The sequence below is a fragment of the Heptranchias perlo genome, unplaced genomic scaffold (assembly GCF_035084215.1).
Source record: "Heptranchias perlo isolate sHepPer1 unplaced genomic scaffold, sHepPer1.hap1 HAP1_SCAFFOLD_44, whole genome shotgun sequence".
Lineage (NCBI taxonomy): Eukaryota > Metazoa > Chordata > Chondrichthyes > Hexanchiformes > Hexanchidae > Heptranchias > Heptranchias perlo.
The window spans coordinates 11,026,470-11,146,397 of record NW_027139453.1 but is presented as its reverse complement, the minus strand read 5'-3'; the positions used below and the strand labels follow the sequence as shown (position 1 = coordinate 11,146,397).

General features: G+C 43.5%; 2 long non-coding RNA genes across 10 annotated transcripts; one reads left to right on the top strand and one right to left on the bottom strand.

Annotated features, from left to right (window-relative positions):
- Positions 1-8,618: 8,618 nt before the first annotated feature.
- Positions 8,619-54,185, bottom strand: LOC137312941 (uncharacterized). Of its 9 annotated transcripts, none has more exons than XR_010960958.1 (8): positions 54,137-54,185; positions 50,946-51,022; positions 47,522-47,758; positions 43,945-44,040; positions 33,142-33,643; positions 26,425-26,520; positions 23,383-23,548; positions 8,619-8,782 (listed from the first exon to the last, which is right to left on the bottom strand). It is a non-coding gene; the product is annotated as an uncharacterized lncRNA (long non-coding RNA). The 9 variants fall into 9 exon arrangements; XR_010960952.1 differs by lacking the exon at positions 54,137-54,185 and adding an exon at positions 53,847-54,032; XR_010960957.1 differs by lacking the exon at positions 54,137-54,185 and adding an exon at positions 53,847-54,032 and having other exon boundaries at positions 47,522-47,754.
- A 64-nt stretch (positions 54,186-54,249) lies between these two features.
- LOC137312848 (uncharacterized) lies at positions 54,250-119,271 on the top strand. Its single transcript, XR_010960844.1, has 3 exons — positions 54,250-54,442; positions 64,304-64,806; positions 118,400-119,271. It is a non-coding gene; the product is annotated as an uncharacterized lncRNA (long non-coding RNA).
- The last annotated feature ends 657 nt before the right edge of the window (positions 119,272-119,928 follow it).

Sequence of the window (119,928 nt, the reverse complement as noted above, 5' to 3'; positions counted from 1 at the left end):
TTGTGCTGTCAGTCCCGGATCAGAGAATCAAGTTGCTGTTCAGAGCTGAACCCAGAGACTGCTCGATCACACTGGAGATCACAACCAACTGAAACGAACTGGAGCATTAAAAGCTTTCAATCAATGAAAAATTTCTTCAAACAGGAAGTATTGACCCGACACAGAAATAAGGAGATCAGAGGAGCATGCAACTAAGGCAAAGCAGTTATGATGGGAGATTTCAATTTTCACATGGACTGAGACACAAAGGCAATACATTTCTAGAATGCATCCAGGACAGTTTTCTGAAACAATATCATAGAACTGAGAGGTTACACATGTCAGGAAAGAGAGAAAAAGCTGGGGCTCTTTTCTCTCGAAAAGAGAAGACTGAGGAGTTACGTGATAGAGGTTTTAAGATCAATGATCTGTTTGATAGGTTAGACCTGGAGAAGATGTTTCCACTTGAAGGGGAGACCAGAACCAAGGGCCATTATTATAAGTTAGTCACCAATAAATCGAATTGAATCGAATAATGAATTCAGTAAAAACTTCTTAACCCAGTGACTGGTGAGAATGTAAAACTCGCTTCCACGAAGTGCAGTTGAGAAGGATCGCAAAGATGCGTTTAAGGGGAATCTGGATAAACAGATGAGAGAGAAAGAACATAAGAACATATAAAGTGGGAGCAGGTGTACGCCATCCAGCCCCTCGATCCTGCTCCACCATTCAATCAGATCATGCTTGATCTTCTACCTCAACTCCAATTTCCCGCCCGATCCACAAATCCCTTGAATCCCCTAGAGCCCAAAATTCTATCAATTCCAGCCTTGAATATATTCAATGACTCAGAATCCTCTGTCCTCTGGGTCGAGAATTCCAATGATTCACATCCCTCTGAGTGAATAAATTCCTCCTCATCTCAGTCTTACATGGCCGACCCCTTATCTGAAGACTATTTCCCCTTGTTCTCGACTCGACAGCCAAGGGAAACAATCTCTCCGGATCTATCCTGTCAAGCCCCCTCAGAAGCTTATGTTCTATTTTCGATTTTTCAATGAGATGGCAGAGGAATAGATGGACATATTGATGGGGTTAGATGGAGAAGGATAGGCCTGGGGTCGTTGAGAGCTTCAGCACCGGCATGGACCTATTGGGCTGTATGGCCTGTTTCTGAGCCGTGCAGTCCACTTAATTCTGGAATCTTAGCCTACATTCGGCCCGTCATGCCTGTGCTAGATTTTTCAAAGAACTGCCCAATTTAGTCCTACACCCCAGCGATTTCCCCATCACCCTGCAAATTATTCCTCTTCAATGACATGTTCAATTGCCTTTTGAAAGTGCCTATGGAATGTGGTTCCACCGCTCTTTTAGGTATTGCATTCCATATCATATCAAATCACGCTGAAAAAATGTTTCTTCATTTCCCATCGAGATATATTGCCAATTAATTTTATCTCACAGACGCGCGGGAGAGAGAGAGAGAGAGAGTAGATTGCGTGAGAAAGACAGAGTAGAAGGAGACAGAGAGGGTACAGACAGAGAGAGTGGGAGATACAGGAGAGTAAGGTGTGTAAGAGAGATCGAGAGAGAGAGAGTAGAAGGAGACAGAGACATTACAGACAGAGAGTGTACCAGAGACAGAGATAGAGAGAGGAGAGTGGGGTGAGAAAGAGAGAAAAAGAGAGAATAGAAGAAGACAGAGAGGGTAGAGTGATAGAGGGGAAGAGAGGATGAGACAGAGACAAGAGGAAGATCAGGAGAACACAAGAAGATAAAAGAGACAATGGGGAAGGCAGAGAACGACCACAGGAGAGTGAGAGAGACCGACAGAGGGACAGAGAGAGGGTGAGAAACAGACAGAGAGTGAAACAGGGGAGAGACGGACTGAGAGTGTGAGAGACAGGGACAGAGAGAGTGACAGAGACTGGTCAGGGAGAGAGAGAGTAGAGAGAGAGAGATCGAGAGAGAGAGAGAAACAATCAGGATCACAGCATCACAGGGCGTTGGAATCACCGAAAATGGGGGAAGACAATGATCTGTGGGGAAGGCCCCGGCTTCATCCCAGTCTCTGTTGGTAGATCTCACCCAGTGTGCGGCTCACACCCACACACAGAGAATGGGAGAGTGTAGAAGGAGCTTTACTCTGCATCCAAACTCTGTTATTCATGCCCTGAGAGTGTTTGAAGGGATAGTGTAGATGGAGCGTAACTCTCTGTCTAACTTGTGCTCTACCTGCCCTGGGAGTATTTGACGGGACACTCTGGAGGGGTTTTCACTCCTTATCTAATCCGTTCTGTACATGTCTTGTGAGTTTTTGATGGGACAGTGTCGAGGGGGAGTTAATCTGTATCGAAGCGGTGCTGCACCTATCCTGGAAGTAGTTGACGGGACACTCTGGAGGGGTTTTCACTCTGTATCGAACCCGTGCTGTACCTGCCCTGGGAGTGTTTGATGGGACAGTGTAGAGGGAGTTTTACTCTGTATCTAACTCGTGCTGGACCTGCCCTGGGAGTGTTTGATGGGACATTGTAGTGGGGGTTTTACTCTGTATCTAACCTGTGCTGTACCTGCCAGGGGAGTGTTTGATGGGACAGTGTAGAGGGGCTGTACTCTGTATCTAACCCGTGCTGTTTCCAACGTTTGAACAGTTTAGACTGAGGTGGTTGATATTCCTCATGCCTCACATTCCTAAGCATTAAACACCGTGACAGTGTTTTATTTTGCTCCGCCCTGTTATTGTAAAACTCTCTCTGATCACCTCAGAATGTTCTGCCTCCCGCATGGATCCGTGTTCCACCGGCAGATGCCCCACAGGTCAGTGCTGTGTCTGGTTATTGTACCATGGGGTTTATCACTGTCAGTCCACGTCATGTCCTCCCGAAACAGGCCGAACCCACCGACTCCATCCCTCTCCCTGATGCTGAAACAGACCATTCACAATCCTTGACGTCCGATTTGACCCTGAGCTGAGATTCCGACCACATATTCTCTCCATCACCAAGTCCGCTGACTTGCATCTCTGTAATTCGCCCGTCTCCGCTCCTGCCTCTTCTCATCTATTGCTGAAACCCTTATCCGTGCCTTAGTTACTTCGAGACTGGACTATTCCAATGCTCTTCTGCCAACCTCCATCATCCACCCTTCATTAACTTCAGCTCGTCGAAAACTCAGCTGCCCGTATCCTAATTCGCACAAAGTTTGGTTCAATCATCACCCCCTGTGTTCGCATTGGCTCACGGTCCGGCAACGCCTCGATTTGAAAATTCTCATCGTTGTGTTCAAAACCTTCCACTGCCATCGCTCCCCCTATCTCTGGAACCTCCAACAAGACTACAACCCCATCGTCCCCCACTGAGGTCTCGGCGCTCCTCCCATTCTGGTCCACCGCGCATCCCCGATTTCCTGCACTGCACCATTGGCAGCCGTGTCTTCAGCTGCCTGGTCCCTCAGCTCTGGAATTTCCTTCCTCTGATTCACTCTCCTCCTTTATGACGCTACTTAAAATTCACCTTCTCACGATATCCCTCAATCCACAACTGCCCACCTTCTCCTCATATCACTAAACACCACCTACATGCCTTCTCCTCATATCCCTTAATCGCCAACTGCAAACCTTCTCTCCCAATCGCGAAACCCGACCTACCCACCGTCTCAAAATATCCCTCAATCCCTACCTACCCACCTTCCTACCTTCCAACCATATCCTTCAATCCCCAACGAACAACCTTATCCCCATATCACTAATTCCAACCTACCCAATTTCTACCCATTTTCTTTAATCTCACCGATCCATCGTCTGACCATATTCCTCCCTCTCACCTATCAACCTTCTCCCCTTATGCCCCAGTCCCACCGACCCACCTTCTCAAGAGTTCAGAACGTACTCCCCTAATTAAGTTGAGTTTGGAGACTCAGAATCATTCCCAGGAGTATTCAAGTTTCTGAATGGGTAAAAAGAGCTATTTTGTTCCTGATACTCAAACTTTCCATCCAACTCTGAATCAGCTCCCACACGAACCTGGTTTCCGTAACTGCCCTCTGAACTATGGCCTCGGTATCAGACAGGCGCACCGAGCCCAGACGGGCCTGCAAAGTCCTTCTCACTAACGACTGGGAACTGGTGCCAAAGTTGGGAGATCTGTCCAACAGACTCGTCAAGCAATAATCTGACATCGTCATTATGAGCCGAGACTCAGTAGGCAGCATCTGGCCTCATAGTAAGAAGGCCCTGCGCTCGGGCCCCACAAACACCAGATACTTGAGCATCTTAATCCAGGTCGACAATTTCCTCTGCCAGTACTGTGGGAGCGACGCATGCTCAGAGGGTCAGTACTGAGGGAATGCTGCACTGTCAGAGGAGCAATCCAGAGGAAGCGCGGCACGGTCGGAGAATCAGTAATGAGGGAGTGTTGCACTTTCGGAGGGTCAGTAAAGTGGGAGTGCGGCACTGTCGGATGGTCAGGACTGAGGGAGTGCTGCACTGTCGGAAGGTCAGTACTGAGAGAGCGCTGCAGTGTTGGAAGGTCAGTACTGAGGGAGTGCTGCACTGTCGGTAGGTCAGTACTGAGGGAGTGTTGCACTGTCGGAAGGTCAGTACTGAGAGAGCGCTGCAGTGTTGGAAGGTCAGTACTGAGGGAGGGCTGTACTCTTTGAAGTGTCGTCATTTGGATGAGATGTTAAACCGAGTGCGCTCATCTCAGTCTGAAATGGACGACCCCTTATCTGGGGAATGGGGAATGACTATTCCCCAATGTTCTAGATTCGCCAGTCAGTGGTGTCACCATCTATCCTGTCAAGTCCCTCAGAATACCATATGTTTCAATGAGATGAGAAAGGAATATGATATGTTGATGGGGTTAGATGAAGAAGGGTGGTGGGAAGCTCGTGTGGAACATAAACCCCGGCATGTATCTATTGTGCCGAATGGCCTGTTTCTCAGCTGTACAGTCTAAGTTTTTCTGGAAACTTAGCATATATTGGGCCCGTCATGCCTGTGCTGGTTCTTTGAAAGAACTCCCCAATTTAGTCCTACACCCCAGATTTTGCCCCATAACCCTGCAAACTAGTCCTCTTCAATGATATGCCCACTTGCCTTCAAAAAGAGCCTGTGGAATGTGGTTCCACCGCTCTTTCAGGAAATGCATTCCAAATCATAATAAACCTCAGTGAAAAAATGTTTTCAAATTTACCCGAGATCTTTGGCCAATTATTTTGTTATCACAGAGAGGAGAGCTGAAGAAAGAATATAGAGCTGAAGAAAGAGGGAGAGTTTATAGAGAGACAGAACGAGTATAGTGAGAGAGAGAGCAGGAGAGAGAGAGAAACATCCGGAGATTAAGGTGAGAAGGAGAGACAGAGTGAGAGGGGATGAGACAGGGTAAGAGAGAGAGAAGGTGAGCACAAGAAGAGAAACAGAGACAGAGGGGAAGACAGAGAAAGATAAGGGGGATAAGGAGAGAGACCGACACAGGGCCAGAGAGAGAAAAAATAAATCAGAGAGAAAAAAAAAACAGGGAAGACAAACAGAGAGAGTGACGATGAGCTCAGGTGGTGAGAGCGTGATATTAATGCCACAATGGGCTCAGGTTTGATCCCTGTAAGGACCATGAACGTTCTTTTTATTAAGAGCGCAGTTTCCACTCTTAATTTTAGACTGCGAGCGAATTATAAATGCAAAGTTTGGAAGGAAATTCACTCAGTACAGAGCATCGGAGAAGCATTTTCATGTTGGTGCTGTCAGTCCCGGATCATCCTGTGTCTGTTTTAAAGGGGTGCGCTGTCACTCCCGGATCATTCTGCGTCTGTTTTAAAGGGATGTGCTGTCAGTCCCGCATCATTATGTGACTGTTTATGAGGGGTGTGCTGTCAGTCCAGGATCATCCTGTGTCTGTTTTAAAGGGGTGTGCTGTCAGTCCTGGATCACAGACTCAAGTTACTGTTCAGAGCCTGAAACCGTCGACGGCTCGATCACACTGGAGATCACAACCCACTGAGGGGAACTGGAGCATGAAAAGCTTTCAATTAATGAAACAAATACTTCAAACAGGAAGAATTGAGCCCCCACAGAAATACGGAGATCAGAGGAGCCTGTAGCTAAGGCAAAGCAGTTACGAACGGAAATTTCAATTTTCCCATTGTCTGCGTTATCGTGCATTTCGGACAGTTTACTGAAACAATATCATAAAACGGGGAGGATATAACTATCACGAAACGGAGAACAAGCTTGAATAGAAAATACTGAGGAGTGACTTAATAGAAAACTTTAAGTTTAATGATAGGTCCGATAGTGTAGACGGAGAGAAAATGATGTCATCCGCGAGTGAGAGCAGACCAAGGGGTTACAAATCGAAGCTGGTCACTGATAAATGCAATATTAATTCAGGAGAAACTCCTTTACGCAGGGAGTGGTGAGAGTGAGCAACTCGCTACCACAAGTGAGTTGAGGCGACGAGCAAAGATGCTGCTCAGATTAAACTAGATAAACACACGAGGGAAAAAGGGAATAGAAGGATATGTTGATTGGGTTCGATGAAGAAGTGTGAAAGGAGGATCATCTGCAGCATAAGCAACGGCATGGACTCTTTGGGACGAATGGCTTGTTTCTGTGCCGTACAGTGTATGTCGGGGGTAAGAGAAAGAGGGAGAGTAAAGGGAGAAAAAGAGAGTAGAGGGAGAGAGAGAGAGAACACGAGAGAGACAGACAGAGACAGACAGAGAAAGAGATGGAGTTTGAGGAACAGAATATCGAGAAAGATAGGAGGGATAAGTAAATAGATACAGAAGGAAATGTTTTGGAAATGCCTGTGAGCTATTGGCAGCTAAACAATAGCCACTTGTTGCTGCTTCAATAGATTTGTTCCAGGAAGAATTTCGACAAAAACAGCAATTTGTATCTTAACATCAATCGGACTGAGAGAGTGGAGCAGACAGAGAAGGAACGGAGAATGACCGAGAATGGGGGAACGCATTGATCTCTGGGAAAGTCCCAGGCTCCATCCCGTTCTCCGTTCGAAGATATCACCCGGTGTGGGATTGAGACCCACACACAGAGTACGGGAGAGTGCAGAGGGACTTTTACTCTGTATCTAACCTGTGTTGTAACTGCCCCTGGAGTGTTTGATGGGACAGTGTAAAGGGAGCTTTACTCTGTATCTGACCGTTGTTGGACCTGCCCTGGGACGGTTTGATGGAAGAGAGCATTAAATTATAGAGTGTGTACGAGATGATATTTTAGACCAGTATGTTGAGGAGCTAATTTGGGAACAGGCTATCCAAGATTGGGTGTTGTGCATTGAGAAGCGGTTAATTAATAACCTTGTTGTGCTGGGTGCTTTCGGGAAGAGTGACCGCAACATGATAAAATTATTCATTCAGATACAAAGTGAAGTCGTGCAATCCGAAACTAGGGTACTAAATCTCAACAAAGGAAACTTAAAAGTTATGAGGAGTGAGTTGGCTATGATAGATTGGGAACCTTCATTAAAATGTATGACGGTGGATAGGCAATGGCTGACATTTAAAGAACGAATGCATGAATTGCAACAGTTATACATTCCAATCTGGCACAAAAAGACAAAAGGAAACGAGGTCCAAACACGGCAAACAAAAGAAATTATGGATAGGATGAGACCCAAAGAGGAGTCATATAAATTTGCCAGAAAATGTAGCAAGCCTGAGGATTGGGAGCTGTTTAGAATTGAGCAAAAACGAGCCAAGAGATTGATTAAGAGGGAAAAATAGAGTATGAGTGTGAACTTGCAAGGAACATGAAAGCGGGTTGTCAGAACTTCACAAGACGGAATATGATATTGAGATAGAGGATCATCCATGATCATATTGAATGGTGGAGCAGGCTCGAAGAGCCGAATGGCCTACTCCTGCTCCGATTATCGATGATTCGATGACTCGGTTGCCGAGATTTCCACCTTCAGCAGGTGGTGTCAGATCGACCGTCCATTATACACCCTGTCACATTTTCACTTCAATTCCATTGAAAATAATTGACAGAATATTATGGGCTGATTGCCTGCAATTTCCTAAAGTGCTCTCCCGGGGAGTGACGCTCCACCGCAAGTTCCACTGCCCGGATTGTGAGTCCCCCGGTGATTAATGGGGGAGAACAAAACCCTGCACGGCCTCGGTTTCGCGCTCTCCACAGTTTGTTTGATTAGCTTCCCTGTTCGGGTCTTACACATTTTGACCATTTTAAAATTTTTGTTCTTGAAATGTCTCTCATTTACTCCGCAGATATTTTTGTCATCTCTCAATTTCTTAATATCCTGAAGTAGATTCCAGGTCAGTCAACTCATGAAATTCCCACTAACTCCTGTTTGTCGACTCCGTTCTGTCCTTTTCCCAGTTCCACTAAAACTGTTTCACTTTTTTTTCAGTCCACACTAGAGTTATACCTGAACCGTTACCCTGTCCTTTGTCCAGATACTGACCGATCCGTTGGGTATTTTCACCTCTTCCTTTCATTGTTTCAGATTCACAATAAATGCAGTTTGAACCATTTCTTTCCAGTTTGGTCTGCTTCTCTTCTGTTACCTTCTATGATCCTAAGATCTGATATCCTGTTAGTTTTGTGATGTTTAAATAATCCAAACTCATCCTGTTCCCCTCCCACTTACCCGATGTTCTTGTCCACTGAAATGCCTCTCGTATGTTGACAACAAGCTGACTCCGTCCACCCCTTCTTCAACTTCCTGTTCCAGTCTGTCCCGGTAGAATTTCGTTTACTGACTGGATCAGTTGGTAACCGTCAGACTTTGTCAAGAACTCAGTGATCGCGGTGTTCGGTCTGTGAACAACAATGGAGAAAACTAAACACATTATCGACCTTCCATCCAGGCGGCTACAATTCCTCTGACACCAAACGGCTGAAGCCTCCTGTGAGCCACGTTATCAAATAACTTCTGAAAACCCATATATGCCGCATGTGTTAAAATTCATTGACCGATATCGTCACGTCTCAACAAAAGCTGTGTCAAATTTGTCAAATATAAAGTCAAATGTCCACAGTTAATCCGTTCTAAACTTCCCCGAATCTGAAATGCTCACTAATTACGTGTCTGTTCAAAAGGGGTGTGCTGTCAGTCCCTGATCATTCTGTGTCTGTTTGAAAGGCGTGTACTGTCAGTCCCGGATCATTCTGTGTCGTTTTTAAAGGGTTGTGCTATCAGTCCCGGATCATTCTGTGCCGGTTTGAAATGGGTGTGCTGTCAGTCCCGGATCAGAGAATCAAGTTGCTGTTCAGAGCTGAACCCAGAGACGGCTCGATCACACTGGAGATCACAACCAACTGAAACGAACTGGGGCATGAAAAAATTCTTCAAACAGGAAGTATTGACCCGACACAGAAATACGGAGAACAGAGGAGCCTGTAGCTAAGGCAAAGCAGTTATGATGGGAGATTTTAATTTTCACATAGACTGAAACACAAAGGCAATACATTTCTAGAATGCATCCAGGACAGTTTTCTGAAGCAATATCATAGAACTGAGAGGTTACACATGTCAGGAAAGAGAGAAAAAGCTGGGGCTCTTTTCTCTGGAAAAGAGAAGACTGAGGAGTTACGTGATAGAGTTTTTTAAGATTAATGATGTGTTTGATAGTTTAGACCTGGAGAAGATGTTTCCACTTGAAGGGGAGACCAGAACCACGGGTCATTATTATAAGTTAATCACTAATAAATCGAATTGAATCGAATAATGAATTCAGTAAAAACTTCTTAACCCAGTGACTGGTGAGAATGTAAAACTCGCTTCCACGAAGTGCAGTTGAGAAGGATCGCAAAGATGCGTTTAAGGGGAATCTGGATAAACAGATGAGAGAGAAAGAACATAAGAACATATAAAGTGGGAGCAGGTGTACGCCATCCAGCCCCTCGATCCTGCTCCACCATTCAATCAGATCATGCTTGATCTTCTACCTCAACTCCAATTTCCCGCCCGATCCACAAATCCCTTGAATCCCCTAGAGCCCAAAATTATATCAATTCCAGCCTTGAATATACTCAATGACTCAGTATCCACAGTCCTCTGGGTAGAGAATTCCAATGATTCACATCCCTCTGAGTGAATAAATTCCTCCTCATCTCAGTCTTTCATGGCCGACCCCTTATCTGAAGACAATTTCCCCTTGTTCTCGACTCGACAGCCAAGGGAAACAATCTCTCCGGATCTATCCTGTCAAGCCCCCTCAGAATCTTATGTTCTATTTTATGTTTCAATGAGATGGCAGAGGAACAGATGGACATGTTGATGGGGTTAGATGGAGAAGGATAGGCCTGGGGTCGTTGAGAGCTTCAGCACCGGCATGGACCTATTGGGCTGTATGGCCTGTTTCTGAGCTGAGCAGTCCACGAAATTCTGTAATCTTAGCCTACATTCGGCCCGCCATGCCTGTGCTAGCTTTTTGAAAGAACTGCCCAATTTAGTCTTACACCCCAGCGATTTCCTCATCACCCTGCAAATTATTCCTCTTCAATGACATGTTCAATTGCCGTTTGAAAGTGCATATGGAATGTGGTTCCACCGCTCTTTTAGGTATTGCATTCCACATAATAACAAATCTCGATGAAAAAAATGTTTCTTCTTTTCCCATCGAGATATATTGCCAATTAATTTTATCTCACAGGGGAGCGGTAGAGAGAGAGAGAGAGAGAGAGAGAAAGTGGAGTGCGCGAGAAAGACAGAGTAGAAGGTGACAAGAGGGTACAGACAAAGAGAGTAGGAGAAAGAGGAGAGTAATGTGAGGAAGAGAGATAGAGAGAAAGTAGAAGGAGACAGAGAGAGTACATAAAGAGAGAGAACGAGAGACAGAGATAGGGAGAGAGGAGAGTAGGGTGAGAAAGAGAGAATGAGAGAGTAGAAGAAGACAGAGAGGGTAAATGGATAGAGGGTAGAGAGGATGAGACAGAGACAAGAGGAAGATAAGGAGAACACAAGAAGAGAAAAAGAGACAAAAAAGGGGAAGACAGATAAAGACCACGAGGAGAGTGAGAGAGAACGACAGAGGGACAGAGAAAGGAAGAGAAACAGACAGAGAGAGTAACAGGGGAGTGACGGGCCGAGAGAGGGAGAGACAGGGACAGAGCGAGTGATAGAGACTGGTCAGAGAGAGAGAGAGTAGAGTGAGAGAGAGAGAGAGAGAGAGAGAGAGAGAGAGAGAGAGAAACAATCAGGATCAAAGCATCAGAGGGCGTTGGAATCACCGAGAAGGGGGGAAGTCATTGATCTTTGGGGAAGGACCAGGCTTCATCCCAGTCTCTGTTGGTAGATCTCACACGGTGTGCGGCTGACGCCCACACACAGAGCATGGGAGAATGTAGAGGGAGCTTTACTCTGTATCTGAACAGTGTTGTTCCTGCCCTGAGAGTGTTTGAATGGATAGTGTACAGGGAGCTTGACTCTCTATCTAACTCGTGCTCTACCTGCCCTGGAAATATTCAATGGGACACTGTCGAGGGATCTGTAACTCTCTATCTAACCCATGCTGTACATGCATGGGAGTGTTTGATGGGACAGTGTGGAGCTAGATTTACTCTGTATCTCACCGTGCTGTACCTGCCCTGTGTGTATTTGACGGGACACTCTGGAGGGATTTTCACTCCGTATCTAATCCGTGCTGTACCTGTCCTGGGAGTGTTTGATGGGACTGTGTAGAGGGGGCTTTACTCTCTATCTAACCCGTTCTCTTTCGAACTTGTGAACAGTTCTGACTGAGGTGGTTGATACTCCTCATACCTCACATTCCTAAGCATTAAACACTGTGACAATGTTTTATTTTGCTCCACCCTGTTATTTTAAAACTCTTTCTGTTCACCTCCGATGGTTCTGCCTCTCGCATGGATCCGTGTTCCACCGGCAGTTGCCGCACGGGTCAGCGCTGAGTTAGGGTTAGGGTTAGGGTTAGGGTTATTGTACCATGGGGTGTATCACTGCCAGTCCACATCGTGTGCTCCCGTAACAAGCCCAACCCACCGACTCCATCCCTCTCCCTGGACACCGTCTGATGCTGAAACAGACCATTCACAACCCTTGACGTCCAATTTGACCCTGAGCTGAGATTCCGACCACATATTCTCTCCATCACCAAGTCCGCCTACTTCCATCTCTGTTACTCGCCCGTCTCTGCTTCTGCCTCATCTCATCTGTTGCTGAAACTCTTGTCCGTGCCTTTGTTGCCGCGAAACTGGATTATTCCAATGCTCTTCTGGCCAACCTCCCATCTTCCACCCTTCATTAAGTTCAGCTCATCCAAAACTCAGCTGCCCGTATCCGAATTCGCACAAAGTCCTTTTCAATCATCACCTAAATTGGCTCCCTGTCCGGCAACGCCTCGATTTTAAAATTCTCATCGTTGTGTTCAAATCCTTCCACGGCCATCGATCTCCCTATCTCTGTAACCTCCCCCAAGAATTCAACCCCATCCTCCCCCACTGAGGTCTCTGCGCTCCTCATTCTGGCCTCTTGCGCATCCCCGATTTCTTGCACTCCACCATTGGCGGCCGTGCCTTCAACTGCCTGGTCACCAGCCTCTGGAATTCCCTCCGTAAACTATCGAGTTCACTCTCCTCCTTTATGAAGCTCCTTGAAATGCACCTTCTCAAAATAACCCTCAATCCACACCTGCCCACCTTCTCCCCACATCACCAAAGCCTACCTACTCGCCTTCTCCACATATCCCTTAATCCCCAACTGAAAACCTTCTCTCCCTAACGCTCAACGCGACCTACCCACCTTCCCACCATATCCCTCAATCCCCACCTACCCGTCTTCCCACCATATCCCTCAATCCCCACCTACCCGTCTTCCCACCATATCCCTCAATCCCCACCTACCCACCTTCCCACCATATCCCTCAATCCCCACCTACCCGTCTTCCCACCATATCCCTCAATCCCCACCTACCCACCTTCCCACCATATCCCTCAATCCCCACCTACCCGTCTTCCCACCATATCCCTCAATCCCCACCTACCCACCTTCCCACCATATCCCTCAATCCCCACCTACCCACCTTCCCACCATATCCCTCAATCCCCACCTACCCACCTTCCCACCATATCCCTCAATCCCCACCTACCCGCCTTCTCCCCATATCCCTAAATCCAACCTACCCACTTTCTACCCATATTCCTTCATCTCACCAATCCATCTTCTCTCCATATTGCTGATTCTCACCAATCAACCTTCTCCCCTTATCCGTAATTCCCAACTACCCACCTTCTCAAGAGTTCAGAACATACTCCTCTCATTAAGGTGAGTTTGGACTCAGAATCACTCCCAGGAGTATTCCAGTTTCTGAAGGGGTATAAAGAGCTATTTTGTTCCTGATACTCAATCTTTCCCTCCAACTCTGAATCAACTCTCACACTAACCTGGTTGACTTAACTGCCCTCTGAAATATGGCCTCGGTATCAGACAGGCGCACCCAGCCCAGACGGGCCTGCAAAGTGCTTCTCACTAACGTCTGTGAACTGGTGCCAAAGTTGGGAGATCTGTCCCACGGACTCGTCAAGCAATAACCTGACATAGTCATCATGAGCCGGGCTCTCAGTGGGTAGCATCTGGCCTCAGAGTCAGAAGGTCGTGCGCTCGAACCCCCCACACACCAGAGACTTGAGCATCTTAATCCTGGCCGACAATTTCCTGTGCCAGTACTGTGGGAGCGCTGCACGCTCAGAGGATCAGTACTGAGGGAATGCTGCACTGTCAGAGGAGCAGTACTGAGGAAGCGCCGCATGGTCGGAGGGTCAGTATTGAGAGAGTGTTGCACTTTCGGAGGGTCAGTAAAGATGGAGTGCTGCACTGTCGGAGGTTCAGTACTGAGGGGGTGCTGCACTGTCGGAAGGTCAGTCCTGAGGGAGTGCTGCACTGTCGGAAGGTCAGTACTGAGGGAGTGCTGCACTGTCGGAAGGTCAGTACTGAGGGAGTGCTGCACTGTCGGAAGGTCAGTACTGAGGGAGTGCTGCACTGTCGGAAGGTCAGTACTGAGGGAGGGCTGTACCCTTTGAAGTGTCGTCATTTGGATGAGATGTTCAACCGAGTGCGCTCATCTCAGTCTTTAATGGCCGACCCCTTATCTGGGGAATGGGGAATGACTATTCCCCATTGGTCTAGATTCGCCAGTCAGTGGTGTCACCATCTATCCTGTCAAGTCCCCTCAGAATACGATATGTTTCTATGAGATGAGAAAGGAATCGGATATGTTGATGAGGTTAGATGAAGAAGGGTGGTCTTTTGCTCGTGTGGAACATAAACCACGGCATGTATCTATTGTACCGAATGGCCTGTTCCTCAGCTGTGCAATTCTAATTATTTCTGGAATCTTAGCATACATTGGGCCCGTCATGCCTGTGCTGGCTCTTTGAAAGAACACACTGGAGATCACAACCCACTGAGGGGAACTGGGACATGAAAAGCTTTCAATTAATGAAACAAATACTTCAAACAGGAAGTATTGAGCCCACACAGAAATAGGGAGATCAGAGGAGCCTGCAGCTAAGGCAAAGCAGTTATGAACGGAGATTTTAATTTTCCCATTGACTGCGTTATAATGGCAATACATTTCCCGAGTGCATCACGGACAGTTTACTGAAACAATATCATAGAACGGGGAGGATATAACTATCACGAAAGAGAGAACAAGCTGGATGTCTTTTCTCTGTAAAAGAGAAGACTGAGGAGTGACCTGATAGAAGTCTTTAAGTTTAATGACGGGTTTGATACGGTAGACGGAGAGAAGATGATTCCACCCGCGGGTGAGAGCAGAACTAGGGGTTAAAAATCGAAGCTAGTCAATGAAAAAATCCAATATTAACTCAGGAGAAACTCCTTTACCCAGGGAGTGGTGAGAGTGAGCAACTCGCTACCACAAGTGAGTTGAGGCGACGAGCAAAGATGCTGTTAAGATTAAGCTCGATAAGCACACGAGGGATGAGGGAATAGACGGATATGTTGATTGGGTCATGATGAACCAGGGTGAAAGGAGGACCATGTGGAGCAGAAGACAACAGCATGGACTCTTTGGGACGAATGTCTGAACGGTGTATGTTGGGGGTAAGATAAAGAGAGACGGAGAGAGGAAAGGGAGAAAGAGAGAGTAGAGGGAGAAAGAGAGCACGATAGAGACAGAGAGAGAAATACAGAGAATGACATAGAGTTTGAGGAACTGAAAATCGAGAAACAGAGGAGGGATAAGTAAATAGAGACCGGACGAGATGTTTTGGAAATGCCTGTGAGCTGTTGGCAGCAAAACAATAGCCACTTGTTGCTGCTTCAATGGATTTTTTCCAGGAAGAATGTTGACAAAAACAGCAATTTGTATTTTAACACCAATCGGACTGAGAGACTGGAGCAGAGCATCGAAGAAAGGGAGAATGAACGAGAATGGGGGAAGGCAGTGATCTCAGGAAAAGGCCCAGGCTCGATCCCGGTGTCCGTTAGTTGATATCACCCGGAGTGGGATTGAGACCCACACACAGAGCATGGGAGAGTGCAGAGGGACTTTTACTCTGTATCTCACCTGTGTTGTAACTGGCCTCGGAGTGTTTGACGGGACAGTGTAGATGCAGCTTTACTCTGTTTCTAACCCCTATTTCACCTGCCCTGGGAGTGTTTGTTGTGACATTTTAGAGGGAGCTTTACTCTATATCTGACCCATTTTATTCCTGTCCTTGGAACAGTTTAAACGAGGGTGGATGGTATTTCCCATGCCTCATGTTGCAATGCATTAAGTCCGTGACTGTATTTCTGTTGGTGAGCCCTGTTATTACAAAAATCTTACTGTTCACACCGGAAGGTTCTGTTTCTCACTGGTGTTCGGTTCCTCGAGCAATTCCTTCACAGGTCAGTGTTGAGTGTGGCAATTGTATCATGGTCCGGGGGGGGGGGGGGGTGGTGGGGGCGGAGGCATCATTCCCAGGGCCCACCATCGTGCAGACACAGAGAGAGTAGATCGTTGTCAATTCAATGAGAGATCAAAACACAGTCCAGACACTGAGAGAGGAGATCAGTCCAGACATTGAGAGAGGAGATCACAGTCCAGACACTGAGAGAGGAGATCACAGTCCAGACACTGAGAGTGGTGATCACAGTCCAGACACTGAGAGAGGAGATCAGTGTCCAGACAGTGAGAGGGGATCACCGTCCAGACACTGAGAGTGGTGATCACAGTCCAGACACTGAGAGTGGTGCTCACAGTGCAGAATGTGAGAGAGGAGATCACAGTCCAGAATCTGAGAGATGTGTTCACAATCCAAGCACTGAGAGAGGAGATCACAGTCCAGACACTGAGAGAGGCGATTTCAGTCCGGACAGTGAGAGAGGAGATCAGAGTCCCAACACTGAGAGAGGTGATCACAGTCCAATTGCTGAGAGGGTATTACAGTCCAGACACTGAGAGAGATCAAAGTCCAGACACTGAGAGAGGAGATCACATTCCATCCATGAGAGAGGTGATGACAGTCCATAAAGTGAGCGTTTCAAGGGCAAAATTTTAAAAAGAACAGACACACAAGGGTTATAATCTCTGGATTATTACCTGAGCCACGTGCAAATAGTCGTAGGGATAAGCAGATTAGGGAGGAGAACACATGGATGAAGGAGTGGTGTGGGAAGGAGAGGTTCCATTTCGTGGGACACTGGCACCTGTACTCGGACACGATGGAATTGTACCGTTGGGACCGGCTCCACGTGACCCGGGCTGGCACCAGGGTTCCAGCGTTAAATTTGTAATTGGGTCTAGAGCTCAGTTGGAAAAGTAATATAAATAACAATTCTGGAACAAAAAGGAAGAGCGTAGAGTGATAGTCAGAAATTATGCTTTCAGCACTACATGTAAAGGAAAAACTGAAAGATGAAAAGTAATTAAATCTGGAGAGAGAAATAAGGAATTTGTGTGAAATACAATACTGATTGATGAAAAGTAATTAAATCTGGAGAGAGAAATAAGGAATGTGTATGAAATACAATACTGATTGATGAAAAGTAATTAAATCTGGAGAGAGAAATAAGGAATGTGTGAGAAATACAATATTACAATATGGGCAGGGTGTGTGGCCCAAATAAGCGTTCTTTATACAAACGCATGAAGTATAAGCAACAAATTGAATGAAATGCGGGCACAAATTCAACCTACAGGGTACGAAATGGTAGCCATTAGTGAGGCATGGCTGTACAACAGTCAGGAATGGGAACTGAATATACCAGGTTATAAGGTCTATAGGAAGGATAGGAGAACTGGTAGAGGTGGAGGAGCATAGTGAGTGATTAAGGATGAAATTTCTTCATTGATAAGAGATGATATCACGAGAGGTAGGCAGTCAGTGGGAACTTTATGCGTAGAATTAGGAAATAGAAAATGATTTCAGCCCAAAGTTGGAGTTGTGTATAGAACCCCTGTAGCAGCTGTGAAGCGGCAGAATGTATAAATGGGGAGATTAGACAAGCATGTAGCAAAGGCAGAGTGGTTTATATGGGGATCGATTTTAACTTTCATATAGATTGGGATAAACAGACGAGCTCATGTCAGACAGGTAACGAATTTCTTGAGTATGTTCAGGAAAACTTTCTGCAACAATATGACCGAGGAGAAACAAGGAGGCAGGCCACAGTAGAATTAATAATGAGCAATAGGCCAGATTTAATGAACAGCCTAACGGTGTACGAAAATTGATCTGAATTGGAAAACTATACATGTCACTCCACTATTTAAGAAAGGTGATGGAAGGAAACCAGGGAATTATAGACCAGTTCGCCAAACATCTGTTTTCGAGAAATTACTCGAGTCTCTAATTAAGGATAGTGACTGAACACATTGAACATTTTCAGCTGATCGAAAGAGCCAGCATGGATTTTGTTTTGAAGAGGTGACTAAAGTAGTGGACAGGGGAATGTCTATGGAGTTTGTTTCTATGGACTTCCAAAAGGCATTCGATAAAGTCCCTGAGAAGGGACTGTTAGCTAAAGTTGAAGCTGATGGAATTGAGGGAAAATGATTGACCTGGTTAGGAAATTGGCAGAGCGGCAGGAGACATTGGGCCTGAAGTCGCTGCGAGCGGCGAGGCAACGCTCACTGCAGCTGCTGCGAATTAAATTAACAAAAATACTGACTCTAGGCTCTGTGGCGATGAATTGCTTGAATTTGAACTTTACAAAAATTGTGCTCTATCAACCCAGCCTCTGAGCAGCGTGATTTGCCGCGTAGCTGGAAAGGTGTGTGAGGAGAAGACACGAACACAAATTCGGTAAGGACGAGACGTCCCGCCCACAGAATTAGGCTGCATTGCTGAAACAATCAAGCAGACTTCATTCCTTTAAAGTTTGCATTCTGTATGGTATTGTAATTTTTTTCTAAAATCAAAAACCAAAGAAATAATTGAATTAAATTAATGAGACAGAAGGAAAACGTTTAAAAATTAATATTGTAATTTTCATTCTTCTTCAATAACCAAAAAACTAATACAATAAGGAGTGATATGAGAGTCCTCGTTTATATAAGTTCATCTTTACTTGATTGGCAGTAATTAAAACTTACCGAGCTGTTAAAACTCATTTTGGACTTTGTATTTACTGGAATGATACCTGGACATCAAGGGTTAAATAATGATGAAAGATTACACAAACTAGGGTTGCATTCTCTGGAATTTGGAAGATTAAGGGTTGATTTGTTCGAATTTTTCAAGCTGTTAAGGGGAACTAATAGGGAAGACAGAGAGAAACTATGTCCGCTGGTTGGGGAGTCCATGACTATGGGTCTCAGCCCAAAAATTAGAGCCAGAACTTTCAGGAGTGAAGTTATGAAACACTTCTACACGCAAAGGGTGGGAGATATTTGGAACTCTCTTCTGCAAACGGAAGTTGGTGTTAGCTCAATTGTTAATTATAATTCTGAGGTTGATAGATTTTTCTTAACTCTGTTAATATTGGGGTTAAGGCGGGTAAATTAAGTTCGGTCAGAGATCCGCCATGATGCCATTGAATGGCGCAACAGGCTCCAGGGATCAAAATGCCGACTCCTGTTCCGACGTTCCTGGTCAATGTCATCACCAACCACAATCTTCAGCAGGCGGCACTGCTGACCAGCAGTGTCAGAGCAAAGAGAGACAGAGAAAGCGGCAAGAGAAAGGGTGACATAAGCAAAAAGGTTGAGGGAGGGAGAGAGAAAAATGAAGACATAGAGATATAGTTCGTGAGAGAGAACGAGAGAGACAGACATGTGACAAAGAGAGATAGAAACAGAGAGGAGAGAGCAATAAATAGAGATAAATAGGAGAGGCCGAAAGAGAGACAGACAGAGAGGGAGAGACGAGGATAGAGGGAGAGACGAGTACAGAGGGAGAGATAGCTGAGGGAAAGAGAGTGAGACTCAGAGGGAGATGGAGAGAGAGAAAGAGAGAGACGAATTGTGGGAGAGAGAGAGAGCGATGGAGAGGGAGACAGAGAGATAGTGATAGAAAGGCAGATAATCAGCAGAGAGAGAGACACATGGAGAGAGAGAGAGAGAATTATAGAGACAGAGAGATGGTGGGGGCGAAAGAATGAAAGACACAAACAGAGGGAGAAACAGACAAACAGAGAGGGCGGAGGGAGGAAGAAAGAGAGGGAGAGACGGGGATGGATCAGAGAGTGTAGATGGAGGGAGACAGAGAGAGAGCGAGTAGAGACAGAGGGAGAGTAGGGTAGATGTAGAGAGACGGAGAAAGAAAGAGAGTGGAGGTTGAGTGACTGGAAAAGAGAGAGCATCAGACGGAAAGATTCAGAGTGGGAGAGTCAGAGGGAGAGAAAGGGACAGAGTTGGAGAGTTTAGGGAAAAAGACAGAGAGAGAGACAGATAGATGTGGATGGGTCAGAGAGTGTAGTGGCAGAGAGTGTAATGGCACAGAATGTAGTGGCACAGAGTGTAGTGGCACAGAGTGTCGTGGCAGTAGCAAAGAGAACGAGTACAAGGGAAGCTTGAAATTGAAGGTGAGATATATAGAAAGGGAGAGAGTTACTGACTGAGAGAGGTGGAGATTAGAGGTGGAGAGGGAGAGATATGGAGAGTAGAGCGAGAGAATGAGAGGAGAGAGTGAAGAACGAAAGAGGGAGACACAGTGCAGAGGCAGAGAGACACCGAGAGGGAGAATGAGGAGGGGGTGGGGAGTGCGACAGAGAGACAAGCATACAGACTGTGAGAATCTGAATAATACAGACAGAGAGATAGTGGGGGTGAGGGAGAAAGAAAGAGACAGACAGATGGAGAAAAAGACAGAAAGAGAGAGAAACAGTGGAGACAGAAAAACGGAAGAGAAATATTGAGAGATGGGGAAGTGAGAGAAAGAGAGAGAGAGGGAGGAGAAGGGGGAGAGATATGGAGTAAAGGGTGAGAGCGAGTAGAGAGCGAGGAGAGTGCGACAGACACAGAGAGAGAGAGGCCGAGAGAGAGAGAGAGGGAGAGAGGAAGGGGTGAGATAGAGAGCAGAGGGAGAGCACGAGCAGAGAGCGAGGAGGGTGACAGAGAGAGAGAGAGAGTGAGGGGTATAGGGAGGGGGACAGGGAAAGAGAGAGAGACTCCCACCTACCAATTATCTACCCTTTTCATTCAACACAACCACCCAAACCTTCTCACAATATCCCTCAACAAAACTTACCACCTTCTCACCATATCCATCAACCCCACCTATCGAAATTCTCCCCATATCACTCAACCCCACCGACACACATTCACACAATATCCATCAATCCCCACTTGAACACATTCTCCACATTTCACTCAAACTCCACCTAATCACCTTCTCCACATATACCTGACACACGGCTACCCATCTTCTCCCCATATCTCTCACTCCCTCCTACCATCCATTTCCCAAGATCACTCTAACCCACCGAACCACCTTCTCACAATATCTCTCAATCATAACCTACCCCCTTTATTAATATTTCTCAAAATCACACTTAACCAACCCCTCACCATATCCGTCCACCCCACCTATCCATCTTCTCCCCATTTCACTCAACTACACCTACGCACCTTCAGTCAAAATCCCTCAATTCCCAACTACCAATCATCCCCCATATCCCTCAATACCCACCGACCTTTCTTACCCCCAAATACCTCAATCCCCACCTACCCACATTATCACCTTATTCCTCAATCCCACCTAAACAACTTCCCACCATATCTCTCAATACCACCTAAACACCTCCCCATGTTCATCAAACCAGAGCTACACAACTTATCCCCATAACACTCAACCCCACCTGCCCACATTCTCACAACATCCCTCAATCACCACCTACACTTCTTCGCACCATATACCTCAATCCCCACCTAACCGCCTTCTCTTCATATTCCTCACTCATACTTACCCATCTTCTCCAAATATTCCTCAATCCACACATATCCATCGACTCACCATATGCCTAAACTCACCTACCCACCTTTTCAAAAAATCTCTCAACCCCACATTCCAACCTTCGACCCATGTCCCACATACCCACCTTCACGCCATATCATTCAATCCCCAACTACTCACCCAACTTCTCCCTATATCCCTCAATTCCACCTACGCAACTTCTCAGCATAGCCCTCAAAGCCCACCTAACTAGCTTCTCTCCGTATCCCACAAACTCACCGACGCAGCATTTCCACAGATCACTCAAACACACCCAACCACCTTCTCACTATATCCATTATTACCACTTACCCACCCCCTCACCATATCCGTCAACCCCACCTACCCACATTATCGTCATATCCCTCAATCCCACCTATACACCTTCTCCCCTTATCACTCAACCCCAACTACACACATCAAAAAAAAAATCCTCAATCCACAACGACCTCCCATATCCCTCAATCACCTGAAGACATCTTTCCGCCATATCCCTGAATCCCAACTTAATCATGGCTGACTTTCACCGACATATATACTGGCCAAACCAAATTAGCAATAATACTGCGGGGCATTAATTCCTGGAGTGTGTACGAGATGGTTTTTCAAACCAATATATTGAGCAGCCAATTCGGGAACAGGCCATTCTAAATTGGGTATGGTGCATTGAGAAGCGGTTAATTGAGAACATTGTTGTGCGGGGTCCTTTGAAGGAGAGTAACTGTAACATGATAGAATTCTTCATTAAGATAGAAAGTGAAGGAATGCAATCCGAAACTAGGGTACTAAATCGAAGGTATGAGGAGTGAGTTGGCTATGATAGATTTGGGACCTTCATTAAAAGGCATGACGGTGGATAGGCAATGGCTAACATTTTAGGAACGAATGCATGAATCGCAACAGTTATACATTCCATTCTGGCACAAAAACACAGAAGGACAAGAGCCGCAACCATGGCTAACAAAAGAAGTTAAGGCTAGGATGCGATGCAAAGTGGAGTCGTATCAATTTGCCAGAAAATGCAGCAAGCATGAGGATTGGGAGCAGTTTTGAACGGAGCAAAAAAGGGCCAAGAGATTGATCAAGAGGGAAAAATAGAGAATGAGAGTGCACTTGCAAGGAACATAAAAGCGGACTGTAAAAACTTCTACAAACGGGAATATGGTATTGAGATAGACGATCAGCCATGATCATATTGAAAGGCAGAGCAGGCTCGAAGGGCCGAATGGCCGACTCCTGCTCCTCTTTTCTATGATTCGATGACTCGGTTGCCAAGATTTCCACCTTCAGCAGGTGGTGTCAGATCGACCGTCCATTGCACACCGTCCTCCATTTTCACTTCCATTTACTTCGATACTATTAAAAGTAATTGACAGAATATTATGGGCTGATTGCCTGCAATTTCCGAAAGTGCTCTCCCGGGGAGTGACGCTCCACCGCAAGTTCCACTGCCCGGATTGTGAGTCCGCTGAAGGCAGAAATAACCCCCGGTGATGAATGGGGCAGAACAAAACCCCGCACGGCCTCGGTTTCGCGCTCTCCACAATTTGTTTGATCAGTTTCCCTGTTCGGGTTTTATACATTCAATCATTTTAACATTTTTGTTCTTGAAATGTCTCTCATTTACTCCGCAGATATTTTTTGTCATCTCTCAATTCCTTGATATCCTGAAATAGATTCCAGGTCAGTGAAAGAATGACATGCCCACTAACTCCTGTTTGTCGCCTCTGTTCTGTCCTTTTCCCAGTTCCACGAAAACTGTTTCACTTTGTTTTGAGTCCACACTAGAGTTATACCTGAACCGTTAAACTGTCCTTTGTCCAGATACTGACCGATCCGTTGGGTATTTTCACCTCTTTCTTTCATTGTTTCAGATTCACAATAATTGCAGTTTGAACCATTTCTTTCCAGTTTGGTCTGTTTCTCTTCTGTTACCTTCTATGATTCTAAGATCTGATCGTCTGTTAGTTTTGTGATGTTTAAATAATCCAAACTCATCCCATGTCCCTCCCACTGACCTGATGTTCTTGTCCACTGAAATGCCTCTCGGATGTTGACAACGAACTGACTCCGTCCACCCCTTCTTCAGCTGCCTGTTCCAGTCTGTCCCGGTAGAATTTCGTCAACTGGATCAGTTGGTAACCTTCAGACTTTGTCAAGAACTCAGTGATCGCAGTGTTCGGTCTGTGAACAACAATGGAGAAAATTATCACATTATCGACCTTCCATCCGGGCGGCGTCATTTCCTCTGATACCAAACGGCTGACGCCTCCTGTGAGCCACGTTATCAAATACCTTCTGAAAACCCATATATGCCGCATGTGTTACAATCCATTGACCGATATATTTTCGTCTCAACACGGCAGTCTCAAATTTGTCAAATACAATGTCAAATGCTACAGTTAGCCGTTGCAGCCTTCACTGAATCTTAAATGCTAAATAATTCGACGTGAGATTTCAGATTCGAGGGGTTTGTCCACAAATGACGTTGACTAATTAGTCTCGAGTTATCTTTTTATAAATTCTTTCTTGGGACGTGGACGTCGCTGGCGAGCCGGCATTTATTGCCCATCCCTAATTGCCGTTGAGAAGGTGGTGGTGAGACGCCTTCTTTAACCGCTGCAGTCCGTGTGGTGAAGGTTCTCCCACAGTGCTGTTAGGAAGGGAGTTCCCGGATTTTGACCCAGCGACGATGAAGGAAAGGCGATATATTTCCAAGTCGGGATGGTGTATGACTTGGAGGGGAACGTGCAGGTGGTGTTGTTCCCATGTACCTGCGGCCTTTGTCCGTCGAGGTGGTAGAGGTCGCGGGTTTGGGAGGTGCTGTCGAAGAAGCCTTGGCGAGTTGCTGCAGTTCATCCTGTGAATGGAGCCACTGCAGCCACTGTGCGCCGGTTGTGAAGGGAGTGAATGTTTCGGGTGGTGGATGGGGTGCCAATCAAGCGGGCTGCTTTGTGCTGGATGGTGTCGAGCTTCTTGAGTGTTGTTGGAGCTGCAGTCATCCAGGCAAGTGTGGAGTATTCCATCACACTCCTGACTTGTGCCTTGTAGATGGTGGAAAGGCTTTGGGGAGTCAGCAGGTGCGTCACTCGCCGTAGAATACCCAGCCTCTGACCTGCTCTTGCAGCCACAGTATTTATATGGCTGGTCCAGTTAAGTTTCTGGTCAATAGTGACCCCCAGGATGTTGATGGTGGGGGATTCGGCGATGGTAATGCCGTTGAATGTCAACGGGAGGTGGTTAGACGGTCTCTTGTTGGAGATGGTCATTGCCTGGCACTTGTCTGGCGCGAATGTTACTTGCCACTTGGCAGCCCAAGCCTGGATGTTGTCCAGGTCTTGCTGCATGCGGGCTCGGACTGCTTCATTATTTGAAGGGTTGCGAATGCAACTGAACACTGTGCAATCATCAGCGAACATCCACATTTCTGACCTTATGATGGAGGGAAGTTTATTGATGAAGCCGCTGAAGATGCTTGGCCCAGGACACTGCTCCGAGGAACTCCTGCAGCAATGTCCTGGGGCTGAGATGATCGGCCACCAACAACCACTGCTATCTGATTGACACATTCTCCTTATTTTAACACAGACATTACTTGGTCTCTTTCAGTCCACCTGGATATTTTCATCAACAATTGTTTTATCAAAAATTGTGAGTTTTGAAAAATTGTGGTCATAGTCCCTCCTATCTGCTCTCTGAATTCCTTTAAAAGCCTCGGTTGCATTATCTCTGAGCTCAGTGGCATATCCAGCTCGGCAATTAAATTCACAACCAAATCCTTCCCTAAAATTGTCTCGAAATATGGCTCGCTGAAGATGCTGTATCGATGCCTTTGTATTGAATAATTTTACTGTAGACAGTTTGATACTGTGATACTTTGATGCTTTGAAACTAACATTTGCACATCTGCCATCATTTTTAGAAACTGACTGAAATATTTTGTATCTCCCCAAAAGTTCATCCACTCCAGCCCTGTCTTTGCGACACTCGAACACATCTCTCATGATTCTGACTTTCCAAATGTGTTTGGAATGATTTGTAGATTCACAGACATAACACACAATCTGAACTCCAATTCATTGGACTGTTGACCAGTTCTCGTTTTTTTTTCTTTTTTTAGTATCAAGTTACTTCTTCTGTCACTATATCAAAAACCTCCTTCCTTTTTTCCTGCGAATAACTTTTCACTATTTCATCAATCTTCTGTTCCTGCTCCAACAGTTTTATTATTTCCACTCTCTAGTCTCAGATCCGGATATTTCACACGCTCCAGTCCTATCAGGTGAAACCCTCCCACTGCTCCCTATACCCATTCTGTCAATCCGTTTTGGCTGGTTGGTGCAGATCGTAACCGTCCCTACCTTTCGTCCTGAACTCACCCTAGTGTCCCAAGAGCATGAACCCTTCCCTCCTGCTCCAGCCCTGCAGCCGCACATTGACCTGCCTCATATTGTCCTCAGTAAGCGGCCCAGTGCAAAACAATTCGGAGATCACCAACTTGAGGCCTTGTTTTTCGGTCTCGTGCTCAAATTCTAATATTCTCTGTAGAAACGTATTTCTAACCGTGTTATTGGCTCCGACTATGAATATTTACCGCTCTCCTTTCCTTCCCAGAGATTGTCACACCTGTTGCAGGAAGTACTTCCTTGTGGCACCATGGAGGCAACTTACAATTTGAACCTGCTCAGGGCTGCAGAAGAGTCTGTCTATTCCCCTGACCATAGAATCTCCCACCACTCTCGCTCTCCTATTCCTGTGCCTTACCTGCCTCTCACCACTCCCCCAATGATCCCTGGTTTCACATTGTTACTCAGGAAGACCAATCTGATTCACTGTTTCTATCCACCTTCCAGTCCATAACATCAGGTGTCTATTGCCAGTTCCACTACTGAGATCCCTCCACCTGTGACTGCACTGCCCCACGAGATGGTCACTCACTTTCTTCTATCTACACACCATATGCTCGGTTTCTTCTTCCTGTGTGAGCAACAGGATCTTGTTCGTGATCTTGACCCTTTATCAGGACACATTTGATATTTTAAAGATTGTTCTGAACCTACCGGTGTCTATTCCCTTTCTTGTTGATGATGTTGGATCTTCTCCCCTGTTTGGACCTTCAGCCATGGTGGTAAGAAGCGTTCCAAGATTCTGACGCTCTGTAATAAATATATTAATAGGAAGGTTAGACTGAAATATTATAATGAGAATGATAAAACGGCGTCTTGTTGAATATGATATCAAGTCCCTTCTCCCCCATCAGGACAACAGCTGTTAGACCTCGGATCGAGCATTTCCCGACTTTTACGATCAACTCTCCACATGAGGTGCGGCACAGACAGCTGCCCAGTGAAACCCAATGAGTCCCTCTGATCTTCACAACCCAGTGAGAGTCGGCCGAGATTCTGCACTCGCAGCACCAATTGGTAAGATTTGGTCACAGTGCAGGCCAGCACCAGACTTATTCCTGAGGTAGTGAATATTCTGGAGGGCAATATGGAACGGCTGATGAATTAAATGTTCCTTCACTCGTTGTTACCCAGTCTGGCGCTGTTGTATTATTTTATTCACAGATTTGTTTTTAATATTTTTGATTTGTTAAGTTTTGATATTAAATTCTGATGTTTATGAGACTGATATCTATCTACATACACAATATTTAGCTTGGTGTGATTTCTCTGCTCTCTTTGGTAGTGACATTGTTCGTGTGTTCATGGAGATGTGTTTTGGTTGGTGCTTCTATTTGAATATATTTACCTTATCCCTCATAGTATCAGCTCCTGACTAATGACCACTGTTCAATAATATTAACACTCATGTTTAATATTATGAATTGCATAACTTTAAACAGGTGCTGCACATTTATTTTTGGATTATTTTTAGGTGTCTCACAATCTCAGAAAACATCACAACTATATAAGTTGAAGATTTGACGGCTGTTTTACAATCATAATTCCCCATTGTGTGTGTGTCTCGCTCTGTGTGTGCACGCACAGGCAAGAGCAAATAATCAAACTATCAGTCACCGTCCTTTCCTTTCCACACTGTGGAAATGTAAAAGAGATTAGTCTTGGTCCGTAATTTCTTCAATCAATAGTTGAAGTCATTTGCTGACAATTGTGTAATAAACGGACATGAGCAATAAAAAAATATATTTACACCTACACTAATTGCATTCGTGCAATCAAACACAAGATTAACTTATGTCGTTACTTTTTATATGAAGATTAGTGATAGGTCCTCCTGCCTATTTTTAATTTCAGTTGTTACGTTTTATATAAAGATTAGTGATTGATACTCGTACTTGGCGGTAAATTCAGCAGTTATTTTTTATGAAAATATTCGTGATGAGTCCTCCTGCCTGTTTTTAATCTCAATAGTTACTTTTTTATGTGATGGACCCTCCTACCTGCTGGTAATTTCAGTGGTTACTTTTTAAATAAAGATAAGTGATGGATCCTCCTCCCTGTTGGTCATTTCAGTAGTTTATTATTTTACTAATATTAGAGATGGACCCGCCTACCAGTGGGTGATTCCAGGAGTTACTTTGTTTAAACAGATTACTGATGGACCTTCCTCCCTGTTATAGTTTCAATCATTGCTTTTTATTTAAAGATTAGTGATGGACCCTCCTGCCTTTTGGTAATTTCTGTAGTTTCTTTTTTAACAATGATTCGTGATGGACCCGACCAACTGTTGCAGATTTCAGTAGTTACTTCGGTTATCTAAAGATTCGTGATGGACCCTACCGCCTGTTGGTAATTTCAGTAGTTGATTTTTATAAAAGGATTAGTGATGGACCCTCCTACCTGCTGGTAATTTCAGTCGTTCCTTTTTTTAATCTAAAGATTATTGATGGACCCTGCTGCCTGTTGATAATTTCAGTATTTACTTTTAATATATAGATTAATGATAGACCCACATACCTGTTGGTAATTTCATTTGTTACTTTTTATATAAAGTTTAGTGACGGACACTTCTACTTGTTGCTGATTTCAGTTGTTAATTTTTATATAAAGATTATTGATGTACACTGCTACCTGGTGGTAGTTTCAGTTGTTATTTTTGAGGTAAAGATTAGTGATGGGACGTCCTGCTTGTTGGTAATTTCAGTGGTGTATTTTTTATAACGATTACTGATGGACCCTCCTACCCGGTGGTAATTTCAGTTCTTACTTTTGATATAAAGATCAGTGATGGGCCCTCCTACCTGTTGTAATTTCAGCAGTTACTCTCGATATAAAGATTAGAGGTGTGCACTGCTACCTGGTGGTAGTTTCAGTCGTTTTTTTAGGTAATGATGAGTGATGGGTCCGCCTGCTTGTTGTTAATTTCAGTGGTTACTTTTTTATGCAAAGGTTAGTGATGCACCCTCCTACCTGTTGGTAATTTCAGCATTTACTTTTTTAATAAATATTAGTGATGTGACATCCTGCCTGTTGGTAATTTCAGAAGTTCATTTTTTAAATCTGAACATTAATAATGCACACCACTGCCTGTTTTTAATTTCAGCATTTACTTTTTACATAACGATTTGTGATGGACAATACTCCCTGGTGGTAAATTCAGTGCTTACTTTTTATCTAAAGATTACTGATGGACACTCCTCCCTGTTGTTAATTTGACTTGTCACTTTTTATATAAAGATGAGCGATGGATCCTCCAGCCTGTTTGTAATTTCAGTGGTTACTTTTTATATAAGGATAAGTGATGGATCCTCCTCCCTGTTGGTCATTTCAGTAGTTTATTCTTTTACAAATATTAGAGATGGACCCGCCTACCAGTGGGTAATTCCAGGAGTTACTTTCTTTAAACAGATCACCGATGGAACTTACAACCTGTTATAATTTCAGTCGTTGCTTTTTATTTAAAGATTAGTGATGGACCCTCCTGCCTTTTGGTAATTTCTATAGTTTCTTTTTTAATAATGATTCGTGATGGACCCGACCAACTGTTGCAGATTTCAGTAGTTACTTCGGTTATCTAACGATTCATGATGGACCCTCCTGCCTTTTGCTAATTTCCGTAGTTACTTTTTATATAAAGATCAGTGATGGACCCTCCTACCTGCTGGTAATTTCAGTTGTTACTTCTTTTATAAAGATTCGTGATGGGAACTCGTGCTTTTTTGTAATTTCAGTAGTTAGTTTTAAAAAAGGTTTGTGATGTGACCACCTGCCTGTTGGTAATTTCAGTAGTTACTATTTTATGTAAAGATTCGTGATGCACCCTCCTCCGTGGTGTAATTTCAGTTGTTACTTTCATTATAAAGATTATTGATTTTCCCTCCTGCCTGGTGGTAATTTCTGTAGTTACTTTTTATATAAAAGTATTAGTGATGGACAATCCTACCTGGTGGAAATTTCAGTCCTTACTCTTTTATCTAAAGATAAGTGATGGACCCTCCAGCCTCTTGGCAATTTCAGTAGTTACTTTTTAAATAAAGATTAGTGATGGACGCTCCAACCTGTTGGTAATTTTAGTCGTTACTTTTTAAATCAAGATTAGTGATGGACACTCATCCCTGTTGGTAATTTCAGTAGTTTCTTTTTGATGAAGATTAATGATGGACCCTACTGCCTGTTTGTAATTTAATTAGCTAATTTTATATAAAGATTAGTGAGGAAACTCATCCCTGTTGATAATTTCAGTGTTTTTTTAAAGATTAGTGATGGACACTAGTAGCTGTTGTTAATTTCAGTAGTTACTTTTTATATAAAGATTAATGATGGCCCTTCCTACCTGTTAGAATTTCAGTAGTTGCTTTTTATATATAGATTAGTGATGGACCCTCTTGCATTTTAGTAATTTCTGTAGTTTCTTTTATCATAATGATTCGTGATGGACCCTCCTACCTGATGGAAAATTGACTTGTTACTGCCTTTTTGTAATTTCAGTGGTTAGTTTTTTTCTTAAAAAAGTTTAGTGATGGGACCTCCTGCCTGTTGGTAATTTCAGTAGTTATTTTGTCTGTAAAGATTAGTGATGGAAACTCCTTCCTGTTGGTAATTTCAGTGGTTACTTTTTATACAAAGATTAGTGATCGGCACTCCTACCTGTTGGTAATTTTAGTAGTTACTGTTGTTATCTGATGATTAGTGATGGACCCTTCTGCCTGTTGGTGATGTCACTAGTTACTTTTGTTATCTAAAGATTCGTGATGGACCCTCCTACCTGTTGGAAAATTGACTTGTTACTTTTAATATAAAGATTTGTGCTGGACCCTCCTTCCTGTTGATAATTACAGTAGTTGTTTTTTATATAAAGATTCGTGATGTACTCTCCTACCTGCTGGTAATTTCAATAGTTACTTTTGTATGTAAAGTTTAGTGATGGTCCCTCCTACCCGTTGGTAATTTGAGTTGTTACTTTTTTATAAAGATTAGTGATGGGATCTCATGCCTATTCGTAATTTCTGTTGTTACTTTTAGTATAAATATTAGTTATTCATCCTCCTGCCTTTTTGTAATTTCAGTAGTCAGTTTTTAAAAATTGGTTGGTGATGGAATCTCCAATCTCTTGGTAATTTCAGTAATTACTTTTTATATAAAGATGAGTGATGGACCCTCCGACATGTTGGTAATTTCAGTAGTATCTTTTTCTGTAAAGTTTAATGATGGACACTCCTACCTGGTGGTAATTTCAGTCGTTATTTTTTATGTAAATTTAGTGATGGACCCTCCTACCTGTTGGTAATTTCTTTCGATAATTTTTATAAAAAGGTTACCTGTTGGTAATTTGACTTGTTACTTTTTATATAAAGATTAGTGATGGACCCTCCTACCTGGTGGTAATTTGTGTCGTTAATCTTTTCTAATATTAGTGATGGACCCTCCTGCCCGTTGATAATTTCAGTAGTGACTTCTTCTTTAACGATTAGTGATTGACCCTCCTCCCTGTCGATCAATTCAGGAGTTACTTTTTACATAAAGATTAGTGATGGACCCTCCTACCTGGTGGTAATTTCAGTAGTTACTTTTTCATATAAAATTTAGTAATGGACCCTCCTACCTGGTGGTAATTTCAGGAGTTACGTTTTGTATAAAAAATAGTGATGGACCCTCCGACCTGGTGGTAATTTCAGTCGTTATTTTTATATGAAGATTAGTGATGGACCCTCCTACCTGTTGGTAATTTCAGTTGTTACTTTTTTTTACACAGATTTGTGATGGGACCTCCAACCTGGTGGTAATTTCAGTAGTTACTTTTAATATAAAGATAAGTGATGGACACTCCTCCCTGTTGGTAATTTCAGTAGTCACTTTTCATGTAAAGGTTAGTGATTAACCCTCCTACCTGTTGATTATTTCAGTAGTTACCTTTTATATAAATATTCGTGATGGACCCTCCTACCTGTTGCTAATTTGAGTTGTTATTTTTTGAAAAAAAGATCTATGATGCGCCCTCCTAACTGTCGGTAATTTGAGTTGTTATTTTTTATATAACGTGTATTGATGGACTCTCCTCCCTGTTGATAATTTCAGTATTTACTTTTTCTATAAAGGTTAGTGATTGACCCTCCGACAGGTTGGTAATTTCAGTCGTTAATTTTTGTATAAAGATTAGTGCTGGGGCCCTGCAAGTTTATTGACGTTTTTCCACCTCTCGCACAGAACCATTTATTCATACTGATGTCCTCTCTCCTCAATATGTTGTAATCAGGAACATTTCTCTGTGTTCTGTGGAAACCCAGGCCCTGTTTTAAAGATACCTGATCACATTTCTCATAATTCTGACTTTCCAAACGTCAATTCAATGGAATGTTGACCCGTTCTCGTTTTACTTTTTAAGATCAAGTCACTCTTCAAAACCTCCTTCCATTTTCCTGCTAATAACTTTTCACTGTTTCATAAATCATCAGTTTCTGCTCCAACAGTTTTATTAATTCCACTCAGTGCTGTGGCCCTCCTACCTGTTGATATTAAAAGTAACTACTCAAATTACCAAGATTAACGGTCAGGAACGACCGATCTGTGTGAAAGATGGTTTCGCCTGAACCGGTTTCCCTTTAAAACATTCTGGAAGTTTGTTTCTCTCCAAAGGGAGCGGCCTCTCTTTATTTAGTTGAGCCAGTTCAACACCGTCACGAACATACTTCAGCAAAAACAGAAGTCCCTGCTCCATTCTCCCACCTAATTCGCATTAAACTAATCAATTATAATTGATCAGGAACAAGTTTTGGCTCCGATTTTGCTCCTGTCCTGTGATTGGATGGCGTTCAGTCCAGCCTCGTGTAACCATAGGCTGATTTTCCAGGTGCCCGGCAGAGAGCGATGATCGGCCATTGTGAATCTGTTAACCCTTTACTGAGCTGAACTTTGTGTTCGATCAGTCTTTGATCAGTGCAACGGGAACCAAACGGTTCAGTAATTAAAAAGAGCCAGTGTCATAGTTTAAAAAATGCAAATAGAGTGAGAAAGGCCAGTTTCCCACCCCTGTTTACTGAATATCAAATTCTAACATGAGGAGGAGGCACATCTGGACTAAGATGGTGCAAATCTCCAGAGTTCGTGTTCCTGCTTTCTGTCCCGTAATCGCTTTAAAATGTGCCTGTGGGGAGATTGGTGGGGTCCATGAAGGGATAAGCACTGAAATTCCCAGTGTAAAATACCCGGCCTTCAGTCAGTGTCTGAGCGAACAATTAGTGAATTGTTCCATCCGCGAGGAATGGAGAGCTCCCTCCGCCGGAGAACATATCTGACAGCGGGAAATCGGCTTTAGAAAAGAGGAAGGGGCAGAAAAAGTTAATTTAAATCAAATTGACACGACATGAACCTTACCTTGATCCCGCAAGTATTTTCCGCCTCGCAATGTCCGTGTAGATTTGACAAATTATATCCTTGTTATTTCAATGTAATCAATCGACTGCAAGTTCTTTGCATTATTTTAGCAGTTCACAACTTGAGAATTTGATCTGATCCTTGTTATGTGAGATTCAGAGCTCCGCCCCCTGTGAAAGCTGCTGCCAGACATCAGGATGGATTTCAACACAAACATTCCTCATGTGTTTCAGAACAGGGAGCGGCCTTTCTGGTGGAATCAAATCGAACCGGGTTGACAATTCGCTGCCACGTCAATTGTGAACAAAGATGGTGATAAATTTTACTTTTTCTCTTCTTGTTAAAGAGAATTTCAGTAAAACAGATATTTGGTGAGAAATAAATAGTTACATTTGCATCAGGGACATTGTTCACTGAAGTCCCATCGATTTTCTGATGTTGGCGCTTTCAATCCTGTGGCCAAGAGCCAGTGTTTCGTCAGTGAGCAGAGGAGAGGCGATTTCTGCAAGTGAGGATATTAACCATTAAACCGCCGAATTAAACTATTGCGAAGCATCAATCAGATCAATCACTGGGGGAATGGACAGTGTGGGTAAATGCTGGGTTTATATATCATTAAATACATCGTTACATGAACAGCGTGGTTAAATGGTGGGTTTATATATCATTAAATACACTGCCAAATGGACAGTGTTGGTAAATGGTGGGTTTATATATCATTAAATACACTGTTAAATGGGCAGTGTGGGTAAATGGTGGGTTTATATATCATTAAATACACTGTTAAATGGACAGTGTGGGTAAATGATGGTTTTATATATCATTAAATAAACAGTTAAATGGACATTGTGGGTAAATGGTGGGTTTATATATCATTAAATCCACTGTTTAATACACATTGTGGGTAAATGGTGGGTTTATATCATATTAAATACACTGTTAAATGGACAATGTGGGTAAATGGTGGGATTATTTATCATTAAATGCAGTGTTAAATGGGCAGTTTAGGTCAATGCTGTGAATTTTCACATTAAATACACTGTTAAATGGACAGTGTGGGTAAATGTTAGATTGATAAAGCATTAAATACACTGTTAAATGGACGGTTTTGGTAAATGGTGGGTTTGCGTGGAGTCAGGGTGTGTTAATTGAAATTTCTAAAATGATAAAAGGATTCAATAGAGAATTACATAGAATTACATAGAACATATGGCATTGTAACAGGCCATTCGGCCCAACATGTCCATACGACACACGAGACTCCACCCCCTACTTCTTCTATCCCTACCACCATATCCTTATATTCCTTTATCCGTCGCTTGTTTATCTAAGTTTCGTAAATGCATCTATTCTCGTCGCTTCAACCATTCTCTGGGTGAAAAATTTCTGCTGAATTCCCTATTGGATTTACCCCCAGAACCCTCTGCTCCTCTACCCGATTTAGACACTTATTATCCAAGCAGTTTGTGGCCCCCTTATTTTTCCTACTAAAATGTAATACCTCACACTCATTAGGTACAGATAATGCATTTCGTCTGATGGAGGAGTCCAGAACAAGGGGACACAATATTAAAATTAGCACTCGGCCGTTCAGGAGTGAAATCTGGACGCACTTTTTTTCACACAAAGTTTACTGGAAATGTGGAATTCCCTCCTCCAAAAGGTTGTGGATTCTGGGTCAACTGAAATTTTCACGGTTGATAGCGGCAGATTTCTTTTGTTCACGGTGTGAAACGAAATCGATCAAGGGCAGGTAAATAGAATTCAGGTTGCAGAGCGGTCATGATCTAATTAAATGGGAGAACGTATTCGAGGGGCTGAATGGCCTACTCCTGTTCCTATGTTCTTATATTTAAACATGTGCTGGATTCCGGAATTTGGCGAATGTGAAATTTAATTAGAGTTTCTGTGCAATGACTTCAGCAATTGGAGGGTTTACACGATCCCTTTACATGGTTGTATCGTAGTATCATAATAGGTACATCACAGGAGTCCTTTCGGCCCATGATGCCTGTGCTGGCTCTTTGAAAGAGCTTTCCAATTAGTCCCTTTTCCATGCTCTTTCCCCAAAGCCCTGTAAATTTTTCCTTCAAGTTTTTATCCAATTCCCCATTGAAATTTACTGTTGAATCTCTCATTTTGCCCCTCTTATTTCCACATTTTTTTTTAGATCTCCTCTGTTCCTTCTGTATTCAGCCTGGTTCACTCCTGCATTATAAACCTTACATTCGTCATAAGCCTCAGTTTTCTGTTTCATTTTAATATCTCTCTCTTTAGTCATCCAGGGAGCTCCAGCTTTGGATTCCCTTCCTTTCCCCCTCGTTAGGATGTGTCTGCACTGTGCCCGAACACATAGGCTCTGACTGGCTGTTTTTATTTAAGGCAGAGCTCCATCGGTTCTGCACTTCGCAGAATTCCAGGGGAGTAAAGATCAGATAATCGCTGCAAGAGAATCGAAGGTAAACGTTGTTAAATATAGTTTTGTAAACACTCCCATTGTTCCACCCTGTGTCCAGTCAGAATTAAACAGTGAAACCCCGAAACCAACCTGCGATTTTATTACGTGGCCGGTTAAAAGTTCAGTACAAGAGATTCTGTATCTGTAGATTTTAAATACTAAGTTCCTGAAATTGATGCTTTTTGTATCTGCCGAGATGCTGAACTGATGTGTCCAGGATTCTGGATCGCAATTCACCTCCCCCCAATCCCCAAACCCACGTTATCATAAGAATCTTGTGCAGTCGATAAACAGAGAGACAGGTCAGGACATCGCACTCTCTGGCGCCGTTTCGGAGTCTCCGCCTCTGCAGGGCGAGTCCCAGCAGTTCTCCCGCACCCACCTGGCAGGACAAGGCAATCCTTGCACAGAAGGTTGTTTTTTAATATGTGTGTTTGACAGTGCAGTCCTTCTAACTCATCTGCTTTAACCGCAGCAATGCACAAACACAGCCTGCCGGCTCCGGGCATTTTATTGGTGCATTTTGAAGTACCCCTTCTACCGTGTTCTGGATTGTGCCGAGATTGCCTGAATTTACCCGCTACTCGTGGAGAAGATTATGTACTGGGTTGTTCCTGTCCGTCATTACTTTCCTTTAATTCCTGTCGTCACTTGTTCAATGCATTATTTACCAACATTATCAGGAAAGATTTAACAGGCTGTGGCTCTGTTCTCTTTTAAGTTGAAGACGGAGAGGTGACCTGATTGAGGTCTTTAATATTCGGAAGGAGTTCCATAGGTCCGACCGAGAGAGGATGCTACCAATTGAGGGCGGTCCAAAACTAGAGGCCATGAATATGATAGTTACTAATGACACCAATATATAATTCAGGAAAGACATCTTATAGAATAGCGAGAATGTGCAATTCGCTTCCACGTGGAATGGTTGAGGCGAAAAGTTCAGATGCATTTAAGGGGAAGGTAGATAAATACACGAGGGGACTAGAAATAGAAAGATAAGTTGATAGGGTGCGATGCAATAGTGTGGGACAACGCTAGTGTTGAGCATAAATACAGTCAAAGACCTGTTGGGACAAATGGGCTGTTCCTGAGCTGTAAAATGCTATGTAATTCAATTAATATTTTTATTACACCAGCTCTTTCATCAACACAGATGCAGTCAGTAATAACAACCCTATATTGAGCAGGGATATTGTCAGAATTATCAGCCCTATAATGAACAGGGATACTGTCAGTAAAAACAGGCCTATAATGAGCAGGGATACTGTCAGAATTATCAGCCCTATAATGAGCAGGGATACTCTCAGTAATAACTGCCCTATAATGAGTAGGGATACTGTCAGTAATAACAGCCCAATATTGAACAGGGATACTCTCAGTAATAACAGCGCTATATTGAGCACAGATACAGTCAGTAATATCAGAGCTATATTGAGCACAGGTACAGTCAGTAATATCAGCTCTATGATCAATACAGGTAATCTCAGAAGTATAAGCTGTATACTGTCAGTTGTATCATCTCTATAATCAACACAGATACTGTCAGTAAAATCAGCTCTATAATCAATACAGATCCTGTCAGTATATCAGCTCTATAATCAATGCAGATGCTCTCAGTAATATCAGCTCTATAATCAGTACAAATACTGTCATTAATTTCAGCCCTGTAATCAGTACATACACTATCAGCAATATCATCCTTACTGTCATTAAGATCAGTTCTAAAATGAGTACAGATACTGTACTGTGGCTGGCTCTGCTGCAGAGGAGGGCAGGAAAAAGAATGGCAGAGCTATAGTGATAGGGGACTCGATTGTAAGGGGAATTGACAGGCGTTTCTGCGGACGCAACCGAGACTCCTGGATGGTATGTTGCCTCCCTGGTGCAAGGGTCAGGGATGTCTCAGAGCGGCGGCAGGACATTCTGGAGGGGGAGGGTGAACAGCCAGTTGTCGTGGTGCATATAGGTACCAACGATATAGGTAAAAAACGGGATGAGGTCCTACAAGCTGAATTTAGGGAGTTAGGAATTAAAGTAAAAAGTAGGACCTCAAAGGTAGTAATCTCAGGATTGCTACCAGTGCCACGGGCGAGTCAGAGTAGGAATGACAGGATAGCTAGGATGAATACGTGGCTTGAGAGATGGTGCAAGAGGGAGGAATTCAAATTCCTGGGCCATTGCAACCGGTTTTGGGGGAGGTGGGACCAGTACAAATTGGACGGTCTGCATCTGGGCATGACTGGAACCAATGTCCGAGGGGGAGTGTTTGCTAGTGCTGTTGGGGAGGGTTTAAACTAATGTGGCAGGGGGATGGGAGCCGATGCCCGAAGTCAGTGGGAAGTAAAGTGGTGACAGAAATAAAAGGCAATCAGGGAGAGTGTACGAAACATGACCGGACAGATGGTCTAAGAAAGCAGGGCAAAGACCAAGGGAAGTCTAAATTAAACAGCATTTATTTCAATGCAAGAAGTCTGATGGGCAAGGCAGATGAACTCAGGGCATGGATGGGTACATGGGACTGGGATGTTATAGCTATTACTGAAACATGGCTAAGGGAGGGGCAGGACTGGCAGCTCAATGTTCCAGGGTACAGATGCTATAGGAAAGATAGAGCAGGAGGTAAGAGAGGAGGGGGAGTTGCGTTCTTGATTAGCGAGAACATCACGGCAGTAGTGAGAGGGGATATATCCGAGCGTTCGCCCACTGAGTCTATATGGGTAGAAATGAAAAATAAGAAGGGAAAGATCACTTTGATAGGATTGTACGACAGACTCCCAAATAGTCAACGGGAAATTGGGGAGCAAATATGTAAGGAGATTACAGACAGCTGCAAGAAAAATAGGGTGGTAATAGTAGGGAAATTTAACTTTCCCAACATTGACTGGGACAGCCATAGCATTAGGGGCTTGGATGGAGAGAAATTTGTTGAGTGTATTCAGGAGGAATTTCTCATTCAGGATGTGGATTGCCCGAATAGAGAGGGGGCAAAACTTGACCTCCTCTTGGGAAATAAGGAAGGGCAGGTGACAGAAGTGTTAGTGAGGGATCACTTTGGGACCAGTGATCATAATTCCATTAGTTTTAAGATAGCTATGGAGAATGATAGGTCTGGCCCAAAAGTTAAAATTCTAAATTGGGGAAAGGCCAATTTTATTGGTATTGGACAGGAACTTTCAGAAGTTGATTGGGAGAGTCTGTTGTCAGGCAAAGGGACGTCTGGTAAGTGGGAGGCTTTCAAAAGTGTGTTAACCAGGGTTCAGGGTAAGCACATTCCTTATAAAGTGAAGGGCAAGGCTGGTAGAAGTAGAGAACCTTGGGTGACTCGGGAGATTGAGGCCCTGGTCAAAAAGAAGAAGGAGGCATATGACATGCATAGGCAGCTGGGATCAAGTGGATCCCTTGAAGAGTATAGAGATTGCCGGAGTAGAATTAAGAGAGAAATCAGGAGGGCAAAAAGGGGACATGAGATTGCTTTGGCAGATAAGGCAAAGGAGAATCCAAAGAGCTTCTACAAATACATAAAGGGCAAAAGAGTAACGAGGGACAGAGTAGTTCCTCTTAAGGATCAACAAGAGATAGGTGAGATCCTGAATGAATATTTCACATCGGTATTTACGGTTGAGAAAGGCATGGATGTTAGTGAACTTGGGGAAATAAATAGTGATGTCTTGAGGAGTGTAAATATTACAGAGAGGGAGGTGCTGGAAGTCTTAACGCGCACCAAGGTAGATAAATCTCCAGGACCTGATGAAATGTATCCCAGGACGTTATGGGAGGTTAGGGAGGAAATTGCGGGTACCCAAGCAGAGATAGTTGAATCATCGACAACTACAGGTGAGGTGCCTGAAGATTGCAGGGGAGCAAATGTTGTGCCTTTGCTTAAGAAGGGCGGCAGGGAAAAGCCTGGGAACTACAGACCGGTGAGCCTGACATCTGTTGTGGGTAAGTTGTTAGAGGGTATTCTGAGAGACAGGATCTACAGGCATTTGGAGAGGCAGGGACTGATTAGAAACAGTCAGCATGGTTTTGAGAGAGGAAAATCATGTCTCACGAATTTGATTGAGTTTTTTGAAGGGGTAACCAAGAAGATAGATGAGGGCTGTGCAGTAGACGTGGTCTACATGGACTTTAACAAAGTCTTTGACAAGGTACCGCATGGTAGGTTGTTACGTAAGGTTAAATCTCACGGGATCCAAGGTGAGGTAGCCAATTGGATACAAAATTGGCTTGACGACAGAAGACAGAGGGTGGTTGTAGAGGTTTGTTTTTCAGACTGGAGGCCTACCAGCGGTGTGCCTCAGGGATCGGTGCTGGGTCCGCTGTTATTTGTTATTTATATTAATGATTTGGATGAGAATTTAGGAGGCATGGTTAGTAAGTTTGCAGATGACACCAAGATTGGTGGCATTGTGGACAGTGAAGAAGGTTATCTAGGATTGCAACGGGATCTTGATAAATTGGGCCAGTGGACCGATGAATGGCAGATGGAGTTTAATTTAGATAAATGTGAGGTGATGCATTTTGGTAGATCGAATCAGACCAGGACCTGCTCCGTTCATGGTAGGGCGTTGGGGACAGTTATAGAACAAAGGGATCTAGGAGTACAGGTTCATAGCTCCTTGAAAGTGGAGTCACAGGGAGATAGGGTGGTGAAGAAGGCATTCGGCATGCTTGGTTTCATTGGTCAGAACATTGAATACAGGAGTTGGGATGTCTTGTTGAAGTTGTACAAGACATTAGTAAGGCAACACTTGGAATACTGTGTACAGTTCTGGTCAGCCGATTATAGAAAGGATATTATTAAACTAGAAAGAGTGCAGAAAAGATTTACTAGGATGCTACCGGGACTTGATGGTTCGACTAAAAGGGAGAGGTTAGATAGACTGGGACTTTTTCCCCTGGAGAGTAGGAGGTTAAGGGGTGATCTTATAGAAGTCTATAAAATAATGAGGGGCACAGATAAGGTAGCGGAGTCTATAACGAGGGGACATAGATTTAAGGTGAGAGCGGAGAGATACAAAAGGGTCCAGAGGGGCAATTCTTTCACTCAAAGGGTGGTGAGTGTCTGGAACGAGCTGCCAGAGGCAGTAGTAGAGGCGGGTACAATTTTGTCTTTTAAAAAGCGTTTGGACAGTTACATGGGTAAGATGGGTATAGAGTTATATGGGCCAAGTGCAGGCAATTGGGACTAGCTTCGTGGTATAAACTGGGCGACATGGACATGTTGGGCCGAAGGGCCTGTTTCCATGTTGTAAACTTCTATAACACTGAGTCCGATTATCAGCGTCTCACTGCAGCCCAGACTGAGACCCACCCTGGGACCTTCCTGTCTGTACATTTGTCCACTGTCCCACTGCAGCCCAGACTAAGCCCCACCCTGAGGCCTTCCTGTCTGTACATTTACTCAGTGTCCCACTGTTGCCCAGACTTAGCCCCACCCTGGGCCCTTCTGTACATTGAGTGTCCCATTGCAGCCCAGACTGAAAACCGCCATGGGCACTTTATTTCTGTTCATTGACCCAGTGTCCCACTGAAGACCAGGCTGAGTCCTGCCCTGATCCCTTCCTGTATGTACATTGACCCAGTGTCTCATTGCAGCCCAGACTGAATCCTGCCCTGATCCCATCCTGTCTGTACATTGACAAAATCCCCATTAGGGAATATTGAGACCCGGATATCCTGCAGAATCAGCGCTGTGGGACCGGGTGACTGAGTCTCATGACCCTGTTGCTGCGCCTCTGACTTCACAATGGGAGACAACGCTCGCTCAGCTCGGGCTTAAAACTTGGAGCGCGGCCCGTGAATGGGGACAGACAGGGAATCGGGCAAAATGATCAAGGACTGAGAGCACATCGCTTTTAAACAGAGACAGAATGATCCGGGACTGATCGCTCACCCCTTTTAAACAGGGACAGAATGATCCGGGACTGATCGCTCACCCCTTTTAAACAGGGACAGAATGATCCGGGAGTGACACCACGCCCCTCTTAAAGAGACACAGAATGAATCGGGACTGACAGCACATCCCTTTTAAACAGACAAAGAATGATCCGGGACTGACAGCACACCCCTTTTGAACAGACACAGAATGACCCGGGATTGGTTAAAGGAAAGAAACAGAAAGTAGGGATAAACGGGCCATTGTCCGGTTGGCAGGGTGTTACTGGTGGGGTGTCGCAGGGGTCAGTGCTTGGGCCTCAGCGATTTACAATCTATATTGATTAATCAGTTGAAGGGACAGTGTAAAATGTCCAAGTTCGCTGACGATACAAAGCTAGGTTGGAAAGTTATTTGTGAGGAGGACACAAAGAGTCTGTGAAAGGATATAGACAGATTAAGTGAGTGGACAAGACGGTGATAGTTGTGGCATAATGTGTGGAAATGTGAGGATATTCACTTTGGAAGGAAGGATAGAAAAACAGAATATTTTAAAATGGTGGGAGACTATTAAATGTTGGTGTTCACAGAGAATTGGGTGTCCTTGTATAAGAAACTCAAAAATGTAGTATGCAGCTCGAGCAGGTAATTCGGAAAGCAAATGGCATGTTGACCATTATTGCAAGGGGGTTCGAGTACAAGAGGAGTGAAGAATTACTACAAATGTACACGGCTTTAGTGAGACCTCACCTGAAGTATTGCGTCCAGTTTTGGTCTCTTTATCTAAGGACGGGTATGCTTGCCTGGAGGCGGTGCAACGAGGGTTCACTAGATTAATTCCTGGGATGAGAGGGTTGTCCTATGAGAAGAGATTGAGCAGATTGGGCCTGTACTCTCAGGAGTTTAGAAGAATGATAGTGATCTAATTGAAACATATAAGATTATGATGGGGCTTGACAGGTTAGATGCTGAGAGATTGATTCCCCTAAATGGAGATTCTAAAACTAGGTTGCATAGTCTCAGGATAAGGGGTCGGCCATTCAAGACTGAGATGAGGATGAATTCCTTCACGCAGAGTGTTTTGAATTTTTGGACCACTCTACCCCAGAGGGCTGTGGATGATGAGTCATTGAATATATTCAAGGCTGAGATCGATAGATTTTTTGAATTGTGATCAAATTCCCTCCTATCTCCTCTCTGACTTCATTTAACAGTCTCGAGTGCGTTATTTCTCAGTGACTTATCCACCTCGGCTATTAAATTCAGATCCCAATCCTTTTCTACAGTTATCTCGAAATATGGTCCCACATGCTCCACTGTTACAACAACATTTTCACATCTGCCATCACTTTTAGAAACTAAAGGAAATGTGTTGTTTCTCCCCAAAACCTCATCCATTACAGCCCAATCTTATAGATACTAGATCACATCTCTCATCAATCTAACTTTCCAAATGTGTTTGGAATGATTTGTAGATTCACAGACATAACACACAATCTGAACTCCAATTCATTGGACTGTTGATCTGTTCTCGTTTTTCTTTGCTTTTAATATTAAGTTACGTCTTCTGTCACGACTTCAAAACCTCCTTCCTTTTTCCTGCTCATAAATTTTCACTATTTCATCAATCTTCTGTTCCTGCTCCAACAGTTTTATATTTCCACTCTCTAGTCTCAGATCCGGATATTTCACACGATCCAGTCCTATCAGGTGAAACCCTCCCACTGCTCTATATACCCAGTCTGCTAAACCGTTGTTGTTTGTCGGTTCAGTTCGTAACCGTCCCTCCACTTCGTCCTGAACTAACCCTGCTGTCCCAAAAACATGAACCCTTCCTTCCAGTTCCATCCCTGCAGCCGGACATTGACCTGCCTCATATTGTCCTCCTTGAGCAGCCCAGCGCAAAACAATCCAGAGATCACCACGTTAAGGCCTAGTTTTTCAGTCTAGAGCTCAAATGTTAATATTCCCTCTCTCAACGGAGCTCTTTTCTTGTTATTGGTTCCGGCCATGACTATTTTCCGCTCTGCTTTCCTTCCCAGAGAGTGTCCCACCTGTTCCAGGAAGTTCTTCGCTCTGACACCAGGAAGGTAACTTACTTATTGGGACTGCATAGAGCTGCCGAAGAATTTGTTTATTCGCCTGACTATCGCTCTCCTATTCATGTGCCCAACTTGCCTCTCACACATGCCCCTACTCCCTGGTTTCACACTATTATTCAGAAGGACCATCCTGGGTCGCTGTCGCTATCCACCTTACAGTCGAAACACCAGATATCTATTGAACAGTTCCAGCACTGAGATCCCTCCATCTATGACTGCACTGGCCCACTGGATTTTCACTCACTTCCCTCTATCAACACAGTATCTGCTCGGTTTCCTCTTCCTGAGTGAGCTGTAGGTTCTTGCTCGTGATCAGTGCCCTTTATCAGGATATAATTGATATTGTAAAGGTTGATCTGAACCTACCGGTGACTATTCTCATTCTTGTTGATGAAGTTGGATCTTCTCCCCTGTTTGGACCTTCAGCCATGGTGGTGACAGGCGTTCCAAGATTCTGCTGCTCTGTAATAAATATATTAATAGCAGGTTTAGACGGAAATATTAAGATGAGAAGGATAAAACATCGCCTTGTCGCGATATCAAGTCCCTACTCCCCCATCAGCACAACAATTGTTAGCTCTGGGATCGAGCATTTCCCGACTGTTACCAACAACTCTCCACATCAGGTGCGGCACAGACAGCTGCCCAGGGAAAACCAATGAGTCCCGCAGACCTCCACAACCAGTTCTAGACGGCCGAGATTCTGCACTGGGAGCACCCATTGGTAAGATTTAGTCTCCGTGCAGGACAGCACCAGACTTATCCCTGAGTTGGTGAATATTCTGAAGAGCAATATGGAGCGAGGTGATGAGTTCAATGATTCTTCACTCGGTGTTACCCAGTCTGGCGCTATTGTATTATTTTATTCACAGATTTGTTGCAATTTTTTGATTTGTTGAGTTTTGATATTAAATTCTGGCATTTTATGAACCTGATATCTACCTACATACACAATACGGAGCTGGGTGTGATTTCTCTGCTCTCTCTGGGCAGTGACGTTGTCCGTGTGTTCATGGAGATGTGTTTTGGTTGGTGCTTCTATTTGAATATATTTACCATATCTCTCACGGTATCAGCACCTGACTAACGTTTGCCGATGACACAAAGATTGGTGGCATTGTCAGCAGTGTAGATGAAAACATGAAATTACAAAGCGATGTTGATAGAATAGGTGAATGGGTAAAACTGTGGCAAATGGAATTCAATGTAGACAAATGTGAGATCATTCACTTTGGTTCAAGAATGGATAGAAGAGGGTACTTTCTAAATGGTAAAATGTTAAAAACAGTGGATGTCCAAAGGGACCTTGGGGTTCAGGGACATCGATCATTGCAGTGTCATGAACAGGTGCAGAAAATAATCAATAAGGCTAATGGAATGCTGGCCTTTATATGTCGAGGACTGGAGTACAAGGGGGCAGAGGTCATGCTGCAGCGATATAAAACTCTGGTCAGACCGCACCTGGAGTACTGTGAACAGTTGTGGGCACCGCACCTTCGGAAGGACATGTTGGCTTTGGAGGGAGTGCAGCGTAGGTTTAATGGAATGATTATATCAGACTTCAAGGGTTAAGTTACGAGGAGAGATTACACAAATTGGGGTTGTATTCTCTAGAGTTTCGAAGATTAAGGGGTGATCAGTTCGAAGTTTATCAGATATTAAGGGGAACGGATGGGGTGGATGGAGAGAAACTATTTCTGCTGGTTGGGGAATCTTGGAGGTGGGGGCACAGTCTAAAAATTAGAGCAAGACCTTTCAGGAGCGAGATTAGAAAACGTTTCTACACACAAAGGGTGGTAGAAGATTGGAACTCTCTTCTGCAAACGGCAATTGACACTAACTCAATTGCTAAATTTAAATGTGAGATATATAGCTTTTTGGCAGTCAAAAGTATTCAGGGATATGGGCCAAAGGCGGTTTTATGGAGTAAGATCACAGATCAGTCATGGTATTATCAAATGGCGGAGCAGGCACGAGGGGCTGAATGGCCTACTCCTGTTCCTGTTTTTCCTATGTTTCCGAATTTTACACCGTTCAATAAAATTAACACTAATGTATAATGTTATCAATCGTGTAATCTTAAACTGGTGCTGCACAGTTATCTTTGGATTATCTTTAGGGGTCTTACAATCTCAAAAACCACCACAAATATATAAGTTGTCGATTTGAGGGCTGTTTTACAATCATAATTCTCTATTGTGTGTTTGTCTCTCTGTGTGTGCGCAAAGGCAAGAGCAACAAATTAAACTATCAGTCCCGGTGCTTGCCTTTCCACACTGTCGGAATGTAAAAGCGATTCATCTCGGTCAGTAAATTTCAATAAACTATAGTTGAAGTTTTCTCGAGCATAAATGTGCAGCCAAGATTGGGACCTTGTAAGATGCAGTTATCTGTTGTTTCAGTCACGCTCACACTAGTGTAATAAACGGACAACAGCAACAAAAACTTACATTTACACCTACACTAATTACATTAGTTTAATCAAATACAAGATTCATTTGAGCAGTTACTTCCTTTTTTATATAAAGCCTAGAGATCGGGCCCTAAAACCTGTTGGTAATTTGAATGGTTACTTTTTATGTAAAGATTAGTGATGGACCCTCCGACCTGTTGGGAATTTCAGTAGCTACTTTTTCTAAAGATTAGTGATGGGCCCACCGACCTGTTGGTAATTTGAGTTGTTAGTTTTATTTAAAGATTAGTGTTGGACACTCCCACCTGTTGGTAATTTCAGTGGTTAATTTCGTTATAAAGACTTGAGATGGACCCTCCTTCCTGATTGTAATTGGAATTGTTACCTTTTCGATAAAAATTAGTGGTGAGGCCCTGCTACCTATTTGTAATTTATGTCGTTACTTTTTACACAAAAAATACTGATGGACCCTCCTACCAGTTGGTAATTTAGATTGTTACTTTTTATATGAAGAATAGTGATGGATCCTCGTGCCTGTTGCTAATTACAGTAGTGACTTTTTATATAAAGATTAGTGATGGACACTCCTGCCTTTTGGTAAGTTTTTTTATGTGGACTAGTGATGAGGCCTCCAAACTGTATATATTGGAAGTAACTACTCAAATTATCAAAATTAACGATCAGGAACCTCCTTTCTCTGTGAAAGATGGTTTCAGCCCTGAAGCTGTTTCTCTTTAAAACAGTCCTGCAGTTTACTTCTGCCTGAAGGGAGAGGCCTCTTTTTCTTCAGTTGAGCAAATCTAACAACTAACATCCTCAATAACTTATTTTTCGAAAAAAGGTGAAGTCCTTGCTCCATTCTCCCACCTAATTCGCATTAAACTAATTAATTATGATGAATCAGGAGCAAGTTTTGTCTCCGATTTTGTTCCTATCCTGTGATTGGATGGCGTTGATTCCGGCCTCGGGTCAGCTGAGGCTGATTTCCCAGGTGTCCGGCAGAGAGCGATAATCGGCCATTGCGAATGTGTTAACCCTTTACTGAGCTGCACTGTGTGTTCCACCAGTCTTTGATCAGTTCAATGCAAGTGTGCCGGGAAACATAACGGTTCAGTGAGTAAGAAGAGCAAGTTTCACAGTTACAAATAAATGCACATGGAGTGAGAAAGGCCAGTTTCCCACTCCTGTTCACTGAATATCAAATTCTAACATGGGGAGGAAACACCGCAAGGCGAGGATGGTGTAAATCTCCAGAGTTCGTGTTCCTGCTATCTGTCCTGTAACCGCTTTAAAATGTGTCTGAGCGGAGATTGGTGGGGTCCAAGAAGGTATAAGCCCTCAAATTCTCGGTGTAATGTAGCCACCCTTCAGTCAGTGTTTGAACGAACAATTAGTGAATTGTTCAATCCGCGAGGAATGGAGAGCTCCCGACGCCGGGGAACATATCTGACCGCGGGAAATCGACTTTACAAAAGAGGAAGGGGCAGAAGAACTTAATTAAAATGCAAATTGACATTACATTAACATTACCTTGATCCCGTCTCTCAATGTCCGTGCAGATTTTACAAATTATTCCCTTGTTGTTTCATTACAACCAATCGAGTACAATTTCCTTGCTTTATTTTAGCAGTTCACAACTTGGGAATTTGATCTGATCCTTGGTATGTGAGATTAAGAGCTCCACACTCTGTGAAAGCTGCTGCCAGACATCAGGATGGATTTCAACACAAACATTCCTCATCTGTTTCAGAACAGGGAGCGGCCTTTCTGGTGGAATCAAATCGAAGCGGGTTAACAATTCGCTGCCAGTAAAGCAGATACATGGTTAGAAATAAATTGTTACATTTGCATCAGGGACATTGTTTGCTGAAAATCCCATCGATTTTCGGATGTTTGCGCTTTCAACCCTGGGGCCAATAACCAGTGTTTCGTCAGTGAGCTGAGGACAGGCTGTTTCTGTAAATGAGGACATTAACCGTTTAACCTCCGAATTAAACTCTTGATGAGCATCAATCACCTCAATCACTGGGGGAACGAGTACTGACAATCCACAGTTACATTTATCAGAGTAAATATTCAGAAGATACACCAGTTACATTGTTAATTCCGGAAAGGACCATTCCTGGACTGTGATTGGTATAAGGATTGGATTTCTCCCATTTTCAGAGGGTTCACAGACAGAATACAAAAACAACTCCACGGGTTGGAAGTGTCCAAAGAGATAAAGTATTTGAGCACAGATTGTGGTGATAATTCCGAGGGACGGATTGTTGTGATCAATCCCAGGAACATATTGTGGTGATAATCCCGACGGACGGATTATTGTGAACAATTGTCGAAACGGATTGTTGTGATCAATCCCAGGGACAGATTGTGGTTATAACGCCGAGGGACGGATTGTTGTGATCAATCCCAGGGACAGATTGTGGTGATTATCCCGAGGGACGGATTGTTGTGATCAATCCAAGGGACAGATTGTGGTGATAATTAAATACTCTGTTAAGTGGACAGTTTGGGTAAATGGTGGGTTTATATATCATTAAGTATACTGTTAAATGGACAGTGTGGGTAAATGTTCAGTTAATAGATCATCAAATACATTTTTCAATGGACAGTATGGATAAATGGTGGTTTTATATATCATTAAATACACTGTTAAATGGACAGTGTGGGTAAATGGTGGGTTTATATATCATTAAATACACTGTTCAATGGACAGTGTGTGTAAATTGTGGGTTTATATATCATTAAGTACACTGTTAAATAGACAGTGTGGGTAAATGGTGGGTTTATATATCATTAAGTACACTGTTAAATGGACAGTGTGGGTAAATGTTCAGTTAATAGATCATCAAATACAATTTTCAATGGACAGTATGGATAAATGGTGGTTTTATATATCATTAAATACACTGTTAAATGGACAGTGTGGGTAAATGGTGGGTTTATATATCATTAAATACACTGTTCAATGGACAGTGTGTGTAAATGGTGGGTTTATATATCATTAAATACACTGTTAAATAGACAGTGTGGGTAAATGGTGGGTTTCGATACAATTAAATACAATGTTAAATGGACTCACAGTCCCTGTACTGATTATCGAGCTGATACTGCTGACAGTATAAGTTTTGCTTATAGAGCTTATGCTTCTGAGATTACCTGTATTGATCATAGAGCTGATATTCCTGACAGTATCTGTATTAATTGTAGAGCTGCTATTATGAACAGTATCTAATCTGAATATGGAGCTGGTATTACTGGCCTTATCTCTGCTGATTTTACATGTGATATTACTGAACGTACCTGTACTGATTATGGAGCCGATATTACTGACAGTACTTGTATTTATTATCGAGATGATATTACTGATTATATCTGCACTGATTATAGAACTGATATTAATGACAGTACTTTTATTGATTGTCGAGCTGATATTACTGAAATTATCTGTCCTGATTTGATAGAGCTTAATCGTGAGAGTATTTTGACGCTTCTAGGGTTGTTCTACTGAAAATGTTTGTTTTGATTATGGAACTGATATTACTGACTGTATCTGTGCTAATATGAGGCTGTTATTACTGACTGTATCTCTGCTCAATATAGCGCTGATATTACTGACAGTATCTGCGCTAATATGTCGCGGTTACTAACTGTATCTCGGCTCAATATCGCACTGATATTACTGAATGTATCTGTGCTCAAATTAGCCCTGCTTTACTGACTGTATCCCTGTTCAATATAGGGCTGATTATTCTGAGAGTATCCCTGCTCAATATTGAGCTGTTACTACTGACTGTATCTGTGTTGATGAAAGAGCTGGTGTAATAAAAACATTAATTGAATGACTTAGAATTGTCCAGCTCAAGAACAGCCCATTTTTCCCACATGTCTTTGCCTGGATTTATGCTCCACACGAGCGTCCTCCCGCACGATTTCATCGCACCCTATCAACTTATCTTTCTATTTCTAGCACCCTCGTGTATTTATCTACCTTCCCCTTAAATGCATCTTAACTTTTCGCCTCATCCATTCCATGTGGTAGAGAATTGCACATTCTCACCACTCTCTGAGTAAGATGTCTCTCCTGAATTACATCTTGGTTTCATTAGTAACTTTCTTATATTCATGGCCTCTATTTTTGGACTGCCCTTAAGGGGAAACATGCTCTCCAGTTCGAGCCTATGGAACCCCTTCCGAATATGAAAGACCTCTATCAGTTCACCTCTCCGTCTTCAACTGAATATAGAAAATAGACAGTCTGTTAAATCTTTCCTGATATTGTTGGTAAATAATGCATTGAACAAGTGACGCCAGGAATTAAAAGAAAGTAATGCCAGTAAGGAACACCCAGGCCACAATCTTCTCCCATGGGAGCGGGTAAATTCAGGCAATCTCGGCACAATCCAGAGCACGGTAGAAGGGGGACTTAAAACTGCACCAATAAAATACCCGGAGCCGGCAGGCTGTGTTTGTGCATTGCTGTGGTTAAAGCAGATCAGTTAGAAGGACTGCACTGTCAAACTCACATATTAAAAAAACAACCTTTGGTGCAAGTGTTGTCTTGTCCTGCCAGGTGGGTGCGGGAGAACTGCTGGGACTCGCCCGGCAGAGGCGGAGACTCCAAAACGGCGCCAGAGAGTGCGATGTTCTGACCTGTCTCACTGTTCATCGACTGAACAACAAGATTCTTATGATAACGTGCGTTTGGTTGGGGGGTGAATTCCGATCCAGAATCCTGGACACATCAGGTCAGTATCTCGGCAGATACAAAAAGCATCAATTTCAGGGTCATAGTATTTAAAATCTACAGATACAGAATCTCTTGCACTGAACTTTTAACCGTCCCCGAAATAAAATCGCATGTTGGTTTCAGGGTTTCACTGTTTAATTCTGACTGGACACAGGGTGGAACAATGGGTGTGTTTACTAAAGTATATTTAACAAAGTTTACCTTCGATTCCCTTGCATGGATTATCTGATCTTTACTCCCCTGGAATTCTGCGAATTGCAGAACCGATGGAGCTCAACCTGAAATACAAACAGCCAGTCAGAGCCCATTTGGTTCGGGTACGGTGTGGACATATGCCTACGAGGGGGAAAGGAAAGGCATCCAAAACTATATCACCCTGAATGACTAAAGAGATGGAGATATTTAGAAAAATGAAAATGGAGGCTAATGACGAATGTAAGGTTTAAAATACAGTAGAGAACCAGGCTGAATACAGAAAGAACAGGAGATCTAAAAAAAAGGTGGAAATAAGAGGGGGAAAAAAGAGCACCAATTGTAAATTTCAAAAGGGAATTTGAAGGGAATTAAAGAACTTGAAGGAAAAATTTACAGGGCTTTGGGGAAAGAGCATGGAAGAGGGAATAATTGGAAAGGTCTTTAAAAGAGCCAGCACATGCGTCATGGGCTGAATGGACTCCTGTGCTGTACCTGCTATGATACTACGTTGCAACCATTTAAAGGGAACAGACAATCCTTCCGTTGCTGAAGTCATTGTACAGAAACTCGAATTAAACTTCACATTCGCCAAATGCCGGAATCCAGCACATGTTTAAATATAAGAACGTAGGACCAGGAGGAGGCCATTCAGCCCCTCGAATCTGTTCTCCCATTTAATTAGATCATGGCCGCTCTGTACCTGAACTCTATTTACCTGCCCTTGACCCATTTCGCTCATACCCTGAACTAAAAAAAACTGCCGCTGTCAACCGTGAAAATTTCAGTTGACCCAGAATCCACAACCTTTTGGAGGAGGGAATTCCACATTTCCAGTAAACTTTGTGTGAAAACTTGCGTCCAGATTTCACTCCTGAACGGCCTCGAGCTAATTTTAAGATTGTGTCCCCTTGTTCTGGATTCCTCCAACAGAGGAAATGCCTCCTCTGTACCTAATGAATGTGAGGTATTAGATTTTAGTAAGAAAAATAAGGGGGTCACATACTGCTTGGATAATAAGTGTCTAAGTAGGGTAGATGAGCAGAGGGTTCTGGGGGTAAATCCAATGGGGCATTGAGCAGAAATTTATTTACCCAGAGAGTGGTTGGAATGTGGAACTCAGTACCACAAGGCAGAATTGAGGTGACTCGCATCGACGCATTTAAGGGAAGCTAAATAAACACACGACGGATAAAGGAATAGAAGGATATTAGCGCAGATACTGTCAGTAATATCAGCGCTATATTGAGCAGAGATACAGTCAGTAATAACAGCTTCATATTAGCACAGATACAGTCAGTAATATCAGCTCCATAATCAAAACAGACATTTTCAGTATAACAACTCTATAAGCGTCAAAATAATTTCACTATTAAGCTCTTTAAAATCAGCACAGATACTTTCAGTAATATCAGCTCGAAAATCAATAAAAGTACTGTCATTAATATCCGTTCTATAATCAGTGCAGATATGATCAGTAATATCAGCTCTATAATAAATACAAGTACTGTCAGTAATATCGGCTCTATAATCAGTGCAGATATGATCAGTAATATCAGCTCAATAATAAATACAAGTACTGTCAGTAATATCGGCTCTATAATCAGTACAGGTACGTTCAGTAATATCACATGTAAAATCAGCACAGATAAAGCCAGTAATACCAGCTCTTTATTCAGAGCAGACACTGTTCATAATATCAGCTCTACAATTAATACAGATACTGTCAGTAATATCAGCTCGATGATCAATACAGTTAATCTCAGAAGCATACGCTCTATAAGCAAAACTTATACTGTCAGCAGTATCAGCTCGATAATCAGTACAGGGACTGTCAGTCCATTTAACATTGTATTTAATTATATTGAAACCCACCATTTGCCCACACTGTCCATTTAACAGTGTATTTAATGATATATAAACACACCATTTACCCACACTGTCCATTTAACAGTGTATTTAATGATATATAAACCCACCATTTACACACACTGTCCATTTAACAGTTCATTTAATAATATATAAACCCACCATTTATCCGCACTGTCCATTTAACAGTGTATTAAATGATATGTAAACCAACCATTTACACACACTGTCCATTTAACAGTGTATTTAATAATATATAAACCCACCATTTACCCACACTGTCCATTTAACTACTTGTTTAACGATAATTAATCGACCATTTTCCCACAATGTCCAATTAACTGAGTTTTTAGCAATATATAAATCCACCATTTACCCACACTATCCATTTAACAACTTGTTTAATGATAATTAATCGACCATTTTCCCACAATGTCCAATTAACTGAGTTTTTAGCAATATATAAACCCACCATTTACCCACACTGTCCATTTAACAGTGTATTTAATGATATATAAACCCACCATTTAACCACACTGTCCATTTAACTGTGTATTTAATGATATATAAACCCACCATTTACCCACACTGTCCATTTAACAGTGTATTTAATGATACATAAACCCACAATTTACCCACACTGTCCATTTAATAGTGCATTTAATGATATATAAACCCACCATTTAACGACACTGTCCATTTAACAGTGTATTTAATGATACATAAACCCACCATTTACCCACACTATCCATTTAACAACTTGTTTAATGATAATTAATCGACCATTTTCCCACAATGTCCAATTAACTGAGTTTTTAGCAATATATAAACCCACCATTTACCCACACTGTCCATTCAACAGTGTATTTAATGATATATAACCCCACCATTTACTAACTATCAATTTAACAGTGCATTTTATTGTATATATACCCAGCAATTACCCACACTGTCCATTTAACAGTGCATTTAATGATATATAAACCCACCATATACCCACACTGTTCATTTAACAGTACATTTAATGATATATAATCCCACCATTTACCCACACTGTCCATTGCCCCAGTGCTTGAGCTGATTGATGCTCAGCCATAGTTTCATTCGGCGGTTGAATGATTAATGTCCTCACTTGCAGAAACAGCCTCTCCTCTGCTCACTGACGAAACACTGGCTCCTGGTCGCAGGGTTGAAAGCGCAAACATCAGAAAATCGATGGGACTTTCGTAAACAACGTACCTGATGCAAATGTGACAATTTATTTCTGAACAAGTATCTATTTGACTGAAATTTCCAGAAATAAGATTAGAAAAAGAACATTTAGAACCAACTTTGTTCACAATTGACTTAGCAGCGAATTGTGAACGCGGCTCGATAACATTCCACCAGAAAGACCGCTCCCTGTTCTGAAAGAAATGAGGAATGTTTTTGTTGAAATCCATCCTCATGTCTGGCAGCAGCTTTCACAGTGGGCGGAACTCTGAATCTCACAACAAGGATCAGATCAAATTCCCAAGTTGTGAACTGCTAAAATGAAGCAAATAACTTGCACTCGATTGATTACAATGAAATAAGCAGGATATAATTTGCAAAATCTGCACGGACATTGAGAGACGGAAAATACTTGCGGGATCAAGGTAATGTTAACGTAGTGTCAATTTGTTTTTTGATTAACTTTTCCTGCTCCTTCCTCTTTTCTAAAGCCGATTTCCCGCGGTCGGATATGTTCCCCAGCGTAGGGAGCTCTCTATTCATCGGGGATTGAACAATTCACTAATTGTTCGCTCAGACACTGACTGAAGGCCGGCGATTTTACACCGGGAATTTCAGGGCTTATCCCTTCACTGGACCCCACCAATCTCCCCACAGACACGTTTTAAAGCGGTTACTGGACAGAAAGCAGGAACATGAACTCTGGAGATTTGCACTATCCTCGTCCAGCGGTGCCTCCTCCCAATGTTAGAATTTGATAGTTATTAAACAGGGTTGGGAAACTGTCCTTTCTCACTCTATATGCATTTATTTTTAACTGTAACACTGGCTCGTTTTACTCAATCAACCGTTTTGTGCCCGGTACACTTTTATTGAACTGATCAAAGACTGATCGAACACTCAGTTCAGCTCAGTAAAGGGTTAACTCTTTCGCAATGGCCGATTATCGCTCTCTGCCGGGCACCTGGAAAATCAGCCTATGGTTGCACGAGGCCGGACTGAGCGCGATCCAATTACAGGACAGGAGCAAAATCGGAGACAAAGCTTATTCCTGATTAATTATATTTAATTAGTTTAATTCAAATTAGATGGGAGAATGGAGCAGGGACTTCAGTTTTTGCTAAATTATGTTATTGAGGGTGTTATTTGTTAAATTGGCTCAACTGAAGAAAGAGAGGCCGCTTCCTTCGGACAGAAACACATTTCAGGAATGTTTCAAAAGGGAAACCGGTTCAGGGCTGAAACTATCTTTCAAAGAGAACGGAGGTTCCTGATCGTTAAATTTGGTAATTTGAGTAGTTACTTCTAATATCAACTGGTCGGACGGTCCATTACTTATCTTTATATCAAAAGTCACTGCTGAAATTACCGACAGGCTCGAGGGTCCATCACTAATCTTTATATAAAAAGTCAACACTGAAATTACCAACAGGCAGGAGGGCCAATCACTATTCCTTATATGAAAAGTCACTACTGAAATTACCAACAGTGAGGAGGGTCTATCACTAAACTTTACATGAAGAAAACCCACTGAAAATACCAAAAGCCAGGCGAGTCCATCACTAATATTTTTTTTAAAAAAGAAACTACTGTATTTACCAACAGGTGGGAGTGTCCATCACTCAACTTTATATGAAAATTATCTACACAAATTAACATCAGTTGGAGGGTCCATCACTCATCTTCATACAAAAAGTAACCACATAAAAATTACCACCAGGTAGGAAGAGCCATCACTAATCTTGACATAAAAAGTAACTACTGAAATCACCAACAGGTATGAGGGTCCATCACTAATCTTGATATAAAAAGCAACCACGGAAATTACCAACAGGAAGAAGAATGCACACTAAACTTTTTTTTTTAAATAACAAATCAAATTACAAACAGGTCGGATGGTCCATCAGTATTTTTTGTATAAAAATTAACGACATAAACTACAAACAGGTAGCAGGGCCCCACCACTAATTTTAACTAAAAAGTAACAACTTCAATTGCAATCAGGAAGGAGGGTGCATCTCAAGTCTTTATAAATAAATTAACCACTGAAATTACCAACAGGTGGAAGTGTTCAACACTAATTTTTACAAAAAAGTAACAACTCAAATTACCAACAGATAGGAGGGTCCATCACTAATCTTTAGAAAAAGTAACTACTGAAATCACCAACAGGTAGGAGGGTCCATCACTAATCTTTATCTAAAAAAGTAACTATTCAAATTACCAACAGGTTTTAGGGCCCGATCTGTAGGCTTTATATAAAAAAGGAAGTACCTGCTCAAATGAATCTTGTGTTTGATTACACTAATGTAATTAGTGTAGGTGTAAATGTAAGTTTTTGTTGCTGTTGTCCGTTTATTGCACTGGTTGTGAGCGTCACTGAAACAACAGATAACTGCATCTTACAAGGTCTCAAACTCGGTTGTACATTTATGCTGGAGAATAACTTCAACTATAGTTTGCAGAAATTTACTGACCAAGATCAATCGCTTTTACATTCCCACAGTGTGGAAAGGTAAGCACCAGGACTGATAGCTTGAGCAGTCGCTATTGCCTTTGCGCACAACACAGCGTGGCACACACACAATGGAGAATTATAATTGTAAAACACCGTCAAATCTTCAACTTATATATTTGTCGTGTGTTCTGAGATTGTAAGACCCCTAAAGATAATCCAAAGATAAATGTGCAGCACCAGTTTAAAGTTACACGATTGATAACATTATACATCAGTGTTAATATTATTGAAGGGTGTAAAACTCCTCACCTCATAAAATGCTCATTAGGAAACATAGGAAACATAGGAACAGGAGTAGGCCATTCAGCCCCTCGTGCCTGTTCCGCCATTTGATAAGATCATGGCTTATCTGTGATCTATCTCCATCGACCCGCCTTTGCCAATATCCCTTGATACCTTTGGTTGCTAATAAGCTATCTATCACAGATTTAAATTTAGCAATTGAGCTGGTATCAACTGCCATTTTCGGAAGAAAGTTCCAAAATTCGACCACCCTTTGTGTGTAGAAATGTTTTCTCATCTCGCTCCTGAAAGGTCTGGCTCTAATTTTTACACTGTGGACCCGACTCCTGGAATCCCCAACCAGCGGAAATATTTTCTCTCCATCCACCCTATACGTTCCTCTGAATATCTTATAAACTTCGATCAGATCACTCCTTAACATTCGAAACTCCAGAGCATACAACCCCAATTTATGTAATCTCTCCTCGTGGCTTAATCCTTGAAGTCCGGGTATCATTCCAGTAAACCTGCGCTGCATCACTCCAAAGCCAATATGTCCTTCCGAAGGTGCGGTGCACAAAACTGCTCACAGTTTTGGTACAGCTGCAGAATAACTTCTGCCCCCTTGTACTCTAGTCCACTTGATATAAAGGCCAGCATTCCATTCGCCTTATTGAATATTTTCCGTACCTGTTAATGACACTTTAATGATCTACGTCCCTTTGGATATCAATTGTTTTAAACTTTTTAACATTTAGAACGTACGCTGTTCAATTCTTTTTTGACCAAAGTGGATGACCTCACACTTGTCCACATTCAATTCCATTTGCCACGGTTTTGCCCATTCACCTAATCTATCAATATCGCTTAGAAATATAATTTTCAGCTACACTGCTTACAATGCCACCAATCTTTGTGTCATCGGCAAAATTAGATATGAGACTTTCTATGCCTTCATCTAAGTCGTTAATAAATATTGTGAATAATTCAGGCCCCAAGACAGATCCCTGCGGGACTCCACGAGTCACATCCTGCCAAAGTGAGTACTTACCCTTTCTCCCTACTCTCTGTCGCCTTTCGTTCAGCCAATTTGCAAATCAAGTCCGTACTTTTCCCTCAATTCCATGGGCTTCTATCTTAGCTAACAGTCTCTTATGTGGGCCCTTATCAAATGCCTTCTGGAAGTCCATATAAATAACCTCCATTGACATTCCCCTGTCCAATACTTTAGTCACCTCTTCAAAAAATTCAATCTGATTTATCAGGCACGACCTACCTTTCACAAATCCATGCTGGCTCTCTCTGATCAACTGAAAATTCTCGAGGTGTTCAGTCACCCTATCCTTAATTATAGACTCCAGCATTTTCCCCACAACTGATGTTAGGCTAACTGGTTTATAATACTCCGCTTTCCCTCTCTCTCTCCTTTCTTATAAAGCGGAGTGACATGTGCAATTTTCCAATCTGGATGGACAGTTCCTGAATCTAGAGAACTTTGAAAGATTATAGTTAGGGCATCTGCAATGTGCTCACTTACTTCCTTTGAAACCTTGGGATGGAAACCATCCGGTCCTCGGGATTTCTCACTCTTTGGTGCTATTATTTTCTTCATTACTGTTGCTTTACTTATGTTAATTTTATTGAGTCCCTGTCCCCGATTCAATATTAGTTCTCATGGGATTCCCGGCATGCTATCTTCTTTTTCTACTGTAAATACTGACGCAAAGTAATTATTCAACATGTCCGCCATTTCCACATTGTCAATGACAATACCCCCACTTTCAGTTTTTAAGGGGCCAAAACTGCTCCTGACCATCCGCCTTTTCCTAATGTAACTATAAATGTACTTCGTATTGTTTTTGATATCCCTTGCAAGTTTCTTTTTATACACTTTTTTGTAGCTCTTACGATCTGTTTTGTGACCCTTTGTTGATCTTTGTATCTTTCCCATTCGACAGGATCTGTGCCATTCTTTGCCTTTTTAAATTCCCTTTCCTTATGTCTTATACTGTCCCTTACGTCTTTAGTTGTCCATGGCTGTTTTTTTTTTATGGCAAGTAGAGTTCCTGCCCCTCAGGGGTATAAACCGGTTCTGTATCTCGTTAAATGTTTGTTTAAACATTTCCCACTGATCATCAGTAGTTCTAACCATTAACAAATTTGCCCAGTTCATGTGGACAGTCTCTTTTGTTCAGCCTGGGCTGCAGTGGAACACTCGGTAAATGTACAGACAGGAAGGGCCCAGGGCCGTGGTCAGTCTGGGCTGCAGTGCGACACTGGGTAAATGCATAGACAGGAAACGCTCAGTGTGGTGCTCAGTCTGGGTTGCGGTGAGCCGCTGATAATCGGACTCAGTATTCGTGGGTTTAGGGAGTGACAACACCCAGGGAATTCGGTGACTGCTGGAAAGTGCACCTATATGGGTCTCCGATTGTCCTCTCAGTGTGGGATGAGAATGCATTCTTAAATCTCTGATTGGCCCCTCAGTGAGGGAGGAGGTTCAACCCACTCTACTCTTTATGAGGAGTGGGGATCTGGGGTTCAAAGGGATTGGATTCTTCATACCCGGTTTATGTGGGAAATAAACCACCGGAATGGCACGAAAACCGGGGTGCGGGGGGTGGTGTTGTTTTCCCGAGTCAGAGCATCAGAGCGACCACAGAGTCCCTGATATAATTTGGCGAGTGAATGTGGCAAGGTATTGGCGATTCGAGACTGTTTCAAAGTGCAAGCCTCGTGGTTATAAAACAGCGCTCGGATCGTGAGTTCAATTCTCAGCCTGTGAAACTAAAAAGTGCTATAATTACTGACAGTATCTGTACTGATTGTGGAACTGACAGTGCTTGTATTGATTGTAGAACTGACATTATCTGTGCTGATTTTGCAGAGCTTAACAGAGAGGATATTTGTGATGCTTAAAGAGTTGTTATACTGACGGTGTCCTTTTGATTATAGCGCTGATGTTACTGACAGTATCTCTGCTAATCTGACGCGGTTATTACTGACTGTATATCTGCTCAATATAGGGCTGATAGTACTGATAGTATCTATGTTAAATGTAGCCCTGTTATTACTGACTTATCCCTGCTCATTATAGGGCTGATATCACTGACTGTATCCCTGTTCAATATAGCCCTGTTACTACTGACTATCCCTGCTCAATATGGGGCTGATATTTCTGACATTATCTGTATTGATGAAAGAGCTGGTGTAATAAAAATATTCATTGAATTACATGGAATTTGACAGTGTTGCCTTGTTCTGCCAGGTGAGTGCAGGAGAACTGCTGGGACTCGCCCGGCAGAGGCGGAGACTCCGAAACGGCGCCAGAGAGTGCGATGTTGTAACCTGTCTCACTGTTCATCGACTGAACAACAAGATTCTTATGATAGCGTGGGTTTGGGTGGGGGGTGAATTGCAATCCAGAATCCTGGACACATCAGGTTAGCATCTCGGCAGATACAAAAAGCATCAATTTCAGGACCTGAGTATTTAAAATCTACAGATACAGAATCTCTTGTACTGAACTTTTAACCGTCCACGAAATAAAATCGCCGGTTGGTTTCAGGGTTTAACTGTTTAATTCTGACTGGACACAGGGTGGAACAATGGGTGTGTTTACTAAACTATATTTAACAAAGTTTCCCTTCGATTCCCTTGCACCGATTATCTGATCTTTACTCCCCTGGAATTCTCCGAAGTGCAGAATCGATGGAGCTCAGCCTGAAATATAAACAGCCAGTCAAAGCGCATTTGGTTCGGGTACAGTGTAGAACATCCCTACGAGGGGGAAAGGAAGGGCACCCAAAGCTAGAGCTCACTGGATGACTAAAGAGATAGAGATTAAAATGAAACAGAAAACGGAGGCTTATGACGAATGTATGGTTCATAACACAGTAGAGAATCAGGCTGAATACAGAAAGAACAGAGGAGATCGAAAAAAAGGGAATAAGAGGGGCAAAAAGAGAGATTCAATTGTAACTTTCAAAGGGGAATTGGATAAAAACTTGAAGGGAGAAATTTGGAGGGCTATGGGGAAAGAGCAGGGGAAAGGGACTAATTGGACAGCCCTTTCTAAGAGCCAGCACAGGCGTCATGGGCCGAATGGCCACCTCCTGTGCTGTACCTACGATGATACTATGTTGCATCCATATAAAGGGAACGTACAAACCATCCAGTGCTGAAGTCATTTTACAGAAACTCTGGTTAACCTTCACATTCACCAAATGCCGGAATTGATAATCCAGCACATGTTTAAATACAGGAACACAGGAAGAGGAGTAGGCCATTCAGCCCCTCGAATCTGTTCTCTCTTTTAATTAGATCATAGTTGCTCTGTACCTGAATTCCATTTACCTGTCCTTGATCCATTTCGCTTGATAGCCTTACCACAAAAAATCTGCCGCTATCAGTCTTCAAAGTTTCAGTTGACCCAGAATCCACAACCTTTTGGAGGAGCGAATTCCACATTTCCAGTAAACTTTGTGCGAAAATGTGCGTCCAGATTTCACTCCTGAAGGGCCGAGCGCGAATTTTAATGTTGTGCCCCCTTGTTCTGGATTCCTCCATCAAAGATAATGTATACTCTGTATTTAATGAGTGTGAGGTATTACATTTTGGTTGTAAAAATAGCGGGGCCACAAACTGCCTCGATAATAATTGTCAAAAAAGGGTAGAGGAGCGGGGGGTTCGGGGGGTACAGATATAGAAAGCACTAAATGTAGCGAAGCAGGTTAATAAGGCCATAAAAAAGCAAATCAAGCAATGCGGTTCTTTCCAGAATGCTAGAACTGTAAAGCAGAGAAGTGAAGTTAAATTTGTATAGAACCTTGGTTAGGCCACACTTGGATTACTATGAATAGTTCTGGTCTCCACATTATAAAAAGGATATAGAAGCACTGGAGAAGGTACAAAAAGATTTACTAGGATGATACCAGAACAAAGAAGTTATACCTATCAATGAAGATTGAGCAACATGGGGCTCTATTCCCTGGCAAAAGGAAGACGGACGGGTGTCCTGATAGATGTCTTTAAGATTATGTAAGGGTTTGATAGGGTGGACGGAGAGAAGATGTTTCCACTTGCGGGAGAAACCAGAACGAGGGACCATAAATATCAGATAGTCACTAATAAATCCAATAGGGAATTCAGCAGGAACTTCTTTACCCAGAGATTGGTTGGAAAGTGGAACTCACGACCACAAGGAGTAGTAGAGGCGAGTAGCATTTAATTGAAGCAAATTAAACACATGAAGGAGAAAGGAATTGAGGGAATTGCTAATAGGGGTAGATTAAGGGAGGAGGTTAGTGTGGAGAATGGACCATTTGGGCCGAATGGTTTGTTTCTGTGCTGTACGTTCTATGAAATTATCTATCGAATCTTATTATCATTTTAGAAATGTCATTTAAAGCACCCTGACTACATGCAAACCCACCATTTACAAACGGTCCATTTAACAGTGTATTTAATGATATATAAACAAATCATTTGCTCACACTATCCATTCAACTGTGTATTTAATGATATATAAACCCACCATTTACTCCTACTATACATTTAACAGTGTATTTAATGACATACAAACCAACCATTTACTCCTACTGTACATTGAACAGTGGATTTAATGATATTTAAACCCACCATTTACCCACACTGTCCATTTAACAGTGTATTTAATGAGATATAAACCCATCATTTACACGCACTGTCCATTTAACAGTGCATTTGATGACAGAAAACCCACCATTTACCCACACTGTCCATTTAACAGTGTATTTAATTATATGAATTGTTCGTTTGAATATTTTTACAAAATGAATAAAACTCCGTTTAACTCAGCGATAGATTGAAAGAAGTAAGAAAGAGAAGGTCTGTCGAGGGAGAATTCACAGGAAGACTAATATTCTGGAATGTTTCGTTCCGCCAATTTAGGTTGTGTCTCCGGCCCGAATGAATCCTCAATCCTGGTCAAAAAACAAGGGGGAAATTGGAGAGAAAAGGGGAAATATCGCAATCTGTCCCTGGGATTGATCACAACAATCCATCCCTCGGGATTATCACTCCAATCTGTCCCTGGGATTGATCACAACAATCTGTCCCTCGGAATTATCACCACAATCTATCCCTGGGATTGATCACAACAATCCGTCCCTCGGGATTATCATCACAATCTATCCCTGGGATTGATCACAACAATCCGTCCCTCGGGATTATCATCAGAATCTATCCCTGGGATTGATCACAACAATCCGTCCCTCGGGATTATCATCACAATCTGTCCCTGGGATTGATAACAACAATCCGTCCCTCGGAATTATCATCACAATCTGTCCCTGGGATTGATCACAACAATCCGTCCCTCGGGATTATCACCACAATCTGTCCCTGGGATTGATAACAACAATCCGTCCCTCGGAATTATCATCACAATCTGTCCCTGGGATTGATCACAACAATCCGTCCCTCGGGATTATCACCACAATCTATCCCTGGGATTGATCACAACAATCAGTCCCTCGGGATTATCATCACAATCTATCCCTGGGATTGATCACAACAATCCGTCCCTCGGGATTATCATCACAATCTGTCCCTGGGATTGATCACAACAATCCGTCCCTCGGGATTATCATCACATTCTTTCCCTGGGATTGATCACAACAATCAGTCCCTCGGAGTTATCACCACAATCTGTCCCTGGGATTGATCACAACAATCAGTCCCTCGGGATTATCACCACAATCTGTCCCTGGGATTGATCACAACAATCCGTCCCTCGGGATTATCATCACAATCTGTCCCTGGGATTGATCACAACAATCAGTCCCTCGGAGTTATCACCACAATCTGTCCCTGGGATTGATCACAACAATCAGTTCCTCGGGATTATCATCAGAATCTATCCCTGGGATTGATCACAACAATCCGTCCCTCGGGATTATCATCACAATCTGTCCCTGGGATTGATCACAACAATCCGTCCCTCGGGATTATCATCACATTCTTTCCCTGGGATTGATCACAACAATCAGTCCCTCGGAGTTATCACCACAATCTGTCCCTGGGATTGATCACAACAATCAGTCCCTCGGGATTATCACCACAATCTATCCCTGTCATTGACCACAACAATCCGTCCCTCGGGATTATCACCACAATCTATCCTTGTCATTGACCACAACAATCCGTCCCTCGGGATTATCACCACAATATGTCCCTGGGGTTGATCACAACAATCCCTCCCTCGGAATTATCACCACAATCTGTCGTCAAACACTTTCTCTCTTCGGACACTTCCAACCCGGTGATGGGCTATTTATAACTGTCTGTGAACCCCCTCAAAATGAGGGCAATCCAATCTTTATACCAAGCACAGACCAGGAATGGTCCTTTCCCGATATAGCAATGCAACTGGTGTATCTGCTGAATATTTACTTTGATAAATGTAACTGTGGAAAGTCAGTACTCATTCGCACAGTGATTGAGGCGATTGATGCTCAGCGATTGTTTCATTTGGCGGTTAAATGGTTAATGTCCTCACTTACAGAAACAGCCCGTCCTCAGCTCTCTGACGAAACACTGGCTCTTTGCAACCGGGTTGAAAGCGCAAACATCAGAAAATCGATGGGACTTTCAGCAAACAATGTCCCTGATGCAAATGTAACAATTTATTTCGAACCAAGTATGTGTTTTACTGAACCTCCCTGGAACAAGATGATAAAAAGTAAAATTTATAACTGACTTTGTTCACAATTGACGTGGCAGCGAATTGTCAACCCGGTTCGATTCGATTCCACCAGAAAGGCCGCTCCCTGTTCTGAAAGAAATGAGGAATGTTTGTGTTGAAATCCATCCTGATGTCTGGCAGCAGCTTTCACAGAGGGCGGAGCTCTGAATCTCACATAAGAAGGATCGGATTAAATTCACAAGTTGTGAACTGCTGAAATAAAGCAAGGAACTTCTTCTCGATTTATTGTAATGAAATAACAAGGATATCATTTGTAAAATCCACACGGACATTGAGAGACGGAAATTCCTTGCGGGATCAAGGTAAGATTAATGTCGTTGAAATTTGTTTTTAAATTAACATTTTCAGCCCCTTCCTCTTTTCCAAAGCCGATTTCCCGCGGTCAGATATGTTCCCCGGCGTACGGAGCTGTCTATTCCTCGCGGATGGAACAATTCACTAATTGTTCGCTCAGACACTGACTGAAGGCCGGTTACTTTCCACCGGGTATTTCAGGGCTTATCCCTTCATGGACCCCACCAATCTCCCCACAGACACATTTTGAAGCGGTTACAGGACAGAAAGCAGGAACACGAACTCTGGAGATTTACACCATCCGAGTCCAGCGGTGCCTCCTCCCCATGTTAGAATTTGACATTCAGTAAACAGGGGTGGGAAACTGTCCTTTCTCACTCTACATGCTTTTATTTTTAACTGTAACACTGGCTCTTTTTACTCACTGAACCGTTTTGTTCCTGGTACTTATCAAAGACTGATCGAACACACAGTTCAGCTCAGTAAAGGGTTAACACATTCGCAATGGCCGATTCTCCCCATCTGCCGGGCACCTGAGAAATCAGACTCTGGAAACCTGAGGCCGGACTGAAAGCGATCCAATCAAAGGATTGGAGCAAAATCGGAGACAAAACTTGTTCCTGATTAATTATAATTAATTAGTTTAATGCGAATTAGGTGGGAGAATGGAACAGTGGCTTCTGTATTGCTGAAGTATGTAATTGCGGCCTTTCGAGAAAAACAAACTTCAGGAATGTTTTAAGGGGAAACCCGTTCAGGGCGGAAACCATCTTTCGCACGATAGGTGGTTCCTGACCGTTAATCATGGTAATTTGAGTTGTTACTTTTAATATCAACAGGTCGGAGGGTCCCAGCACTGAGTGGAATTAATAAAACTGTTGCAGCAGGAACAGAAGATTTATGAAATAGTGAAAAGTTATTAGCAGGAAAAAGGAAGGAGGTTTTGAAGAAGTAACTTAATATTAAAAATGGAAAACGAGAACGGGTCAACATTCCAATGAATTGGAGTTCAGATTGTGTGTTATATCTGTGAATCTACAAATCATTCCAAACACGTTTGGAAAGTGAGAATCATGAGAGATGTGATCGAGTATCTATAAGACTGGGATGTGATGGATGAGGTTTTGGGCAGAAACTAAATATTTCCTTTAGTTTCTAAAAGTGACGGCAGATGTGAAAATGTTGTTTTACCAGAGGAGGATGTGGGACCATATTTCGAGAAACTGTTGAGAAGGATTTGGATCTGAATTTAGTAAACATTTGGAAAGTCAGAATCATGAGAGATGTGATCTACTCTCTAGAAAACAGGGCTTGGGTTTTCACAGAACAGAGTGAAATGATCCTGGTGATAAAATTTTGAGGAGAGAGGACGCCAGTATGAATAAATGGTTATATGACAGAGGTGGAGAAACATCAACAAACTGGCAGGGCCCCAGCACTAATCTTTATATAAAATGTAACTACTGAAATTACCAACAGGTATGAGGGTCAATCACTAATTTTTATATAAAAAGTAAATACTGAAATTACCACCAGGAAGGAGGGCCCATCATTAATCTTTATATTAGAAGTTACTATTGAAATTACAAACAGGGAGGAGGGTCCATCACTAATCTTTACATAAAAAAGTAACAACTCAAATTACCAACAGGCAGGAGGCCCCATCGCTAATGTTTACATCAAAGTGTAACTACTGAAATTTCCAAAAGGCAGGAGGGTCCATCAATGATCTTTATACAAAAAGTAACAATACAAATTACCTGCAGGTTTGAGGGTCCAAGCACTAATCTTTACATAAAAAGTTGGAGCTCAAATTACCAACAGGGAGGAGGGTCCATCACTAATCTTTATATAAAAAAAGAAACTACTGAAATTACAAACAGTTAGTGGGGTCCATTAATAATATTTAACAAAAACGTAACTAATGAAATAATCAACAGGTAGGAGCGATCATCACTAATCTTTACATAAAAATAACGACTGAAATTACCAACAGGTATGATATTCCATCACTAATCTTTATATAAAAAGTAACCACTGAAATTACAAACAGGCAGGAGACCCCATCACCAATTTTATATAAAAAAGCAACGAATGAAGTTAGCAACAGGTATGAGGGTCCATCACTAATCTTTATATAAAAAATAACGACTGAAATTACCACCAGGTAGGAGGATCCATCACTAATCATTATATAAAAAGTAAATACTGGAATTACCAAAAGGCAGGAGGTTCCATCACTAATCTTTATATATTAAAAATAACTACTGAAATTACCACCAGGTAAGAGAGTCCATCACTAATCTTTAAATATAAAAAATAACTACTGAAATTACCACCAGGTAGGAGGGTCCATCACTAATCTTTATGTAAAAAGTAACCACTGAAATTACCAACGGTCAGGACACCCCATCACTAATATTTTATCAAAAGGTTACAACTCAAATTACCAGCAGGTAGGAGGGTACATCACTAATCTTTATATGAAAAGTATCTCCTGAAATTACCAAATGGGTGGAGGATCCGTCGTTAATCTTGATATAATGAGTAATAATTCAAATTACCACCAGGTCAGAGTGCCCATCACTAATCTGTATAAAAAAAGAAAGTACTGAACTTACCAACAGGTGGGAGGGTCCATTACCAATCTCTGTATAACAAGTAATTACTGAAATTATCAACAGGGAGTAGTGTCAATAACTAATCTCTTTAGAAAAAGTAACAACCCAAATTACCAATAGGTAGGAGGGTCCATTACCAATCTTTGCATAAAAGGTAATTCCTGAAATTACCAACAGGGAGGAGGGTCAATCACTAATCTCTTTAGAAAAAGTAACAACCCAAATTACCAATAGGTAGGAGGGTCCATTAACAATCTTTGTACAAAAAGTAATTTCTGAAATACCAACAGGGAGGAGGGTCAATCACGAATCATTTTATTAAAAAAGTAACAACCCAAATTACCAACAGGTAGGAGGGTCCATCACTAATCTTTACATAAAAATTAACTACTGAAATCACCACCAGGAAGTAATGTCCATCACTCATTTTTATAAAAGATAAAAATAAACTCCTTTAATTATCAACAGGCAAGAGGTCCGATCCCTTATCCTAACCTAAAATATAACTGAAACTACCACCAGATGGCAGTGTCCATCATAAATCCTGACATGAAAGGTCACGACTGAAATTACCATCAGGTGGGAGTGTCCATCATTAATCTTTATATCAAAAGTAATTACTGAAATTAACACCAGGGAGTCCGGTCCATCACTAATTTGTAAATAAAAAAACAGCTACTGAAATTACCAACCGGCAGGAGGGTCCATCACTAATCTTCAGATAACAAAAGTATCTACTGAAATCACCACCAGGTGGTAATGTCCATCATTATTTTTATAAGGAAAGAAATTACTGAAATTACCAACAGGTAGTAGGGTCCACCACTAATATTTATATAAAAAGCTACTACTGAATTTACAACAGGTAGCAAGGTCCATCACTAATCTTTTAAATTAAGTAATTATTGGAATTACCAACAGGTGAGTGGGTCCATCACTTATTTTTAAATAAAACGAAACCACTGAAATTACCACCAGGCCGGAGTGTCCATCACTAATCTTTATATAAAAAGCAACGACTGAATTTACAACAGGTAGCAAGATCCATCACTAATCTTATTAAATAAAATAACTACTGGAATTACCAACAGCTAGGCGGCTCCATCACTAATCTTTGTCGAAGAAAAAACTACTGAAATTACCAACAGAGAGGAGGATCCATCACTTATCTTCATATAAAAAGCAACCACTGAAATTACCACCAGGTAGGACTATCCATCACCAATCTTTATATGAAAAGTAACTACGAAATTACCACTAGGCAGGAGGGTCCATCACTAATCTTCATATAAAAATTAACTACTGAAATCACCACTAGGAAGTAATGTCCATCACTCATCTTTATAAAAGAAAAAAATAAACTCCTGAAATTATCAACAGGCAAGACGTCCGATCCCTTATCCTGACCTAAAAATTAACTGAAACTACCACAAGCTGGCAGTGTCCATCATCAATCCTCACATCAAATGTAACGACTGAAATTACCACGAGGCAGGAGTGTTCATCATTAATCTTTATATCAAAAGGAGTTATTGAAATTAACACCAGGGAGTCCGGTCCATCACTAATTTGTATATCAAAAAAACAGCGACTGAAATTAACAACAGGCAGGAGGGTCCATCACGAATCTTTAGATAACAAAAGTATCTCCTGAATTCACCACCAGGTGGTAGGGTCCATCATTATTTTTTATAAGGAAAGAAATTACTGAAATTACCAACAGGTAGGAGGGTCTATCACTAATCTTTATGTAAAAAGTAACCACTGAAATTACCAACCGTCAGGACACCCCATCACGAATATTTTATCAAAAAGTTACAATTCAAATTACCAGCAGGTAGGAGGGTCCATCACTAATCTTTATATAAAAAGTAACTCCTGAAATTACCAAATGGGTGGAGGGGCCGTCATTAATCTTGATATAATGAGTAATAACTCAAATTACCACCAGGTCAGAGTGCCCATCACTAATCTGTATAAAAAATAATGTACTGAACTTACCAACAGGTAGGAGGGTCAATTACCAATCATTGCATAAAAAGTAATTACTGAAATTACCAATAGGGAGGAGTGTCAATCACTAATCTCTTTGGAAAAAGTAACAACCCAAATTAACAACAGGGAGGAGGGTCCATTAACAATCTTTGTACAAACAGTAATTACTGAAATACCAACAGGGAGGAGGGTCAATCGCGAATCATTTTATAAGAAAAGTAACAACCCAAATTACCAACAGGTAGGAGGGTCGTTCACTAATCTTTACATAAAAATTAACTACTGAAATCACCACCAGGAAGTAATGTCCATCACTCATCTTTATAAATGAAAAAAATAAACTCCTGAAATTATCAACAGGCAAGAGGTCCGATCCCTTATCCTCACCGAAAAAATAACTGAAACTACCACCAGATGGCAGTGTCCATCATAAATCCTGACATGAAAGGCAACGACTGAAATTACCTTCATGTGGGAGTGTCCATCATTAATCTTTACATCAAAAGTAATTTCTGAAATTAACACCAGGGAGTCCGGTCCATCACTAATTTGTTTATACAAAAACAGCTACTGAAATTACCAACAGGCAGGAGGGTCCATCACTAATCTTCAGATAACAAAAGTATCTACTGAAATCACCACCAGGTGGTCGGGTCCATCATTATTTTTTATAAGGAAATAAATTACTGAAATTACCAACAGGTAGGAGGGTCTATCACTAATCTTTATACAAAAATTAACTACTGAAATTACCAACAGGCATGAGGGTCAATCACAAATCTTCATATAAAAAGCTGCTACTGAATTTTCAACAGGTAGCAAGGTCCATCACTAATCTTTTTAAATAAAGTAATTATTGGAATTACCAACAGGTGGGTGGTTCCATCACTTATTTTTAAATAAAACGAAACCACTGAAATTACCACCAGGCCGGAGTGTCCATCACTAATCTTTATATGAAAGCAACGACTGAATTTACAACAGGTAGCAAGATCCATCACTAATCTTTTCAAATAAAGTAACTACTGGAATTACCAACAGCTAGGCGGCTCCATCACTAATCTTTGTCGAAGAAAAAACTACTAAAATTACAACAGAGATGAGGGTCCATCACTTATCTTTATATAAAAAGCAACCACTGAAATTACCACCAGGTAGGACTATCCATCGCGAATCTTTATATAAAAATAACTACTGAAAATAACACCAGGCAGGAGGTTCCATCACTAATCTTAATATAAAAATCAACTACTGAACTTATAGCGGTAGGAAGGTCCATCACTAATCTTTTCAAATAATGTAACGACTGAAATTACCATTAGCCAGGAGGTCCCATCAGTAGTCTTTACATGAAAAGTAACTACAGAAATTATCAACATGGAAGATAGTCCATCTGTATTCTATATGTAAAAAGTAACTACTGAAATTACCACCAGGCAGGAGTGTCCATCACTAATCTTTATATAAAAAGTAACTACTGAATTAATAACTGGATATAAAACTTACCAGGGACACCGAGAGCAGCTGGGCAGGCACAGTAAATGACTGGAACAGTAATACAGTAAATCATGGTTTATGGAACTAATAGCTAGATGTAGAGAATTACCACGGACACCGATAGCAGCTCGGTGGGCACAGTAAATGACGAGAACGGTAATAAAGTGACTCATGGTTTAAAGAACTAATAGCTGGATATAGAGAATTTCCAGGGACATCGAGAGCAGCTAGGTGGGCACAGTAAATGTCTAGAACAGTAATAAAATGACTCATGGTTTATCGAACTAATAACTAGATATATAGACTTACCAGGGACACCAAGAGCAGCTAGGTGGGCACAGTAAATGAATAAAATAGTAATAAAGTGACTCATGGTTTAGAGAACTAATAGCTAGATATAGAGAATTACCAGGGACACCAAGAGCAGCTAGGTGGGCACATTAAATGCTAGAAAAGTAATAAAGTGACTCATGGTTTATAGAACTAATAGTTGGATATAGAGAATTACCAGGGACACCAAGAGCAGCTAGGTGGGCACAGTAAATGACTAGAACAGTAATAAAGTGACTCATGATTTATAGAACTAAAAGCTGAATATAGAGAATTATCAGGGACACCAATAGCAGGGAGGAGGGAATGGTAAATGATAAGAACAGTAATTTTGAAACACGCGTTATACAATTAATAGCTGGATATAGAGACGGATCAGAAGCACCAACAGCAGTGATGAGGGGATGGTACATTACGAGAACAGTAATACAGTGAAACATGGTGTATGGAACCATTCTAGTAAGTCTCTTCTGCATCCTCTCAAAGGCCTTTGCATCTTTACTAAAGTGCTGTGCCCAGAAGTGGACACAATACTCCAGTTGTGGCCGAACCAGTGTTTTATAAAGGTACATCATGACTTCCATACTTTGTACTCTATGTCTCTATTGATAAATCCCAGGATCCCGTATGCTTATGAAACCGCAAGCTCAACCTTCCCTGCCACCTTCAACGATGTGTGCACATATACTCCCATATCTCTCTGTTCCTGAACGCATTTTAGAATTGTGCCCTTTCGTTCATACTGCCTCTCTTCGTTCTTTCTACCAAAATGTATGACTTCGCACTTTTCTGCGTTAAATTTCTTCAGTCACGTGTCCGCCCGTTCCACCACGCTGCCTATATCCTCTTGAAGTATATTACTATCCTCCACACTGTTCACTACACCTCCTAGTGTTGTTTCATCTGCAAATTTTGAAATTGTGCCCTGTACACCCCAGTCCACGTCATTAATATATATCAAAAAAGCTGTGATCCCAGTAGCGACCACTGGGGCACATCACTTTACAGCCCTCCAGTCCGAAAAAAAATCGTTCACCATTATTCTCTGTCTTCTGTTACTTAATGAATCCCTGCTGCCGCTTTTATCCCATGGGGCTTCAACATTGATGACAAGCCTATTATGCAGCACTTTATCAAACGCCTTTTGAAAGTCCATATACACAACATCAACCGCATTGCCCTCATCAAACGTCTCGGTTACCTCAACAAATAACTCAATCAAGTCATTAAACACGATCGGCCTTTCACAATTCCGTGCTGGCTTTCCTTAATTAATCCCCAATTGATCAAGTGACGGTTAATATCGTCCCGGATTAAGGTTTCTAAAAGTTTCTCCACCACCGAGGTTAAACTGACTGGCCTTTAATTGCTGAGCTTATCCTTACTCCATTTTCTGAACAATGGTGCAACATTTCCAATTCTCCAGTCCTCTGGTACCATTCACGTATGCAGGAAAGATTGGAAGATTTTGGCCAGTATCTGCAAAATTTCCTTCCTGTATTCCCTCAGCATCCCATCCAGACCGAGTGATTTATCTACTTTAAGCACAGCTAACCTTCCTCGTACCAAATGTTTATCAATTTTAACCCATCCAGTATCTCAACTACATCTTCCGTTACTGTGACTTTGGCAGCATCTTCTTCCTCGGTAAAGACTGGAGCGAAGTACCCACTTAGAACCTAAGCCTCCATGTGCATGATCACCTTTATGGTCCCGAATCAGTCAGATCTCTCCCTTTACTACCCGTTTGCTGTTTATATGCCGATCGAAGACTTTTGGATTCCTTTTTATTTGTTCGCTGCCAGTCTATTCTCATCGTCTCTCTTTGCCCCTCTCATTTCCTTTTTCACTTCCACTCTGATCTTCTTACATTCAGCTTGATTCTCACTTGTATTATCAACCTGACATCTGTCATACGCCCCCTTTTTCTCCTGCTTCATTTACCTCACTATTTCTTCGTCATCCAGGGAGTTCTGGCCTTAGTTGCCCTAACTTTCGCCCTCGTGGGACTGTATCTAGACTGTAGCTGATTCATCCCCACTTTAAAGGCTACCCATTATTCAATTACAGTTTTGGCTGCCAATCTTTGATTCCAATTTAACGAGGCAGAACAGTTCTCATCCCATGGAAATTCGCCATCCAACAATTGAGCATTTTTCTCCAGAGTCGTCCTCTGAGTTATCCATGTATAAACAGGGCCGCACTCTGAACAAGGGCCGCACTCTGAATATGGGCCGCACTCTCAACACACAACCCCCACTCTCAACAGGGCCGTACCATGAACATGGAGGCCTCTCTCAACACGGACCCCACTCTCAACACACAGACCCCAATCTCAACGGGGCCGCACCCTCAAAACGGACCCCACTCTCAACACGGACCCCACTCTCAACAGGGCCGTACCCTGAACACGGAGCCCTCTCTCAACACGGACCACACTCTCAACACGGACCCCACTCTCAACGCGGACCCCACTCTTAACACGGGCCGCACTCTCAACACGAACCCCACTCTGAGCACGGAACCCACTCTGAACACAGACCCCACTGTGAACGAAGCTCCCACTCATAAGACGGACCTCACTCTGAAAAGGGACCCCAATCTGAGCACGGACCCCAATCTGAGCACGGACCCCAATCTGAACACGGACCCCACTCTGAGCACGGGCCCCACTCTGAGCACGGGCCCCACTCTGAGCACGGCCCCCACTCTAAAAACGGAACCCCTCCCCCAGCACAAAACCCACTCTGAGCACAGACTTCACTCTGAAGAATGAACCCACGGTAAACACAGACCTCACTCCGAACAAAGACCCCAATCTGAAGATTTCTGTGTTAGCCTTGATGGAGCTTTATTGTACATCTGGACGATGTTGTTCCTCTCTCCTCACTTCTCCTTCACCCCCCTGGTTCCATCCACCTTTGGAACATTACGAATGTCATTTACATTCCCCCCTCCTCTTCATTCCCGAATTCTCCTCTCCTCCTCTTCACGTCTTTCTGTAAATCTTCTTTAAATCTGCTTTTTATTTCCCCATTTAACCTGCCTGTCCCAGTAACTGAAACATCTTGGTCATTTTCCATCAGAATTCCTTACTTTGCATACCAAGCAACAAAGCCACCTCATCGACAGAACATTCAGTCCTGGGACTAAAGGTTTCAGAAATAATTGATATGTGGAGCTCAGACCCGTATATATTTCGTTCCAGGAATGAGAGATATCCTTAATCGTCCCTGAACTGATAACGTTGCTCTAAGATGCCTTTCGAGTGCCTTCAAAAACCTGCTTAAAACCTGTTTAAATCCTGTTTATTGAAATTTATTTTCTCCGCCTATCTCCTTACCACGCACTGCCTCTGCATCATATTTTGCGAGATGTTGAATTCTTTGTAAAGTAATCTCCGATATCTATTTACAAACAAAGCCTGACACTGAACACAGACCGAAACTGAACATTGTCCCCACTCTGAAAACTGTCCCCACTCTGGGACCACAGAGCCCACGGGAAGCGGGGTGGGAGGCGGTGTTATCAATGTAGCTGTGAGAGCCGGTGTTCTTAACAAGTCCCTGAATTGACAGCGTTGCTCTGATGTGCCGATCATGTGCACGCAAAAAGAAGCCTATTTCTTCAAAAGGCTTCTCCTCCATTTTCTGTTAAACCTGCATTCTCTCTCTCTCTCTCTCTCTGCCACATTCTGCGTACAATCGAATTCTTTGTAAAGTAATCTGATGTATCTATTTATAAACAAAGCCTGACACTGAATACCGACCACCACTGCATTAGGGCAATAATCTGAACACAGACCCCTCTCTGAACACAGACTCCATTCTGAAGATGTCTTTGTTAGTGTACAGGAAACTCTATTGTACATCTGGACGATGCTGTTCCTCTCCCCTCATTGCTCCTTCATCCCCCGTGGCCGTGATGAGGGCGAAGGAGGAATTCTGTTTAGTTTAAGGCGTAATTCTCATAAAATTGTATCGAGAACAAATTATGAGACACCGCCCTGTGTCACAGGAGGGGAACACTCTTAACATTCACCCCTGGGAACTAAATACCTGAGATAAAATTACAGTGCGGAGTTCAGGCCTTAAAATATTTCGTGCCAGTAATGTAAAGATGCCCAAAATATGTCCTTAATTGTAAAGAGGGTCTAAGGTATCTGCAAGTGCCATCAAAAGCTGTTTTAAAACCCATTTCTTCACAGAGCTTTGCCTCCATCTATCTCTTTAAGCCGCTCTTTTTCTCACATTCTGCAAGCAGTTGAATCCTTTTTAAATTAGTCTGAGGTATCTATTTATAAACAAAGCCTGACACTGAACACAGATCCGACACGGAACACAGACTCCTCTCAAAACAAAGACACCACTCTCCACACAGACTAAATTCGGAACACAGGCCCCACTCTGAATACATACTCCCCACTCTGAAAACAGGCCCCACTCCGAACATAGACTTTACTCCAAACATAGTCATCACACTGAATGCAAATCCCAGTCTGAACACAGAAACCCACTCTGAACACAGACCCCACTGAAGATTCCTGTGTTCGTGTAGACAGAGCTTTATTTTACATCTGGACGATACTTTCATCTCTCCCCACTTCTCCTTCAAACCCCGTGTCTCCACCCACCTTTGGAACATTACTTATGTCATTTACATTCCCCCTTCCTCTTCATGCCCGAGTCATCCTCTCCTCCACTTTAATTCTTTCTGCAAAACTTCTATAAATCTGCTTTTTATTTCCCCCATTTTACCTGCCTGACTCAGTAACCGAAAAATGTTGGTCATTTTCCAAATGAATTGCTTACTTTGCATAAAAAGCAACAAAGCCACCACATCGACAGACTATATTTTCATACGGGACAGAGATTGCTCAGGGGGAAGGAGGGATTCTGTTTGGTTAAAGGCTTAATTCTCACAAATTTGTATCCAGAACAAACTATAATAAACCGTCCTGTGTCAAATGAGGGGAACACCGTGAACATGCACCCCTTCGGAACTAAATAGCCGAGGTAAAATTACTGTGCGGAGTTCAGGCCTTGAAATATTTAGAGCCAGTAATGAAATGATGCCCTTAATATATCCTGAATTGTAAAGAGGCTGTAAGGTGTCTGCAAGTGCCTTCAAAAGCTGCTTTAAAACCAATTTGTTCCGAGAGCTTTGCCTGCATCTGTCTGTTTAAGCTGCACTCTCTCACACATTATGCACGCAGTTGAATCCTTTATAAATTATACTGAGTTATCGATTGATAAACAAAGCCTGACACTGAACACAGATCCCACACGGAACACAGACTCCTCTCAGAATACAGACAACACTCCGAACACAGACCCCACTCTGAAAACAGAACCCACTCTGAAAAAAGATACCACTCTGAACACAGACCCCACTCTGAACACAGACATCACTCTGAACAAAAACCCCACTCTGAACACATCCCTCACTCTGAACACATACACCCCACTCTGAACACAGTGCTCACTCGGAGCAGAGGCCTCACTTTGATTACAGACCTCACTCTGAACACATACACCCGACTCTGAACACAAACACCCCATTCTGAACACAGGCACCAAAATCTGAACAAAGACAATCTGAACGAAGACTTCACTCTGACAAAGACAGCACTCTGAACCCGACACCACTCTGAACACATATACCACACTCTGAACACATAGACCCCACTCTGAACACATGCACCACAATCTGAACAAAGGCACCACTCTGAAAACAGGCCCCACTCTGAATACAGGCCCTCTCTGAACACAGGCCCCACTCTGAACACAGGCCCCACTCTGGACACAGACCCCACTCTGAAGATTTGTGTGTTAGTGTTGACAGAGCTTTATTGTACATCTGGACGATGCTGTTCCTCTCTGCTCATTTCTCCTTCACCCCCGTGGCTCCACCCACCTTTGGAACATTACAGATCTCATTTACATTCTCCTCTCCTTTTCATCCCCGAATTATCCTCTCCTCCACTTTAGTTCATTCTGTAAATCTTCATTAAATCTGCTTTTCATTTTCCCCGTTTCACCAGCCTGACACAGCAACTGAAATATTTTGGTCATTTTCCAAATGAATTGCTTACTTTGCATTCAAAGGAACAAAGCCACGTCATCAACAGAATACGTTTTCATGGGAGACAGAGATTGCTTAGGGGCAAAGGAGGTATCTGTTTTGTTGAAGTTCGAATTCAAACAATATTCTATCCAAAACAAACTGTGAGACAGGACTTTGTGTCACATGAGGAGAAACGCTCCGATCATTGTTATGTTATGCACAGACCCGAAAATATTTCGTGCCACTAACAAAATAAATTCTAAATAGTCCCTGAACTGATAAAGTTGTTCTCAGGTGCCATTCAAGTGCCATCATAAACCTATTTAAATCCTGTTTCTTCAAACTTATTTTCTCCACCTATCTCCTTACCCCGCACTGTTTGACCCTCACATTCAACACGCTGCTGAATTCTTTGTAAAGCAATCTCCGATATCTATTAACAAACAAAGCCTGGCACTGAATACAGACCGAAACTGCATAAGGGCCATATTCTGAACACAGGCCCCAGTCTGAAGATGTTTTTTGTTAGTGTACAGGAAACTTTATTGCACATCTGGACGATGCTGTTCCTCTCCCCTCACTTCTCCTTCACCCCGCCCCACCGCCTTGGCTCGACCCATCTTTGTAACATTAGTTGTGTCATTTACATTTCCCCTTCCTCTTCGTCAGCGAATCTTCCTCTCCTCCACTTTACTTCTTTCTGTAAGTATGCTGTAAATCTGCTTTTATTTTCCCCATTTAGTTGCTTTCCTCTGTAAACATAACACTTTGGTCAGTTTTCAACTTGATTCCATAGTTTGGATTCGAAGCAACAAAGCTAACTCATGGACAGAATATATTTTCATCAGGGACAGAGATTGCTCACGGGGAAGGAAGAATTCTGCTAAGTTTCAGGCGTAAATCTCAAAACATTGTATCGACGACAAATTATGAGACTCGGGCCTGTGTCACAGGAGGGGAACACAATTAACATTCACCCCTGGCAACTAAATACCAGAGATCAAATTACAGTGCGGAGTTCAGGACTTAAAATAAATCTCTTTAAGCCGCTCTTTTTCTCACATTCTGCTATCAGTTGAATCGTTTATAAATTAGTCTGAGGTATCTATTTATAAACAAAGCCTGGCACTGAACACAGATCCGACACGGAACACAGACTCCTCTCAGAACAAAGGCACCACTCTCAACACAGACAGAATTCGGAACACAGACCCCACTCTGAGCAAAGACACCAATCTGAACACAGGCCCCACTCTTAATACACACTCCCCACTCTGAACACAGACCCCACTCTGAACTTAGACCCCAATCTGAACATAGAGTCTAATCAACACATCGTCATCAGACAGAACGCAAATCCCAGTCTGAACACAGACCCCACTCTGAAGATTCCTGTGTTCGTGTAGACAGAGCTTTATTTTATATCTGGACGATACTTTCATCTCTCCCCACTTCTCCTTCAACCCCGTGGTTCCACCCACGTTTGGAACATTACTTATGTCATTAACATTCCCCAGACCTCTTCATTCCGAATTCTCCTCTCCTTCACTTTAATTCTTTCTGCAAAACTTCATTAAATCTGCTTTTTATTTTCCCCATTTTACCTGCCTGACTCAGCAACTAACATTTTGGTCATTTTGGAACTGAATTAATTACTTTGCATACCAAGGAACAAAGCCACGTCATCGACAGAAGATATTTTCATGCGTGACATGGATTGTTCAGGGGGAAGGGAGCTATCTGTCTTGTTGAATTTCGAATTCAATCAATATTCTGTCCTAAACTGTGAGGCAGGACCTTGTGTCACATGTGGGGAAACACTCTGAACATTCACCCCTGAGACCTACAGATCTCAGGTAGAATTGTTCTGTTTTGCTCAGACCCGAACATGTCTCGTGCCAGTAATGAAAGACATCCTCAATAGTCCCTGAACTGATAAAGTTGTTCAAAGGTGCCATTCAAGTGCCGTCAAAAACCTATTTAAAACCTGTTTCTTCAATGTTATTTTTTCCACCTATCTCCTTAACACGCACTATCCCTGCCACACACTCTGCGCGCTGTTGAATTATTTCAAAGCAATCTCCGATATCTATTTAAAAACAAATTCTGACACTGAATACAGATCAAAACTATACATTGCCCGCCCTCTGATAACTGTCCCCGCTATACGAACACAAAGCCCACAGGAAGCGGGGTGGGAGACGGTGTAATCAATGTAGCTGTGAGAGCCGGTATTCTTTATAAGTCCATGAATTGGCAGCGTTGCTCTGTGGTGCCGATCACGTGCACGCAATAGAAAACCTATTTCTTCAAAAGGCTTTTCCTCCATTTTCTCTTTAACCCGCAATCTCTCCCACATTCTGCGCGCAGTCGAATTCTTTGTAAAGTAACCTGAGGTATCTATTCATAAACAAATTCTGACACTGTATACCGACCACCACTGCATAAGGGCCATGCTCTGAATAGAGGCCCTTCTCTGAACACAGACTCCATTCTGAAGATGTCTTTGTTAGTGTACAGGATACTTTATTGTAAATCTGGACAGTGCTGTTCCTCTCCCCTCACTTCTCCTTCACCCCGCACCACCCCCTTGGCTCGACCCATCTTTCTATCATTACTTATGTCATTTACATTTCCCCCTCCTCTTCGTCAATGAATCTTCCTCTCCTCCAGTTTACTTCTTTCTCCAAGTATGCGGTAAACCTGCTTTTTATTTTTTTTCCATTTTAGTTGCTTTTCTCTGTAAATATAACACTTTGGTCAGTTTTCAACTTAATTCTTGACATTGAATTACGAGCAACAAAGCCACCTCATCGACTGAATACATTTCCATACGGGACAAAGCTTGCTCAGGGGGAGGGAGGATTTCTGTTCAGTTGAAGGCGTAATTCTCACAAAATTTAATCGAGAACAAACTGTGAGACACCGCCCTGTGTCAGAGGAGGGGAACACCATGAACATTCACCCCTGGGAACTAAATACCCGAGATAAAATTACTGTGCAGATTTCGGACCTTGAACTATTTCGTGCCATTAATGTAAAGATGTATTTAATACATCCTGAATTTTTAAAGAGGTTGTAAGGTGTCTGCAAGTGCCTTCAAAAGCGGCTTTAATACCAATTTGTTCAGAGAGCTTGGCCTCCATCTATCTCTTTGAACTGCACTCTCTCACACAATATGCACGCAGTTGAATCCTACATAAATTATTCTGAGTTATTGATTGATAAACAAAACCTGAGAGTGAACACAGATCCCACACGGAACAGAGACTCCTCTCAGAACACAGACTCCACTCTGAACACAGACCAAAGTCGGAACACAGCCCAACTCTGAACACCGACCCCACTCCAAACACAGACCCCACTCTGAGCACAGACCTCACTCTGAACACAGACCCCACTCTGAGCACAGACCTCACTCTGAACACAGACCCCACTCTGAACACAGATCTCACTCTGAACACAGAACCCACTCTGAAGACAGACACCATTCTGAACACAGGACCCACTGTTCACATGGACCCCACTCTGAACACATACACCTCACTGTGGACACTGACCACACTGTGAACACAGACCCCACTCTGAACACAGGCCCCACTTTGAACACAGACCCCACTTTGAACACAGACCCCACTCTGAAAACAGGCACCACTTTGAACACAGACACCACTCTGAACACAGACCTCACTCTGAACAAAAACCCCACTCTGAACACAGACCTCACACTGAACACAGACAACCCACTCTGAACACAGAGATCACTCTGAAAAATAGACCCCACTCTGAACACAGGAGCCACTCAGAACACAGGCCCCACTTTGAACACAGACCACACTCTGAACACAAGCACCCCACTGTGAACACAGACCACACTGTGATCACAGACCACACTGTGAACACAGAAACCACTGTGAACACAGACTCCACTCTGAACACAGACACAACTCTGAAGGAAGACAGAACTCTGAACACAGGCCCAACTCTGAACACAGGCCCAACTCTGAACACAGTCCACACACTGAACGCAGACACCACTCAGAAACCATAAACCCCACTCTGAACACTGTCGCCACTCAGAACACATTCCCCAGAATGAGCATGGACCCCACTCTGGACACGAACACCACTCTGAGCAAGAACCCCACTCTGAGCACGGGCCCCACTCTGAGCACAAACTCCACTCTGAGCACGGGGCCCACTCTGAGCACGGGGCCCACTCTGATCACGGAGTGAACTCTGAAGACAGATCCAACATGTGAACACAGTCCCCGCTCTCAACACAGAACCCACTCTGAGCATGGACCCCAATCTAAACACAGAACCCACGGCGAACACAGTCCCCACTCCGAACACAGAGCCACTCTGAAGCAGAACCCTCTCTGAATGCAGTCCCCACACTGAACACAAACCCATTCTGAACACAGATCCCACACAGAACACAGATCCCACTCTGAACACAGACCACATTCAGAACAGAGACCACACTCTGAACACAGACCCCACTCTGAGCACAGAATCCACACTGAACACAGACCCAATTCTGAACACAGATCCACTCCGAACACATACCCGACTCTGAAGATTTCTGTGTTCGTATCGAAAGAGCTTTATTTTACATCTGGACGACGCTGTTCCTCTCTCCTCATTTCTCCTTCATCCCCTTGGCTCCACCCACCTTTCGAACGTGACATTTGTGAGTTACATTCCCCCTTCCTCTTCATCCCCGAATTCACCTCTCTTCCACTTTAGTTCTTTCTGTAAATCTTCTTTAAATCTGCTTTTGTTCCACCCATTTAACCAGCCTGACTCAGTAACCAAAGAAAATTGGTCAGTTTGCAAAATGAATTGCTTACTTTGCATACAAAGCAACAAAGCCACCTCATGGACAGAATGTATTTTCATAAGGGACAGAGATTGCTCAGGGAATGGAGGAATTCTGTTCAGTTAAAAGCTTAGTTCTCACAAAATTGTATCAAGAACAAACTATAATACACCACCCTGTTTCACATGGGGGGAACACTGTGAACATTCACACTTGGGAACTGAATACTGGAGATAAAATTACTGTGCGGAGTTCAGGCCTTGAAATATTTAGTGCCAGTAATGAAAAGATGCCCTCAATATATCCTGAATTGTAAAGAGGCTGGAAGGTGTCTTCAAGTGCCTTCAAAAGATGCTTTAAAACCAATTTGTTCAGAGAGCTTTGAGTCCATCTATTTCTTTAAGCTGCACTCTCTCACACAGTACGCACGCAGTTCAATCCTTTATAAATTATACTGAGTTATCGATTGATAAACAAAGCCTGACACTGAACACAGATCCGACACGGAACACAGACTCCTCTCAGAACACAGACTCCACTCTGAACACAGACCCCACTCTGAACGCAGACCCCACTCTGAACACATTTCCAACTCTGAACACAGACCTCACTCCACATGCAGGCATCACTCTGAACGCAGACACCACTCTGAACATCGACTTCGCTATGGAAAAAGACACCACTCTGAACACAGACCTCGCTCTGAACACAGAGATCACTCTGAAAAAAGACAGCACTCTGAACACATGCCCAAGTCTGAACACAGACCCCACTCTGAACACAGACCTTACTCCACATGCAGGCATCAGACTGAACGCAAACACCACTCTGAACGCAGACACCACTCTGAACATCGACTTCGCTCCGGACAAAGACACCACTCTGAACAAAGACAGCACTCAGATCACAGACACCACTCTGAAAACACATCTCACCCACTCTAAAAACATGCACCCCAATCTGAACAAAGACACCACTCTGAACACAGGCCCCACTCTGGACACAGACCCCACTCTTAAGATTTCTGTGTTAGTGTGGACAGAGCTTTATTGTACATCTGGACGATGCTGTTCCTCTCTCCTCACTTCTCCTTCACCCCAGTGGCTCCACCCACCTTTGGAACATTACATACTCCGCCCTGTTTAACATGGGGGAACACTGTGAACATTCACCTGTGGCAACTAAATACTGGAGATAAAATTACTGTGCGGCGTTCAGGCCTTGAAATATTTAGTGCCAGTAATGAAAAGATGCCCTTACTATATCCTGAATTGTAAAGAGGCTGGAAGGTGTCTGCAAGTGCCTTCAAAAGATGCTTCAAAACCAATTTGTTCAGAGAGCTTTGCCTCCATCGATCTCTCTCTTAGCTGCACTCTCTCACACATTATGCATGCAATTGAATCCTTTATAAATTATTCTGAGTTATCGATTGATAAACAAAGCCTGACACTGAACACAGATCCCAACGGAACACAAACTCCTCTCAGAACACAGACTACACTCTGAACGCAGACCCCACTCTGAACACAGGCCCAACTCTGAACACAGACCCCACTCTGAACACAGACCCCACTCCACATGCAGGCATCACACTGAACGCAAACACCACTCTGAACATAGACACCACTCTGAACGTAGACCTCACTCTGAAAAAAAACCCCACTCTGAATACAGACCTCAGTATGAACACCGACACCTCACCCTGAACACATACACCACTTTCTGAACACAGGCACACGTCTGAACAAAGACAACACTCTGAAGAAAGACAGCACTCTGATCACAGACACCACTCTGAAAACACATCGAACCCACCCAGAAAACATGCACCCCAATCTGAACATAGGCCCCAGTCTGAACACAAACCAACTCTGGACACAGACCCCACTCTGAAGATTTCTGTGTTAGTGTAGACAGAGCTTTATTGTACATCTGGACGATGCTGTTCCTCTCTCCTCAATTCTCCTTCACCCCCGTGGCTCCACCCACCTTTGGAACATTACATATTTCATTTACATTCTCCTCTCCTTTTCATCCCCGAATTCTCCTCTCCTCCACTTTTGTTCTTTCTGTAAATCTTCTTTAAATCTGCTTTTCATTTTCCCCATGTTACCAGCCTGACCAAGTAACTGAAATACTTTGGTCTTTTTCCAAATGAATTCCTTGCTTTGCATACAATGGAACAAAGCCACGTCATCAACAGAATACGTTTTCATAAGGGACACAGATTGCTCAGGGGCAACGGGGGTATCTGTTTTTTTGAAGTTCCAATTCAAACAATATTCTGTCCATAACAAACTGTGAGACAGGACTTTGTGTCACATGAGGAGTCTGTGTTCCGTGTCGGATCTGTGTTCAGTGTCACGCTTTGTTTATAAATAGATACCTCACACTAATTTATAAAGGACTCAACTGCTTGCATAAGGTGAGAAAAAGTGCGGCTTAAAGAGATAGATGGAGGCAAAGCTCTTTGAAGAAATGGGTTTTAAAACAGCTTTTGAAGGCGTTGCAGACACCTTTGCAATTAAGGACATATTAAGCGCATCTTTACATTAAGGGCACTAAATATTTTAAGGCCTGAACTCCGCACTGTAATTTTATCTCAGGTATTTAGTTCCAAGGGGTGAATATTAATAGTTTTCCCCTCCTGTGTCACAGGGCTGTGTCTCATAATTTGTTCTCGATAAAATTTTATGAGAATTACGCCTCAAACTAAACAGATTTCCTCCTTCCCCCTCATCAATCTCAGTCCCATATGAGAATATATTCTGTCTATGAGGTGGCTTTGTTGCTAGGAATCCAAAGTTTGGAATTAAGTTGAAAACTGACCAAAGTGTTATGTTTGCAGAGGAAAGCAAATAAATGAGGAAAATAAAAGCAGATTTACAGCATACTTAGAGAAAGAAGTAAAGTGGAGGAGAGGAAGATTCGATTACGAAGAGGAGGGCAAATGTCAATGACATAACTAATGTTACAAAGATGGGTCGAGCCAAGGGGGTGGGGCGGGGTGATGTAGAAGTGAGGGGAGAGGAACAGCATCGTCCAGATGTGCAATAAAGTTTCCTGTACACTAACAAAAAACATCTTCAGACTTGGGCCCGTGTTCAGAATATGGCCCTTATGCAGTTTCGGTCTGTATTCATTGCCAGGCTTTGTTTGTAAACAGATATCGGAGATTGCTTTACAATGAATTCAGCAGCGTGCAGAATGTGAGGGACAAACATTGCGGGGTAAGGAGATAGGGGGAGAAAATAAGATTGAAGAAACAGGATTTAAATAGGTTTTTGATGGCACTTGAATGGCACCTTAGTGCAAATTTATCAGTTCAGGGGCTATTGAGGATTTATTTGTATTACTGGCACGAAATTTGATCGTGTCTGAGCAAAACATAACAATTCAACCTGAGATCTGGAGATCCCAGGGTTGAATGTTTGGAGGAATACATACACCCCTTTCTGAACATAGGGCACCCGTCTGAACAAAGACACCACTTGAGCAATTGAGTCCTTTATAAATTAGTCTGAAGTATCTATTTATAAACAAAGCGTGACACTGAACACAGATCCGACACGGAACACAGACCACTCTGAACAAAGACAACAATCTGAACACAGGCCCCACTCTGAATACATACTGCCACTCTGAACACAGGCCCCACTCTGAACATAGATTCTACTCCACACCGAGTCATCAGACTGAACGCAAATCCCAGTCTGAACACAAAAACCCACTCTGAACACAGACCCCACTCTGAAGATTCATGTGTTCGTTTGACAGAGCTTTATTTTACATCTGGACGATACTTTCATCTCTCCCCACTTCTCCTTCAACCCCCGTGGCTCCACCCACGATTCGAACATCACTTTTGTCATTTACATCCACCCGACCTCTTCATTCCGAATTCTCCTCTCCTCCACTTTAATTCATTCTGCAAAACTACTTTAAATCTGCTTTTTATTTTCCCCATTGTACCTGCCTGACTCAGCAACTGAAACAATTTGGTAATTTTCTAACTGAATTACTTACTTTGCATGCCAAGGAACAAAGCCACGTCATCGAAAGAATATATTTTCATGCGTGACAGGGATTGCTCAGGGGGAACGGAGCTATCTGTTTTGTTGAATTTCGTATTCAATCAATATTCTGTCCGAAACTGTGAGGCAGGACTTGTGTCACATGAGGAGAAACACTCTGAACATTCACCCCTGAGACTTAAAGATCTCAGGAAAAATTGCTATTTGGAGTTCAGAGCGTAACACATTTCGTGCCAGTAAGAAATATGTCCTTTTTAGTCCCGGGAATGGTAAAGTTGCTCTAAAGTGCCAATTAAGTGCCTTCGAAAAACTGTTTCAAACCTCCAAGGTATTCCCTCCATCTCTCTCTTTAACCCGCACTCTCTCCCTCTCTCTCTTTCTCTCTCTCACCTTCTGCACGCAGTTGAATTCTTTATAAAGCAATCAGAGATATCAATTCACAAACAAAGCCTGACACGGAACACAGACCCCACTCTGAACCCAGACCCCACTCTGAACACAGGCCCCACTATGATCACAGACACCACGCCAATCACTGTCCCCACTCTGAACACTGTCCCCACTCTGCACCCACACCCAACCCTGAACACAGGCCCCACGATGACCACAGACACCACTCCTATCACTGTCCCCACTCTGAACCCAGACCCCACTCTGAACACTGTTCCCATTCTGAACACTGTCCACAGTCTGAACACAGACCCAGTATAAGCACGGGCCCCACTGTGGACACGTCCCCACTCTGTGCACGAACTCAACTCTCAGCACGGAACCCACCCTGAGCACGGACACCACTCTGAGCACGGAACACAGTCTGAGCAGGAACCCCACTCTGAGCACGACCCCCACTCTGAGCACGGACACGACTCTGAGCACGACTTCCAAACTTAGTACGAACCCCACTCTGAGCACGGACCCCACTCTGAGCACGGACCCCACTCTGAGCACGAACCCCACTCTGAGCACGGACACCACTCTGAGCACGACCCCCAAACTTAGTACGAACCCCACTCTGAGCACGGACCCCACTCTGAGCACGAACCCCACTCTGAGCACGGACCACACTCTGAGCACGGACCCCACTCTGAGCACGGACACCACTCTGAGCACGGACCCCACTCTGAGCACGGACCCCACTCTGAGCAGGGACACCACTCTGAGCACGGACCCCACTCTGAGCACGGACCCCACTCTGAGCACGGACCCCACTCTGAGCACGGACCCCACTCTGAGCAAGACCCCCACTCTGAGCACGGACACCACTCTGAGCACGACCCCCACACTTAGTACGAACCCCAATCTGTGCACGGATCCCACTCTGAGCACGGACCCTACTCTGAGCACGGACCCCACTCTGAGCACGGACCCCACTCTGAGCACGGACACCACTCTGAGCACGACCCCCACACTGAGCACGTACCCCACTCTGAGCACGGACCCCACTCTGAGCACGGACCCCACTCTGAGCACGGACACCACTCTGAGCACGGACCCCACTCTGAGCACGGACCCCACTCTGAGCACGACCCCCACACTGAGCACGGACCCCACTCTGAGCACGGACCCCACTCTGAGCACGGACCCCACTCTGAGCACGGACACCACTCTGAGCACGGACCCGACTCTGAGCACGGACCCCACTCTGAGCACGGACACCACTCTGTGCACGGATCCAACTCTGAGCACGGACCCCACTCTCAGCACGACACCACGATGTGCACGAGCCCAACACTGAGCACGGACCCCATTCTGAGCAGGAACCCCACTCTGAGCACGGACCCCACTCTGAGCACAGACCCTACTCTGAGCACGGAGCGCACCCTGCACACAGATCCCACTGTGAACACAGTTCCCCCCTCTCAAACCTTTGAGCACGGAACCCAAACTGAACACAGACCCCACTGCGAACACAGTCCCCACTGTGAACACAGATACACTCTGACACAGACCCCACAGTGAACACAGTCCCCACTGTGAACACAGACCCCACAGTGAACACAGATACACTCAGACACAGACCCCACAGTGAACACAGTGCCCACAGTGAACACAGATACACTCTGACACAGACCCCACAGTGAACACAGACCCCACAGTGAACACAGACCCCACAGTGAACACAGACCCCACAGTGAACACAGACCCCACTCTCAACACAGATCCACTCAGACAAAGAACCCACTCTGAGCAGAGTGCACATTCTAAACACTGACACAACTCTGAACACGGACCCTTCTCTGAACACTGATCCCACTCTGAACACAGACCCCACTCTGAAAACAGACCCCACTCTGGACAAAGACATCGCTCTGAACACAGACCCCACTCTGGATACAGACCCCACTCTGAACACTGATCCCACTCTGAACACAGACACCACTCTGAAAACAGACCCCACTCTGGACACAGACCCCACTCTGAACACAGACCCCACTCTGGTCACAGACCCCACTCTGGACACTGATCCCACTCTGAACACAGACCCCACTCTGAACACTGATCCCACTCTGAACACAGACCCCACTCTGAACACTGATCCCACTCTGAACACAGACCCGACTCTGAAGATTTCTTTGTCAGTGCAGAGGAAGCTTTATTGTATATCTGGACGATGCTGTTCCTCTCTCCTCACTTCTCCTTCACCCCAGTGGCTCCACCCACCTTTGGAACATTACATATTTCATTTACATTCTCCTCTCCTTTTCATCCCCGAATTCTCCTCTCCTCCACTTTAGTTCTTTCTGTAAATCTTCTTTAAATCTGCTTTTTATTTTCCCCATTTTACCAGCCTGACTCAGGAACCGAAACATTTTGGTCATTTTCCAAATGAATTACTTACTATGCATATAAAGCAAAAAAGCCACCTCATTAACATAATTTTCGTAGGGGACACAGATTGCTCAGGGGAAACGAATGTATTGGTTTTGTTGAAGTTCGAATTCAAACAATAGTCTGTCCAAAACAAACTGTGAGACAGGACTTTGTGTCATATGAGGAGAAGCACTCCGAACACTCACCCCTGAGACCTACAGATCTCAGGTAGAATTGTTATGTTCTGCTCAGACCCGAACATGTCTCGTGCCAGTAATGAAAGACATCCTCAATAGTCCGTGAACTGAAAACTTTGTGCGAAGGTACCATTCAAGTGCCGTCCAAAAACGATTGAAAACCTGTTTCTTCAAAGTTATCTTCTCCACTCTGGACACAGACCCCACTCTGAACACAGACCCCACTCTGAACACAGGCACCACTCGAAACAAAGACACCACTCTGAAGACAGACCCCAGTCTGAACATGGACCCACATTCTGAAGACAGACCCCAGTCTGAACATGGACCCACACTCTGAAGACAGACCCCAGTCTGAACATGGACCCACACTCTGAAGACAGACCCCAGTCAGAACATGGACCCACACTCTGAAGACAGACCCCAGTCTGAACATTGACCGCACTCTCAACACAGACACCACTCTGAACACATACACCCCACTGTGAACACAGACCCCACTGTGAACACAAACAACACTCTGAACACAGACCCCACTCTGAACACAGTCCCCACTCATGAACAGACACCACTCTGAACACAGACCCCACTCTGAACACGCACCCCACTATGAAGAAAGACACCACTCTAAACAAAGAACCCACACTGAAAAAAGACCCCACTCTGAACATAAACCCCACTCTGGACACAGACCCCACTCTGGACACAGACCCCACTCTTAAGACTCCTGTTTTAATGTTGACGATGTTGTTCCTCTTTTTCACTTCTCCTTCACCCCCGTGGCTCCACCCACCTTTGGAACATTATGTATTTCAATTAAATTCCCCCTTCTCTTCATTCCGAATTCTCCCCTCCTCCACTTTCGTTGTTTCTGCAAACTTCTTTAAATCTGCTTTTTATTTTCCCCATTTTACCAGCCTGACTCAGTAACTGAAACAGTTTGGTTCTTTTCCAACTGAATTGCTTACATTGCATACCAAGGAACAAAGCCACCTCGTCAACAGAATAAGTTTTCGTGAGGGACACAGATTTCTCAGGGGCAACGGAGGTATCTGTTTTGTTGAATTTCGAATTCAACCAATATTCTGTCCGAAAGAAACTGTGAGGCAGGACCTTGTGTCACATGAGGAGAAACACATTGAACATTCACCCCTGAGACTTAAAGATCTCCGGTTAAATTGCTATTTGAAGTTCAGAGCCTAACATGTTTCGTGCCAGTAATGAAAGATGTCCTTATTAATCTCGGAAATGGTAATGTTGCTCTCAGGTGCCACTCAAGTGCCTTCAAAAAACGGTTCAAACCATTTTCTTCCAAGGTATTCCCTCCATCAATCTCTTTCACCCGCACTCTCTCTCTCTCTCACCTTCTGCACCAAGTTGAATTCTTTGAAAAGCAATCTGAGATATCTATTTACAAAAAAAGCCTGACACTGAACACAGACCCCACTCTGAACACAATCCCAGCTATAATCACAGACACCACTCTGAATACTGCCCCTACTCTGAACCCTGCCCCCACTCTGAAAACTGACCCCACTCTGAACGCGGACCCCACTGTGGACTCGGACCCCACTCTGGACACGGACCCCACTCTGAGCACGAACGCCACACTGTGCTCGAACCCCACACTGAACACGGAACCCACACTGTGCACGAACCCCAACTGAACACGGACCCCACTAAGAACATGGACACCACTCTGAGCACAGAAGCCACTCTGAGCATGGAGCCTAATCTGAACACAGATGCCACTGTGAACACAGTCCCCGTTCTCAAAACAAAACCCAATCTGAGCACGGACTCCACGCCGAACGCCGACTCCACGGTGAACACAGTCCCCACTCTGAACACAGACATACACTGGCACTGACCCCACTGTGAACACAGTCCACACTTTGAACACAGACCCACTCTGACATAGAACCCAGACTGAGACAGAACCTACTCTGACACAGAACCCACTCTGAACACAGACCCACTCTGACATAAAACCCAGTCTGATACAGAACCAATCTGACACACTCTGAACAAAGGCCCCACTCTGAAGATTCCTGTGTTAGTGTGGACAGAGCTTTATGGTACATCTGGACGATGCTGTTCCTCTCTCCGCATTCCTCCTTCACCCCCGTGGCTTCACCCACCTTTCAACCAATATTCTTTCCGAAACATATTGTGAGGCAGGACCTTGTGTCACATGAGGAGAAACATTCTGAACACTCACCCCTGGGACCTACAGATCTCATTTGGAATTGTTATGTTTTGCTCACACCCGAACATATTTCGTGCCAGTAACAAAATAAATCCTCAATAGTCCCTGAACTGATCAAGTGCTTCTAAGGTGCCATTCAAGTGCCGTCAAAAACCTATTTAAAACCTTTTTCTTCAATTTTATTTTCTCCATCTATCGCCTTACCGCGCACTGTCTCTCCCTCACATTCTGCACGCTGTTGAATTCCTTGTAAAGCAATCTCCGATATCTGGTTGCAAACAAAGCCTGACACTGAATTCAGATCTAAACTGAACATTGTCCCCACTCTGATAACTGTCCCCACTCTGGGAACACACAGCCCACAGGAAGCGGGGTGGGCGGCGGTGTTATCAATGTAGCTGGGAGAGCCGGTGTTCTTTGCAAATCCGTGAATTCGCAGCGTTGCTGTGTGGTGCCGATCATGTGGACGCAAAAGAAAACCTATTTCTTCAAATGGCTTTTCCTCCATTTCCTCTTTAACCTGCACTCTCTCACACAATCTGCGTGCATTCGAATTCTTTGTAAAGTAATCTGAGGTCTCTATTTATAAACAAAGCCTGACACTGAATACCAACCACCACTGCATAAGGACCACACTCTGAACACAGACCCCTCACTGAACACAGACCCCAATCTGAATACAGGCTCCACTCTGAGCACAGACTCCACTCTCGACACGGACCCGACTCTGAGCACAGACTCCATTCTGAAGATGTCTTTGTTAGTGTACAGGAAACTTTATTGTACATCTGGACGATGCTGTTCCTCTCCCCTCACTTCTCCTTCACGCTCCATGGCTTCACACACTATTGTAATATTACATATTTCATTTACATTTCCCCGTCACCTTCGTCATCGAATCTTCCTCTCCTCCACTTTATTTCTTTCTCTAAGTATGTTGCAAACCTGCTTGATATTTTATCTATTTCAGTTGCTTTTCTCTGTAAATATAAGACTTTGGTCAGTTTTTAACTCAATTCCTTACTTTGGATTCCAAGCAACAAAGCCACCTCATCGACAGAATATATTTTCATACGGGACAGAGATTGCTCAGGGGGAAGGAGGAATTCTGTTTTGTTGAATGCGCAATTCTCAAAGTTGTATCAAGAACAAACTATGAGACACCGCCCTGTGTCACGTGAGGGGAACACTATGAACATTCACACCTGGGACCGAAATACCTCAAATAAAAATACAGTGCAGAGTTCATGCCTTAACATATTTAGTGCCATTAATGTAAAGATACCCTTAATAATTCATTCATTGGTCAAGAGTCTGTAAGTCCTGAATTGGTTAGGAGACCACACTCTGAACACAGACCACACTCTGAAGATTTCGATGTGAGTGTTGACGGAGCTTTATTGTACATCTGTTCGGTGCTGTTCCTCTCTCCTCACTTCTCCTTCACGCCCGTGGCTCCACACACCTTTGTCACATTACTTATGTCATTTCTGTTCCCCCTACCTCTTCATTCCCCAAACTTCCTCTTCTTTACTTCAGTTCTTTCTGCAAATCATCTTCAAATCAACTTTTTTATTTTTCCCATTTTACCTGCCTGACTCAGTGACTGAAACATTTTGGTCATTCGCCCCACTCTGGACACAGACACCACTCTGGACACAGACCCCACTCTGGACACAGACCCCACTCTGGACACAGACCTCACTGTGAAGATTCCTGTGTTAATGTTGACGGAGCTTTATTGTACATCTGGAAAATGCTGTTCTTCTCTCCTCATTTCTCCTTCAACCCCCGTGCTTCACCCACCTTTGTTACAATACTGATGTCATTTACATTCCCCCCTCCTCCTCAGTCCGACTTCTCCTCTCCTCCACTTTTGTTCTTTCTGCAAATCTTCTTTAAAACTGCGTTTTATTTTTTCCCATTTTACCTGCCTGACTCAGTAACTGAAACATATTGGTCATTCTCCAACTGCATTCATTACTTTGCATACCAAGGAACAAAGCCACCGCATCGACAGAATATATTTTCATTTGGGAAAGAGATTGCTCAGGGGGAACGGAGCTATCGGTTTTGTTGAATTTCGAAATCAACCAATATTCTGTCCGAAACAAACTGTGAGGCAGGACCTTGTGTCACATGAGGAGAAGAACTCTGAACATTCACCCCTGAGAATTAAAGATCTCAGGTAAATTGCTATTTGGAGTTCAGAGCCTAACGTATTTCGTGCAATTAATGAAAGATGTCCTTATTAGTCCCGGAAATGGTAAAGTTGCTCTGAGGTGCCAATCAAGTGCCTTCAAAAAACTGTTTAAAACCTTTTTTCTTCCAAGGTATTTCCTCCATCTTTCTCTTTAACCCGCACTCTCTCTCACTGTCCGCACGCAGTTGAATTCTTTCCAAAGCTATCTGATAGATCTATTCTCAAACAAAGCCTGACACTGAACAAAGACCGACAATGAACACAGACCCAACTCTGAAAACATTCCCCACTCTGAACACAGAGCCAATTATGAACACAGACCCCACCATGAACACAGGCCCCACTTTGAACACATCCACCCCACTCTGAACACTGTCACCACATAGAACACAGACCCCACAATGAAAACGAACCCCACTCTGAGCACGAACCCCACTCTGAGCACGAACCCCACTCTGAGCACGAACCCAACTCTGAGCACGAACCGCACTCTGAGCACGAACCCCACTCTGAGCACGAACCCAACTCTGAGCACGAACCCCACTCTGAGCACGAACCCCACTCTGAGCACGAACCCCACTCTGAGCACGAACCCCACTCTGAGTACGAACCCCACTCTGAGCACGAACCCCACTCTGAGTACGAACCCAACTCTGAGCACGAACCGCACTCTGAGCACGAACCCCACTCTGAGCACGAACCCAACTCTGAGCACGAACCCAACTCTGAGCACGGACCCAACTCTGAGCACGGACCCAACTCTGAGCCCGGACCTCACTCTGAACACAGATCCAACTGTGAACTCAGTCCCTCCTCTCAACACAGAATCCACTATGAGCACGGACCCCAATCTAAACACAGACCCCAAGGCGAACACAGTCCCCACTCTGAACACAGCGCCACTCTGAAGCAGAACCAACTCTGAATACAGTCCCCACACTGACCACAAAGCCCATTCTGAACACAGACCCAACACTGAACGCAGATTCCACTCTGAACACAGACCACACTCAGAACACAGACTTCACACACAACACAGACCCCACTCTGAACACGGACCCACTCTGAACACAGACCCTGCTCTGAAGATGTCTGTGTTCGTATAGAAAGAGCTTTAGTGTACATCTCGACGACGCTGTTCCTCTCTCCTCATTTCTTCTTCACCCCCGTGGCTCCTCCCACCTTTGGAACATTACATATGTCATTTAAATTCTCCTCTCCTCTTCATCCCCGAATTCTCCTATTCTCCTATTCTCCTATCCTTCTGTAAATCTTCTTTAAATCTGCTTTTTATTTTCCCCATTTTACCAGCCTGACTCAGTAACCGAAAAATATTGGTCATTTTCCAAATGAATTGCATACTTTGCATGCAAAGAAACAAAGCAACAAAGCCACCTCATCGACGGAATATATTTTCATACGGGACAGAGATTGGTCAGGGGGAAGGTGGAACTCTGTTTAGTTAAATGCTGAATTCTCACAAAATTGTATCCAGTACAAACTATAATAAACCGCACTGTGTGAAATGAGGGGAACAACGTGAACATTCACCTCTGGGAACTAAATAGCCGAGATAAAATTACTGTGCGGAGTTCAGGCCTTGAAATATTTAGTGGCAGTAATGAAAAGATGCCCTTTATATATCCTGAATTGTAAAGAGGCTGTAAGGTTTTCTGCAAGTGCCTTCAAAAGCTGGTTTAAAACCAATTTGTTCAGAGAGCTTTGCCTCCACCTATCTCTTTAAACTGCACTCTCTCACACAGTCTGCCCGCAGTTGAATCCTTTATAAATTATTCTGTGTTATCGATTGATAAACAAACCTGACACTGAACACAGATCACACACGGAACACAGACACCTATCAGAATACAGACTACACTCTGAACACAGACCCCACTCTAAAAACAGAACCCACTCTGAAAAAAGACAGCACTCTGAACACAGGCCCAACTCTGAACACAAACCCCACTCTGAACACAGACCCCACTCCACATGCAGGCATCACACTGAACGCAAACACCACTCTGAACACAGACCTCACTCTGAAAAAAGACACCACTCTGAACACAAACCCCACTCTGAACCCATACACCCCAATCTGAACACAGGCACCACAAACTGAACGAAGAAAAACTGAACAAAGACTTCACTCTGAACAAAGACAGCACTCTGAACACAGACACCAATCTGAACACAGATACCCCACTCTGAACACATATACCCCAATCTGAACACAGACACCAATCTGAACACAGATACCGCACTCTGAACACATATACCCCACTCTGAACACATGCACCCCAATCTGAACAAAGACACCACTCTGAACACAGGCCCCGCTCTGAACACAGGCCCTCTCTGAACACAGGCCCCTCTCTGAACACGGACCCCACTCTGGACACAGACCCTACTCTGAAATTTTCTGTGTTAGTGTCGACAGAGCTTTATAGTACATCTGGACGATGCTGTTCCTCTCTCCTCACTTCTCCTTCACCCCAGTGGCTCCACCCACCTTTGGAACATTACAGATCTCATTTACATTCTCCTCTCCTTTTCATCCCCGAATTCTCCTCTCCTCCACTTTAGTTCTTTCTGTAAATCTTCTCTAAATCTGCTTTTCATTTTCCCAGTTTCACCAGCCTGACACAGCAACTGAAATATTTTGGTCATTTTCCAAATGAATTGCTTACTTTGCATACAATGGAACAAAGCCACCTCATCAACATAATATGTTTTCATAAGGGACACAGATTGCTCATGGGCAACGGAGGTATCTGTTTTTTTGAAGTTCGAATTCAACCAATATTCTGTCCGAAACAAACTGTGAGACAGGGCTTTGTGTCACACGAGGACAAACGCTCCTAACATTCAACCCTGGGATCTACAGATCTCAGGTAGAATTGTTATGTTTTGCTCAAACCCGAACATATTTCGTGCCAGTAATAAAAATAAATCCTCAATAGTCCCTGAACAAATAAAGTTGCACTAAGGTGCCATTCAAGTGCCATCAAAAACCTATTTAAATCCTGTTTCTTCAAACTTATTTTCTCCACCTATCTCCTTACCCCGCACTGTTTGTCCATCACATTCTGCACGCTGCTGAATTCTTTTTAAAGCAATCTCCGATATCTATTTACAAACAAAGCCTGGCACTAAATACAGACCGAAACTGCATAAGGGCCATATTCTGAACACAGGCCCCAGTCTGAAGATGTTTTTTGTTAGTGTACAGGAAACTTTATTGCACATCTGGACGATGCTGTTCCTCTCCCCTCACTTCTCCTTCACCCCGCCCCACCGCCTTGGCTCGACCCATCTTTGTAAGATTAGTTATGTCATTTACATTTCCGCTTCCTCTTCCTCATCGAATCTTCCTCTCCTCCACTTTACTTCTTTCTCTAAGTATGCTGTAAATCTGCTTTTATTTTCCCCATTTTAGTTGCTTTCCTCTGTAAACATAACACTTTGGTCAGTTTTAACTTAATTCCATACTTCGGATTACCGAGCAAGAAAGCCACCTCATGGACAGAATATATTTTCATACGGGACAGAGATTGCTCAGGGGGAAGGAGGAATTCTGTTCAGTTAAAGGCTTAATTCTCATGAAATTGTATTGACAACAAATTATGAGACTCGGGCCTGTGTCACAGGAGGGGAACAATATTAACATTCACCACTGGGAACTAAAGAAAGAGATCAAATTACAATGCGGAGTTCAGGACTTAACATATTTAGTGCCAGGAATGTAAATATGCCCTTAATATGTCTTTATTGTAAAGAGGGTCTAAGGTGTCTGCAAGTGCCTTCAAAAGCAGTCGAATCCTTTTTAAATTAGTCTGAGGTATCGATTTATAAACAAAGCCTGACACTGAACACAGATCCGACACGGAACACAGACTCCTCTCAGAACAAAGCTACCAATCTGAACACAGGCCCCACTCTGTATACATACTGCCCACTCTGAACACAGGCCCCACTCTGAACATAGAGTCCAATCAACACATCGTCATCAGACTGAACGCAAATCCCAGTCTGAACACAGAAACCCACTCTGAGCACAGACACCACTCTGAAGATTCCTGTGTTCGTGTAGACAGAGCTTTATTTTACATCTGGACGATACTTTCATCTCTCCCCACTTCTCCTTCAACCCCCGTGGCTCCACCGAGGTTTGGAACATTACTTATGTCATTTACATTCCCCAGACCACTTCATTCCGAATTCTCCACTCCTTCACTGTAATTCTTTCTGCAAAACTTCTTTAAATCTGCATTTTATTTCCCCCATTTTACCTGCCTGACTCAGTAACTGTAACATTTTGGTCATTTTCTAACTGAATTCTTTACTTTGCATCCCAAGGAACAAAGCCGCGTCATCGACAGAATATATTTTCATGCGGGACAGAGATTGCTCAGGGGGAACGGAGCTATCTGTCTTGTTCAATTTCGAATTCAATCAATATTCTGTCCGAAACTGTGAGGCAGGACCTTGTGTCACATAAGGAGAAAAACTCTGAACTTTCACCCCTGGGACCAACAGATCTCAGTTAGAATTGTTATGTTTTGCTCAGACCCGAACATGTCTCGTGCCAGTAATGAAATACATCCACAATAGTCCTTGAACTGAGAAAGTTGTTCTAAGGTTCCATTCAAGTGCCGTCAAAAACCTATTTAAAACCTGTTTCTTCAATGTTATTTTCTCCACCTATCTCCTTGACACGCACTATCCCTGCCACACACTCTGCGCGCTGCTGAATTCTTTGCAAAGCAATCTCCGATATCTATTTAAAAACAAATTCTGGCCCTGAATACAGATCGAAACTAAACATTGTCCCCACTCTGATAACTGTCCCCGCTCTGGGAACACAAAGCCCACAGAAAGCGTGGTGGGAGGCGGTGTAATCAATGTAGCTGTGAGAGCCGGTATTCTTTATAAGTCCGTGAATTGGCAGCGTTGCTCTGTGGTGCCGATCACCTGCACGCAAAAGAAAACCTATTTCTTCAAAAGGCTTTTCCTCCATTTTCTCTTTAACCCGCAATCTCTCCCACATTCTGCGTGCAGTCGAATTCTTTGAAAAGTAATCTGAGGTATCTATTTATAAACAAAGTCTGACACTGAATTACAACCACCACTGCATAAGGGCCATGCTCTGAATTGAGGCCCTTCTCTGAACATAGACTTCATTCTGAAGATGTCTTTGTTAGTGTACAGGATACTTTATTGTAAATCTGGACGGTGCTGTTCCTCTCCCCACTTCTCCTTCACCCCGCACCACCCCCTTGGCTCGACCCATCTTTGTATCATTACTTATGTCATTTACATTTCCCCCTCCTCTTCGTCATTGAATCTTCCTGTCCTCCACTTTACTTCTATCTCGAAGGATGCGGTAAACCTGCTTTTTGTTATCTCCATTTTAGTTGATTTTCTCTATAAATATAACACTGGTCAGTTTTCATCATAATTCCTTACTTTGGATTCTTCGCAACAAAGCCACCTTATCGACAGAATATATTTTCATACGGGACAAAGCTTGCTCAGGGGGAAAGGAACAGCATCGTCCAGATGTACAATAAAGCTCTGTCCACACTAACACAGAAATCCTCAGAATGGGGTCTGTGTCCAGAGTAGGGCCTGTGTTCATTGTGGTGTCTTTGTTCAGATTGGGGTACATGTTTTCAGAGTGGGGTAGATGTGTTTTCAGAGTGGTGTCTGTCATCAGAGTGCTGTCTTTGTTCAGAGTGGTGTCTTTGTTCAGACGGGTGCCTGTGTTCAGAATTGGGTGTATGTGTTCAGAGTGTGGTGTCGGTGTTAAGAGTGAGGTCTGTATTCAAAGTGGGTCCTGTGTTCAGAGTGGTGTCTTTTTTCAGAGTGTCAGGCGTAATTCTCACAAAATTTTATCGAGAACAAACAATGAGACACCGCCCTGTGTCACAGGAGGGGAACACTATGAACATTCGACCCTGGGAACTAAATACACGAGATAAAATTACTGTGCGGAGTTCAGGCCTTGAACTAATTAGTGCCATTAATGTAAAGATGCCCTTAATATATCCTGAATTGTAAAGAGGCTGCAAGGTGTCTGCAAGTGCCTTCAAAAGCTGCTTTAAAACAAATTTGTTCAGAGAGCTTTGCCTCCATCTATCTCTTTAAGCTGCACTCTCTCACAGTATGCACGCAGTTGAATCCTTTATAAATTATGTTGAGTTATTGATTGATAAACAAAACCTGACACTGAACACAGATCCCACACGGAACAGAGACTCGTCGCAGAACACAGACTCCACTCTGAACAGAGACCAATGTCGGAACACAGACCCCACTCTGAACAAAGACACCACTCTGAACACAGGCCCAACAGTGAACACAGGCCATCTCTGAACACAGAGCACACTCAGAACACAGACAGCACTCTGAACACAGACCTTACTCTGAACACAGACACCGCTCTGAACACAGACCCCACTCTAAACGCAATCCCCATTCTGAACACTAACCCCACTCTGAACACATTCACCCCACTCTGCACACAGACTCTATGAACACAGGCCCCACTCTGAACACAGACCCCACTCTGAACACAGGCCCCACTTTGAATACTGACCTCATTCTGAACACATACACCCCACTCTGAACACAGGCACCACTCTGAAGACAGACCCCTCTCTGAACATGGACCCCACTCTGAACACAGACACCACTCTGAACACAGACACCATTCTGAAGACAGACCTCACTCTGAACATATGCACACCACTCTGAACACAGTCCCCACTCTGAGCAAAGACACAACTCTAAACAAAGAACCCACTCTGAACAAAGACCCCACTGTGGACTCGGACCCCACTCTGGACACGGACCCCACTCTGAGCACGAACGCCACACTGTGCTCGAACCCCACACTGAACACGGAACCCACACTGTGCACGAACCCCAACTGAACACGGACCCCACTAAGAACATGGACACCACTCTGAGCACAGACGCCACTCTGAGCATGGAGCCTAATCTGAACACAGATGCCACTGTGAACACAGTCCCCGCTCTCAAAACAAAACCCAATCTGAGCACGGACTCCACGCCGAACGCCGACTCCACGGTGAACACAGTCCCCACTCTGAACACAGACATACACTGTCACTGACCCCACTGTGAACACAGTCCACACTTTGAACACAGACCCACTCTGACATAGAACCCAGACTGAGACAGAACCTACTCTGACACAGAACCCACTCTGAACACAGACCCACTCTGACATAAAACCCAGTCTGATACAGAACCAATCTGACACACTCTGAACAAAGGCCCCACTCTGAAGATTCCTGTGTTAGTGTGGACAGAGCTTTATGGTACATCTGGACGATGCTGTTCCTCTCTCCGCATTCCTCCTTCACCCCCGTGGCTTCACCCACCTTTCAACCAATATTCTTTCCGAAACATATTGTGAGGCAGGACCTTGTGTCACATGAGGAGAAACATTCTGAACACTCACCCCTGGGACCTACAGATCTCATTTGGAATTGTTATGTTTTGCTCACACCCGAACATATTTCGTGCCAGTAACAAAATAAATCCTCAATAGTCCCTGAACTGATCAAGTGCTTCTAAGGTGCCATTCAAGTGCCGTCAAAAACCTATTTAAAACCTTTTTCTTCAATTTTATTTTCTCCACCTATCGCCTTACCGCGCACTGTCTCTCCCTCACATTCTGCGCGCTGTTGAATTCCTTGTAAAGCAATCTCCGATATCTGGTTGCAAACAAAGCCTGACACTGAATTCAGATCTAAACTGAACATTGTCCCCACTCTGATAACTGTCCCCACTCTGGGAACACACAGCCCACAGGAAGCGGGGTGGGCGGCGGTGTTATCAATGTAGCTGGGAGAGCCGGTGTTCTTTGCAAATCCGTGAATTCGCAGCGTTGCTGTGTGGTGCCGATCATGTGGACGCAAAAGAAAACCTATTTCTTCAAATGGCTTTTCCTCCATTTCCTCTTTAACCTGCACTCTCTCACACAATCTGCGTGCATTCGAATTCTTTGTAAAGTAATCTGAGGTCTCTATTTATAAACAAAGCCTGACACTGAATACCAACCACCACTGCATAAGGACCACACTCTGAACACAGACCCCTCACTGAACACAGACCCCAATCTGAATACAGGCTCCACTCTGAGCACAGACTCCACTCTCGACACGGACCCGACTCTGAGCACAGACTCCATTCTGAAGATGTCTTTGTTAGTGTACAGGAAACTTTATTGTACATCTGGACGATGCTGTTCCTCTCCCCTCACTTCTCCTTCACGCTCCATGGCTTCACACACTATTGTAATATTACATATTTCATTTACATTTCCCCGTCACCTTCGTCATCGAATCTTCCTCTCCTCCACTTTATTTCTTTCTCTAAGTATGTTGCAAACCTGCTTGATATTTTATCTATTTCAGTTACTTTTCTCTGTAAATTTAAGACTTTGGTCAGTTTTTAACTCAATTCCTTACTTTGGATTCCGAGCAACAAAGCCACCTCATCGACAGAATATATTTTCATACGGGACAGAGATTGCTCAGGGGGAAGGAGGAATTCTGTTTTGTTGAATGCGCAATTCTCAAAGTTGTATCAAGAACAAACTATGAGACACCGCCCTGTGTCACGTGAGGGGAACACTATGAACATTCACACCTGGGACCGAAATACCTCAAATAAAAATACAGTGCAGAGTTCATGCCTTAACATATTTAGTGCCATTAATGTAAAGATACCCTTAATAATTCATTCATTGGTCAAGAGTCTGTAAGTCCTGAATTGGTTAGGAGACCACACTCTGAACACAGACCACACTCTGAAGATTTCGATGTGAGTGTTGACGGAGCTTTATTGTACATCTGTTCGGTGCTGTTCCTCTCTCCTCACTTCTCCTTCACGCCCGTGGCTCCACACACCTTTGTCACATTACTTATGTCATTTCTGTTCCCCCTACCTCTTCATTCCCCAAACTTCCTCTTCTTTACTTCAGTTCTTTCTGCAAATCATCTTCAAATCAACTTTTTTATTTTTCCCATTTTACCTGCCTGACTCAGTGACTGAAACATTTTGGTCATTCGCCCCACTCTGGACACAGACACCACTCTGGACACAGACCCCACTATGGACACAGACCCCACTCTGGACACAGACCTCACTGTGAAGATTCCTGTGTTAATGTTGACGGAGCTTTATTGTACATCTGGAAAATGCTGTTCTTCTCTCCTCATTTCTCCTTCAACCCCCGTGCTTCACCCACCTTTGTTACAATACTGATGTCATTTACATTCCCCCCTCCTCCTCAGTCCGACTTCTCCTCTCCTCCACTTTTGTTCTTTCTGCAAATCTTCTTAAAAACTGCGTTTTATTTTTTCCCATTTTACCTGCCTGACTCAGCAACTGAAACATATTGGTCATTCTCCAACTGCATTCATTACTTTGCATACCAAGGAACAAAGCCACCGCATCGACAGAATATATTTTCATTTGGGAAAGAGATTGCTCAGGGGGAACGGAGCTATCGGTTTTGTTGAATTTCGAAATCAACCAATATTCTGTCCGAAACAAACTGTGAGGCAGGACCTTGTGTCACATGAGGAGAAGAACTCTGAACATTCACCCCTGAGAATTAAAGATCTCAGGTAAATTGCTATTTGGAGTTCAGAGCCTAACGTATTTCGTGCAATTAATGAAAGATGTCCTTATTAGTCCCGGAAATGGTAAAGTTGCTCTGAGGTGCCAATCAAGTGCCTTCAAAAAACTGTTTAAAACCTTTTTTCTTCCAAGGTATTTCCTCCATCTTTCTCTTTAACCCGCACTCTCTCTCACTGTCCGCACGCAGTTGAATTCTTTCCAAAGCTATCTGATAGATCTATTCTCAAACAAAGCCTGACACTGAACAAAGACCGACAATGAACACAGACCCAACTCTGAAAACATTCCCCACTCTTAACACAGAGCCAATTATGAACACAGACCCCACCATGAACACAGGCCCCACTTTGAACACATCCACCCCACTCTGAACACTGTCACCACATAGAACACAGACCCCACAATGAAAACGAACCCCACTCTGAGCACGAACCCCACTCTGAGCACGAACCCCACTCTGAGCACGAACCCCACTCTGAGCACGAACCCAACTCTGAGCACGAACCCCACTCTGAGCACGAACCCCACTCTGAGCACGAACCCCACTCTGAGCACGAACCCCACTCTGAGCACGAATCCAACTCTGAGCACGGACCCCACTCTGAGCACGAACCCCACTCTGAGCACGAACCCAACTCTGAGCACGAACCGCACTCTGAGCACGAACCCAACTCTGAGCACGAACCGCACTCTGAGCACGAACCCCACTCTGAGCAAGAACCCCACTCTGAGCACGAACCCCACACTGAGCACGAACCCCACTCTGAGCACGAACCCCACTCTGAGCACGAACCCAACTCTGAGCCCGGACCTCACTCTGAACAGAGATCCAACTGTGAACACAGTCCCTCCTCTCAACACAGAATCCACTATGAGCACGGACCCCAATCGAAACACAGACCCCAAGGCGAACACAGTCCCCACTCTGAACACAGCGCCACTCTGAAGCAGAACCAACTCTGAATACAGTCCCCACACTGACCACAAAGCCCATTCTGAACACAGACCCAACACTGAACGCAGATCCCACTCTGAACACAGACCACACTCAGAACACAGACTTCACACACAACACAGACCCCACTCTGAACACGGACCCACACTGAACACAGACCCTGCACTGAAGATGTCTGTGTTCTTATAGAAAGAGCTTTAGTGTACATCTCGACGACGCTGTTCCTCTCTCCTCATTTCTTCTTCACCCCCGTGGCTCCTCCCACCTTTGGAACATTACATATGTCATTTCAATTCTCCTCTCCTCTTCATCCCCGAATTCTCCTATTCTCCTATTCTCCTATCCTTCTGTAAATCTTCTTTAAATCTGCTTTTTATTTTCCCCATTTTACCAGCCTGACTCAGTAACCGAAAAATTTTGGTCATTTTCCAAATGAATTGCTTACTTTGCATACAAAGAAACAAAGCAACAAAGCCACCTCATCGACAGAATATATTTTCATACGGGACAGAGATTGCTCAGGGGGAAGGTGGAACTCTGTTTAGTTAAATGCTGAATTCTCACAAAATTGTATCCAGTACAAACTATAATAAACCGCACTGTGTCAAATGAGGGGAACACCGTGAACATTCACCTCTGGGAACTAAATAGCCGAGATAAAATTACTGTGCGGTGTTCAGGCCTTGAAATATTTAGTGGCAGTAATGAAAAGATGCCCTTTATATATCCTGAATTGTAAAGAGGCTGTTAGGTGTCTGCAAGTGCCTTCAAAAGCTGCTTTAAAACCATTTTTTTCAGAGAGAATTGCCTCCATCTATCTCTTTAAGCTGCACTCTCTCACACAGTATGCACGCAGTTGAATCCTTTATAAATTATTCTGTGTTATCGATTGATAAACAAACCTGACACTGAACACAGATCTCACACGGAACACAGACACCTATCAGAATACAGACTACACTCTGAACACAGACCCCACTCTGAATAAAGACAGCACTCTGAACACAGGCCCAACTCTGAACACAAACCCCACTCTGAACACAGACCCCACTCCACATGCAGGCATCACACTGAACGCAAACGCCACTCTGAACACAAACCCCACTCTGAACACAGACCCCACTCCACATGCAGGCATCACACTGAACGCAAACGCCACTCTGAACACAGACCTCACTCTGAAAAAAGACACCACTCTGAACACAGACCCCACTTTGAACCCATACACCCCACTCTGAACTCAGTGCTCACTCGGAGCAGAGGCCTCACTTTGATTACAGACCTCACTCTGAACACATACACCCGACTCTGAACACAGTGCTCACTCGGAGCAGAGGCCTCACTTTGATTACAGACCTCACTCTGAACACAAACCCCACTCTGAACACAAACACCCCATTCTGAACACAGGCACCACAATCTGAACGAAGAAAAACTGAACAAAGACTTCACTCTGAACAAAGACAGCACTCTGAACAAAGACAACAATCTGAACACAGATACCCCACTCTGAACACATATACCCCACTCTGAACACAGACACCAATCTGAACACAGATACCCCACTCTGAACACATATACCCCACTCTGAACACATGCACCCCACTCTGAACAAAGACACCACTCTGAACACAGGCCCCGCTCTGAACACAGGCCCTCTCTGAACACAGGCCCCTCTCTGAACACGGACCCCACTCTGGACACAGACCCCACTCTGAAATTTTCTGTGTTAGTGTCGACAGAGCTTTATAGTACATCTGGACGATGCTGTTCCTCTCTCCTCACTTCTCCTTCACCCCAGTGGCTTCAGCCACCTTTGGAACATTACAGATCTCATTTACATTCTCCTCTCCTTTTCATCCCCGAATTCTCCTCTCCTCCACTTTAGTTCTTTCTGTAAATCTTCTCTAAATCTGCTTTTCATTTTCCCCGTTTCACCAGCCTGACACAGCAACTGAAATATTTTGGTCATTTTCCAAATGAATTGCTTACTTTGCATACAATGGAACAAAGCCACCTCATCAACATTATATGTTTTCATAAGGGACACAGATTGCTCAGGGGCAACGGAGGTATCTGTTTTTTTGAAGTTCGAATTCAACCAATATTCTGTCCGAAACAAACTGTGAGACAGGGCTTTGTGTCACACGAGGACAAACGCTCCTAACATTCAACCCTGGGATCTACAGATCTCAGGTAGAATTGTTATGTTTTTCTCAAACCCGAACATATTTCGTGCCAGTAATAAAAATAAATCCTCAATAGTCCCTGAACAAATAAAGTTGCACTAAGATGCCATTCAAGTGCCATCAAAAACCTATTTAAATCCTGTTTCTTCAAAATTATTTTCTCCACCTATCTCCTTACCCCGCACTGTTTGTCCATCACATTCTGCACGCTGCTGAATTCTTTTTAAAGCAATCTCCGATATCTGTTTACAAACAAAGCCTGGCACTAAATACAGACCGAAACTGCATAAGGGCCATATTCTGAACACAGGCCCCAGTCTGAAGATGTTTCTTGTTAGTGTACAGGAAACTTTATTGCACATCTGGACGATGTTGTTCCTCTCCCCTCACTTCTCCTTCACCCCGCCCCACCCCCTTGGCTCGACCCATCTTTGTAACATTAGTTATGTCATTTACATTTCCGCTTCCTCTTCCTCATCGAATCTTCCTCTCCTCCACTTTACTTCTTTCTCTAATTATGCTGTAAATCTGCTTTTATTTTCCCCATTTTAGTTGCTTTCCTCTGCAAACATAACACTTTGGTCAGTTTTCAAATTAATTCCATACTTCGGACTCCCAGCAACAGAGCCACCGCATGGACAGAATATATTTTCATACGGGACAGAGATTGCTCAGGGGGAAGGAGGAATTCTGTTCAGTTAAAGGCTTAATTCTCATAAAATTGTATTGACAACAAATTATGAGACTCGGGCCTGTGTCACAGGAGGGGAACAATATTAACATTCACCCCTGGGAACTAAATAAAGAGATCAAATTACAGTGCGGAGTTCAGGACTTAACATATTTAGTGCCAGGAATGTAAATATGCCCTTAATATGTCCTTAATTGTAAAGAGGGTCTAAAGTGTCTGCAAGTGCCTTCAAAAGCAGTCGAATCCTTTTTAAATTAGTCTGAGGTATCTATTTATAAACAAAGCCTGACACTGAACACAGATCCGACACCGAACACAGACAGCACTCTGAACAAAGACACCAATCTGAACACAGGCCCCACTCTGAATGCGTACTGCCCACTCTGAACACAGGCCCCACTCTGAACATATAGTCTAATCAACACATCGTCATCAGACTGAACGCAAATCCCAGTCTGAACACAGAAACCCACTCTGAACACAGACCCCACTCTGAAGATTCCTGTGTTCGTGTAGACAGAGCTTTATTTTACATCTGGACGATACTTTCACCTCTCCCCACTTCTCCTTCAAACCCCGTGGCTCCACCCAGGTTTGGAACATTACTTATGTCATTTACATTCCCCAGACCTCTTCATTCCGAATTCTCCTCTCCTTCACTTTAATTCTTTCTGCAAAACTTATTTAAATCTGCATTTTATTTCCCCCATTTTACCTGCCTGACTCAGTAACTGTAACATTTTGGTCATTTTCTAACTGAATTCTTTACTTTGCATCCCAAGGAACAAAGCCGCGTCATCGACAGAATATATTTTCATGCGGGACAGTGATTGCTCAGGGGGAACGGAGCTATCTGTCTTGTTCAATTTCGAATTCAATCAATATTCTGTCCGAAACTGTGAGGCAGGACCTTGTGTCACATAAGGAGAAAAACTCTGAACTTTCACACCTGTGACCAACAGATCTCAGTTAGAATTGTTATGTTTTGCTCAGACACGAACATGTCTCGTGCCAGTAATGAAATACATCCTCAATGGTCCTTGAACTGATAAAGTTGTTCTATGGTTCCATTCAAGTGCCGTCAAAAACCTATTTAAAGCCTGTTTCTTCAATGTTATTTTCTCCACCTATCTCCTTAACACGCACTATCCCTGCCACACACTCTGCGCGCTGCTGAATTCTTTGCAAACCAATCTCCGATATCTATTAAAAAACAAATTCTGGTCCTGAATACAGATCGAAACTAAACATTGTCCCCACTCTGATAACTTTCCCCGCTCTGGGAACACAAAGCCCACAGAAAGCGTGGTGGGAGGCGGTGTAATCAATGTAGCTGTGAGAGCCGGTATTCTTTATAAGTCCGTGAATTGGCAGCGTTGCTCTGTGGTGCAGATCACGTGCACGCAAAAGAAAACCTATTTCTTCAAAAGGCTTTTCCTCCATTTTCTCTTTAACCCGCAATCTCTCCCACATTCTGCGTGCAGTCGAATTCTTTGTAAAGTAATCTGAGGTATCTATTTATAAACAAAGTCTGACACTGAATTACAACCACCACTGCATAAGGGCCATGCTCTGAATTGAGGCCCTTCTCTGAACATAGACTTCATTCTGAAGATGTCTTTGTTAGTGTACAGGATACTTTATTGTAAATCTGGACGGTGCTGTTCCTCTCCCCTCACTTCTCCTTTACCCCGCACCACCCCCTTGGCTCGACCCATCTTTGTATCATTACTTATGTCATTTACATTTCCCCCTCCTCTTCGTCATTGAATCTTCATCTCCTCCACTTTACTTCTATCTCGAAAGATGCGGTAAAGCTGCTTTTTGTTATCTCCATTTTAGTTGCTTTTCTCTATAAATATAACACTGGTCAGTTTTCAACATAATTCCTTACTTTGGATTCTTCGCAACAAAGCCACCTCATCGACAGAATATATTTTCATACGGGACAAAGCTTGCTCAGGGGGAGAGGAATAGCATCGTCCAGATGTACAATAAAGCTCTGCCCACACTAACACAGAAATCATCAGAATGGGGTCTGTGTCCAGAGTTGGGCCTCTGTTCATTGTGGTGTCTTTGTTCAGATTGGGGTACATGTTTTCAGAGTGGGGTAGATGTGTTTTCAGAGTGGTGTCTGTGATCAGAGTGCTGTCTTTGTTCAGAGTGGTGTCTTTGTTCAGAAGGGTGCCTGTGTTCAGAATTGGGAGCATGTGTTCAGAGTGGGGTGTCGGTGTTCAGAGTGAGGTCTGTATTCAAAGTGGGGTCTGTGTTCAGAGTGGCACCTGTGTTCAGAGTGGTGTCTTTTTTCAGAGGGAAAGGCGTAATTCTCACAAAATTTTATCGAGAACAAACTATGAGACACCGCCCTGTGTCACAGGAGGGGAACACTATGAACATTCACCCCTGGGAACTAAATACACGAGATAAAATTACTGTGCGGAGTTCAGGCCTTGAACTAATTAGTGCCATTAATGTAAAGATGCCCTTAATATATCCTGAATTGTAAAGAGGCTGCAAGGTGTCTGCAAGTGCCTTCAAAAGCTGCTTTAAAACAAATTTGTTCAGAGAGCTTTGCCTCCATCTATCTCTTTAAGCTGCACTCTCTCACAGTATGCACGCAGTTGAATCCTTTATAAATTATGTTGAGTTATTGATTGATAAACAAAACCTGACACTGAACACAGATCCCACAGTGAACAGAGACCAATGACGGTACACAGACCCCACTTTGAACAAAGACACCACTCTGAACACAGGCCCAACACTGAACACAGGCCATCTCTGAACACAGAGCACACTCAGAACACAGACACGACTCTGAACACAGACCTCACTCTGAACACAGACACCGCTCTGAACACAGACCCCACTCTAAACGCAATCCCCATTCTGAACACCAACCCCATTCTGAACACATTCACCCCACTCTGCACACAGGCTCTATGAACACAGGCCCCACTCTGAACACAGACCCCACTCTGAACACAGGCCCCACTTCGAACACTGACCTCACTCTGAACACATACACCCCACTCTGAACACAGGCACCACTCTGAAGACAGACCCCTCTCTGAACATGGACCCCACTCTGAACACAGACTCCACTCTGAACACAGACACCATTCTGAAGACAGACCTCACTCTGAACACAGGCACCACTCTGAACACAGTCCCCACTCTGAACAAAGACACCACTCTAAACAAAGAACCCACTCTGAACAAAGACCCAACTCTGAACACAAACCCCACTGTGTACACAGACCCCACTCTGAAGACCTGTTTTAATGTTGACGGAACTTTATTGTACATCTGGACGATGCTGTTCCTCTCTTCTCACTTCTCCTTCACCCCCGTGGCTCTACCCACCTTTCCAACATTGTATATATCAATTAAATTCCCCCTCCCCTTCATTTCGAATTCTCCTCTCCTCCACTTTCGTTGTTTCTGCAAATCTTCTTTAAATCTGCTTGTTATTTTCCCCATTTTACCAGCCTGACTCAGTAACTGAAACAGTTTGGTCCTTTTCCAACTGAATTGCTTACATTGCATACCAAGGAACAAAGCCACCTCGTCAACTGAATACGTTTTCGTAAGGGACACAGATTGCTCATGGGAACGGAAGGATCTGTTTTGTTGAATTTCGAATTGATTCAATATTCTGTCCGAAACAAACTGTGAGGCAGGACCTTGTGTCACATGAGGAGAAACACTCTGAACATTCACCCCTGAGACTTAAAGATCTCAGGTAAAAATTGCTTTTTGTAGTTCAGAGCCTAACATTTTTCGTGCCAGTACTGAAAGATGTCCTTATTCGCCCCGGAAATGGTAACGTTGCTCTCAGGTGCCACTCAAGTGTCTTCAAAAAACGGTTCAAACCATTTTCTTTCAAGTTATTCCCTCCATCTATCTCTTTAACCCGCACTCTCTCTCTCTCTCTCTCAGCTTCTGCACGCATTTGAATTCTTTGTAAAGCAATCTGAGTAATCTATTTACAAACAAAGCCTGACACTGAACACAGTCCCCACTCTGAACACAGACCCACTCTGACATAGCACCCACTCTGACACAGAACACACTCTGAAAACAGACCCACTCTGAGACAGAACCCACTCTGAACAAAGACCTCACTCTGACACAGTTCACACTCTGAGACATAACCTACTCTGAGACAGACCCCACTCTGACACAGAACACACTCTGAAAACAGACCCACTCTGACACAGAACCCACTCTGACACAGAACCCACTCTGACACAGGACCCACTCTGAGACATAACACACTCTGAGACATAACCCACTCCGACACAGAACACACTCTGAGACAGAACCCACTCTGACATCGAACACACTCTGAAAACAGACCCACTCTGACTCAGAACCCACTCTGACATCGAACCCACTCTGACACAAAACCCACTCTGACATCGAACCCACTCTGACACAGAACCCACACTGACACAAAAGCCACTCTGAAAACAGACACACTCTGACATAGAACACACTCTGACACAGAACACACTCAGACACAAAAGCCACTCTGAAAACAGACACACTCTGACACAGAACACACTCTGACACAGAACACACTCTGAAACAGAATCCACTCTGACACAGAACACACTCTGACACAGAATCCACTCTGACACAGAACACACTCTGACACAGAACACACTCTGACACAGAACACACTTTGACACAGAATCCACTCTGACACAGAACAAATTCTGAAAACAAACTCACTCTGACACAGAACCCACTCTGAGACAGAAGCCACTCTGAAAAAAGACCCACTCTGAAACACAACACACTTTGACACAGAAGCCACTCTGAACAAAGACCCCACTCTGAAGATTTCCGTGTTAGTGTAGACAGAGCTTCATTGGACGTGTGGACGATGCTGTTCCTCTCTCCTCACGTCTCCTTCACCCCCGTCGCTCCACCCACTTTGGAAAATTAAATATTTCATTTACATTCCCCTCTCCTTTTCATCCCCGAATTCTCCTCTCCTCCACTGTAGTTCTTTCTGTAAATCTTCTTTAAATCTGCTTTTTTTCCCCCCATTTTACCAGCCTGACCCAGTAACTGAAATCGTTTCGTCTTTTTCCAAATGAATTGCTTACAAAGGAATTGCATACAAAGGAATTGCATACAAAGGAACAAAGTCACCTCATCAACAGAATACGTTTTCATAAAGGACACAGATTGCTCAGGGGCAACGGAGGTATCTGTTTTGTTGAAGTTCGAATTCAACCACTATTCTGTCCAAAACAAACTGTGAGACAGGACTTTTTGTCGCATGAGGAGAAACACTCCGAACACTCACCCATGGGACCAACAGATCTCAGGTAGAATTGTTGTGTTTTGCTCAGACCCGAACATATTTCGTGCCAGTAATGAAATACATCCTCAATAGTCCCTGAACTGATAAAGTTGTTATAAGGTGCCATTCAAGTGCCGTCAAAAACCTATTTAAAATCTATTTCTTCAATGTTATTTTCTCCACCTATCTCCTTACCCCGCACTGTCTGTCCCTTATATACTGCGCTCTGTTGAATTCTTTGTAAAGCAATCTCCGATATCTATTTACAAACTAAACCTGACACTGAATACAGTTCGAAACTGAACATTGTCCCCACTCTGAACACTGTCCCCACCCTGAGTACACAGAGCTCACAGGAAGCGAGGTGGGAGGCGGTGTTATCAATGTAGCTGTGAGAGCCGGTATTTTTTAGAAGTCCCTGAATTAGCAGCGTTGCTCTGTGGTGTCGATCATGTGGACGCAAAAGAAAACCTATTTCTTCAAAAGGCTTTTCCTCCATTTTCTCTTTAACCCGCACTCTCTCACACAATCTGCGAGCAGTCGAATCCTTTGTAAAGTAATCTGAGGTATCTATTTATAAACAAAGTTTGACACTGAATACCGACCACCAATGCATAAGGACCATACTCTGAATAGAGGCCCCTCTCTGAACACAGACCACAATCTGAATACAGGCTCCAGTCTGAACACAGACCCCACTCTCTACATGTACCCGACTCTGAGCACAGACTCCATTCCGAAGATGTCTTTGTTAGTGTGCAGGAAACTTTATTGTCCATCTGGACGATGCTGTTCCTCTCCCCTCACTTCTCCTTCACCCTCCATGGCTTCACACACGATTGTAATATTACATATTTCATTTACATTTCTCCCTCATCTCCGTCATCGAATCTTCCTCTCCTCCACTTCATTTCTTTCTCTAAGTATGCTGTAAATCTGATTGTTATTTTCCCCATTTTACTTGCTTTTCTCTCTAAATATAACACTTTGGTCAGTTTTCAACTTAAGTCCTTACTTTGGATTCCTACCACAAAGCCACCTCATCGACAGAATATATTTTTCATCAGGGACAGAGATTGCTGAGGGGGAAGGAGGAATTGTGTTTTGTTGAAGGCGTAATTCTCACAAAATTGTGTCCAGAAGAAAAAGAGACACTACCCTCTGTCACATGAGGGGAACACTATGAACATTCAACCCTGGGACCTAAATACCTGAGATAAAAGTACTGTGCGGAGTTCAGGGTTTAAAATATTTCGTGCCACTAACCCGCACTCTCTCTGTCTCATATGCTGCACGCAGTTGAATTCTTTGTAAAGCAATCTGAGATATCTATTTACAAACAAAGCCTGAGACTGAACACATTCCCCACTCTGAACACATTCCCCAATCTGAACACTGTCCCCACTGTGAACACTGTCCCCACGCTCAACAAAGACCCCACCCTGAACACAGACCCCACCCTGAACACAGACCCCATTCTGAACACAGAATCCACTCCGAACACAGAGCCAACTATGAACACAGACTCCACTCCGAAAACAGACTCCACTCTGAACACAGACCCCACTCAGAACACAGAGCAAACTATGAACACTGACCCCACTCTGAACACAGAGCCAAATATGAACACAAACCCCACTATGAACACAGAGCAAACTATGAACACAAACCTCACTATGAACACAGACCCCACTCTCAACACAGACCCCACTCTGAACAGTGTCCCTATTCTGGAAACAGAACCCACAGGAAGCGGGGTGGGAGGAATTGTAATCTAGTTCGCTGTTTGAACCGTTGTCCTTTATAATTCCCTGAATTGGCGGAGTTGCTCTGAGCTGCCGATCATGTGCCCTTAGAGGAATGTTTAAAAACTATTTCTTCAAAGGGCATTTCCTCAAACTTCTCTTTATTCCGCACTCTCTCACACTTTTTGCGTGCAGTCTTTGTAAAGTATCCTGAGGTATCGATTTATAAACAAAACCTAACATTGAATACCGACTCCCACTGCATAAGGACCATACTCTGCACACAAACCCCTCTCTGAACACAAACCCCAATCTGAATACAGGATCCACTCTGAACACAGACACCATTCTGAAGATGTCTTTGTTAGTGTACAGGAGGCTTTATAGTACATCTGGACGATGCTGTTCCTCTCCCCTCACTTCGCCTTCACCCTCCATGGCTCCACTTACCTTTGTTACATTACATTTGTCATTTACATTTCCCACTTTCTCTTCGCCATCGAATCTTCCACTCCTCCACGTTATTTCTTTCTCTAACTATGCTGTAAATCTGCTTTTTACTTTCCCCATTTTAGTTACTTTTATCTGTAAGTATATCACTTCGGTCAGTTTTCAACTTAATTCCTTAATTCGGATTTCTAGCAACAAAGCCACCTCATCGACTGAATATATCTTCATACGGAACAGAGATTGTTCAGGGCGAAGGAAGAATTCTGTTTTGTTGAAGGCGCAATTCTCACAAAATTGTGTCCAGAACAAACTGTGAGACAGGGACCTGTTTCACATGAGGGAAACCGCTGAGAACTAAATATCTCTGATAATATTGCTGTGCAGAATTCAGACCCTCAAATATTTAGAGCCATTAATGAAAATATATCCTTAATAAGCCCTAAATTGGTAAAGTGATTCTAAGGTGACGATCAAATGCCTTCAAAAACTGCTTTAAAACCAATTTCTTCAGAGAGCTTTGCCTCCATCTATCTTTTTAAGCCGCACTCTCACCCATTCTGCAAGCAGTTGAATCCTTTATAAATTCGTCTGAGGTATCGATTTATAAACAAAGCCTGACACTGAACACAGATCCGACACGGAACACAGACCCCATTCTGATCAAAGACCCCACTCTGAACACTGTCCAAACTCGGAACACTCCATTGAAAGGCAAACAAGGCAAGGCAGTACAAAATAAATGGGGGGGTACTGAGAGGAGAAGAGGACCCAACGGACCTTGGTGTGCTTGTCCACAGATCCCTGAAGGTAGCAGGACAGGTAGATCAGATGGTTCAAAAGGCATACGGGATACTTTCCTTTATCACTCTGAGCACCGATCCACTCTGAACACAGACACCACTCTGAACACAGACAAACATTTAACGCAAACCTCATTCTGAACACAGACTCCACTCTGAACATAGATCCCAATCTGAACAAAGACCCCATTCTGAACAGAGACCCCACTCTGAACACAGACCCCAATCTGATCAAAGACCCCATTCTGAACAAACACCACTCTGAACATTGGCCCCATTCTGAACAGAGACCACACTCTGAACACAGACCCCACTCTGAAGATGTCTGTGTTAGTGTTCACGGAGCTTTATTGTACATCTGTTCCAAAGAAAAAAAATAGCATTTTCTATCTTTACTATTGGCTAAAATTCTCCAGCTCTGGCAACATCCTCGCAATTCTCTTCTGTCCCCTCTCCAGTGCAATCACATCTTTACTGTAATGTGGTGACCAGAACTGTAGCAAGTACTCAAGCTGTGGCCTAACCAAAGTTTTATGCGGTTCTCGCATAACCTCCCTGCTCTTGTATTCTATGCCTCCGCTGATAAAGGAAAGTATCCCGTGTGCCTTTTGAACCATCTGATCTACCTGTCCTGCTACCTTCAGGGATCTGTGGACATGCACGCCAATGTCCGTTGGTTCCTCTACTCCTCTCAGTATCCCCCCATTTATTGTGTACTCCCTTGTCTTGTTTGCCTTTCACAAATGCATTCCCTCACTCTTCTCTGCATTGAATTCCATTCGCCACTTTTCTGCCCAACTGACCAGTCCATTGATATCGTTCTGAATTCCACAGCGTTCCAACTCACGATCAACCACACGACCAATTTTTGTATCATCTGCAAACTTCATGGTCAAGCTCCCCACATTCAAGGCCAAATCAATAATATATACCACAAAAAGCAAGACACCTACTATCGAGCCCTGTTGGACCCGAAAGGAAACAGCCTTCCAGTCGCAAAAACAACCGTCAACCACGGTAGGAACAACTCGGGTTAGATACAGAGTAAAGCTCCTCCTACACCGCCCCTTCAACACTCCCAGGGCAGGTACAACAGAGGTTAGAGACAGAGTCAAGCTCCATCAACACTCCCATGAACTGTGTGTGGGTGTCAGTCCCACACCCGATGAGATCTACCAACAGAGGCCGGGATGTAGCCTGCGCCTTCCGCAGAGATCACAGATGTGATGCTGTGATCCTGATTGTCTCTCTCTCTCTCTCTCTCTCTCTGTCATTCTACTCTCTCTCTGACCAGTCCCTATCACTCGTTCTGTCATCGTCTATCGCTCTCTCTGTCTATCTCTCCCCTGTTTCTCTATCTGTGCCTGTATCTCTCTCTCTTTTCTCTCTGTCGGTCTCTCTCACTCTCCCCCTTGTCTTTCTCTTTCTTCCCCTCTGTCTCTTTTTATATTTCTGTGCTCTCCTTCTCTTCCTCTACTCTATGTCTCATCCTCTTTTCTATCTCTTTATCTCTCTCTCTCTCTCTACTATCTCTCTTTCTCACCCTACTCTATGTCTGTCTGTCTGTCTCTCTCTCCTAATCGCTCTACCTCGACTCTGTCTGTCTGTCTCCACTCTCCCTATTTCTCTTGCCCTCTATTCTCTCTCTCTGTACCTCACCTCTCTGTGATAATAAATTAATTGGCAAAAAATCTAGATGCAAAATGAGGACACACTTTGCACTGAGGTTTATTAAGATCTCGAATGCAACATCTGAAAGAGCGGTGGAACCATATTCCAACGGCACTTTCAAAAGGCAATTTGCAGGGTGGTGGGGAAATAGCTGGGGTGTGGGACTAAATTGGGCCGTACTTTCAAGGAGCCAGCACAGGTATGAAGGGCCGAATGTATGTTAACATTCCAGGATTTCGCAGACTATACAGCTTAGAAACAGGCCAATCGGCCCAACAGGTCCATTCCAGTGTTTATGCTCCAAACGAGCCCCCTCCCCTCCTTCTTCATCTAACCCTATCAACATGTCCTTCTATTAATTTCTCATCTCACTGAAACATATAAAATAGAATATAAGATCCTGAGAGGGCTAGACAGGATAGATGCTGAGATATTGTTTCCCCTGGCTGGCGAGTGTAGATCAAGGGGGTAAAGTCTTCGGATAAGAGGTCAGACATTTACGACTGAGATGAGGAGGAATTTCTTCACTCAAAGGTTTGCGAATCTTTGGAATTCTCTATCCTAGAGGGCTGTGGATGCTCAGTCGTTGAGAATATTCAAGGCTGGGACTGATCGATTTTTGGACTTTAGGTGAATCAAGGGATTTGGGGATCGGGCGGGAAAGTGGAGTTGAGGCAGAAGATCAGCCAAGATCTGATTGAATGGCGGAGCCGGCTCAAGGGGCCATACGACCTAATCCTGCTCCCATTTCTTATGTTCTTATGATATTACTCTCTCATGTGTTTATCTTGCTTCCCCTTAAATCCATCTTTGCTATTCCTCTCTACTACTCTTTGTGGGAGCGAGTTTGACATTCTCAGCACCACCTGGGTAAATAAATTTCTCCTGCATTTATTATTCGAATCAATTCGATTTATTAGTGACGATCTTATAATAATGACCCCTGGTTCTGGTCTCCCCTTCAGGTGGAAACATCTCTACGTCTACCCTATCAAACACGTCATTAATCTTAAAGACCTCTAGCACGTCACTCCTCAGTCTTCTCTTTTCCAGAGAAAAGAGCCCCAGCTTGTTCTCTCTTTCCTGACATGTGTCATCTCTCAGTTCTATGATATTGTTTCATAAAACTGTCCTAGATGTACTCTAGAAATGTATTGCCCTTATGTCCCAGTCTATGTGAAAATTAAAATCTCCCTTCATAACTGCTTTGCCTTAGCGACAGGCTCTTCTGACCTCCGTATTTCTGTTCAGGATCAATACTTCCTGTTTAATGTATTTTTTTTCAGTAATTGAATGTTTTTCATGCCCCAGTTCACCTCAGTTGATTGTGATTTCCAGTGTGATAGAGCCGTCCACGGGTTCGGGCTCTGAACAGCAATTTGATTCTCTGATCCGCGACTGACAACACACCCATTTTACACAGGCACAGAATGATCCGGGAGTGACAACACACCTCTTTTAAACATGGACAAAATGATGCGGGAGTGACAACACACCCCTTTCAAACAGGCACAGAATGATCCGGGAGTGACAACGCACCTCTTTCAAACAGGCACATAATGATCCGGGGCTGACTGTACACCCCTTTTAAACAGAGACAGAATGATCCGGGACTGACAGCCCCAACCTTTTAAACAGTCATAGAATGATCCGGGACTCACAGCACCAACGTGAAAATGATTTTTCAGTGCTGTAAGCAACTGAGCTAACCGGCCAGTTCCGAGAAGAGCTGCTGGCACTTTCAGATCAATTTGCAAAGTTGGCGTCCACGGGAACCGAATCTCTGCAGCTGCCTCTCAAAGAAACTGCTGGAGGGTAGAAATGTATGAAGATGTGCAACATAGGCCTGAAACATCTGTAATCTCTGCAACAACGTATAGCACAGACCTGAAAAATCTGTAATCTCTCTAACATTGTGTAACATAGGCCTGAAACATCTCTAAACTCTGTAAAATTGTATAACATAGGCCTGAAACATCTCTCAACTCTGTAACATTGTACAACATAGGCCTGAAACATCTCTAAACTCTGAAACATTGTATAATTCAATTTCTTATGTTCTTATAATTAGGTGTTACAGGGAGCGGGCAGGACTCCTGCTCCTAATTCATATGTTCTTATGTTCTAATAACATAGGCCTGAAACATCTCTGATCTTGATGCAGCAATAAATCTGATCTCTCTCTCCTGCTCGCTGCTCAATTCTTTAATATCTCACCTAGTCTGGTCTCTCTTCCACCCTCCCCTCTCAAGCAGTCAGCATCATGATTCTAAGTACCGAGAGCAGCACTTTTGTCATACACAAACATATACAGTCACATGCACACGAATACGAACACATACAGGCACATACATACACATAAAGGCACATACACACACATAAAGTCACAGACGCACATACACATACATACAGGCGCATACACACATATACACGCATATACATACATATAAAGGCACAGACACACATACGGCACAAACACAAACATACACACACAGACATAAACGCACATACAAATACACTCATACAGACACACACAAACAAATAAAGGCACATACACACACATACGGGAACATACAGACAAATATGGGCGTCACACATAATGCCACATACAAACATACACATACACACACATAAAGGCACATACACACAAATACTCATACATACACAAACAGGCAAATGCACACAAATAAAGGCACATGCACACATATACACACATAGAGGCACATGCACATATATCAAGGCACATACACAGACATACACAAACACAAATATAAAGGTATGGAATCATACAAAGTTAAAGCACAGAAGGAGTTTATTTGGCCCATTGTGCCGGTGCCGGC